This window comes from Aulonocara sp. 'chitande type north' Nkhata Bay, linkage group LG3 (assembly GCF_057382095.1).
Source record: "Aulonocara sp. 'chitande type north' Nkhata Bay isolate Kocher_YH1m ecotype deep benthic linkage group LG3, A_spYH_male_GT1.1, whole genome shotgun sequence".
Classification (NCBI taxonomy): Eukaryota; Metazoa; Chordata; class Actinopteri; order Cichliformes; family Cichlidae; genus Aulonocara; species Aulonocara sp. 'chitande type north' Nkhata Bay.
Genome location: NC_141346.1, coordinates 65360046 through 65504224, shown reverse-complemented (window position 1 = coordinate 65504224; position 144179 = coordinate 65360046). Strand labels below are relative to the sequence as shown.

The following is a 144179-nucleotide window of genomic DNA, read 5'->3' as shown; positions in this document are numbered from 1 at the left end:
TAAGCCCTGATGGTATAAAATATCTGTTTATGCTTTGATTAAGTCGGAGATCAGCGCCGTCTGCGAACAGAGCTGGTCTTCCCACGCGTGTATTTCATTAAAATCAATTGTCTGACCAAGATCTTCTGGACCATGGTTGTTTGTACTCTCCTTCCTCAATGTTTGAACCTTAACAGTCCATAAATATCTGGACAGAGAGAACTTAATTTCTGATTTTGGTTCTGTACATACACTAAAATCAATTTTAAATGAAACAACTCAGATGTGTTTGAAGTGCAGACTTTCAGCTTTAATTCAGAGGGTTGAACAAAGAGATGCAGAAAAATGTGAGGAACTAAAGCATGTTTAACACAATCCCTTCATTTCAGGGGAAATGTAGAGGAAAAATTACAAAAATTAAATAACTTAATTAAATTAATTAAATAATAAGATTGTCAGCTGGTAACCAGGTCCATGCGACCGCTTATCCTGGTCCCAGTGTTAGGGTCAGTGAATCCAGTTAACAGAAAGATATCCTGGATATACTTGACTGACTTTTTAGACTCAAGATTAATAATCATAATAAAAATTATAGTCTAACATCCAGAAATCTGTACGATGCGTTTCATTATGTCTAACAAGCCTTGTACAGTTAAAGCTAACAGTTACTACATGACTGAAACACCAACATTATCTCTTTTATTAAAACATACATATTAGGGCTGGCATCGTCACTCATGTCTAGAATCGATTCGATTCAATTTGATTCAATTTGATTCAATGTGAATCGGGGAAATTTTGCCTCAGACAGTCAGAAATATTATAATTCAGGCCATGCATCAGTACATTTCTATATTTTTATATCTATGAAAAGAAATCTGACACTTGCGAGACTTTATCAAAGGTGTGAGCATCACAGCAGATGCCTTCGTGTCAAAGTAGCTGAGGATCAAACAGAAAAACATGAAGGTTTTCCTGGCCTGGGATGTTATACAAATATTCTGCAGTACATCAAAAACAAAAGAAAACCATTAATGAACATATGAACATTACCTGATGCTGCTGACGTGAAGCAGAGCAAAGTTACAGAGGATTGATTACAGACACAGCTGAGCATTTTGCAATTTTGCATCATTTTAAAAAGTTTAAATTTGTTCAGTATTGAACGGCAGAAATGAGGCTTTGTTTTCGGAAGTAAGTAAAAAAAAAAAAAGCTGCCGATAGGCTGTAAGAACGGTAGACTTGTGCGTAACAAGCAAGCGAATAATGCAGAAAACAGGAAACTGTTCTTGAAGTACAAAGAGAGAGAGAGAGAGAGAGCTGTTCATGAAGTGTGATTTTATCCTGGTGGCAACAAAACAATCAGAGGGAATTCATGACGATGTTTATGTGAAGCGTAGTTTGGAGCTTCTTTTGCTGCTGGTTTACTCAATATTGTTTGGAGAGAGATAAAACCTGCAGCTTCAGAATCAGCACAAAAAGGGCGTAAACACAAAGCGCGGACCCGCCGAAACATCAGAATCAGCGAGCTGTCGGCTTTCAGCTCGTGTCCGTGCAGTCAGGTGAGGAAGTCACATCTCACTGATTCTGATGCGTCGGCGGCTCCGCGCTTTGTGTTTATGTCTTTGTGCAGAATCCGTGTTCCTGCTCTCATTTACTGTTTTAGCTGTTTGGTGGTTGTTGAAATTTTGGGAGGTTTAACCTGAGATTCTGGCGTTTTGGCCAAAATAAGCGCAGATACTGAAGGACCCGTCCCATCCTGGCAACAAACTGTTCCAACTTCTGCAATCTGGTAGAAGGTTCCGCATCATCCGGGCAAGGACAGAGAGACTCAAGAGGAGCTTCTATCCTCAAGCCATCCGGGCCCTAAACACACACACACCCGCCCTCTCACATCATCTATAATTGACTGAGACAGGACTCTCTTCCAGACACTCTAAACGAAGGCACAATGTACATTCCAAATTCCTTTAATTTTAAATATGTTTATATTGTCTATCCTCTAAAATAGTCAGATGTCTATTCATATTAACCCTTGTGTGGTGTTCATATTTTTGTTACTCAGCCAGTGTTCATAGTTCTGGTGGACCCGCTAGAGTTTTGGTTTTCCAAATTAACACTATCAAACAATTTTATGTTAAATTACTCAACAGATGTTTACTTCATCCCAATTACAAACCATATGAACAGCAAACATGGTTATTTTTTTCCCTTTACCTTTGTTAGATCACATTTATGAATTAATGTGCTTCTCGTTTTTTTTTTTTTTTTTTTATAAAATGTTATAAAAAATAAATCAGTTGTAATCAAGTGGAGTGAGTGGAAAGACACAACACATTTACACGTGAAGCAATATGTTTCACAACTAAATGGCATCAGCTGCTCATCAATGGGAACATTAGGCCCAGGGTTGTAAAACAGGGGGAGGTGGTGCACACACTTATCCCACACTGTCCTGATGGCAGCTAGCTTGTCTCTCTGCCGTCAAGCTGGTCTGTCGTCTCGGTTATCAAAACAGATAATCCTGGAAATTTTGTGGAAATTTTCCAGAGACATTGATGCACGGAAAGGTTCTTGCCAGTTTCTGCATCCCACAGGGATTCTGTGGATTCCCCTTTGGACCTGAAAACTCCTGCAAGGATAAGAACCCCAAAGTAGGCCTTTGGGGTTCTTAGATGAATTTGGTCTATCTCCTTCCACCTCTCTCCAAAAACACACCTTCCTTCTAGATTACTGCAATCCAGAATAATTTTCTGGATGGAATCTGGGATGAAAAGCTCAAATGAAGACTTGATGTCCTGCACATGAGTAACTGTCAGCCGTGTTGGCCCTGGCTTATCACAGTAACAGCTCTGCAGGGTGGCTCACTTCTTGGGCAAGAAGACCATTCAATTTCACCAGTTATTGACATCCATATTTCTTCACTTGCTGTCTGGTGGGCTTGTTCTGGTCCTAGAGCTGGCTGCAGATGGGGTACTTGTCTTCGTTTTGTTACTAAATGGTGCTCAACCTCATCCTCTTCTTCAAAGTCACTGTCAGACTCTGAATTTTCAAAAATGTGAAATATTCTGAAACCTCTTTGTCAACATCATCATCCGAAGCTCCTCTCTCTTCCAAAATCAATTGGATAGCCCTCGCAGCAGATAATCTTTTGCCATCTTGATCAGTTGTGATAAAGAACCACACTGGCAAAGTCTTATTTATAGTATTATGCCCCTAATTTGCAGGAGGGACAGGGTATGAGAAAATAAAATTTGGATCCCTCAAGAAAGAGGGTAAAATGTGCAGGAATGTCAGAGCAGACGGTGTTGATAGTTGAATCTTCAACAATGTTGCAACTTTGTGCGCGAGCAGGAGGGGAAGAAAACACTATCAGCAGCACCAGAAAGGAAAAAGACCGAGTATGGGAACACAGGACCTGCACTTTCAACACTTTTATTAGACCTGGGTCCAGTGGACCCGAACACCTTGTATGTAATGTAAATGCGTGGGGGGAGGTACAGTATGAGGTCATTGAAAATTAGTTCGGATTTATGTTCTTCACAGAAAATAAGCCAAAGCCAATGAATTTCAGGTTGAAAAAATAATTCATTGTTTAATTTTTCTTTGAAAAAAACTGAAAACGGGTCTCACAGACCCGAACACCATACAGGGGTTAATGTACAGAATTCACCTGCTTGCTGCTACTACTGCACATTCACCCAATGTATATACTATATATATATACAATGTTCTTCCTCTACCCCCCCCCCCCCCATTTTTGCACATGTCAAGGAGCGTTTCAGGCTACATTTCACTGTGTGTTATACTTGTATAACTACACAGCAAAATCTCCAGTGTTAAATTAACACTAGAGAGTGTCTATATGGGTCCACACCTCTGAGTGTTAAATACAACACTGTTGAGTGTTAAATTAACACTTTTGACAGTGTTATATGTTTAAAAGTAACCTAGTCAGTTTTGAAGATTAACAATGGCTAACACTGAGCAGTGCTGGTTTTCTAACACTGGAATATTTCTAACATTTTGAGTTATTTTCCAGTGTTAGAAAATCAGCACTGGTTTCAGTTACTGCTGTTGATATGTTAAGAGTAAGAATAAGTTCAGATTCTCTTAAAGATAACAACACTAATATGTTAACAATTGTTGGACTTGTGGAGGCATTTTGAGAACCCTTATAAACATCTGAAGGAAAAATATTCTTTAATCATAGATGCAGACTCATGGAAAAAATATTGATTAATCATTTTATTTGATTTTGTAGAGTTAGAACAAACAGATTGGATTCTCAAAATCAGTCAGTTTCTTGGGGTCTGAAGCAACAACAGAACAGGGCTCTGAATTTTTGGAAGAAGCCCTTTTTTTTTCTTCTTTTTCTCCTTTTTCTCCTTGACTTTAATGTTGTTAGACTTCTCTGAATTATTAGTAAAAGAGACAACTGGCTCAGACATGGATAGACATACAGAAGGGAGTTCCTCACTAGGAAGATCATCAGACGTTGCCAGACTTTCAGAAGCAGGCTCTTTAGTAGGAAGAACATCAGCCTTTGATGAACTTTCAATGAGAGGTTCTTTAGTAGGATGAACATCTGACTTTGGCAGACTTCCACGAGCGGGTTCTCCAGTGGGAAGAATATCAGCCATTGTTGAACTTTCAAAAAGAGGTTCGGAAGTAGGAAGAACATCTGACTTCAGAACACTTTCCCAAGCAGGTTCTTGAGGTTCTTTAGGAGGAACAACATCTGGCTTCAGCAGATTTTTACAAGCAGGCTCTTTAGTCGGAAGAACATCAGCCTTTGTTGAACTTTTAGAAGAAGGTTCATGAGTGGAAAAAATATCAGCAATTCGTGAACTTTCAACTGGAGGTTGGGAAGTGGGAAGAACATCTGACTTCAGCAGACCTTCAGGATGAGGTTCTTTAGTTGGAAGAACATCAGACACTACTGGACTTTCACAAGGGGGCTGGAAGATCTGGCATATGCTCGTCTTTGCTACATCAGAAATTGCCCTGAGTAGTCCTGGTGCAAAGTTTGCAATGTGGCTCAGCAGAATCTTTTCTGAATATTTCTCTCTGACTTCAGACAGGATACTTTGCACCATGTCATCTCTGATGGACCTTGAGAAGATGGCCTGGTTTTCCATTGTTAGGAGAGATTTGGACACTCGATCCAAAGTGGCCTTTGTCACACTGGTGGAGAGGATGCTCAATTTTTGGGAGGACATGTTCAGTAGGGGGTAAGAAGGAAGCTTCCAGAAGTCATGCAGGACACGGGGAACCACCTCTATCACCACGTCTGTTGCAGAGAACAGTTTGGAGGTTTGTGCGTCCTGCTGCCTCTCTTTAAGGAGGTCAATGTACTTCCTGACATTGCTGAGGAGCTTAGGTGTTCTGCAGAATAAAGTTATAAGAATGATCTTTTACACCTATTTAAAAAAATAACGGAAATTTTGAAATACTGTAGCTGGACTGTTAATGATTTTATGTCAGAGGTGACTCACTGAAATTTAGGAGGTATGGCCTCTGGAAATTCCAGCAGGCTTGAAACTCGATGTCCCTCATTTTATTTATTGTGTTCACTGCCCACACCTGAAACAGAAAGCATGTTTACATTGCAGTTTTGTTGAGAGGTAATGTGATTGTAGTAAAAAAAAAAAAAAAAAAAAGATCTCCAAATGACTAAAACTCTTGTGAGTTTTCTAGTCTTACCAGTTTCAGGAGAGGTTTGGCTTCTGTTTCTTCCAAACCCTCCAATTCAAACTCCCAAAGTCTTCAAAAGAAAACAAAAGAGAGGTTTTCTTTCAGCATTTACACTTCAGCACAAACAGTTTCAGGTGTGAGGTGGATGGTCTGTAGGTGTCACAGTAACTCACTGCTCTCTGACTGTCTCTTTGCTCCTCTCCACCAAAAGATCTCCCATATCTTCTGCAGTGAGGCTTGATGGTATTTGGTTTTCCTTCTGAAGTCTGAGGAATTCCGTCATCATTGCAATCTAAAAATAAAAGGAGACATTTAATCAGCATCACTCCCAGGTCTTCAGAAATCACCTGACATTTTATCTCAGTTTTGGTTTGGATGGATCTGGGTCTTACCTGAGCCCTGTAACCTGGTAGATACCAGCAGATCTCCACAGCTGTGTTATATATGGGTGTGTTGAACAGCACCTGTCAAAGAAATAAGAAATGTCACAACCCGGCTCATAGGAAGTGACAAACAAATGGGAGACCACACACAGGCTTTTAAAGACTGTAAGACATATTTAATGAAAATAAGGTAGAGCAACTTAAACACAAGTTAAAGGACATAACAGCCATAACTGAAACTTCCAAATAAAAATAACACGTGCCAGAGGGAGCCAAAAGCCAGCCACCCTGGTTCAGTCAAGGTGTCTTTATATACACTGGGACTGGCCTCTCAGGTGTGCTGCATCAATAATTGGGTCAGCTCCACCTACCTGCAAGAAACAGGTAAAGGAAAAAGAAAAACACAAGGCCAGCCCACTGGCCGTCACACTTCCCCCCAAAGAACAGGGTCTCACCCTGAATTGGCAAACACATTTACATTATGAATTGGCAACTAGAAGAACTAACATATTTTAAATTCATAACATATACACACACACATGCACCCTCACTTTCAACACCTTTTGTATGCTCAAAAATCATCTTCAGCTCAACTCCAACCTCAGCAACCTTGGTACCTAGGAGCAATTTAAGAGGAAGGAAAACGATACTGGAGAGGACATACTTCAAGCATATGAGGAGTGAAGCTGCTGGTTACAAAGGGGCACAGGACAAAGCATCTGCCAAGACATTATCTTTGCCCTTAATGTGCTGGATATCCAAAGTGTAAGGCTGCAGAAAGAGAGCCCACCGCATGAGCCTTTGATTTGGGTTCTGCAAGGTGTTCAAGAAAGTGAGAGGGTTATGGTCAGAAAATACCTCAATTGGCCGAGCAGAATCTAAATATACCCTAAAATGCTGCAAGGCCAAGACTAATGCCAAAGCTTCCTTCTCAATGACCGAATAATTCAGCTGATGGGAGTTGAACTTCTTGGAATAGAAACTAACTGGATGTTCCGTACCTTGCTTGTCAGCTTGGACTAGAACAGCACCTGCACCAATGTGGCTTGCATCCACATACAGCTTGAAGGGCTGATCCAGACGAGGGGCTAAAAGCACAGGTTCAGAGCACAGTAAAGCTTTTACATCCCAAAAAGCTTGCTGGCATGCTGCAGACCAAATAAACTTTACCTTGGCCCTCAACAAATCAGTCAGAGGAGCAACCACTGTTGAGAAGTTTCGACAAAAACAGCGATAATAACCGACCAGACCCAAAAATCTCATGAGTTCTTTTTTTGTTACCGGAACAGGGAACTCTTTGATGGCCAACACCTTTGCATCAACTGGCCTCACATAACCTTGGCCCACAACCTTACCAAGATAGGTCACAGTTGCTTTTGCAAATTCACATTTTGCCAGGTTGATAGTCAGATTTCCCAGAGCTAATCGTTCAAACAGAGTGCGAATGCGATCCAGATGATCCTCCCAGGTGTTACTATATACCACCACGTCATCTAGGTAAACAGCACAGCCTTCCAGCCCATTAACAACCATATTCATGAGTCGCTGAAATGTAGCTGGAGCATTGCGTAAACCAAAACCCATGACTGTATATGAATAAAGACCAGATGGCGTGATGAAAGCAGATATTTCCTGAGCTCTGGGAGTCAGCGGCACCTGCCAATATCCCTTCAACAGATCAAACTCGCTCACATATTCTGCTGCACCAACTTGGTCAATACAGTCGTCAATATGAGGCAAGGGGTAGGAATCGGGTTTGGTCACTGCATTTACCTTACGAAAGTCTGTGCAACAACGTGGTGATTTATCAGCTTTTTCAACCAACAAGCATGGGGAAGCCCAGCTTGATGACGACGGCACTGCAATGTTGTTTTCCAACATGTAATGAACTTCCTTATCGATTATTTTCCTCTTTTCCTCAGAGACCCTGTAGAACCTCTGCCGAATTGGTTTTGTATCACCCACATCAATATCATGCTCTATCAAAGTTGTTTTAGAAGGTGTGTCTCCAAACAAGGTTTGATACCTTTTAATTAATGCAGACAGTTCTGCACATTTGTCAGCAGGCAAATGGCCCAATAGCACATCCAAGTTCTGAAGAGTTTCTGAATTCTTCAGACGGCCAAGCAATAAAGGATCATCAGGTCCTGCCACAAACTGACTTCGCCACTGTACAAGCCGACAACCCTGGACTCGATGTGGAAGGAGAAACGAAAGAGCCCGACAGACCGACGGATAAGGGACGAACATGATAGGGTTTCAACAAATTAATATGGCAAAGTTGATTTCTTTTCCGGCGATCCGGGGTAGCAATCACATAATTCTGTTCAGACAGTTTTTGTACCACGGTGTAAGGCCCAGCAAACCGTGCCTGGAACGGTGACCCTGCAATCGGCAATAAAGCCAAAACCTGGTCACCTGTACTAAACTGCTGCTCTTCAGAACGCCGGTCATAAAAATACTTCATCTTGACCTGAGCCTTTTCAAGGTTCTGTTTGGCCAACTGACCTGCCACATACAGTCTGTGCCGAAAACCATTAACATAATCTATCTGTCAGGTGGTTCACCTGACAACCACTTATCGCACAGCACTGTCAACGGTCCCCGAACTTTGTGGCCAAAGACCAAGTCATTTGGGCTAAACCCAGTACTCTCCTGGCACACTTCACGCGCTGCCAACAGAAGCCACAGTAAACCTTCCTCCCAGTCACTCCTCATTTCGGTGCAATAGGCACGTAACAAGGACTTCAGTGTTTGGTGGAAGCGCTCTAAAGCACCTTGGCTCTGTGGATGATAAGGAGAGGCTTTATTATGCACAATATTCAACAGCTTAAGAACTTGTGCAAATAGATGTGACGAAAAGTTTGATCCCTGGTCACTCTGAATAATCTTCGGTATGCCAAATACAGAAATAAACTGTGTCAAAGCCTTCACCACAGACTTAGCTGTGATGGTACGCAACGGATATGCAGCAGGATAACGCGTAACCTGGCACATTACAGTTAACAGATACTCCGAACCAGATTTTGATCGAGGAAGAGGGCCCACACAGTCAATGATCAAATGTTCAAATGGGTTACTCACAGCAGGGATGGGACAAAGTGGAACAGGTTTAATAGACTGATTTGGCTTACCTACAATTTGGCAAGTATGGCAGGTCTTAATGTAAGCTGAAACATCACGCTTAAGACGTGGCCAAAAGAAGTAGCGCAAGATGTAATTATAAGTCTTCGTCACACCCAAATGCCCAGATTTGTCATGAGAACACTTCAACACCTCGTCACGGTATTTAGTTGGAACCACAATCTGGACAACTGGACTCCCAACACAGTCCAACCCTTGCGGAATCCACCTACGGACTAGTACCTCCTTCTGCAGAAAATAACCAGAGGCCGCACTTCTAGCGTCATCACTAGGTTGCACTTTGTGAAACAGCTCAGTCAGTGAAGCATCAGCACGCTGTGCCTGAATTAACTCTTGCTGGGAAACTGACAAATGTTCAGGAACAATCAAGTCTGGTTCAACCTGACACTCTTCTGCTTGAGTTACAGGCTCTGCATCCCTTTTAGCTGCAGCCCTCGTAACAGCACAAGCTGCAAAGTCAGAAAAACCCTGTTCACACTCATGGGACTCATTCAGAACTCTAGATTTAACAGGTAAAGAATTGTCAGCCCAGACTTGATTTCCAGCCAAATCATTCCCCAAAATCACATGTACGCCCTCAAGTGGCAAAGCAGGACGAACACCAAGGCAGATATCATCATCCACAAAACTGCATGACAGCCTGACTTTATGCAATGGGGCACAGATAGTGGTTAAACCCATGCCTTGAACAAGCACACACTCACCAGTTGTCATGGTCCCCGTGCCTGCTCGGCTGGCCCTGTGTGGCTACATGTTATGTTTTGTCTTTTCTCTCTCTCCTCTCTCTCTGCTCGCTGCCTGGGCGGAGCTCATTGTGAGCTCCCGGCCTCCACCACCTGTAGGCAATCACCTGTGGCTCCTCACCTTATTTGCTCCCGCTACTTAAGGCAGTGACTGAGAGCACCTCGCCGCTGGACTATTGAATAACGCTCGTCAGTGCTACTTTAGCCTCAGCCAGTTTTGAGCTCTGTCCGTGAAAGTTCCGTGCTAACCCTTGTTCTCTGTATGCAGATTTCTCGTGTTTGGTTTGGAGACTCTGGACGCTTTACCCGACCCCGCTCTGCACCCCTGGGAACCCTGGCCCCCTTCTCCTTCACCTGTATATAGTGCACCTGGAGTGTGTAAATAAACCTGTTTTTCTGAGATTTCAGTCTGCGCCGAGTCCTCCCTGCTCCTCCGTGACAGAATAGTCCAGCCAACCATGGACTCAGCGGACTCTGCTTCCTCGGCCCCGGCCCCGATTACCTTGGAGGAGCTACTACACCGGCACGAGCAGATGTTAGTCCGGCTCAGTGGAGAGGTGGCCGCCTTGGCTCTGGCCGTCGCCCAACGAACACCACTAGAGGCGAGCCCCCCCGAGGCGAGCCCCCCAGAGCGCCCAGCCTCTGCCTCATCTCCTCAGGTAACATCAGGCTTTGCTGCAAGCGCTGCTGCACCACCTCTCTCCTCTGTGTCTTTGGATAAGCTGTTGCCCACACCTGAGGCATTCACGGGGGAGCTGGGGAAGTGCGCGGGGTTTTTGATGCAGTGCGCTATGCATTTTCGCCAATTGCCACATGTCTTTTCTAGCGATGAGGTCAAGATCGCCTATTTCGTTCAGCTGTTACGTGACTGTGCTTTGACCTGGGCGCAGGCTCAACTTCAAGCAAACCCTGTAATTACATATGCTGACTTCCTTTCCAAGTTTAAGGCTGTGTTTGATAAGGGCTCCAGCACAGAAGCCGCCGGTCACCGCTTACTCAACCTTAAACAAGGTAAGCGCAGCATGGCTGATTATTCTGTTGATTTTTGGACCCTGGCAGCGCAAACAAAGTGGGGGCAGGAGGCATTAAGGACCACGTTACTAAACAACATCAACGACGACCTAAAGGACGAATTAATGATGCGTGAACTCCCTCAATCTCTGGAGGCTGTTATGTCGCTGTGTATTCAGGTGGATGATTGGCTGCGTGCACGCCGGAGCGTGCGGAGGGCAACAAGAGACCCTTCCCCCGAGTCACGAGGAGCCCGTGAGTACAGCGGGGGCGAGGAAGGAGAGCAGCCGATGCAGATAGGACGCTCCCGCCTTTCACCCGCGGAACGTCAGCGTCGGTTCGCCGCTGGTGAGTGCCTGTATTGCGGCCGTAAGGGTCACTTTATCTCCACCTCCCCGGCTCTGGCAAAAGAGCGCGCCCACCAGTAATGGAGAGGGTACTGGTGGGCGACCTGTCTGGTAAACACTCCCATCCACGTTTAACATTGCCCGCAAAGCTCATGATACAGACAGCGATTCACCCTCTTTCTGCATTAATAGACTCTGGTGCTGAGCAGAGCTTCATTGATATCTCACTAGCCACAAAGCTGAACGTTGCTACCACAGCTTTGCCTAATCCGCTCCGTGTGTCTGCCTTATCAGGCCAACGTTTGCCAGACATCACTCATATTACTGAACCCTTGTCTCTCACACTCTCCGGTAACCATACTGAAAGGATTAGCTTCTTCGTGTTCAAGACACCGTTTGCACCACTTGTGTTAGGTTACCCCTGGTTGGTGCAACATAACCCCCAGATAGACTGGAAGAAAGAGCGTGTTACGGGGTGGAGTGTGGAATGCCACATGAACTGTCTTAAAACTGCCACCCCCCCGGTCACTCGGCTAACCACAGTTGAGCCCACAGAGGAGTGCGATTTGTCCGCTGTTCCCTTTGTCTATCACAACCTGGCAGCAGTATTCAGCAAGGACAAAGCAAAAATGCTCCCCCCCCACAGGCCCTACGACTGTGCCATTGACCTCCTCCCGGGGGCGCCGCTTCCCTCTGGCCGCTTGTATAGTCTCACCCAACCTGAGAGAGAGACAATGGAGAAATACATCACCGACTTGCTGGCCGCGGGCATTATGCGGTCCTCTTCTTCTCCTGTGGGTGCGGGGTTTTTTTTTGTCAGCAAGAAAGACAAAACCCTCCGGCCGTGTATAGACTATCGTGGCCTCAACAGAATCACGATCAAAAACAAATACCCGCTGCCCCTTCTCTCCTCTGCCTTTGAACTACTTCAAGGGGCTACAGTGTTCACCAAACTCGATCTGAGAAACGCTTACCACCTAGTGAGGATTCGAAAGGGAGATGAGTGGAAGACGGCATTCAATACACATCTTGGTCATTTTGAGTATTTGGTAATGCCCTTCGGTCTGACGAACGCCCCTGCTGTTTTCCAAGCGCTAGTCAATGATGTCCTCAGGGATTTTATTAACCGCTGTGCTTTTGTCTACCTTGATGACATTCTTGTTTTTTCAAAGACTGTGAAGGAGCACGAAGTCCATGTGAGACAGATTCTCCAGCGCCTGTTGGAGAACAGACTCTTTGTGAAGGCGGAGAAATGTGACTTCCACGTAGACTCAGTGGTGTTCTTGGGGTACATCATCGCTCAAGGTAATCTGAAGCCTGACCCGGCAAAGGTCCAAACAGTCCTAGACTGGCCCAAGCCCCCAAATCGCCTGCAGCTCCAGCGTTTTTTGGGCTTTGCCAATTTCTACAGGCGCTTCATTAAAGATTATAGTAAGATCGCATTGCCTCTCACAAGACTTACTTCCCCGAAGGTGTCGTTTCAGTGGGACCCGCCAGCCCAGGAGGCGTTCGCCTGCCTAAAGGAAAGGTTTGCCACCGCTCCTATCCTTCAACAGCCTGACCTCAACCAACAGTTCGTGGTGGAGGTGGATGCGTCGGAGACGGGGGTTGGGGCAGTCCTGTCTCAGCGCTTTAAAGGTAAACTCCACCCGTGTGCCTTCTTCTCTCGCCGCCTCACACCAGCGGAGCGGAATTACGACATCGGGGACCGAGAGCTGCTGGCTGTGAAACTCTCACTAGAGGAATGGAGGCACTGGCTAGAGGGCGCTGAGCATCCCTTTATTGTATGGACAGACCACAAAAACCTGGAGTACATCCGGTCAGCGAAGCATCTCAACTCCCGGCAGGCCAGGTGGGCTCTGTTTTTGTCATGGTTTGACTTTTCTCTCACCTACAGGCCCGGGTCACGAAACGTAAAACCTGACGCCCTTTCCCGGCTGTTCACCATTACGGAGAAAGACCCTGACCCTGAGCCCATCCTCCCCTCCTCCTGCGTGTTCGGAGCAGTCACTTGGGCGATTGAATCCCAAATCCTCGAGGCGCAAGTCACCGAACCCGACCCAGGGACGGGCCCACCAGGGCGGCTTTATGTTCCCACGTCCGTCAGGTCACGTGTTCTCCAGTGGGGTCACACCGCCCGCTTTTCCTGCCACCCTGGACTTCATCGCACGATCTCCTTCTTGCAACGTTACTTCTGGTGGCCCTCCCTGATAAAAGACACTAGAGACTATGTGACCGCCTGTCCCACGTGCGCTCAAAACAAGCGTCCCAACCAACCGCCGTCCGGGTTGCTCCAGCCTCTCCCCACTCCTGGCCGGCCCTGGTCCCACATCGCCCTGGACTTCGTCACGGGGCTGCCGTCCTCTTCAGGTAACACAGTAATACTAACCATTGTGGACCGTTTTTCTAAGGCTGCACATTTTGTTGCCCTCACAAAGCTCCCGACCGCACTGGAGACTGCTCAACTGCTCACGGCACATGTGTTTAGGCTGCACGGCATCCCTGACGACATCGTGTCCGACAGAGGCCCTCAGTTCACCTCGCGGGTTTGGAAAGAGTTCTGCACGACCCTGGGCGCAAAGGTTAGTCTTTCATCTGGTTTTCACCCTCAGACCAACGGACAGACGGAGCGTGCCAACCAGGAGCTCGAAGCTGCCCTTTGCTGTGTTGTCTCCCACAATCAAGGCACCTGGAGCGACCAGTTAACGTGGATTGAGTACGCTCATAACAGCCTCACGTCGTCCGCCACGGGAATGTCGCCGTTCGAGGCTTCTCTGGGGTACCAACCGCCGTTGTTTCCTGCTCTTGAAGGCGAGCATGCCGTCCCCTCTCTGCAACACCACCTCCGAAGGTGCCGTCGGGCCTGGCGTACTACCAGAGCGGCCCTGCTCCGAACTAAGGAGCGAAACAAGGCCCTCGCTGATCGCCGTCGGACCCCTGCCCCTGCATACGCCGCGGGTCAGAAGGTATGGCTGTCCACTCGCTTTGTGCCTATTCGCGCTGAGTCTAAGAAACTGGCGCCCACCTTCCTTGGGCCTTTTGAAATTGACTCTGTTGTCAACCCGGTGTCTGTTCGCCTGAAGCTGCCGCGCAATATGCGCATACACAATGTCTTCCACGTCTCTCAGGTCAAGCCCGTGCGCTCCAGCCCGCTGTGCCCCCCTCTTAGGGCCCCTCCGCCCGCCCAGCTTGTGGATGGTCAGGAGGTGTACGCCATCACTCGTATTATGGACTCTCGGCGCCGGGGACGGGGTTTCCAGTACCTGGTGGATTGGGAGGGCTACGGGCTGGAGGAACGATCCTGGGTGCCCCGGTCGGCTGTCCTGGCCAAGGAGTTGATCCAGGACTTCCATCGTCGGTATCCGGGTAAGCCTGGTGGGTCGCCGGGAGGCTCCCGTTGAGGGGGGGGTACTGTCATGGTCCCCATGCCTGCTCGGCTGGCCCTGTGTGGCTACATGTTATGTTTTGTCTTTTCTCTCTCTCCTCTCTCTCTGCTCGCTGCCTGGGCGGAGCTCATTGTGAGCTCCCGGCCTCCACCACCTGTAGGCAATCACCTGTGGCTCCTCACCTTATTTGCTCCCGCTACTTAAGGCAGTGACTGAGAGCACCTCGCCGCTGGACTATTGAATAACGCTCGTCAGTGCTACTTTAGCCTCAGCCAGTTTTGAGCTCTGTCCGTGAAAGTTCCGTGCTAACCCTTGTTCTCTGTATGCAGATTTCTCGTGTTTGGTTTGGAGACTCTGGACGCTTTACCCGACCCCGCTCTGCACCCCTGGGAACCCTGGCCCCCTTCTCCTTCACCTGTATATAGTGCACCTGGAGTGTGTAAATAAACCTGTTTTTCTGAGATTTCAGTCTGCGCCGAGTCCTCCCTGCTCCTCCGTGACACCAGTATCAGTAACCTGTGAAAATGGCAACACGGAGGCTAAGATAAAAGAATCCTTCGCGCCTGTGTCACGCAAAATCTTTACAGGAACTTTATGATCATCACCCGGGAGTGATACAAACCCATCTGACACAAAATCCTCAAACCCCGAATAGCTCTCCGAGTCAGACTTAGTCGAAACTGGCGTCTCCCGAGAGACTACTGAAATTTCCCGTGCAGGAATGGTAAGAGCCGCAGGCTTAACCTGTTTACCTGTACGTGCCAACTTGCTTTTCAACAAGGGACATTCTGCTTTCCAGTGTCCATCGCCATGGCAGTAGTTGCATGCTTGACCAAACTTACTGGGCTTCACACCACCAATGGCCTTCGCAGGGTCCGATGACATAAACTTAGTTTGACAAAAAGCTCTAGCGGGAGCACCAACTGGAAAACAGTTTCTACCAACCTGCCCCTTATGTGCCAAGATATATTCATCTGCCAATTTAGCAGCGTCAGAAACGGTTGTCACTTCCCGTTCGGCAATGTAAGTGGCAACCACAGGAGGAACACACTCTTTAAACTGCTCCAATACCATCAACTCACATAAATCCTGAAAAGCTGTCACTCCCAGTGCCGAACACCATCTGTTGAAGTGTTTAGTTAAATCCCTCGCAAACTCTATATGCGACTGCTTATCAGACTTCCTCCATGATCTGAAACGTTGACGGTAAGCTTCTGGTACCAACTCATATGCCTTCAGAACTGCATCTTTAACAGTAGCAAAACTCTGACAATCAACTGCACTGAGTGCTGAATAAGCTTCCTGAGCCTTTCCAGTCAACACAGACTGTAACATAATCACACAGTCAGCTGCTGGCCATCCTCTCAATTCAGCAATGCGTTCAAAAAGGGAGAAAAAGGCATCTGGCTCTCTTTCATCAAATTTCGGCACCAAGCGCAAGTTACGCACAACATCAAAAGCTTCAACTCCTTGTGGAGAAGCCTCAACACCACCTGATAACTTGCCCGCCTTGATTAGGTCTAGCCGATACTGCTCTAGCTCCAACTTTTCCTTTTCTAAAGAATGCCTTACACGTTCTTTCTCAATGCTCAGCTTGTCTCTTTCCATTTGTAAGAGTAACAACTCCTTTTGCTGCTCAAAAGACAAAGCAACGGCAGTTGAGACCACAGACTGATCAACCTCAGCCACTAAGGTCTGCATTTTACGTGGCATCACGCCTTTCTTTACTAATGCAGCCTTCAACACTCCTTTAATCTCATCTTTCAACCGCTTATCTCCAATGTCGACATCGTAATGTTCAGCAAGTTTCAGGAGTTGTTCTTTAGTACAACTATTCAAGAGTTCCTCCGACGGAGACTGAACAAAAGCATCAACAGTAGCCATAACAGCAAAGTATCGATTCTCGACATGCAATTTAAAACAGCACTTTCCCACTAACTGCCTAACCAAAATCTACTTAACTAAAGCCTAGTCTTCATGCAGTTACTTACGGCGGGTACTTATGCATTAAAAACCACCAGGAAGAGAAAGGCAACTGCACAAACAGCGACCCCCTCAATCCTGGGGACGTGCTCCCGAGACAACTGCTCTAACCGTGTTCACCGCAACAAAAATTTCAGTGAATGATTCTCAAGAGAGAAACACTCCTTCAACCTAACAGGGAAAGCACTGATTTCAACTTTGCATATTCAATAATCAACACAGCTCATACGCTCCAAAGTTGACACAAGACAGCACATCAACACTAGCTCAAGTCTACAGCAAACAGTATTAACATGACTGCCTCCACTCAATCTGCCTAACCCAAATGGCCTCCCAAACACAATACACAGCAGACCCAGAATATCAAAGCACCACAAATAACCAAACTGATCAGCAATCAACTCAACAAGTGCCTACAAGGCAAGTCCTAGCCAAGACAAGCAGCTGCAAACAGACCAGCTCTCAATCAAATTTTAGAAAGCTTACCAAACCAGGACGATCCCGGACGAGCCCCCATTTGTCACAACCCGGCTCATAGGAAGTGACAAACAAATGGGAGACCACACACAGGCTTTTAAAGACTGTAAGACATATTTAATGAAAATAAGGTAGAGCAACTTAAACACAAGTTAAAGGACATAACAGCCATAACTGAAACTTCCAAATAAAAATAACACGTGCCAGAGGGAGCCAAAAGCCAGCCACCCTGGTTCAGTCAAGGTGTCTTTATATACACTGGGACTGGCCTCTCAGGTGTGCTGCATCAATAATTGGGTCAGCTCCACCTACCTGCAAGAAACAGGTAAAGGAAAAAGAAAAACACAAGGCCAGCCCACTGGCCGTCACAGAAATTACTCATTGTAACTTAAATTGATTCTCAGTTTGTCAGCTTTTTAAAACTACATCAAATTCTTCAAAAATGCAGTAAAAACAAAAAGTGTCACATACCCTGATGGGTTTGTAGATCCCTTTACTGGCTTCCATTAAAACGCTGCTGTTCTATCACAGTTGGGGAAGAGAAACTTTCCAAAACTCTTCAAAACTTGTGTAAGATCAAATGTAGATATGAAAATACTCCTGACTTGATGGTTTGTCTTGCACAGATGAGCTCTTTTTCAAGTCTGATGCAGATTTAAAAATGCACAATTCTAAAACAGTCACCATGGAAACATTTGATCCCTGCTTTATGTCATTAAATTAAAAGAAAACACTCTATTTTACACTACATTACACTATATGTTGTTCATTATATAAGTAAATAAGGGTAGGCTACAGCCGTCCTTAGGTCACTCCTGTGAAAAGATGCATACAAACTGGTGAATCAGAAAAGAAAGAAAGCCAACCTGCAGCATTATGTCCTTTTATGTTATTTCAATTCAATTCAGTTTTATTGATACAGCACCAAATCACAACAACAGTCGGCTCAAGGTGCTTTACTTTGTAAGGTAGACTCTAAAATAATACACACAAGGAGAAAAACCCAACAATCATATGACCCCCTATGAGCAAGCACTTTGGCGACAGTGGAAAAAAACTCCCTTTTAACAGGGAGGAAGCGCCGGCAGTAACAGGCTCAGTGAGGGGCGGCCATCTGCCAGGAGTGGTTGGGGTGAGAGAACGAAGATGGGACAAGAGGCATGCTGTGGAAGAGAGACAGAGATTAATAACAAGTGTGATTCAATGCAGAGAGGTCTATTAACACATAGTGAGGGAGAAAGGTGACTGAAGAAGAAATACTCAATGCATCATGGGAATCCCCAGCAGCCTACACCCATTGCAGCATAACTAAGGGAGGATTCAGGGTCACCTGATCCAGCTCTAACTATATGCTTTAGCAAAAATTAAAGTTTGAACCCTTCTCTTAAAAGTAGAGATAGTGTCTGTCTCTCAAATCCAAGTCTGGAAGCTGGTTCCATAGAAGAGGGGAGAAACCAGTTGGCCTGCAGTGTGAGAGGGAAGTGCTCTACTAGGGTGATATGGTATTAAGGTCATTAAGATAAGATGGGGCCTGATTATTTAAGACCTTGTACGTGAGGAGCAGGACTTTGAATTCAATTCTGGATTTAACAGGGAACAGGATATAATTTATATATATATATATATATATATATATATATATATATATATATATATATATATATATATATATATGTATATATATAAGAAAAATCACCTTTGTGAATGGTATACCGGAGTCTCTGAGTGACAATGTCCTTTTACCTCCGGATAAGAACAACTTGCTCATTATCGACGATGTGATGAATACTGCGTCTAACAGCATAGAAGTTCAAAATGTGTTCACACAATACGTTCATCATAGGAACTTGAGCTGCATGTATTTAGTTCAGAATTTGTTTATGCAACAATTTCGTTGAACACTAATTATTTAACTCTGTTTAACAACCCCAGAGATAAATATCAAATTTCAGTTTTAGGTAGACAGATGTTTCCAGGTAATACAAAATACTTCTTAGACGCTTTTAATGATGCCACATCCACCCCATACGGGTATCTTCTAATCGATTATAAATCTAAGACGCCTGAGTATTTAAGACTCAGAACCAATTTGTTGTCAGATCGTCAAGTTGTTTATATCCCCAAAAAACGGCTAAAGCGGTAAAAAGGATGTCGTATTCACGGATGCAGAGAAACATTGCACTGTTGGAGTTGTTGTATCGATCACCATCTGACATCTGTCATTCATTTGGCCGACCAGCAGCAAAAGCATGCATGCATTCATTGGTCAGCATATTTATGTCTAACTGCCTGATCAATTTTTCATAAGCACTTACTTTTTAAGTATTCACCCAGCGTACGGAGGAATATTATTTGTAATGCAAGCAGGGATTTTATTAATGCTCTGTGTGAGATATCGCTCAATGTTTTGAAAGGTGTTATCCCGCTGACTGATCAACAGTACAGACAGCTAAAAAAGAAAAAAAAGTAATCAGACTGGTTCCAGACAAAAAGGTCAAAAGTTTGAAAAAGAGAAGCTCCATCAACCAATCTGGAGGATTTTTGCTACCGTTATTAGGGGCTGCCATACCCTTCATCACCAGTCTTATAGCAAATAGGTGAAAATGGAGCACACACAGAAAATGTTTTTGATCCCGCAGCATCAGTTGGACATGTTAAACCATCAGCAGCAACAACATACAGGCTCCGTCAGACATGTAGAGCAAAATGAGCGAGACAAAGCTATGGTTGAAGTGCTGCAGCTGCAGATTTGGATGTGTATGAGAAGGCTAAAAAGTGTTCTGCCATTCTTCAGAGATACCGTTCACTTGTGAAACAAGGCATGAGTGAAAAAAATGTGCTAACACTATCTTTGCCTTCTGAAACCGGTCAGGATGCATCTGACCGCCAAAGCAATGTTGGTGGCAACAGACAAAAAGACATGTTTGGGATGAGATTTTGTCCTATATGGCAAAAAGGAGCAGAAAAAATGCAGAGCTTATTTTAACAGCGCTCACTCGTGCGTCGGGAGTTTCTTGGAATGATAGGGGTGAGCCAATATAAAGGCGACACTGGCGACCCGAGTGTTGAAACAAATGGTTTGCACAAGAAGCGGTCACTGAGTGATCAAAGCTTATTTACCACACATAAAAAATCAAGGCAGAGTAGAAGCGGGTGGATCGATTTTTAATGAATTTTAAAATTATGTTTGTTTTTCTTATTCTTGAAAAAAAGATCATTTAGCCTCGCATTTGTTTCCCTTTTTATATACTACTACTTATGTGTTTTTTTTCTTATTTATGTCTATATTGTTTTGTTAAACAGATGACAGTTTTCCCCTTTTTACTACTTTTTGAACTCTATGCTGATGTTTAAAGATTTTATTATTACTAAATAATGTTTTTAGCAATTAGGTGAAAATAAATATCAGATGAAACGATATTCTCTTCTGTTATCTTTTATTATTTGTTACTTGAATCAGTATCTGCACTGCACACAATCAAAGTTATTTTCAAAACATGCAGAAACAGGTCTTATTTTGTTAACAAAATGACAAACCATTGCATCGTTACAAACAAGGTTATCACTGTACATATTAATTAGTCTTGAATAAGACGCTCCTTTTTGGACATGATATAGAAAAAACACACAGTGTTGTCCGCAGGTTACCGAAAAGTCATTCTGAACCTGTCTCCCAGAATACAATATCCGAGCGGTGTTTTATAAAAGAAAAAGTTTTATCTCGGGTGAAAACCTATCAGGTGAGTTACCGAAGCTGTCAAAAAAGTGCCCTTGCTTGTCTTTTGTGATATTGAACGCCAACCAGTGCTTCCCAGGTAAGTCTGATGGATCTGTATTCACAATGCCCATGCATGGATATCTGATGGGCTTTGTTGGCAGCTGGTCACATGCTAAGACGCCTAGAAGATGAGCCCTGTTACTAATCCTTTTAACAATGCTGGTTAGTTCTATTGTATTCATTTTGAATCTTTAGTAGTCGTCCAGCAGCACTTGTCTCATATTAGATATTTGGATGACTGAATCAAATACAGAGTAACACACCAGGTTCATTGTTCGGGGTAGCGGATTTCTGAAACGGGTTTCCAGCCTCACGCTCCCTGTTTTAACTAACGATACATTCCCTGAATGTCCTTCATCAGCTTCCAGATTGAAACAGAATAATGTGCAGCCAAAGTCCTCACGTGTTATGGCCAATGGTCTATCCTTTAAATGTCTTCCAGTGGTTTGGATCAGCTGATAAAATTCTCTGGTGTAGTGTTTTCTCTGAAAATTTGGCTGGAATTGTTTGGCCGGATACGACTGTCCATCAGCATATAAACACATGAATTCTATATCACAGTTTTAAAATTAAATGGATTACGTGTAAAAGAACCAGGATAAGCTTCGTTATCCACGAAGGCGATGATGACAAATTTAGGCAACCTGCCCATAAATAAGTTGTCATTAGTTGATATTCTTGCCCCAGCAGGTGTGGAGGTCTTTAAAGAAACTCTGTCTACAGCATATTTTGCATTTGCATGATGCAGCGCCTTGCCGTGTGCCAGCCTGACACTTGGTGAGACACTGATTCTTTTCACAAATAAGCTGGCAGAGACGATTTTAACTTGATACACGGTGTTAGCTCCAGTCCATCCATTCGCTTCTGCTTATCCTTTTCAGGGTCGTGGGGAGCGCTGGAGCCTATCCCAGCTGTCATAGGGCAAAAGGCGGGGTACGCCCCGGACAGGTCGCCAGTCTGTCGCAGGGCCAACACACAGGGACAGACAACCATTCACACTCACATTCACACCTAGTGGCAATTCGGATTATCCAATTAACCTATCCCCACAAGCTGCATGTCTTTTGATGGTGGGAGGAAGCTGGAGTACCCGGAGAGAACCCACGCAAACACGGGGAGAACATGCAAACTCAACACAGAAAGACCCCGGCCTGATGGTGGAATTGAACTCAGGACCTTCTTGCTGTGCAGCAACAGTGCTAACCACCGTGCCATTAGCTCCAGTCATGAGAGCAAATTCGTCTTTAGAGCGCACAAATTTCAGCGACAGATCGATTCCATTAAGTAATAATTTTTCTTGAAAAAACAGGTCTGCGTGTACTGGAGCAATCAATTCAACAATACTGCTATTCGCTGTATAAGTACCTCTGGTCACCAGACCCTGGCTCTCCCCTTCTATACATGTATCATTCATGTGCGAGGCTGTGTCTGTACAGAATAAAGCGCTGCTGAACTGTGTGTCTAAAGTCTCCTTATTATAATTGATAAGACATTCTATTATGCCTCTGTATGGATACGTGTTGGATGATTGGATCATCAAGCGATCCCCCAAATTTACATCTACCTGACTAAATAAGGTGCAACCTGGATAATTAACAAGTCCCACGTTTGCATCCCTGCCTAAGTTTGTGCCGTCAGCATCTGTGATTCTTACTCGTGTGTAGATATAGGAATCGTTTAGATCCAGGTAATCCTCTCCGGACAATGAGATTTAAACTCGATTGGACCTCCGTCTGTGATTGCAGAAACTGGTGGAATTTCAATAAAGGTCGTTTTCTCTATGGACGTTTGTGTGTATGGGACAGTAAAAAGATCGAGCTCTGTTTTTAGACATTCTCTGATTGGTTGTGTAACAGAGCCATTTAGAAGATGTCACATGCTGTAGTTTTTGAACGACTGGTTCTGGGTCTTTTCACTCCGCGTGGTTGTCTCCGTTTGGTGGCTTTCCTGGCAGGTTTTGTCGTTTTACGCTTTGTAGGCGGCGGTGTATCACGCATGCATGCAGTGGGAGGGGTCTTAGAAGGTTTGGGTGTATACACATACAAGCCGTTGCCATCCTGCTTAGTAGATGTTGGCTTGGTTATGTTGGATATCACATCAGACACTATGCCTGATGCTGCTGTTTTTAGGTGGGGTTTGACTATGCTGACTCCTTTTTTAAACAACGGTACAGCAATTCTAAACAGGCTGCGGAACAAACCTCCCAGACCTGCGCCACATTGCGTGCTGGTCCCAATATAACCATTCAATTCGCCACCAGCCTGATTTAAATAATATCTTACAGATTTTGCTTCATCTGTGTTGTAGACAGACATCCTTATTTTTTAAAAATGGTGTCTTATGGGTCGGAAGTGGAGCTTGACAAACACCTTCCCGTATAAAAAGGGTATGTGTTGATTTTGGTCGTCTTTCAAATCAATTTCTTTGTCATGGATTAAGGATTTCGAAACCGGTGTGTAGTGTGGGCTGTCAAATTGAAGAATGGCTCCCCGACGGTCATCGTCTGTTATATTTATTGCTCTTAATAGCCGCGCATGGGCGTCACCCACAAGCTGGTAATCAACGATATCTACATAAATAAAAATGTTCTATTTTCCGCCGTATACGTCTGCAGGATCTGGTGTGTATGTGTTTTTATAATGAAGTACAAACGGGTCTTCTGATTTGAATCCTAAGATTCCTGCCAGTCTCCCTCTAAATGTGAGAACTGTGCCCCTAGGGCCCATAACACTAACATAGTTACTAACTTCACTGTATTGTGTTTTAATGTCGGTGTTATGTTTTAATGTTTTATTATCTGCGCCACAGATGCATAATGCCCCACAGACAGCTCAATCACGGTTATGGACAATGCTCCATCTTTGACTGGATCATAAATTTCCACTCACGAATCTGATTGTGGAAAAGACAACCATAGTCTTGGGTATTGAAATTCTATAACACCGACCTCATACGGTTCATTTAAAACAATAGGTTTTGCTAGCTTTGTTCTAAAATTAGATTTCTTATTGCCTGGATAAACATGTGCTGAAGCATTCGAGAAGAGGCTCACATAAAAGCCTGCGTTGTTGTTGTTCGTTTTATCCATTCCTTCCTTCCTTCCTCAGTCTTTGTCTAGTGCAGAATGAAAGTATGCAGAGCTGCGGCGTCTCTGTTAATCACACTTCAACGATGTCTTTTTCAGGGATCCATGAATTCAAATGAGAAGGCCAACCGAGCCATTTGACCAGCGCTAACTTTTTTCGGTCCTCTTTTTTTCTGCCAAGTATTTTCTCTATTTTAAACCTTTTGTTTTTGTCAGTAGTCACCTGCTGTATCTCAGGTTCATAAAATACACCTTTCACTGCAGCTCCTGTGAGATCCTCTAGTTTGTATACGGGAGGGTCTCTTCCTAAACGCTCCTTTATGGTAAAGTACTCGTCTGTGTAGGTCTGATGGTAACCCTTTCAGAATATGCCTCGTAGTTTAGATATTCTCTCTGTATCGCCCACATTAAATTTAAAAGTCACCGGTTTTTGGGGTTTCATTTTGTACAGGGTGTTAAAGACTGCTTTCTCATTATCTTTGCACACCTCGGTGGGGTCATTTTGATAGAGCTGTGATAAGACATGTTATAGGACTGTACAAGATCTTGGATCACATTAACATATCTTGGCGAGTTAACTGATGTTAAGTATTTCCACATTTTCCCCTTTAAGGTGCGGTTAAAACGCTCTACCACACATGATTTCATTTCACTAAAGGTTGAAAAATGTGTGATGTTATGCTGCTCCGTTAGTTTTTTAAAATGTTTATTATAAAATTCCTTCCCTAAATCTGTTTGGAGTTTTTCAGGCACACGGCCCTCTCCCAGAATATCACCAAAAGCCTCAGCAACAGCCTGTCCTGTCTTGGTTTCAAGGCACCTAACCCATGCATACTTAGAAAACACATCTATGCATGTCAATAAGTACCTAACATTATCATTATCCGCAGAATATTCACGCATGTCAACCAAATCAGCTTGAAACTGTTTGTCAATCCCGTTAACCAAAACTCTATTTCTGTATCCTTGCATTTCTGTATCCTCTATCCTTGCAGGTTTATGAAGAGTATATGTGTCATCTCCTTTTAAAAACGCTCCACGTCAGGTAATGACGGCTTTAAGCCTGTTGCCTCACTGACAGCGATACGGAGCTTCTTTACACTTCCTAAACCCCCTGGGTGTGCAGGGTTGTGATATATTTTTCTCAGCGTGTTTTCCATAATCACTTTGACCAAACACAAACACAAATGACCAGAAAAAAGTGTTAGCATACGTTTTTATTTCATTTTCTGTGTAGTGCACAGTAAGGTTTTTATAACAGATGTGCATTAAATCTTGTGTCTCCCAGACCAGTAGTTTCCAATCAGCGCTGATTTAACTCCGCGGGTGTGATGATTGGTATTTAGCAGGTATCCGACATTCTCATCAGTGGTGCAAACAATGTGCGGCACTGATCTCAGTTCACACAGAAGACGCTCTGCAGTGCTGATGATTTGTGCTTTAGCCTCACTGACACTGTATGAGCAAACAAACAGACGGATGGCCGGGATGAATCGGGGCGTCCGGAGCTTTTCCATCACCTCATCATAGTAGGTCTCGAAGAAAAACACAGGCAGCTCAAACAGGCAACTGTGTTGTAACTGGCTGGGGTGACCGGATTGGCATCCATAACATATCTCCTGCACATACTCATTCAGTGCTGTCGACAGCAGGTGGAAGGTTGCGAGTTTAATGTTGAGTTCCGTTTCCTCAGACGGGTGTGATCCTGCAGAGTCCTGTGAGCATTCTGGAGAGGGGGGCGGAGTCGGTGGGGTCTGGATTAGCAGTGCTGGAGGGGGAGACTCTGAGCGGTCCACACATTGCATTTTTTAAAAATATCGGGTATAATGCCAACGTCTCTCACACAGAGACAACCTACCATTTGTTTTTTTCATTTTTCAGTCCTCAGGGTTTTTGATGAATTTTGGCCTGAACATGGCAGAAGGTAAACCAATCTTCGGGCCATGTGCGAGCTGATCATATACAAGACGCTTCCTAATATTCTCATAAGAAGAGTTGACCTTGTCTCTCTTGATAGTCTTATCGACCTCATTAAACACCCGCTGCAGTGCTCTCCAGTCTGACCACTGAATGAAAAACAAACCCTTAAACCATGATAAACGTTCTTCAAGGGTGAGGGGGTATGGGTTCAACCTCCAGCTTTCAAGGCCCCAGAGTGAAACCTCTGTAACGTTGAGGTTTCACCCGGTGCAATTGTGGCTCTTGTAACCATAAATGGTAAGCTGCTCTTTTGTCACACACTACATACACAATAGATGTGTTTTAGTGCAAATTGTACATTGCTACATTGTTTTGAATTACCCTCGGCCCGCAGTATATGTGGGCACCTGTCAAAGGTCATTTGGATTTACCAGACCGCTTTGAAAACAACATGAAATCTTCACAACATGAAATAAATGAATGTCTTTGTTGAGCCATGACTGGATTTATCCTAATCCTTCCTAAAGGCCGTTATAACCTTGCACTGCCAGTGGTGAGCTGCACCAGCTGTGGCCTAATGTGGTCCCCCTCAGTTAAAGACTTCCAGGGTGGTGGATATTGGCCTGGCACCTTAAATTTCTGCACCCTGTTTTCAATGGATGTCTTTCAGTCTTTCTATGACATTAAGGTCATAAGTAGTTTACTGACAATTATTTAACATTTGAAATGAAAAGATCCGTCAGTCCATTCACATATATACTGTTCAGAGAAGGAATGTAGTTTAGAGCAAAGTGTAGTAGTGTGCAGTGGCTAAACACACTCACCAATTGTTCTAAAATAAACAATTTATCAAAACATTAACAGTCTTTCACACATACATACGGTTTATACACTATTTTAAAAAGAAGGGGTTGAAGACCTGATTGATTACAAAAAGTCTATTAAAATGTTCTGGGTACCCACAGAAATCTTAGTCAGTTATGTCTGAGAGAGAATGTTTATGACAGAAGTAATGCCAAAATCTCAACAAGCCAAAGTTACATACATGCTAAAGAGAAAGATCAAACAGTGCTGAAATTAGGAAGTGGGCAATATAGGGCTTCCCCAGTAAAATAACTGATCTGAAATAATTGAGGCACAAATTAATAAATAACATACTAGTAATCCACAGAAGGGGAGGCCTCTGGGAAAATGTAGAAAATCAATGGGAATTTCTACAATAGCACGAGTTACCAGTCAATACCAGTCCTTGTATTGGTTATGTTGAAGTGATGGGTTTTATAATTCATTTTTGGTCCACTGAAGGGATTGTTTTGTAACCCCAATATTGATATTTTGTAAATAAAAATATGACCTCAATTAAACCTTTAAATTCCCTGCACTTGTCATAGATATCTACATGATGTCCAAAAAATATACATCAAGTCCAAGGTTCGAATGTTGAACGCCATATTGATGTCCAGCTTAAATCATGGTTGGACCTGCAAATTGTTGAAAAAGTTCAAATGCAGTACAGACCTCCAGAATTGGTCATGGACCAACAGAACCAATATAGACACGATCTGTACATCTATCTGACTTTCTTTGTTTAGTTGGTAGCTAACTGAATTGTCTTACTTTTTTTTATAGATGAAAGAAAATGTCCCTGAAACATACAGTATGAAACAATGAGTGTCAGGTTTATATTTATAGTCTACATCACATTTAAGTGGTACCCATATGTCAATTTGTTTGAGCCTAAAACACAGACTACTCCATGACCCGAATTATTGTTTAATCCTTCCCATCAATACCTCTCAGTTCCACATCTCTAACTCATGTAATTCTCCATGCAGCTCTAACAGCAGTGGTCCAAACACAGCAGACTGTGCTGGCAGCAGTGGGAGAAGATGCTGAATTCAGCTGTCAGCTCTTGGACACTAAAGACGTCCTTCAGGTCACATGGCAGAAAATCTCACGTGATGTGGAGACAAATGTTGCCACCTACAGCAAGTACTGTGGTCAGAGAGTGAATGATGGCTTTAACGATAAAGTCAAGTTTAAATACACTGGACTACAGAACTGCTCCGTAGTCATCAGGAATGTGACGGAGCAGGATGAAGGATGCTATCACTGTCTGTTTAACACTTATCCTGAAGGCTCCTTCACTGGTAGAACCTGCTTCCAAGTCTATGGTAAGAACTTTTGCATTAATGTGTTTAAATGTGCTAGAAACTGATTTCCTTTCAACAACATATTCCTTGCAATATCTCCTGATCCTTCACAGAGCTGCATGAACCTGTTGTTGATGTCAGAGAGTCAAACTCTACTGAAGAGTGGGTTGTTTCCTGTTCAGCCACTGGTCGACCTGCTCCCACTGTAACACTCAGTGTCTCACAACAAGACCTCAGCTTCTCACAGTACAACACTGTCAGTGTGTCCAACACCATCGATACATTCACTGTCACCACTACAGCTGTGCTCTCAGGTTCACGTAAACACAGCACACAGGTGGGATGTGCAGCACGAGTGCTCTCTGCTCCTCACAGAGAGGTGATGGAGACGATTCCTTAGGTCCAAAAAACATCTGTTGGTGGTGAGAAACTCTTTCTGTATACCACAGACTAGACTAGAGACGGATGATACTTGGGTAAATTTGACTGGGATCTAATAACAATGACTTCAGTACTTCATGAGTGATGTATTATTGTTGGTCAGCGTCACGTTTTACTGTTTTTTTCACAGATTTTCCCTCAATCACTGTAATAGCTGCAGCAGTGCTGGTGTTGGGGTTTGTCTTTTTCTGTTGCTCCACTATGCTGCTTGAAGAAAAGTTACCTTTTCACTTTCTAGTATGTCGTTTTGTAATGTGTCTTATCTTATTAACATGATAGTGATTTATTGATTCTAACCCTAAATCTATCTAGTAATGTCTGCACATATTTTCAGTACTGATTTTAAAGTGTTTTAATCCTTCTGTCACTCAGGGAACCCAATAAGGATTCAAATACTTCAAAAGTCAACCAATGACATTGATGTGTAAGACTATTTAATAATTATTTATTTTTTATATTTCATTTATTCATTCATTCTTTGCACTGTGATTTAACCCATCTTTGTGTAAAACAGGGGTGTCAAACTCCAGGCCTTGAGAGCCAGCGTCCTGAAGCTTTTAAATGTATCTCTGCTGCAACACACCTGAATAAAATTATTAGGTCATTAGCATGACTCTACCCTACTCAAGTAAATTTAAATAAATGTAAGTACATACCACCAGGTAGCTCCACTCGTACCCAGTGTAACGGGAAGTGAGAGGGTTAGGTTTTGGCGCTTTGAATGTTCAGTTGTGTGATGCAGCGATTAACGTTTGAGTAAAATATTGGGCTCCCTCGTGTCTTCCCTACATTCCTCCACAATGTACGTTTTTGCAAAAATGTACTTCTAGAAGTACTTTTATTGCACGATGTTCATTCACTCATGAGCTGCTGCAACATGAATCAAATGGCTGAACTGCCACCTTGGCGTGCAGTCAAGTTCTACAGTCTGCTAATGATCTAATAATAAGTAATAATATTCCTCACTCACCTTACTAAATGTTTGTGAACACAGCCAGAAACATTTGCATCACAAACACAGACTAGTGTTTATTAGCAGAAGCTTTTGGGTGGTTGCTCTCAAACCTGTGTACAAGTTTAAGCATTAATGGTCCCTTCACTGATTTCCAGGTATCCAATGTCAGGGCTAACAGATGGATTCAGACGCAGGCAGCGTTCTGGCAAGCAAAGGGTTGACAATTTATTAACACAGAAGGGAAACCACAGTGATGTGTATATACAGTGAATGGGGCAGGGCTTCAGGGCTCCAGGGGAAGGAATCCACACTCGCTCCCCACTCGGCCCAAACTCCGCCACTCCTCTTCTTACACACACTCGCTTTTCCACAGCCACTCTCGCTCCAATTTCCACTTATGTTGACACACACAGGGATCACAGGTCAGGGTCCGCCACCAGTTCCGGGGAGATCTAAACACAAAGAGTCCAATTAGATCAATACGCCACACAACACTGAGAGAGTTTGTCTTAGGAGAGCTGAGAGCACGAACATGGGAGGTTCAACGTTCCAGTGCCGAATACTCCGTGCCGCAGCGTTAAATAGGCAAGGGGGACGCCGCCTGATCAGCAACAGGTGTAGAAATCACCGCAGATACGTGGGCCAAGGGTGAGAGCCCACAATGAGCTCCACCCAGGGAAGCAGGAGAGAAAACAAAACAAACCTGTGGCCAACATGAGCGAGCCGGAGAGGCACAGGGACCATGACAGCCAATACCAAGTGCACAAGTTCACCCCAGATGGTTCCTCTTCTCTGTAACTTGGAGGATGTGGAGTAGGCTGTATTTTAATCAAAGACATATCAATCAATCAATAACCATGTCTAAAAACAACACAGGTTGACACAGTAAAAGAAAAAGTAAAAAGTAGAAACAAATACACACAATGAACAAAACAAAAAATAATCCCAAATTTCGTTTTTTTTTCTGAAGGGGTCAAACACTTTTATGCAAGAATGACAGCGAGGTGAAAAACCTTCACCCGCAAGAAAACTCGAGCTGTGACTCATAGTACGAACACACACCTCACAGTAACACACTTTAATTGTTTAATGTGAACTTTTTGCCAAGCTAGCTAATCCTGACCAACACACCAGACACAGAAGATAAAGGAATGATGTTTTACTGTTAGAGACAGAAAGGTTAAAACATTTTGGCAGAGGGCTAAAAGGGGCTAAAATTACCCAAAAAGAAATTCCATTTGACCAAAAACACTTAATTTTTAAAAAATTAAGTATATAGTTATGAATAATGAACAAATAATTAACAAACTGGGGTTCATAAATCGTGTAACACATCCTTATGGTAAGAAATTTTACCTTAATGCGTTACATGTGTTAGAAGTCAATGTATCTTTAACAATATACTCCTTATTTTATATCTCCTGATCCTTCACAGAGCTGCATGAACCTGTTGTTGATGTCAGAGAGTCAAACTCTGCTGAAGAGTGGGTTGTTTCCTGTTCAGCCACTGGTCGACCTGCTCCCACTGTAACACTCAGTGTCTCACAACAAGACCTCAGCTTCTCACAGTACAACACTGTCAGTGTGTCCAACACCAACGCTACATTCACTGTCACCACTACAGCTGTGCTCTCAGGTTCACGTAAACACAGCACACGGGTGGGATGTGCAGCACGAGTGCTCTCTGCTCCTCACAGAGAGGTGATGGAGACGATTCCTGAGGTCCAGCAGACGTCAGATTATCAGTGATGGTGAGAAACTGAGATGCAATAACAATGCATTGTGGTAGTATGCATTTTCTCTTTGATCAATAATTGATGTATTCATTTTGATCAGTGTCACATTTTTCCTGCTTTTTCAAGTTTCCTCCTGGATCATTGTATTAGCTGCAGTATTGGTGATGATGGTCTTTGTCAGTGTTGCTGCTCTGCAGTAGGCTACTCTTTAAAGAAAAAGACCAGATAACTTTCATTTTTGATTTCTTGTCATTTTTTTCTACACCAAAATCTATCCAATAATATCTGCATAACATTTTCTACTTGTGATTTAGTTATTAATTCTTTGCTTCACGATTCAATCGGTCTTTGTCTAGTATTAAATTTTATGTTTCCCATTTAATCCCACTGGCTTTAAAGTCTTTCACCAGATTTTTACAAAGTATTTCCAGTCTTTTGTTGTCTCTGTCCCAAATGTTCTGAAATGTGTTGCATGTATTAAAAGAAGTTGGACTTTACCAAAAAATGTACTATGTACTTATAAACTTACATTTATGAAAGCTGAACAAACATTGATATACTTGACTTTTGTAACAGTGAAAAGGCGATCTGTTTTTATTGATAAATATATATGTTTGCATTACTGTTATTTAGATTGCCATGTTAGAACGTAGCAAACAACATTGTTTGTTCCTCTATGGTTTCTTTATTTTTACAAATCTAAATGTTTTTTGTCAAAAGATTAATCATTTCATATTGAGGTCAGATGGTCAACAGTTTTGATGTTTTTGCAGAGATTTTATTTTTTGCAAAATAGCACAAGTAAACATTAAAAGTAGTTCCTAAATCAAGGCATTTATTATTAAGGCGGCCATTATTATGGCCCTGTGTGGAAAAAGTGATTGCCCCCTAAACCTAATAACTGGTTGGGCCACCCTGAGTAGAAACATCTGCAATAAAGCGTTTGGGATAACTGGCAATGAGTCCTTTACGAGGTGGTGGAAGAATTTCTGCCCACTCATCTTTGCAAAATTGTTGTAATTCAGCCACACTGGAGGGTTTTTGAGTATGAACCACCTTTCCAAGGTCACAGCACCTCAATCAGATTCACGTATGAACTTTGGCTAAGCCATTCCAAAGTCTTTCTTTTGTTTTACTTAAGCTGCTTAGAGGTGGACTTGTTGGTGTGCTTTGGATCAAGTGCACTTCAGCTTGTGGTCGTGAACAGATGGCCAGACATTCTCCTTCAGGATCCCAGAAACTGGATTCTGTTCATCTTGACGTTGCATCTCCAGACTGAGAGATCTCAATTACTTTGTTTCTTATTTGCTTCTGAATTTCCTTGGATTGCGCCATGATGTGTAGTTTTTGAGGATCTTTTGGTCTACTCTACTTTGTCAGACAGGTCCTGTTTAAGTGATTGATTCAGCACAGGTTTGGCAGTAATCGGGCCTGGCTATGACTATGGAAAAATTGTATATTTTCTATTGATAAATGCAAATATTTTATGTCTGTTATGTGCATTGCCGTGTGGAGAATATAAGGAAAAAAATTGTGTGGTTTACATTGTTTCTTCCTCTTAGATTTCTTGATTTTTTTTAAAAAATTGCAATAACTTTATGTTAATTTCAGTGCACTTTCACATTTCTTTAAATTCAAACTACAGTCCTGTGAATAACTAGAAACACTTCTAGCAGCACAAATGTGAGCTAATTGTTTTCTGCTTGACTTTATCAGTCTCTCATATTGTTGTGGAGGAATGTTGGCCCACTCTTCATTACAACGTTGCTTCAGTTCTTTGCGGTTTGTGGGCATTTATTTAAGCACAGCTCTCTGAATGTCCCAGGTTGAGGTCTGGACTTTGCTTTTCAGCTATTCTGCTGTAGATTTGCTGCTGTGTTTGGGATCATTGTTCGACTGCAAGACCTAAACTTTACCTATTAAACAGTTAACTCTGTATTTTACACTTTATGTGAATATTGTTGCAGATTTCAATTATTAATGTTTTTATAACTTTGTTCTTTCTTATATTTAATATTATACAATATTTATACTTCATGTCTCTGTCTTCTTTTGAACACTCCAGCACAGCATCACTATAACTTTGTCCTCACTGACAATAAAGCTGTTTTATATATTTCATTACAAATGTTTCAAGCAATTTGTAGCTGTATCTTAAGATATTTTGTTAATAATATAGTATTTTATATTGTTTTTTCCCCCATATTTGAGAAATATTTAACATGTAAAAGTCTGTTTATGTACAATTTGGTGATATTAGCCCTGATTATTGGAGGAACTTGTACATGAAGCAGATTTCTGAGACTTCAGATTTGAAGGTTGTTGTCATATAATCTAAATGATGGCAGATTAACGTTCCCTACCTCTGTCCTACAACCACAGGACTCCTTTGCATTCGACTGATAGAAATTTCAAGCTCAGTGTTAATGAAGATTTCAAAGGCCTTAGTGCAGGGGTAGGGAACGTCTAAAACCTGCAGGGACACCGGCCCTCGACGCCTGGAGTTCCCTACCGCTGCCTTAGTGTGAAAGGAATGAAGCTGTAGCGCCTCCCAGTGGTTGAAAAGAGGTACACAAGAGGTTTTTGCAACCTGCTGTTTAATGAAGGTAATCAGCTGGGACAAAGGTACATTATGAGAATAATATCTCTGACAAACCTCTACCTCAATTAAAAGATGCATTTTGATTTACATGAATGCATTTCATCTTCTCTGCAAAGGCTACACAACCTTCTTTCTCTTTCCCTCGAGAAGAACTGCTAAAACTGTAGAAATAACATTACAGAAAAGCAGGACATGCTGAAGCAAAACATTATAGAAAGTCTGTCACGGTTCTGGGTCAGTTTGACCCAGTATTTTGAGTTGTCATGTTTTTGCAGGTTTAGTTTAGTTCCATGTGTCATTTTCTGTCTCTCTCTCTATGTCGTGTCTGCGTCTTAGTGTGATGGTTTCTTGTTCCTGTTTTATTGTGAAGGTCTGCGTCTCATGTGAGTGTGTTCAGTTTTACCTCTGTCTCGTCTTGTTGATTATTCCCACCTGTGTGTAATTCCCCTGTGTTTCTCTGTGTATTTAAGTCGTGTCCTCTGTCATTGTAGTTGCTGGTCTGTCTGTGTATCCACCATGTCTCACCCGTGTGTTTGTGCTCTGTAGTTTAGTTGTTTCCAGTTTAGTTTAGTTCGTGCTCCATTTGCTGTTTGTCCATATTTATTTTTGTGTTCAATAAACCACCTTCACTTCTCCACTACTGCCTGCGATTGGATCCTCATTTATTATTTTCACACGGCTCTCCTCACCCGCCGTGACAGTACGGACCAGCCAGATATGGATCCAGCGGCAGTCACCCCACCTAGGGAGCTTCAGGAGGCCGTTATCGACTCTGCTTCTAAATTGATTTACCAGCTGTTAGAGCATGAGGGAGAAGTGTCTCTTTACACTGTGGAAGCCAACCTACAACACCTTATTTCCAGTTACCCCTGGTTATTGGACTCACTGCATCCGCTCGTACAGAATTTTGTTCTTCATGAGCTTCACCTACACCCCCCCGCCGCTACTGCTCGCCTGCTCATGCAGTGATATCATCAGTGACAAGTCAGGTGATAGAGGCTAATGCAAAATGGTGTTTCAGTGAGGCAGAATTTATTATGACAATACATTTTTTTTAAATACTCAGTATGAATTAAACAGGTTACAGGTCAATGCTCTGTTGTAATATGAAGACAAAATGATTGACAGCAGCCCAGCAATATCAGTAAAACGCAAATTAGCCACATGGTGCAATGTAAGGAGCTCTGTGATTGGTTAGGAAAGGACAGACTGGCCACCTCGATTTTTCTTCACTGCACATTGATCCATAGCTTTGCTCTGTAAAGGCTAACAAAGTGCTTTTGCTTTACAAAGACATTCAGCGTCGGTATTCACTCTTTTAACCCTTGTGTGGTGTTCGTATTTTTGTTACTCAGCCAGTGTTCATGGGTCTGGTGGACCCGCTAGAGTTTTGGCTTTCCAAATTAACACTATCAAACAATTTTATGTTAAATTACTCAACAGATGTTTACTTCATCCCAATTACAAGACATATGAACAGCAAACATGGTTAATTTTTTCCCTTTACCTTTGTTAGATCACATTTATGAATTAATGTGCTTCTCGTTTTTCTTTTATATAAAATGTTATAAATAAATCAGTTATAATCAAGTGGAGTGAGTGGAAAGACACAACACATTTACACGTGAAAAAATAATTAATTGTTTAATTTTTCTTTTGAAAAAAACTGAACACGGGTCTCACAGACCCGAACACCATACAAGGGTTAAAATGCCACTGAACACTGGAGTGAAATGGAGCCCTGATCCTCAGAGTTTTATTGTTGCTAACATTTCTTATAGATAGCACAGATAGTGCCCCACTGCAGTAATCACTCATGTCTAGATATTCCTGTTAAAAGGGAGTTTTTCCTCCCCACTGTAACATGGCAAACATAGCAAACGGATAATCCAGCTGAAGCTTCAGACAGCCGTCAGACAGTGAAACACTGCCATCTGCTGGACTCGAATAACAAAGACGCTGCTTTGACGGGTGAGGGAGTTTCAACAAGTCTGCAACAACTCAAGCATCAAACTACAGAACTATTATAGCGGACATGGTGCTCTAATGACTGCTTCATTAACGCAGGTCAGAAAGGATAATAGAAACTCAATAAATTATGAAATACAAAACTTACTGGTTCACTGCACACACAAAACGTCTCTTATTAGCACAACACTGCTCAGGGCTCAGAGTATATTCCTTATAACCTATTAAACCTTAGCATGTTATTTTGAAGTGTTACAGGTGAAACAGCCAACCAGTGAAGTTACCTGTAATTTCAACATTGAGCTACAAAAATGCTTTTTTTTTTTTTTTTTATTTCTTTTTACAGTTTTGCAATTTTACACAAGTTTTATCATCAGTGTCACAATGACTGCTGCTAAAATTGAGTATGAGCTTGTTGTTGGTCTGATTAAAAGGTTAAATGTAAAAGCATAATTTAAACATGTGATGTGAGGTCATTAATTACAGTGCAGGTGTCCTGCTTTAGGATCATAAATTAATACTTCCAAAACAGTAAAGTTGTAGAGAATCTATGTTCATTATCGTTGCTAATCATGGAAAGACAAAGACGTCAGACTCTGCTGAAAAATATTACACCCTCCTACTCTCTGCACACAGCGCTCTGAGGGACCTTCCAGGATCGGGGATTTTATTTATTTTGTTCTTTTTTGGTCTTACTGGTTAGTAGGTGGTGATTTTGTACCTGGTGATCTCACATTTGGAACATAAATTGCTTTGGAGCAGATTAGGTTCAAAGGATAACTTGGCTCTTGAAGTTAGCCGGATAAGACAGCGTTCTGCTTCACAGTTGAGGCCTCAGAGAGTTGTTGCTAACCAAAGTCTATCTTGTACGGCCATGCAGCATCTTATGACATTTTGTAACCTGAGCAGTGAAATGATTGCTGTTTTAGTGCACATACACAGTGTGGGGATCAGTATCAGGACAATAAAGTTATGGTGCAAAAAGCTGTATCTGGTCAGAAGGAAAAGCACGCACACTTGGAAGACTTGACCATTTGCACAAAATGAATGGCTGACACTGGACAGATGAGAGAATGTGGATGGTCACACCCTCGTGCATTAAAGAGGGCTTTCAGTTCATTGAAAACACAAAACCAAACACACAAAAGACACAATGAGACAGCTGATCAGTTTGCTTCACTAAATCATTGACACAAGCCGTGTTGTAGAGGGTACTGCAGCCGTGGCAGGTTATCATCTTAATGTGGCCCTGACACTCCATCGTACGCCACAAAGCTGTGAATAAATGAAAAGCAAAGAGGCATCATCACTAACATAATAACTGTAGAAGTTATCCCGCTGCATTACATTTATCAGGATATCGTAATAAATGCTCATCATATGTTGCTTTGACCCATCATTGTTGTCATTAATATCGGTACGTGTCACTGGACACTTCCTGTCATTCATATGTCCTGACTTTGTGATCAGTGTAGCAGCTTGAAAATAACTGCTTGGTTAACAGCAGGTGTACAGGCAGGTGCTCTGATCAAATAACATGTTTGGCTAAAGAAACAGAAAATAAAAATATGTAAATAGGAACACCCACATCTCTACTTCTTCTTCTATTTTCCATTTCACACTTACAAAAAAGTTCTCCTGCGTAGGTGTTGAGACAAATATATGTCAATTTAATACTTCAGACAGGCCCCAGAGCAGGTCTGAACAATTAGTCCACTTAAAATCAAAACTGCAATTTGAAACCATGCAATTAGCAATTTTGCAAAGAAAACTTGGCTAGGCTAAGCTAAGCTAACTGTTAGACAAAGTAGAGGAGTTGGAAGAGTAAAGGATTCTGGTTAACTCCAGTTCAACTTAACATTAAATTAAACTGACAAATATCATGTTTATATTCATATCTTAGTCTTTTGATGAGCTCTATCTTATAAATCTATTAGACTCAGACGAGGTCGGCACAGGGACAGGCCTCGGGGGTCCAGGCCCACCCGGTGAAGTGCTTCTTCCCCAACATCTTCTGATGTACTTCATTTATACATTTTGGTAATGAAGTACTTAAACTACCACCTCACTGATTAGTTATTGCAGTGTGAGCTCAGTTCAATTAATCAGGTCACAGTAGTTTAGCACTTCTACAGCAATCATGCAACCAGCATGACTGAGGAGGACACTGGGTGGACGGGCTTTGCAGGTCAGACTTTGAAACTATCTTTTATTGTCATTACGCCAAAAGCAGTTGTGGAGCAGGGAAATTATTTTACTGCTATTGTTAAATAATTGTCATTATTACCATTGCATTAAGAATATAATCTGGAGTTTATATTGCATTCAGGGGTTAAACAGTGTGTCTCTCAGAAAGACTAAGTTGCAGGCTGACAGGAAGTTGCAGGTTTGCAGAGTGTGCCTTTTGCAGAACTGAAACCGAAAGCAGACGAGACACAGACAGTAGGTGAAGAGGTGACACAAAGAGCATGTGAGGTCAACACATACACACACATTAGTTAGATTTATTTAGAGGAGAGAACGGAAAGTACCAAGCCATGAAAATAGAAGATGATTTTCTAGGTGAAAAGTCATTCTGGTGTTGATCTGATCTATGTATAAAATGTACCGGTGACGCATGAAGGGGCGTCAGTAAACAAACCCTGATGCTATAAAATATCTGTTCATGCTTTGATTAAGTCGAGGACTACTGGCTGTCTGCGTACAGAGTGTCTTCCCACACGTGTGTTCATTAAAATCATTGTTTGACCAAGACCTTCTGGACCATGGGTGGTGTGTACTCTCCTTCCTCAACTTTGAATCTTAACACAGTGAAATTATATGCTGTCCCATTCAGTGCAAATAAAGAATCTGTGTTTACTGACAGGACAAAGCACTGAACATGATTTCATCTGTTAACCTGGACAAATTCCAAAACAATTCCTTATTATTTCTTTTTCTTAAGTAAAACCAGTAAAAGCTTCTACTTCAAAAATATGGACTTAACACTGAGATCCTGATATTTTAGACCAGTTGAATTTAGATGATCTTTTTTAGTTCGTTCAGTTTGCTGGTTCTAACGACGACGGTCTTCATCAGTTTTAATGTCACTGTGACTCATATCTCTGCATGGCTGTTTTGTTCTGAGTGCACTGTGACAATGAAGTTAAGATCCGGTGATCAGCACAGCAGCCTGGGAGTGACTGCTTGGTTAACGACAAGGTTTACAAGACCTGATCAAATGTCACACTGGAAATATTTTGCAAGTGAAACAGCAAAAGCAAATGAAAAAATGTAAATATGTTAACTGGACCACCTACATTGTTTCGAGAGCAGGGGTGAACTAAAGAGTGCGACCCATCACTTCAGTTTCAGCATATAATTTCTATTTAACACTCAAAAAAATCTGTTGTACAAGTATTAAAAATATATTCACAAATGAAATTTACATGCCTGAGATGAAAACATTACTCATACAAGTTGTCAGGTAAAGTCTATAGCACTGTTACATCTAAATATGGACACTGAGCTGGGACGATGTCACAGATCTGAGCCTCTGCACCTTCACTATACGTTTGTGTATGTCAGGCCTGTCCTGTATCTCTCCACCACCTGATCCAACACACCACCAAATCCTGATCAGCTGATCATCTCTGCTCCTCTAATCACCTGAATATCCAAGTATCCGAAAGTGTCCATCGATCTGACAATACAATTGTAAAACCGATCACTGACCTGTGCCCTAATGTGTTCTGTGCACTTGTGAACACACTTCCTTATGGAGTACGTTTATTAAGGACACTCTTTCATTAGCACACAGGTTCAATAACACAACAAATAACCTCCAATAAACCTTTTAATAAACTGTCATTGGAGGCTGATGTGTTCTCTCTTGGCTTGTTTTCTTGTTGTGTGCCACACAGAAAATAAATGCATGGTGTCTTAACTCACTGATACGGGGATATCAATGAGCACAGAGTCCAGCCAACGATGGCACAAAGTCAAACCTCCTTCAAGGAAACTGGAGAGTCCAACACTGGCATTGAGGCTACCCCAACAATGTCAATATGGTGTAACTTCCTGCTCTAACTCAGGCTCCTTCCCCACAAGAAAGATATTTTATGTACTCGAAGTCAGACCTGGAATCTGTGGGTCAGACTTCCTGGGCCCCCGACCCCTGACCTCTGAGATTTTCATGTCTTGTATTTTATAATATTTATCTTTTGTTCTCCTGCCAAAATTGTAAACACTGTCATCATGCCATATTGCACTGTTGTTCGATCAGCTTCATTAAATATACTTTTATATATACTTTTATCCTTTGTTTTGTTATACATCCATTTAAATCCTCATATGAAATTATTACAACCAACTGGTAGTAAAACAAAAATAAAAAGATTGTTCAACATTTTAACTGCAAATGGTCAATACACTCACTTTATTTGCCAAAAATTATACTTAAAAAGGGGAAAAAAGAAGTGTTAAAGTTTCCTGGTGCTGATCAGAAGTATAAAAATCAAAGTGTCCAGATCCAAACACACTTTGTTCCTCTGTGACAGAAGTGAACTAGAACTCACAGCAGCATCTGAACTGCAGAAGAGATCTCTGCTCATCTCCGTCTGCATTCCTCTTTTGGTAAGAACTTATTATGTATCATTTAAAATGATTTTCCTTTTAAAGCTGGGCAGCAGGCTCACGTTGAACATCTCCATAAACTGTCATAATTCTGCTGCTACACTAAACACTGCATTCGGTGAGCATACTAAACCTACGTAAGCTGTATATTTGCACGGTGAGAGACCTGTTTTTGCTGATTTGTGTTCAAATACAACAAGATCTTATTTAAACTGACTGTCAGATGTTGCCTATCCAGTTATGTAATGAACCCACTATATACATTAACCACAGACCCTTCACGACATCTTCATCACCTGCTGTTCCAGACAACCAACTTATACCTGAACCACTGCAGGTTAATCATCATCATTAGTAAAGGAAAAAAAAAGGTGAGTGTCTTAATTTGGAAAAGCTTGAAATAAAAAATCCTATAAATTACACAAACAGATACGAATTGGAGGAAAATCCATAGTGTCTTGAGTTCTGTTTGATTTTTATTTTGCAGTGTGTCATTGTTACTACAGAGCACACTGAAACATATGACAGGAAAGAATAACTGAGTGCAGAAAGGCATTTATATTAAATCTGATTTAAACTTTGTTCTCAATGAACCGGATCTATTATGACCTGGACTTTTATCTATAAAATGGGCTTGTGAAACCCAGAGAAAAACTCTCTCAATATATCTGTAGATATAAATATATATTTATCCAAATCACATCAAGTAAAAAAGGCAAAATGACAAAATTGAAAAAAATAATAACAAAAAGTATAAATGAAAACACAAAATTTTAAGGCAAAAACAAATATCTTGATGTCTTAATACGATGAATATAAAATATAAAGTAATACAACAAGGTTAAATATCTAAACATTTAAACTACTTCAGCTTTTCAAAGCTTCTTTTTCCAGTTGAAAATGACATCATCACGCCTGAATCTGCTTCCAGGAGCTGTCCAGATCAGGCTTGTTCAGGATATTTAGAAATCGTCCTAACAGTTGAAAAATAAAAAATAAACAGAGAACAAAGTAATATATATATGATTAGAAATAAATAAAAAAGAAAACTATAAATAAAACGACTTCTTTCATTTAAAGAAAAAGGTCTATCAGTCCTCTTGTCGTGTGTGTTTGCAGCTCACAAAGACGACTTACTGAGCTTCAGGATCCAAAAGGATGTATCTGCCAAATTCTTAATGTGGAAAAATGTCCATGTGTTTTCTTCTCCAGGAGACGATGAAGACACTGTTTGTCTGCATGATGCTCGTGCTGCTCTTTGTTTCCGGATTTTCCAAAGTGAACAATTTTCAACCAAGCGAGCACCGACCTGAAGAAACACCTTATGAAAAGTTTAGAAGACAGCATGTACATGCTAAGATGACTGAAAAGCTGTGTAACACAGAAATATCAAATAGGAATATCTACAAACTTGACAACAGTTGTAAGGAAACCAACACATTCATCCTCAGCATTCCAGCAAAGGTCAAATCCATTTGTAGAGGTGATGGGAGGTACGATGAAAATAGCGGCATGACGTATAGTACCGCAACGTTTCGCATAATTAAATGTAAGCTAAAGCATCAGGGAGCCAGGAAACCCAGCTGCCAGTATGAAGGCAGGCTTCTCACTAACAGGATCATTGTCGTGAAATGTGAAGGGAAGTTACCTGTGCACTTCGATCGGGACCTTCTACCCTCTGAGCGCAACGATGGTGAGCAACTATGAGGAAAGAGTGGTGTGGAGGGGGGGCGTGGTCTGCGATGCTGCTGCAGGTGAGATGGATGTACCTGCACTGCATTTGCTATCACGCCTCGCCAACTTAAAAGGCTTTGTGCTGTCTGAGTTGTTGGTGTTGTGGATGTGTTGGCTGGCAGTCCACAGACAGACTGATTTACACAACTGTGGAAAAAATAAAATTAATAAATAAAAAAAATTGGAAAACATAGATGTGTCATTATTTCATATAGATTTCAAATAACATACCATTTGATGTCAACATGTTTTAGTTGTTTTAGCACCCAAACGCAAGCTCACGGAGGCAGGAATGAACTCAAAACACAGCTTTATTGCTGGAGAGAAAAACCATACAACCTAAACGAGGAAACTATAACGTAATACACAGAGAAACACACGGCCATGAATGAGGGAGAACGCGACACAGAACTGAGGGAGACGCAGACATAAATACACAGAGGGTTAACGAGGGAAGTGGGAGCACACGGGGAACACAGGTGACACTGATAATCATAACAAGACACGGCAGGAGTGAACGCAACACTGACGGGAGACTGTCAAAGTAAAACAGGAAGTACACGGAGGTTCAGAGAGGAGGAGAGACAGCACGGGGAGAGCACGGACATAACGGGCTGGGAAAACATGGAATAAAACTCAAGGAGGGGAAACGAGGGCTCACAGATAAACAGAGGGACACACAGGAGGTAATCAAATAAGGAACATCTTAAGAGAAACCATGGCATAAATAAAGAACAACACACAAAACATATGAAAACTAAGAATGCTGGGCCAACATGGCCCAGGATCATGACAGACAGCAAAAGACACTGAGCAGCATATCAGTCAGCATGGGAAAAATGCCATAGATTTAAGGAACCAGGCTAAAATAATTGGTTTCTAGTGGGTTCTATTGTAAGTGCTCTATATTTCAGCATGACATACTGTATGCATCCTACACTGAGAACCCTTGAAGCTGATCATCAGGGTATGCTGTGTACTTCTTACACAGAAGATACAATAACATGCAAAGATTTTAGATGGTTGTGGTTGGTCCTTACACACAGATGTAAGGTCAAAAAAAAAATCACCCACAGTGGATCGTTCACAGACGCTGGTCCAGTGGAACCCACTTCCACAAAGGCTGCACCTGCTCTGGCAGAACAGGAAGCATCAACTACATAGTAGCTATTTTCATAATTAAGACATCAACTATAGGTGTTCCCAAAATGTGCCATGTTGTCTGCACACCTGACAGCTCAATAAGTCCTGTGTTGATTACAGATGGTGGTTGTTTCCAGAAACAGCACTTGCATAAAATAAGTACAGAGCACTTTATGAGCCAACCTGCTTCTTTAATGAGCATTTAGGTTGTTTGTATTCAGTGTTCACAGATAATATGCTCATTAAAAGGGGGGATCCACTATGTCCTTCACAATCCTGTCTGCCAACTTTAAGAAGAAATCAGAGTGACGCAGAAGCTTTAAAACAGTGTTCAGAATAATCAGTGATGCTTTTATCTGAACTGATGACAGATAAAGATGAACGTGAGTGTGGCAGAAGAGTAAGTTCTCCCTCTTTCTTGGAAGTATACAAAAGTCTGTTGTTTATAAAAAGTTCATAAACAAACAACAAGTTCTTACAGAATGAGACGTGAAGCCTGGAGACGAGCAGTTCAGACACGCTGTTATTAAATTCTACCTGAGCAGGTTATAGTTCACCTCAGTTACGGAAGAACAAATAACACTTGGCTCTGGGAGCTTCAGTTTTTATACACTGTCGTAGCACCACCCTAAGCCATCATTTGCATCAACACCTACATCACTAGCCCAGCAGTTCTAAGAAACTTCTCTGTTTGTGGTTCAGAACCTAATGTGACACCAATGAGCACAACAGCATGCAGCTGCAGGTTGTTGTTCATACCTGGCTTTACAATAAAGAGCCATGTTTGCAGGCAGCTGTTTGAAGTTTTGTGTAAAATATCATTTTTATAGAAATAAACCAAATGTGTCTAAATATATTAAGTAAACAATCAGAATAAGAACATTTTGAAATAAAATCCAAAAACTGCATCTGGCTTAGTTTTTGTTGAATAAATAATGACTCTGTGTAATATGTCATGTATTGTATATGTAAGTTGTATTTGTACAATGAAGCCAGGCTTTCTTTGTGTTAGCTGCCTGACAAAACCTAAAACTCTAGTCAGAGATTGCAGGTGTCACAACAGACATGATCAGCTTTCTCTGTCAATCCTATCTTTCTGTTTCACACTCTGTGCACTCATATAAAAAAAGCTTTAAAAAAAACAATCACATGACTCTTCTTCCACACAACATGATCCCTGAGTGCCGCCTGCTCCAACCAGACATGTTATCACAGCGACGATGGTGATAATTAAAATCTACAAAGAACGTGATAAACATTATTAAAATGCAGCACTGTTAAAGCAACGTGATTAATGCTGCATTAAAATGAGCCTTTAGCACATAGAGATGATTAAACAGTTTCATTTGACTTCATTGTTTCTAAGGCAGATGCTACACCAGTGAAGGTGCACTTAGTTTTCACACACTGCTTCTGCATTGTGTCTTAGTTTTAGTGGATTAAATAATGACACAGTGTTTGTTTGTTTTTCTTTAGTAACAAATGACCTCAGAGCAGCTTCTAATATTTTATAAACAAATAAGCATAAATGCATAAACTCAGCCTGGAATCACATGGGATAAACATGGGATGTGCATTTTTTTATTTGTTTTGTGTTACTGAGTCTTGCAAGAATGCCAACCTTACCAGCAGCAGCTTGGTTTTTTTGTTTGTTGTTTTTTTAATTTAATGAGTGCTGAAAGTTGAGCAACAGCTGTGACAGCGAGAGAAGATGGAGCCAATTAGAAACAACTGTGAAAATGTACAATATGCAAGCTAAGAAAGCAAAGTGTAGCAATGTTGCCATCATTTTTGTTATTGTGGTATTTTTTTCAACATTCACTGAAAATCACTTCTCTCATATTTCCTCTTTATTATTTTCATCACTGTTTAAGAAACGTAACAAAGTCTTATAAAGCATCTAAACCAGCATCATGAAGTGATGTTTAAAGATGGCAGCAAGCTCACAGCATCTCTCAACTCAAGAGCAACATTCAAAGTGCACAGGCTGAAGGAAATGATTGATTTTATCACATGCAATTACAATACGCCTTTTCATCTGTATCTGTGTGTACAATGGGTATCGGTTGTTTGTCCCAGCAGTTTACAATACTGAATGTGCACGTCTGTGGGGCTTTTATAAAGATTTCTATTTGCATTGATACAATTGCTTGGATCACAAATTGTTCTAACTTGATTAAAGTCACCAATGATAAAGGTATTCTTGCGCTTACAGTTACCATTATTATCTCTGTTTGCTATCAGATCATCACATCCCCCTTGTGGGATCATGTTGATGATATGCTGGTTTTTGAATTTCTGAACACGTCCGTTAGTCATGCAGAGCACAGTGCCAGAGAGCGCCACCAGCAGGAAAATGGAAGTCTTCATTGTATTTCTATATCGAAAAAGTAAACAGAGTGAATATATAAATCAGTATTATTTCATTTCATTTATTAACTTGTTTATTTTTGTTTCCTAAATGTTAATCGTGCTTAACTATTAAAGTAAAAATACAGATAGATAGGAAACTCTCTGAAAAGTCAAACTGTTTTCAGTGAGTTTATATATTTGCCAGAGGAAAGGTCAGAATCTGCATATCTGACCACTTTGAATCAATTTATATCTAAACAGAAATCAGTAAAAGTTAAAATCAGTTTTATCAATATCCTCACTTATGAGGATATTGATATCCGTATAACTGGAGTTATTATAGATTTTCATACATGACATTTCTGAAAAAGGCGAGGTGTCAGGGTCCCTGTGTCTACCCGGTCGCCTCAGTGTGGCTACATGTGTTTTTTTGTTTTGATTTTGTCCCCGCTCTCTCCCTCCCTCCTTCTCTCACTGCCTGGGCGGAGCTCATCTGTGGGCTCCTGCCCTTGGCCCACGCACCTGGTGACACCTGTGGCTCATCACCCAACAGTGTTCCAGTCCCCTTATAAGATGGCAGCCCTGTATTTCTCGTCGCTGGACCGTTGCCGACTCTCGTCAGTGTTAACCCCAGCTCAGCTCGTTCTCGTGTTTCCCTAGCGATCTTCTTACAGTAACCTTTTGCATCTCTGTGAATAGATTTCCCTGGACCTGCCCCTGTGTTACCTGAGCGATCAAGTGTGTGAGGATTGGAGCGAGCTTTTGTGTTTCTTGTGGAGCGTGAAGAGGAGCGTGGAGCGTGGATGGAGTGAGGACTTTGGAGCGTGTGTGGACTGCAAGTGTCTTTCCCCCCTCCTGTTCGTGTGTGGATTCCCGGAACCCGTCTTTTCCCCACTGTGTAAATAGATCACCTGGTGCTTCTGTAAATAAAAAACCTTTATTGTTCCCTACTCAGAGCCTACGCGTGAGTCCGTTCAGTCCCGTTGTGACAGAGGGTAAGGACGTAAATCGACTGGTAAAGAGTGACTGGTAAAGAGTCTGCAGCCGCAGCACCAATCCATCTGTCGATCTCCTGTTCCCTTCTCTGATCACTCGTGAACAAGACTGCGAGTTTTGTAACTTAATAAAAGCAGTAATTTGTTTGCCAGAGTGCCCCTTCCACGTCACACCCTGTTCTTTCCTTCTTGTCTTATATGAAAATTCACTTTGTGGAGCTTTTTGGGAAATTGTTAAACTTCAGGAAGATTCTGAACATGCCCCATCGTTTAGCCAGCTCTTTGGAGCTAAGCAGGTTCAGGCCTGTTGTTGTAATTTTTATAAAACGATCTCATTTAAACGGATAATCCAGCTGAAGCTTCAGACAGCTGTCAGACAGTGAAACACTGCCACCTGCTGGACTCGAATAACAAAGACGCTGCTTTGACGGGTGAGGGAGTTTCAACAAGTCTGCAACGACTCAAGCATCAAACTACAGAACTATTCTAGCGGACATGGTGCTCTAATGACTGCTTCATTAACGCAGCTCAGAAAGGATCAAACATATCAATAAATTTTGAAATAAAAAAATTACTGTTTCACTGCACACGCAAACCTTCTCTTATTAGCACAACACTGCCCAGGCCTCAGTGTATTCCTTATAGACTATTAAACCTTAGCATGTTATTTTAATGTCTTACAGGTGAAACAGCCAACCAGTAATCCTAACTGTCATTTAAAATATTCAGCTGCAAAAATGCTTTTAGCAAATAGTTTTTTATGACTGTGCTAAGATTCAATACTAGATTTTTGCTGGTCTGATTAAAAGGTTAGATGTAGAAGTTTTGGGATCATATATTAATACTTCCAAAACAATAAAGTTGTTGTAGAGAATCTATGTTCATTATTGTTGCTCATCATGGAAAGACAAAGACGTCAGACTCTGCTGAAAAATTTTACACTCCTACTCTCTGCACACAGCGGTCTGAGGGACCTTCCAGGATCGGGGATTTTATTTATTTTGTTCTTTTTCGGTCTTACTGGTTAGTAGGTGGTGATTTTCTACCTGTTGATCTCTCATTTGGAATATGATTTGCTCTGGAGCAGATTAGGTTCAAAGCATGAGTTGACCTGGCATTATGTCTTGGATTACAAAAAAATCCCACATTAAACCTTGAAGTTAGCCGGATAAGACAGCGTTCTGTTTCACAGTAAAGGCCTCAGAGAGTTGTTGCTAACCAAAGTCTATCTTGTACAGCCATGCAGCATCTAATGACGTTTTGTAACCTGTCACTACAAAGGAGCAGTGAAATGATTGCTGTTTTAGCGCACATACACAGTGTGGTGATCAGTATAAGGACATTAAAGTGATGTTGCAGAAAGCTGCATCTGGTCAGAAGGAAAAAAAACACGCACACTTGGAAGACTTGGCCAGATTTGCACAAAATGAATGGCTGACAGTGGACAGATACAAGGATGTGGATGGTCACACCCTCGTGCATTAAAGAGGCCGTTCACAAAACCAAACACTCAACAGACACAATAAGACAGCTGATCAGTTTGCCTCACTAACTCATCTACACAAGGCGTGTTGTAGAAGTAGAGCAGGGCGATATGGCCAAGAATATTCATCATGATATAAATTTGAAAATGTGCGATAACGATATAACTGACACGAGACAAAATACTTTACAACTCCACTTCATTTGTGCAAAAAAAAAACAAACAATCAATGTATTTTCACTTAAATAAGCAGCTGCGTTTCATGTGCATTAAACTTATATAAAAATGTAACAGTGCAAATGCAAATTCCTCGCTGACAGTTTAACCAAAAGGCATTTCCAGTGGAAACTGGCCGACATATCCTCAGCACAACCATGTATAATATCCACAAAACTTTAAAAGAGGTTAAACAAACACACAATGCAGTAATATTATGTTGAAGCACAGTACGTATCACTCCGCGAGGCTCCTGCCTAGGATAGCTGTAATGCTCCAACAATCCATCAAGCGGTGCGGCTTCGTAGCTTAGCAAAGTCGTACTAAAACATTTGACAGATTTTTGAGACATGATTCCAAACATTTTTTACAAATAAATAACTGCAAAGTGGGGTGTGTGTTCAGCCCCCTTTGGTCTGAGTGCAGTCAGTTGCCCATAGACGTTGCCTGATGAGTGCTAATGACTAAACAGAGTGCACCTGTGTGTAATCTAATGTCAGTACAAATACAGCTGCTCTGTGACGGCCTCAGAGGTTGTCTAAGAGAATATTGGGAGCAACAACACCATGAAGTCCAAAGAACACAGCAGACAGGTCAGGGATAAAGTTACTGAGAAATTTAAAGCAGGCTTAGGCTACAAAAAGAAACAACGTCCCACGGAGCACTGTTCAAGCGATCATTCAGAAATGGAAGGAGTATGGCACAACTGTAAACCTACCAAGACAAGGCCGTCCACCTAAACTCACAGGCCGAACAAGGAGAGCGCTGATCAGAAATGCAGCCAAGAGGCCCATGGTGACTCTGGACGAGCTGCAGAGATCCACAGCTCAGGTGGGGGAATCTGTCCATAGGACAACCATTAGTCGTGCACTGCACAAAGTTGGCCTTTATGGAAGAGTGGCAAGAAGAAAGCCATTGTTAACAGAAAACCATAAGAAGTCCCGTTTGCAGTTTGCCACAAGCCATGTGGGGGACACAGCAAACATGTGGAAGAAGGTGCTCTGATCAGACGAGACCAAAATGCAAAATGCTCTGTGTGGAAAACTAACACTGCACATGACTCTGAACACACCCACTGTCAAATATGGTGGTGGCAGCATCATGCTCTGGGGGTGCTTCTCTTCAGCAGGGACAGGGAAGCTGGTCAGAGTTGATGGGAAGATGGATGGAGCCAAATACAGGGCGATCTTGGAAGAAAACCTCTTGGAGTCTGCAAAAGACTTGAGACTGGGGCGGAGGTTCACCTTCCAGCAGGACAACAACCCTAAACATAAAGCCAGGGCAACAATGCAATGGTTTAAAACAAAACATGTCCATGTGTTAGAATGGCCCAGTCAAAGTCCAGATCTAAATCCAATCAAGAATCTGTGGCAAAATCTGAAAACTGCTGTTCACAAACGCTGTCCATCTAATCTGACTGAGCTGGAGCTGTTTTGCAAAGAAGAATGGGCAAAGATTTCAGTCTGTAGATGTGCAAAGCTGGTAGAGACATAAGGCAAACCGGATTATAAGGAGCACTGTCGATTTCCAGAAAAATCAAAGGACTGATTTTTAGAGTGCCTTATTTTCCGAAAAGCACAGTAATAACATAATAACAACGGCCCGCTAGCATGCTCTTGGTTGCTGAGGGCTATGCTGTGGCTGAGCTGCAAGATTAACTCTGCAAAACCAACTTTCATCAAGTAACAGGGCTCTAGAGTGCAACCAATTTGGTCGCAAATGCGAATCCGTGTAAATGAGAGCAGGTACACTGATTCCACACAAAGACGTAAACACAGAACGGACCCGACGCATCAGAATCAACTTTGTCTTTCTCGGCTTCCTCACCCGACGGCTCGTAGACGGACACGCTGTCGGAGCTTAGCGATCCTGATGCGTCCGGTCCGCGCTGTGATTACGTCTTCTTGCGCTGATTCTGAGCTGCAGGTTTTCACCGAGCCAGCAGCAAAAGAAGCAGCAAACTGCGCTTCACATTTGATCAATGTCATTAATTTTGCTGTTTTGCTTCCACGACTATTAAAATCACACTCCATGCACAGCTAGCTCTCTCTCTATCTCTCTCTGTACTTCAAGAACAGTTTCCAGTCTCCAATCTCTGTTTTCTGTATTATTCATTCGCTTATTACCCACCAGTCTACCGTTGTTTACAGCGCTGTAGCTGCTGTCTTTTTCTTTTTTCACTTAAATGACCTCGGACAAGAAAGCCTATTTTTTCTGTTGTTCAATACTGAAGAAATTTAAATTTCATATGCAGAACATTGTAGAATATTTTTAAGGTTATCTGCTATAAAAAGCCAGACCAGGAAAATCTCCTTCATGTTTTTCTGTGTTTTATTCTCAGTTACTTTCACACAAAGGCATCTGCTGTGATGTTCACAATTCTGATGAAGTCAGTACTGATAAATGATCAGAGTTATAATATTTCTGACTGTCTGAGGCTAAGTTGAATCGAATCGGGACTTTGAAAACCGGAATCGAATGGATTATAGAAATCAGTGATGATACCCAGCCCTAGTGAGCAGCCTAGGCACGACAGAAGTGGATGTAGCTGTAATAGGAAAAGAACTATTGCTAACTTTTCTGTGAGATCGCACATAAGTATGAATCGAGATCGCGATTTTCTAACGATTAATCGTGCAGCCCTAATCTGATTAGTCGACTAATCGCAAAAATAATCGGTGACTAGTCGACTATCAAAATAATCGTTTGTGGCAGCCCTAATGCACACAGGGAAAAGTTAGAGAGCAAAAGAGAGAGCAGGAAATTACTCTTACTCTTAGGACGTATATGGCCCAACAGGCCTCGTGATACAGATGAGCTACATCCTCCTGGAAAGCAGCTGCCAATACAGTCTCCCCCATCTGCTGGAAGGCAGATGCTTCAAAACAGAGTGAGAAGTAAAGAGAGAGGGAAGGAACTCAAACAAATTAACACTATATTTTATCTTTAATAATCATATATATTGCTTTACCAAAACAGCTTGTTTTTGTGTTTTTTAAACTACCATCTCTCTTAAACCAACTTGAATTGAACAGTGAGCACAGCCACTAAGTTCTATGTAACAAAAATACAGGGATGGGAGGGAGGGAGACGGTACCTGCACTGACGTTTAAAAAGAAGGAATAGGAGGAGGAGGGGTGGAGGTGGTGGAGCTCTCCGACAGGGGGAAAACTGAGATTTCAGTAAAGCTCAGTCCAAAGCACTTTCCTAATGATTTCCCTGTAACATTAGTCCTCGAGGTCCCCGTCACAGCAGACTACTGTGAGTGCCACCAGACAGTTAATGAGACAAAAACGAGACGCTCTTACAGCCAGGAGGATGCTTCCAGATGACGCTTGATTAATTTGATTGATTATCTGTGAATAAGTCTTGAGCCTCTCCTCAGTTCTTTATATTTTGCCTGTACTGAGCCAGATGTTCTTCTTCTTCCTTTCTTTAGACTTTCTGAAGGTCATTTAAAGTTTTTCTTTGGACATTAACTGCTTTTTCACCCATTTTCAGTCCAGTCCTTGTACCTGATCGCTTTCAGAGCGATATTTTTGTTTTTTGGGGGGGTTAAACCACTTAACCTAACTCAAGGGGACAAACCCAAGTTGTCAAATACAATACAAAACACACAACTTAGCAAAGAACCAATTTTAAATTTTATCTTTAGGGACTTTGTTACTAGCAACCTGTCACAGAAACACACTATTTAATTTCTTTGGATTGGGAAAGTAGAAGACAGAAAAAAAGGGGACAAGCTGAAAAAATCTATCTACAGTGGAGGAACAGTACCTGAAAGTCATGTCAAAAAAAATTCAGCAAACACCTGACACAGGACCTGAAAGATGCACTTGGTCCTTCAGTTGATCCATCTAGTGTTCACCAAAGCCTCATCTCATGGTGTCAGTGAAGGGTGGCTGTCAAGAAGCCATTATTAAGGAAGGGAACAGGGAGAAAAGGCTGAGGGATGCCAAATTACACAAGAACTGGACTGAAAATCAGTAGCAGCAGGTCTGATGGAGTGATGAACCAAAATTTGACAGTTCTGGTTCAAATTGTGGTAATATGTCTACAACCACCTGTAAACTACTGTACAGCTCTGCCATCGTTTGAGTCTGCATTTCAGCCAGGGTGTTGGGGATTTCGTCAAAATTGATGGAATTATGAAAAGTACCACCAGACTTTGATGCACCATGCAATACCATCTGGAAAGCGTCTGATCGACAGCAGCTTACTAAACACATCGAAACACCATCATTCATGGACTGACCTGAGCCGTGTGGGATCATCTCGGCAGAGAATGGAACAAAACGGCAGCTGATATCGAAAGAAGAGCTCTGAATGTCCTTAAAGAAGCTCGGAGAACTATTCCTGAAGACTACTTAAAGGAATTCCAAAGAAATGTGCCTAAGAGAGTTCAGGGCGTGCTGAAGATAAAGATGCTCAAGCTCATTACCTCATTATATCAACTCTGTTTTTGCCTTTTATATTGTATTTTCATGTAAACTTTTCAAATTAAACTGTTGCACCCGTTTCCCATTACCCAGCAAGTTATATGTTAGAATTAAGGAGTGGCTCAAACTTTTGCACAGTCCTACATTTCCCATCTATAAAATGATTTGACACCTGATAAACCTTTAAAAGCACTGACCTGCCTCTCCAACTATCTGTTTTAAACAACACGCACTTACCAGCAGTTGTGTTGCGTTTTCGTCAGGTTAGTGGCTGAGACCTAAAACAGCCCAACATTATCTCTAATTCAGGTCTGGACCCAAGCTGACCCATTAAAGTACGTGGTACTCCTTTTATTTGTACTTGTGTACTCAGGCATAAATTAGACTTTTCAGGTACAAACTAAATAACACAAAGAGGAGCTTATGAATAAGAATGAAACTGAGAGGCCCGCTGCAAGAAGATACACACCCAAGTGCTGAGATTGTAAAGATGAAAAGTGAGCAGAGGAAAATGAGCGTTTCAGGACAACGAGGCGGTTTCCTCTTCTTCCCATCTGGCAGCCTCACAGCGGGGAGTTATGAGGTAGCCCCAACCTACCTCACATCTCCCCGCTGTGCAAGAACGAGCTCAGCAACACAAGCATCCTCTCTCTTTCGCGAGTGCATACGTGCACATCTACAGTGCTGCATGCCAATGAACCCATTTTCTTGGAGCACCTACACAAGCTGCAATCTACAGATCGTGTTTCACAGCGCTACACCGAGAGGCAAACACCTCCCTCTGTTTGTGCTTCATTCTAGCTTCGCCCTTCTCTTCCCAACCACACACACCAACACCTTCCTCTTGTGAATTTTATTTTAATCCTTAACATAAAGACAGCTATAAATTAGGATAATCAAACTTGATTTATTACCTCCTGCACCCCCCCCCCCCCCCCCCCCCCCCCCACTGTGTGTTCAACAGGAAGCTAAAGACTGGTGCTGTTAAAGTGTTCAAAAAACAGCAGGAGCTCGGTGTGAGGCCACAGTGGGCCAAAAAACACAAGGTGACCTCCAGCGAGGACAAAATGTATCTGGACGTCTCTGTGAGCATCTGTCTCACTGTGTAAGTGTAGCACAGTGTCTGTGTGTGCATGGCTGGGCAAGAGAAACAGCACAACTGAAAGCCAGCACTCAGACGAGGACCCGGTGCATCGTCTGTCTCATCTCAGCCAGTTTACTTACAAACTCTTTAAGTTTGAATTTTAAAGCCGACAATGTGCACAGGGCAGTGATATTTAAAATGAAGGTAAACTATTCCAATCTCTGCAGCCCCAATTGTGTATCTCTCTCACACACACACACACACACACACACACACACAGTCCTGAATTCATTACTGAAGTCTCATCCAGACATCTAATGTGCTCTGCACATTTATAACTGTTATTAAATAACAGCAGCACACGAGAACTAAAGTGTAATCCCAGCACATTTCGCTTCGCTTGCACTGATTCTTTAGAGATGACGACCGTGGTGGGTAATTAAGGGCAAACAATATACAAGTGGCGTGAAAAATGGAGGCTGCATTACCTTTCCAAAGCTTCCTTTCCCGATGGCCCGCAGTATCTGGAAGTGGTCAAAGTTTACTGTGGAGAAAATGAGAAGCAGTTAGTGAGAACGTGTCAGTTCGAGCTGAGCTATAAAACAGGGAACATGACATGTACAGCACTGTGCAAAAGTCTTGAGCCATCCCTCATTTGCTTCCAGGGATCCGGACTTCCCTGTAATCTTTAAAGTGGTATTAAGGAATAGCTCTCCAGGCTTTTTAAAGTGTTTCTGATTTTTAATCCAGGGCTTGTATTTGACCACTTTTTGTCTGTTAAGACCCTTCACACTAATCTCTGAAACATTCAAACATAAACAGACACCTAAGTCACGGAAAGGACCAGAAAACTTAACAAAGAACCAATTTTAAATTGTATCTGTACACATTTACTTGCAGCCTATTGCAAAAGAACAAAACCCCACATCATTTGTTCTCACTTCTTTAGTTGAAGAAGGCAGTTAATAACACCGTTAACACAGACTGACCTGGCAAAACACGAAAAAATAAGGGGGTGGTTCAAGACTTTTGCTCGGTACTGTATGAGAAATGGAAATGTGCACTTCACAATGTATCGCTGCACTTCGGCAGTGCTGTGAAGATTAAATGTTTTTTCCTTCCCGATGCATGTGAAAGGTTAAGACTTACATCTCCAAATGTACTGGAACTGATTTGAACCAGAGGACTCAGCCACACTGTTACTATGTACTGCATAAACACGTTTCAGATCATCGGACTGAATCCCACCGCTGTGGACCAGATTATAACACCGGCCCAGACCAGAATTTAACGTCCTGAGGCTCTCTCCTCGTCCAAGAGGGCACAGGCTTCGGTGCTGGCTCCCCACGGCGTCAGGAATCAGTGCTGGATCTTGGAACACAGTCACAGATAACAGTTCTGATATTTTCTGCTCCGGCTACGAAGGACCAAATAAATGTTAAGGAATATACTCTAAACACTTCTTCAGTAAAGACTCAGAGAAGAGAAACACACAGAACTTCTTGCTAGCAAGGGCTAGAGTATGGTATGACATGGTATGACAGTGTGAACGGCACAAATCCGATATTTTCAAATCCGATCTGGGTCACTTTCGTATGTGGTACTGAATCCGATACATATCCGATGTTTCAGAAAGCGACTGCTGTGTGAATAGTCAAGTCGCATTAAATCCGTCTTTTACGTCACTGACACAAGACAGACGCCAATTATCAGCACCGGAGAAGCGCCCGAGAAGACATCGCGAACGCTTCCTGGCCATCCGGTGAAACTGCTGGGAAGACAACGTTGGAGAAACGTTAACATTTTATTTGTACTGTATAATCTGCGGATTCTGACAGAAATCTGTAACTATCCTTTGAAGCACCGCTCCTCTAAAACAGCAATAAGGATAATTATTAGGTTATCTACATTATTATGTAAATAACAAAATAACTTAAAGCAAAAATTTGGAAACATGAAGTCCGAAGTCTTTATATTAAGGGCCATCAGTCAAACAATACTGTTTGCTCTGGGTCTAAACAGAGCGCGTTGTGTGTGACGTCTTCTTTTGCGCATGCGGGCCGCTTTGAGCGTTCACACTAGAGCGCATTTGCTGTCGCATTTTATTTGTAGTGTGAACGAGCAGACCAAAAAATCGGATTTGATCAAAAAATCGGAATTGAGCATTAAGACCTGCAGTGTGAACGTAGCCTTTGATAGATCAATAAAAAGAGCTGCACAGTAGTTCTTTGCATCCAGCGCTTCATAGACGTCTTTGAGAACTTTTATCGAAGCAGTTCCAGTACTGTGCAGTTTCCTGAAACCAGACTGGAAGGGAGATAAAATCCTATTTTCATCCAGATAACTTTGAAGTTGATTATTTACCAGCCTTTGAAGAACCTTAGATAAGACACAGAGTTTGGAAATTGGCCTGTAATTACTAACTGTTGAAGAATCACCAGCTTTCAGTGGGGGAGTAATTCAATTCAATTCAATTCAATTTTATTTATATAGCGCCAAATCACAACATAAGTCGCCTCAAGGCGCTTCATAGATACAGAGAAAAACCCAACAATCATATGACCCCCTATGAGCAAGCACTTTGGCAACAGTGAGAAGGAAAAACTCCCTTTTAACAGGAAGAAACCTCCAGCAGAACCAGGCTCATGGAGGGGCGGCCATGTGCTGCGACCGGTTGGGGTGAGAGAAGGAAGACAGGATAAAAGACATGCTGTGGAAGAGAGACAGAGGTTAATAACAGATATGATTCAATGCAGAGAGGTCTGTTAATACATAGTGAGTGAGAAAGGTGACTGGAAAGGAAAAACTCAATGCATCATGGGAATCCCCCGGCAGACTATGTCTATTGCAGCATAACTAAGGGAGGATTCAGGGTCACCTGGTCCAGCCCTCTTCTGTCAGGACTCTTGCTGCAGCATTTTGGATTAGCTGAAGGCTTTTCAGTGAGTTTTTTGGACATCCTGATAATAATGAATTACAGTAGTCCAGCCTGGAAGTAATAAATGCATGAACTAGTTTTTCAGCATCACTCTGAGACAGGATATTTCTAATTTTAGAGATGTTGCGCAAATGGAAGAACGCAGTCTTACATATTTGTTTAATATGTGCGTTGAAGGACATGTCCTGGTCAAAAATGACTCCAAGGTTCCTCACAGCGTTACTGGAGGCCAAGGTAATGCCATCCAGGGTAAGAATCTGCTTAGATACCATATTTCTAGGCTTTTCAGGGCCGAGTACAATAACCTCAGTTTTATCTGAATTAAGAAGCAGAAAATTAGCAGCCATCCAGGTCTTTATGTCTTCAAGACATTCCTGCAGTTTAACTAATTGGTGTGTGTTATCTGGCTTCACGGACAGATAGAGCTGGGTGTCATCTGCATAGCAGTGAAAATGTATGCTATGTCTTCTAATGATACTGCCTAAGGGAAGCATGTATAATGTAAACAGAATTGGTCCTAGCACTGAACCCTGCGGAACTCCATAATTAACCTCAGTGTGTGAAGAGGACTCTCCATTTACATGCACAAACTGGAGTCTATTAGATAGATATGATACAAACCACTGCAGCGCAGTACCTGTAATACCTACAGCATGTTCTAATCGCTCTAATAGGATATTATGGTCAACAGTATCGAACGCTGCACTGAGGTCTAGCAGGACAAGCACAGAGATGAGTCCACTGTCAGAGGCCATAAGAAGATCATTTGTAACCTTCACTAAAGCTGTTTCTGTGCTGTGATGAGCTCTGAAACCTGACTGAAACTCTTCAATTAAACCATTCCTCTGCAGATGATCTGTTAGCTGTTTGACAACTACTCTTTCAAGGATTTTTGATATGAAAGGAAGGTTGGAGATTGGCCTATAATTAGCTAAGACTGCTGGGTCTAGAGATGGCTTTTTGAGTAAAGGTTTAACTACAGCCAGCTTGAAGGCCTGTGGTACATAGCCGATCATTAGAGATAGGTTGATCATATTTAAGATCGAAGAATTAATTAATGGCAGGACTTCTTTGAGCAGTTTTGTAGGAATGGGGTCTAAAAGACACATTGATGGTTTGGAGGAAGTAATTATTGAAGTTAACTCAGAAAGATCATGTGGCGTGGGTGTGGTCCTTGGCCAGCTGCAGAGGAGGCGTGACGCAGTGAGCTCCCGGGGCGGCGCAGGGGCGGGGTGAACAGGTGTGCTGGGATCTGACAGTGATTGTGTCTCTTTATGTGTTGGCAGTGACAGACGGAGACGGAACGTGACAGCAGAGAAAGAGAGCGCGGAGTATATGTGTCCACTACAACCCGAGCTTAATAAAAAGTTCTGCACTGTCAAAAGTCGCTCCGGCTGGTATTTCTTGGGTCCACCGTTACACTGGTGCCGAAACCCACGCGTGATGTCCGGTCCCCTGCCGGCTCCCCCTGCTCCCCCGGCGGCGCCGCCGCCCACCCCACCGCCCGCCCAGCCGCTGCAGGTCTTGGGCCAGATGATGATGGACATGGCGGCGATGGCGGCTCGTCAGGCGGCCACGCAGGACCAACAGTTGGCGTTGCTTCGCCTGCAATCGGAGCAGCAGACCGCGGCTCTGGGGCAGCTGCTGGGGAATGCGGCCGCGCCGGCTCCCGCCCCTCCGCTGTCGGTGACGTTGCACCGGATGCGGGATGGGGAGGACCCGCTGGTTTTCATCGAGGCTTTCCAGGCCACGGCGGTGGCCTGTCGGTGGCCGGAGGAGGAGTGGGCCGCCCGGCTGCTGCCGCTTCTGTCGGGTGAGGCCCAGACGGCGGCGCTGAGCCTGCCCCCCGGCTCGCGGGGGGTGTTCGAGGACGTGTGCCGGGCGGTGCTGGATCGTTTGGGGCTCTCCCCGGAGGATTACCGCCGTCAGTTCCGGGCCAGCAGGATGTCGGGGGGGGAGCGGCCGTTTGCCTGGGCTCGGCAGCTGGAGGATGCGGCGGCGAGGTGGCTGCGACCGGGCCCCTCGGCTGGGGAGACGCGGATGCTGACCATGGTCGTCCTCGAGCAGTTCGTGGGAGGCCTGCCCGAGGCGACGGCTCGTTGGGTTCGCTGCCACCGCCCGGCGGATTTGACGGCGGCGGTGACGCTGGCAGAGGACCATCTGGCGGCCGACCCGGGACCGGGCCGTGAGGAGCCGCGGCGGGGCGCCCGTGTTCCGCCGCCCAGGCCACCGGCGGCAGCGTCGCAGAGGAGAGGCGGCGGCCCTGCGGGAACGGAGCAGGCAGCAGGGTGGAGCCCCAGGAACCCGTTCCGGCCGCTGCTTCCCGCCGGAACCCCGGCGGCCGCCGAGGTTTCCCCGGAGCCACGGGGAGCCGCACAGACGCCGGGGCCGGACTGTTGGAAGTGTGGGCGGCCGGGGCACCTGCGCCGAGACTGTCCGCTCATGGAGGTGGGGCAGGTGTTCCGCGTTGCCGGCGCTCCAGCGCCCGCCCCCGGTCCAGGAGTGACGTACCGCGTGCCGGTAAGGTGTCAAGGGGGTATTCGCCATGCTTTGGTGGACACGGGCTGCACGCAGACTCTGGTCCACCAAAGTTTGGTTCGCCCCGGGGCATTGTTGGAGGCTGACTGGGTGGAGGTTAAATGTGTGCACGGGGATGTTCACAAGTACCCAGTAGTGTCACTGTTGCTGAAATTTAGGGGCAAAACGCATAGAGTGAAGGCGGCGGTTAGCCCGCGCCTGTCGCATCCCCTTATTTTGGGTACGAATTGGCCGGGGTTCCACAGCTTACTGGGGCAGTACGCGGGGATGCGATCGCGGTCTGTAAATTCGTGTGACGTTTGCGCGGCGCTCGGCGGTGACGCGGGGTCGACCGACGCTGACTCTGGGGGGGAGGAGGAGGCGGGGACTTCCACGGAAGCCCCGCCGCCTCCCGTTGTGTACCCCACGGAAGATTTTCCACTAGAGCAGTCTCGGGACGACACCCTACGCTCAGCCTATGACCAAGTGATGGATATTGATGGTCGCTCGGTGCGCCCCGACGCTGCGCGAACGTACCCTCATTTCCAATTGCGGAACGATCGGCTTTATAGAGTGAGCCGTGACACTCACACTAATGAAATCCGCACACAGTTGTTGGTGCCGCAAAGCCGCCGGGAAATGATTTTCCAGGCGGCTCATTCGAACCCCATGGCAGGGCACTTGGGTGGCGAGAAAACTCTGGAGCGCATAATGGCCCGATTCTATTGGCCGGGCATTTGGGCCGACGTGCGCCGTTGGTGTGCGTCGTGCCCCGAATGCCAGCTGGTTAACCAGCCGGCCGTACCAAAGGCGCCGTTGCGCCCATTACCGCTGATGGAGATCCCGTTTGAGCGTATTGGCATGGATCTCATCGGGCCATTGCACCGGAGTGCACGCGGCTATCGCTTTGTGCTGGTCCTGGTGGACTACGCAACGCGGTACCCGGAAGCAGTGCCGCTACGCACCATTTCAGCGAAGAGCGTGGCGCAGGCACTGTTTCAGGTCATCTCCCGAGTCGGTATTCCGAAAGAAATACTGACTGACCAGGGCACGTCGTTCATGTCGCGCACATTGCGGGAACTGTATGAATTACTGGGTATTAAATCTATTCGGACCAGCGTCTACCACCCTCAGACTGATGGGTTGGTGGAGAGGCTGAATAAGACTTTAAAATCCATGATTCGTAAGTTCATTCGCGAGGATGAACGCAATTGGGATCGCTGGTTAGACCCTCTGTTGTTTGCAGTGCGGGAGGTGCCCCAGGCCTCCACGGGATTTTCTCCCTTCGAGCTGTTATACGGCAGGAAGCCGCGGGGGGTGCTCGACCTGATTAAGGAAAACTGGGAGGAAGGTCCGAGCCCTGCGAAAAGTGAAATTCAGTACGTGCTGGACCTGCGAGCAAAGCTGCACACACTGGGGAGGCTCTCGCGGGAGAATTTGCTCCAGGCCCAGCAGCGGCAGCGACGCCTGTATGACAGAGGGGCTAGACTCAGGCAATTTTCACCGGGAGATAAGGTGCTTGTGTTACTTCCTTCTTCCAGCTCTAAATTACTCGCCAAGTGGCAAGGACCCTTCGTGGTCACACAGCGAGTGGGGGACGTTGATTATGAAGTGGTACGGTCGGACAGGGGCGGGGCCACGCAGATTTACCACCTCAACCTCCTCAAAGCCTGGAGGGAGGCGGAGACTGCTTCTCTAGTGAGCTTGGTAAGAGGGAGAGATGAGTTGGGGCCGGAGGCGCCAAAGTCTAGCATCCCCGCCTCCCTCCATTGCAGTGACCATCTCACACAGGCCCAGAGGGCGGATGTTGCTGCATTGCAACAGCGCTTTGCCGACGTGTTCTCCCCCTTGCCCGGCCGTACTTCTCTCATAGAGCACCATTTTGAGACGCGGCCTGGCGTGACGGTGCGTTCACGGCCCTACAGGCTGCCGGAACATAGAAGGCAAATTGTTTTCCGGGAATTGAAGGAAATGCTGAGGCTGGGAGTAATAGAAGAATCACACAGTGCTTGGTGTAGCCCCATCGTCCTTGTAGCAAAGAAGGATGGGTCTATACGGTTCTGTGTCGATTATCGCAGAGTGAATGAGGTGTCACGTTTTGATGCTTATCCCATGCCCCGGGTCGACGAGCTCCTGGACCAGTTGGGCACCGCTCGCTTTTTTACGACTCTGGATTTAACCAAGGGCTACTGGCAGATTCCCTTGTCTACAGAGTCCCGGGAAAAGACGGCCTTCTCCACTCCGTATGGGTTGTACCAATTCGTGACGCTTCCGTTCGGCTTGTTCGGCGCCCCTGCCACTTTTCAGCGCCTCATGGACCGGGTGCTGCGGCCCCACGCTGCCTATGCTGCCGCCTACCTAGACGACGTCATCATTTACAGTGACACGTGGGCGGGGCATGTGCGGTGTGTGGCCGCGGTGCTGGAGTCCCTGAGGCAGGCGGGGCTCACGGCCAACCCGAAGAAGTGTGCGGTTGGACGGAGGGAGGTACAGTATTTGGGGTACCACTTGGGGAGCGGGCAGGTGCGACCTCAAGTGGAGAAGACGGCGGCGATTGCATCCTGCCCGCGTCCCAAGACGAAAAAAGAGGTGAGACGGTTTCTGGGGCTGGCCGGCTATTACCGGCAGTTCGTCCCAGGGTTCGCGGACCTGACCAGCCCCCTGACTGATCTCACCCGCAAGGGTGCCCCAGATCTGGTCCAGTGGACGGAGCGGTGCCAGGCGGCGTTTGTGCAGGTGAAACGGGCTCTCTGTGGAGAGCCGCTGCTGTTCACACCTAACTTCTCCCTCCCTTTCTGTCTGCAGACTGACGCCTCGAGCAGAGGGCTGGGGGCCGTTTTGTCCCAGCAGGTGGGGGGAGTTGACCGGCCGGTCGCTTACATCAGCCGAAAGCTCACGGACCGCGAGTCACGGTACAGCACCGTAGAGAAGGAGTGCCTGGCGATCCGGTAGGCGGTCGACTCCCTTCGCTACTACCTCCTGGGCCGCCCGTTCACCCTCTGCTCGGACCACGCCCCGCTGCAGTGGCTCCACCGCATGAAGGATGCCAACGCCCGGATCACTCGGTGGTATCTGGCCATGCAGCCCTTTAAGTTCAAGGTGATCCATAGGCCGGGCGCGCAGATGGTCGTGGCCGATTTCCTCTCTCGCTCGCGGGGGGGGGAGTAGGTTCGGCCGGATGGGCCCCGGCCTCAGTCGGGCGGTGGGGATGTGTGGCGTGGGTGTGGTCCTTGGCCAGCTGCAGAGGAGGCGTGACGCAGTGAGCTCCCGGGGCGGCGCAGGGGCGGGGTGAACAGGTGTGCTGGGATCTGACAGTGATTGTGTCTCTTTATGTGTTGGCAGTGACAGACGGAGACGGAACGTGACAGCAGAGAAAGAGAGCGCGGAGTATATGTGTCCACTACAACCCGAGCTTAATAAAAAGTTCTGCACTGTCAAAAGTCGCTCCGGCTGGTATTTCTTGGGTCCACCGTTACAGATCAATTGGAGAAAAAGAGTCTAACTTAACATCAATGGTACTAAGAGTAGCTGTAGATAATATTACATCTGCGGGATGATTACTGGTAATTTTTTCTCTAATGATAAAAATTTTATTTGTGAAGAAGTTCATGAAGTCATTACTAGTTAACATTAAAGGGATTGTTGGCTCAAAAGAGCTCTGACTTTTTGTCAGCCTGGCTACAGTGCTGAAGAGAAACCTGGGGTTGTTCTTATTTTCTTCAATCAGTGATGAATAGTAAGATGTTCTGGCTTTGCGGAGGGCTTTCTTATAAAGCAGCAAACTATTTCTCCAGGCTAAATGATGATCCTCTAGATTTGTGACACGCCATTTCCTCTCCAGATTATGAGTCATCTGCTTTAGGGTACGTGTTTCAGAATTATACCACGGAGTCAGGTACTTCTGATTTGAGGCCTTAGTTTTCACAGGAGCTACAGTATCCAGAGTCGTACGTAGTGACGAGGTGAAATTATTAACAAGATAATCGACCTCTGTTGGGGTAGCGTTCAGATAGCTGCTCTGCTCTTTGTTGGTACAGGCCATTGAAGATGATAACAGTGGGTGGATTATATTCTTAATCTTAGTTACAGTGCTTTCAGAAAGACATCTACTTTGATAAAGTCTACTCTTCACCACTGTGTAATCAATTATTGTAAAAGTAAATGTTATCAGGAAATGATCAGACAGGAGAGGGTTTTCAGGAAACACTGTTAAATGTTCAGTTTCTATGCCATATGTTAACACAAGATCTAGAGTGTGATTAAAGTGGTGGGTGGGTTCTTTTACATTTTGAGAGAAACCAATTGAGTCTAATAACAGATTAAATGCCATGTTGAGGCTGTCATTTTTAGCATCTACATGGATGTTAAAATCACCCACAATAATTATTTTATCTGAGCTCAGAACTAAATTAGATATAAAGTCTGAGAAATCAGACAGAAACTCTATGTAAGGCCCAGGTGGACGATAGATGATAACAAGTAAGACTGGTTTCTGAGTACAGAGGCACACTTCCACATCTGTGGTAAAGCCTTCTGTTGTAGAGAAAGATTAAAAATATAAGACACTGGCTCAGCTATGATATTTGCAGCCAAGTGCAAGAAGGAAGGAGAACGATTGTGAGGACGAATTTCTGGTGTTGGGGCTATTCAAAGCCTTACAAACCTCTTCTACTGTGACAGGTGTGAAGGAAAAGGTATCAGTAAGCAGGAACTACGAGCAGAGTTGTGTGCAAGAGGTTTACCATCAGATACTGTGCTGAACAAAGAACAAGAAGCAACAAAGTGTTTGTTAAAGCAACATTTCAGTTTTGTGTGACACAGGAGTGGAGTCGATATTTAAGTGAGGAGGAAGCTCTGAGGAGTCACAGCTGGCAGAGACACTTTATAGTTTGCCAAAACCTCCTACGGTCGTTTGGACTGTCAGTCGTTAAAGTAAAAAATAGTTACATTGGATCTTGATGATGGAGGCAGTAATCCGATTACACAGCTAATGAAAACGTAGCCAATCAGCATCAGAGCCAGACTTCCTGCCCAGGCCTGGTTTCTCTCATGTAGGAGATCGGCCGGTACTGAACCAAACCAGGCCTGTCCCGACCTTTCACCCTGACCTGGCAAAAAGGGGCGTGTCTGTCCACAAAGTAGACACAACTCTCCTGTAAATGTTCCCAAACTGACATTGTCAGCCTGTTTAATACGACCCCAGTTCAAACTGATGCGGGGCTCGGAGCGTGAGATTTTAGTGTTTCTCACAGCACCAACTATGCAGTGATCACTCAGGTCGTTGGCAAAAACTGCAGATGTGGAAAACTTAAGCAGCATATAAGTTAAAAAAGGTCAATAAGAGCAGATTTATCTGGGTGTTTAGGATCAAGGCGTGTGAGGCTTTAAATAATTTGAGTCAGTTTTAAAAACAAGCAGCGTGCCTTAAACTCATCAGACACAGAAGAAAGCCAGTCCCAATGAAAATCATCCATCTGAAAGACGTCATTAAAATGCAGCTCAGATAAAAGTTGAACCAGAGACGGTGATGTGCTGGGGGAAGCAGGTGGAAGCTGATAGCAGCCAACAACAGTGTGATTTCCAAACAGATCAATAGTTAAGGCCAAGATTTCAAATGGCTGAGGTGCAGATGGAGAGAACAAGACTTGAGCAGCAAGACAGACCTTCACATAAACTTCCAGACCTCCGCCTTTTCTGGGACAGTCTGAGTGCTAAATGTTAAATCCATCAGTTGCTACGTTTTTATCCAGTAAAGATTTGGAAAGTCTCAGAAACAACAATGATACCAGCACCGCTTGAACAGGCCCAGATTCCAATCATATCCATGTTAGGAAGCACACGACATGATGCACGTGTAACCCAGACAGTTTTTAACATCTGCTGGTGTTTCACATTCAGCCAGAGGCCCAGGGTTAGGTTGGATACCAGACAATAATAAAAGCATCGTTATTAGACTCTAGAGCTCGTTTATAGCTGACACCACATGTAGAGTTTAAGTTCACACAGAGACGATGACATTTTTCTAAAACCAGCAAACAATAAACAAGAAATGTAACAAGAGTTTCAGAAGAAGCTGTTTTACAGAGAAATGATTCCCTGAAGACAAAATTATTATTATCATCTTTATTTCTCCAGGTGAAAATTTAATTGAGATTAAAAATGTTGTATTCAAGAGAGACCTGGCATCATGGCAGAAAGAGTCAGAAATACATCATAATTCAAACAAATACAAAACAGGAAAAACATCCTACATAAACTTCATAAAGTTTCATTAACAGACTTTGAACAATGGACTTCAAACTTTCCCCCAAAACAACAGAAACACATTTGAAGATAATGAATGACATTTATCCCTCTAAAGAAGGACTTAGACTACGATTTAATATGAATGAGAACATGTTCATAAATGGATGCAACCAAAGATTTCATCAATCCCTGATTTAGAGACAGAACATTTGGTTTGATTTCACAAGATAAGAATGACGACTGAGTTGGAAGATTGTTTTATGTTTAGTCAAATCTTTCCTACATAAAGTCGGATTACAAAATCATCCCCTAAGTTTGTTGTTTTATTCAAGGAATTGAAATTATAGAGAAAATCTGTGAAATGACTTAAAGAAAACAAACCACAAAAACTTTATGATGCTCTAAACCCCCTGGTTTAGGTCGGACACCTTTCTGATGATGAGTGCATCTAAAATTTCCTCAGAAGTCAATGTGCCATATGATTGCATTAGCAATAAATTACACACCATATAGAACCACTTTATAGGATTATATTTGTGCGCAGATGTTTGCAGCTATCAGCGAATAGTTATCAGCTATTTTGAAACAAAAAAAAGACTTTTTATCCATAACAGCAAATGAACTGTACAACAGAAAATACAAATGCTATTTATGGTCTCCGACATCATGACCAACAGCTTTACAGCTGTGGCTCCAGCAAACATCAGCTGATACTAGAAAGTAATATTAAATAAATTCTAATAACAGCTGATCAAGCTTAAACATGCTGCTGTTGTTTAGCCTGAAATCCGCTGGTTTCCTCTTTCTGGCGCAAAGTGGGCGATAAAAAAACAAGAGAGAAAAGCCGATCAGCTGATCATTGATCAGTTTCATGATTAAAGTAGCAACAGGAGAGAGAGGGGAGAGAATGACAGTGTAAAGACTATTGTGGAAAACATCTTATTTTACTGTCACTATATATCATTCATAAAGCACTGTCATTATTTCATTATTACTTCATTAGTCCGCATCAGCTTATCATCAATATTATCATGTATCACTTATCATTTAGTAAATCTGCTACAATAGAATTCTAGATACAATACTCTATCAGTTAGTAAAGCACCAGTTTAACTAGGGGTCCAGTCAGGCCGCAGTAAGTCATATGAGGACATTCAACTTTAGTTGGCCTGAACTCACAATATCACAAAACTGCACACTTAGATACACACTATTGGTTATGTTCCCAGAATACAGAGGAGTAGAAACATCTGGAACATGTTGTTGTTCTTAGCCATACAAGGACATAGAAGGGAGAACTGACTGTTATACTTATCATGTGACTTGACGTCATCATTGCAATAAAAACCTTGTGAAGAGACTGTTCGAGGGAGATTGACTTGTGACGCTCATCTTCCCCATATGTACATATGTATAATAAAATCACTATTCTGACATCTACTGAGAGACCATGCAGTCGTTTGTCTCTTCCTCAAATACGAACCATGACAAGACACAGAATAAATCCAGCTTCGTGTCTTTTCCATTCTAGCTGAAGTCCGGGACAAACTGCGTTCCTTCTCAGCTCAACACGAAACGCGTAATATTTTCTCTGAATATGAGACGATTCTGTTTTTTACGGGATGGTTGGAAACTCTACTAAAATAAAGTTCACTATCAGTAACATCATAGCACCACCCAGCTGTATAGAAACTCGGTCATGCTAGCTAGTATGCAGTACGAGTTATTGTAATTGACTGTAAAAAGTCAGCACAAGGAAAATAAACTCCACCTAAACTTGGTGAGATCAAATATATTTTCCTTTGGCTTTGTTTTCTTCCCATTTGTGGCTTTAATGTAGTGTTACATCCTGTTTGTTTGCTTCCATCTGTATACATGTCCAGATTCACTGTTATGTTTCTATTCTTACATTGCTGTGTGATCACTGTTCCCTCTGCTGACTGATGTGACCTTTTGTATCTCACACTGATACTTGTCATATTTGTATCTGCGCCTAAAAGATAAAAAGTTTTCCATGCTAAAACACAGCTCCACCTCCTGCAGTTCTCCCTCTGAACCACTAGATGTCTCTGTTATCTAAATGAAGACGTGCAGCACAGCAACCATAGCAGCGCTCAGATCACACGTGTCCTGTTATTATGTATAAAAGCATGAAACAGGTGAGACAGGTGGGATCAACATTAATGTTGTGGAAATATATGAAAAAGCAACAGAAGAGTGAAAACATTTCGTGTTTCTAGAAAGATCTTTCAGCTCACAGCTGCTCACAGACTGTATTTACAAGTGACAAACTGCAACTCTACAGTACATCTACAGTATATATCAAATATATTCTGTATTCAAATGTATTGAGTGATGTTTGAAAGTCTTTCCAGGTGAGTTTGATCCAGGAGGGTCTGAAGCCAGAGTCAGACAGAGACTGTGCAGAGACTGTAGAAGGACAGAGCAGCAGCAGAGCAGTCCAGATACACTGATGATCCTCTGTCAGATCCAGAGGGACACACAGGGATGATGCTGGACTCTACATTGTGTCTGACAGTGGAGCTGTTCTCAGAGCAGTTCACTCTGCAGCACTGACAGTCATCTGCACTTCTTCTCATTCCTCTGTCAGTCACTGCTGGATGAAGCTCTCCTCTCCACCTCCCAGTAACATGGCCCAGTCAGAGCGTCTCTACACACAAGCTGCTGCTGCTTCAACCTCTCTGGATCATCAGGACACAGCTCCTCCTCTCTCAGCACACACACCGTCCTGTTTACCATCATCGCCTCCACCTGCAGAGAGAAGAAGGAAGAGCAGAGGAGATAAACGAGTGTTTCCAGAGACACTTCATCAGCTGTCAGTCAGTGATGCAGCACATCCAGTATAAAGAGCAGCAGGGACTTCAGTGCTGGGACTGTACTAGGACTCATTGTTGCTTCACTTTTTCTAATCTTTGGATTTTTATTGAAGTTGATGAAAATGTTTTTCCCTCCTAGTTTGAGTTTGGACTTTCATTCATTAGAAGAACCTTGGTGTGTCCACTCTGAGCTCTGTAGGAACCCCAACAACAAGCCCAACAATCCAGATGGACGGTTCCAGCTGTTAACTGGAGGAATTCCATCCAAACATCTGCTCTCACTAAATTCTTCCTCACCTACAGACTGTGTTCTTCACTGCTTTAAACTTGGAAATGAATGCAGTCATTGGTCTGCGTGCTGCTTTGTTCAGAGAGCTGATTGGCTGTTGACAGTGTTTGATCAGAGCGTGTCAGCCGTTACTATGGTGACCATAAAGGTCAGAAACAGGAAGTGTTTGTGTCCAATCCTGAAGCCTGTCACCATTCTCCTCTCACAGCTTCACTGAGAAGCTGCAGCTTTACAGGAAACACTGGATCTTTGTTTCATACTGACTGTGTTTAGTACAATACTGCTGACAGCACCACCCACTCACTCCATCACTCTACTGACCTCAGAGTCTCCAGTCTGTAGTCTGGACTCTGCTGAAGATCAGACAGCTGCTTCACATCTGGATCCTTTAGGTAGTTTCCTCTCAGGTCCAGCTGTCTCAGATGGGAGGGGTTGGACTTCAGTGCTGCTGCCAGATAATCACAGCTGATCTCTGACAAACCACAGTCGATCAATCTGTATAAAGAATGAAAGATGTAAGTTTATTAGACAAAGAGTGAGCTTGAAATCATTCAGTGTTTCATCATCTGTTCAGAGCTGAAGAAGGTTCAGAATGTAGAAAATGGAAACTCCAAACAGCTGAAGCCAACAGGAAGCAGCTTCAAACAGGAAACTGTGCAGAGTTTCAGACTATATGTCCTGATGCAGCCAGTTGGATTTTGGAGATTTGAATCTCTGTTCTGTGACTAAGTCCTTGAATCATTTCTTCCAGTTGGTCCAACAAGACTGACTAAGTGTTGGACATGTGTTGTGGCTCCATTAGGGGAGCTTCTAAATGTGATGTGATGGCCCCTCTGGGTCTGTCAGGTCACAGGACTGAAGAGAGCTCAAACCGGGCACACAGTTGTTCCAGTCTGGACCAAAGACTCTATACTGGGACTGAGGGACTGCTTTGACTGCACCCACTGGGACTTTTTAAAGGCTCATGTTCTCACTTAGATCATCGATTTCTACTTACATTTCTTTCTGGGAAAAATGGGGATTACTTTGAAAACAGGAAGTATTTTCCCCAATAAGCAGCCCTGGATTAGTAAATCACTCCAACATGTTTTCAGGCAGAAGAAGCTGTCTTGTTATGAGGGAGAGAAGAAAAAGATTGAGGCACAGAAACTTGTTGAAAGAGAGATAAAGCAGCTAAAATCAGGTGTAAGAGTAAAGCAGAGGATGAGCTGAATAAAGGACACTCAAGGCTGGCTTGGAAAGGAATGAAGTCCATGGTGGGGATGCAGGACAAGGAGCAAAGATGAATGTGATGCTGAATCAGCAGAAGACTTGGACTCATTGGATTCCAGCTTTGATATCATTGATTTCAATGAAGAGCTTTGTGATTGTAGCAAAGGGCTGGTAGCTCTGAGAGTCCCACTGATGAGGTGTTTGTGTGGAAATCTCTTAGTGGGACCAAAGAGAGAAAAAGCCCTGGTCCTGATGCTGTGGGAGGGAAATGATTGAAATGTGCTGTGAGGAACTGACTGGGAGGTTTTCACACATTTTCCAGTCCTCCTTGGAACAACAGGAAGTTCCCAGCATATGGAAACAAAGGTTAAGTGTCCTATGGCACTCAGTGATGATGGTGCTGTGGCCCCACCACCTCCACCTCTTTGTAAAGGAACTAACTGTAATCTGAAGCTTCAAATGGAACTAAGACTTCCTCCACTAGGTGGCAGTGTCTGATGAGAAAGTGTTAGTGGAGCTGGCCTGGAGTCAGAAACAGGAAGATGCAGGATTTGGGCTGAAATGGGGAAAAGTGGTTCGCACTAGCGCCTTAAAGCAAGAAGGTTGTAGGTTGAAGCTTGTTGGCCTTTCTGTGGAGGTTGGATGTTCTCCCACAGTCCAATGAACTTTTTCATATACAAATTACAACCTTTAATAGAAACCTATTGGTCAGCATCTTATTAGCCTGCTGTTAGCTTCATTCCACAGAAAACTGAGAGAAACTAACAGAGTTGATAAAGAATAAAGAGAAATGTGCTGATTTAAAGCCTTTGAAGTGCTTCAGATGATCTCTGTCCACTTCTGTCCACTCATTCATTCATGTAAGCTTTCTAATGCAGCTTTGATCTTCACAGTCTGCTTCATGAAACTCATTCTAACCCTGAATGTCAGAGTGTTCCTCCTTCTCTTTCCCATCATTCATGCTGGCAGTGGAGGAGATTTGGATGTTGGACTGTGTTTTGGATGATGTGTGTATGTTTGTGTTGGACTGCTGTCTGTAAAGCAAACGCACATTTTGCTTTGGATTTCAGTGTCAGACAGACTTTAAGGTGGAATGAAGAGTTTGAGAGTTTCACAGTGAATTATCCAGTGGAGGATTTTTCTTCTTCTTTGAAGGTTTGAAATGTGAACATTGTTCTGCTGCAGTCAATGGACTAAACCAGAGAAGAAGAAAACAGACTTTACCATGAAGATCCTCAGTGTGGATCAGTATAATATCAGCCTGATGTCTGCAGTTTAGTGTCAGCACAGCTTTCACATCATATTCATCTCAGCACAACTAAAACATGCTGACTGACCTCAGAGTTTCAAGTCCACATCCTGGACTCTCCAGGAAACCACACAGATGCTTCACTCCTGGATCCTGCAGCTTGTTGTTGGAGCTCAGCTCCAGCTCTCTCAGATGGGAGGGGTTGGACTTCAGTGCTGCTGCCAGATAATCACAGCTGATCTCTGACAAACCACAGCCCCACAATCTGTATAAAGAATGAAAGATGTAAGTTTATTAGACAAAGTGTGAGCTTGAAATCATTCAGTGTTTCATCATCTGTTCAGAGCTGAAGAAGGTTCAGAATGTAGAAGTTTAGAAAATGGAAACTCCAAACAGCTGAAGCCAACAGGAAGCAGCTTCAAACAAACACAACAAGAGAAAAAACTCTGAATGTTTCACATTAAAGTCGTACATTTATCATAAAAACAGGACAAAGGGGGTCACGTGGCCAAGCATTAAGATGGCAGCTTAGCGGGCTCGCTCTCAGGACAGTGTACAAACTTTCTATAAAAAAAACCCTTGTATATGCTGTTAGTGTGGTCTGGAATATACGGCACTGACATGTCAAAAGCTTCATCTGTGAAACAGTATGACATCTTTACCCGAAGACACAAGATAGGCGCTATACCATCAACGTCCGACACAGATGCTAACATGGCTAGCATAGCCGAAGTTGGATGAACTCAAATCACTCCGGTCGGATTTTGGAGCCAAGTTGGACAGCATCGATATAAGACTGACTGGGATGGCGAGCGCAGTGACTGCACTGGAGGGTAAAGTCTCGGAGGTAAAGCAAGACATATTGAACCAGGGGGCCCATATCGAAGAGGCCGAAGCCCGCATTGCCGAAGTTGAAAGCACACTTGAGAAAACAGAAACGTCACTGAACTCGGCTTTCAAACGAATCGCACTTCTTGAAGCCAAAACAGATGATTTGGAGCCTGTCTGATTTATGGGGTTTTGGAGAGGTCGCGTCGACTAGTTACTCCTCAGTGATGTGGATTAACGCCCTCCAAATAATTTGTTCACGGGAGGGGGGAGACATTTCCAACAAGGAAATGCAAATGTTCAATCAGAAATTGTTTACAAGTTCTTTATCTGGTATGTGTGAGTGTGTGAATGTATGTGCAAACCTGCTTCTTCAATTTTTCCTTTACTTTGTTTATTTAAGTGAACAGTCTGACAATATTTTATGGAGAGGACAACTAAAGCAAACATTTTGAACGTTAAGATTACGACCTGGAACGTTAGGGGGATACGGAAGTTAGCTAAACTGAAACAAGTATTAAACCGACTAAAACATTTTAACTCTAGAATTATTTTCCTACAGGAATCTCATCTTACTGCATCAGAGATACATTTATTAACCAAAAGATGGCAGGGTCAGGTATATTTCTCTTCTTTTACTAGACATGCCAGAGGAGTCATTACTCTTATACATAAGTCAATCCCATTTCAAACTACGAGGGTGATTACAGATCCAAACGGGAGATATGTAATTGTGCAGGGCCGTATCTCCATGTTAGAAATAAACCTGATAAATATCTATGGCCCCAACGAGGATAACCCATCCTTCTATGAAAATCTATTTCTCACAATATCAACCTTGGAGGGCCTTTATATCATAGGAGGGGACTTCAATTGCGCCCTGGACCCTAACCTGGATAGGTCGTCTCAAACTGACACTACTCATACCCAGACTAGAAAAATACTTTTTAACTATATGAAAGATTTGAGATTAAATGAGGTCTGGAGAACAAGGAATCCAAATAACAGGGAATTTTCATGTTATTCTAGTTCGTATCAAAGTCTAGACTACTTTCTTATCTCTACAGAGTTACTACCTTGTGTTGAGAACTATTGGTATAACAGTATTGTGATTTGTGATCACGCAGCAGTATGTCTATCAGTTAGATTGGGCGAAGTTGATCAAGGTGTAAAGCGATGAAGGATGCAAACATTTTTGTTAAAGGACCCATCATTTGTCAAATTTATAGAAACTTGCATTGATCAATATTTTCAAATAAATAAAGATGAAACCACAGCTAGTATTAGGTGGGAAGCATTTAAAGCTTACATAAGAGGGGAAATTATAAGCTACAGTAGCAACAAGAGTAAGCAATATAACCAAGAATTAAAATCATTAGAAAGGGAAATTTAATCTAATGAAACAGAATTTTACCAGAGCAATGATCCCACTAAACTAAACAATCTGACTATTCTAAGAGCCAGGTATGATAAATTAACAGCAGAGAAAGTGGCAAAAAGTTTAATGTGGACCAAACAATTATTTTATGACCAAGGAGAGAAGGCAGGAAAATTATTGGCCTGGAGGATAAAAAAAGATGCAAGCAGAAAAGGCCATCACCCACATAAAGTCCAAATTGGGTATTATAACAACAGACCCTTTAAAAATAAATTTTATCAATCTTTATACCAATCTGAATATACGGGAAACAGAGAAACACAAGATGCATTTCTTGATCAGTTAAAATTTCAAACCCTCTCAGAAGAGGATAAAACAGCTCTTGATAGTCCTTTAACAATAAAAGACCTGTCAGAAGCCATAGACGACCTGAATAGCGGTAAAACGCCTGGTCCTGATGGACTTCCAATGGAATTCTATAAAACATTTAAAAATAAATTAATACTGCCACTTCTTAACATGTATGAGGAGTCATATAAGTCCGGAATACTCCAAGACTCACTGAGATTAGCTACAATAACCCTTTTATTGAAGCCAAATAAGCCTCCGACTGAATGCTCCTCTTATAGGGGAATTAGTCTTATGGGATGTGATACGAAGATTTTGTGTAAAGCACTCTCTAGAAGACTAGATAAATGTGTGCCTAATTTGATAACAGACGATCAACAAGGTTTTGTTAAAACGAGACAAGGCTATCATAATATAAGACGTGTCCTCAATGTACTTTATGAGAAAAACAATAGGGAGGACACTGCACTGCTATCACTAGATGCGTGCAAAGCCTTCGATAGAATAGAATGGAATTATCTCTTACAAGTGCTCCCTAGATATGGACTAGGTGAAACATTCCTGAAATGGATCCGATTATTGTATACACATCCAGCAGCACAAGTTTTAACTAATAATAACGTATCAAAACCATTTAATTTACAGCGATCAACCAGGCAGGGCTGCCCTCTGTCACCAATTCTCTTTGTGTTAGCAATAGAACCTCTGGCCATAGCTGTGAGAGCAAATGCAGGAACATCAGGGACAAGAATTGGAGGAAGAAACCATCTAATTTCTTTATTTGCAGATGATATTATATTTTTTTGACTAATCTGAAAGATAGTATCCCTAATTTAGTAACATTAATAAAAACATTTGTAGAATTTTCAGGATACAAAATTAACAATTCTGAATCAGAATTAATGTTTCTTAATGAAAAAGAAAGAAGAAGCCCTGTGGTGGCCACCCCATTTAAAACAACTACAACAGGCTTTAAATATTTAGGCATTAGGATCGCCCCAAGCCTCAAGGACATAACCTCAATAAATTATGATCCCCTTGTAGAAGAGGTCACGGAAATGCTAAACCGTTGGACAAACCTGCCTGTATCTATGATAGGCCGGATAAATATCCTAAAAATGACAATTTTACCCAAATTTTTATATTACTTCCAAACACTTCCGTTGCCTCTACCAACTTCATTTTTGACAGTTTAAACTATTTAACCAATTTATTTGGAATAATAAGAAGGCAAGGCTCCGCTTACAACTACTTTACTTGCCCTATGAAAGAGGAGGTCTCCAAGTCCCCAACCTCAGATGGTATTATATGGCTGCCCAACTAACATCAGCCGCCCATTATTTCTGCCCAACAACACCTCCAGCCTGGGTTGACATCGAGCAAAAATCTGTTCCAGATCTTCCCTTACACACTTTTCTATATTCTTCAGACACTAAGACATTAAAAAAAAATACAAGGAACCCTTTCTTGAAAAATACAATTATAATTTGGCATGCAGCTCATAAATATGTGGGCGATCCTCCATCGCTTTTGCAATTTACCCCTATTTGGGGAAATGAAAAGTTCACGCCTGGTAAAAGTGATGGAGAATTTAAAATATGGAAAAATAAAGGCATTCAAAAAATTAAAGACCTATATGCAGATGGCATGCTGCTCACATTTGATCAGTTGTGTAAAAAATATTTAATACCCCCAAAACACTTATTTAAATATTTACAATTGAAAAACTGTTTGTCATCGAAACTGCAAAGGATTGCTGAACTTCCACCATTGACAAAAATAGAGGAGGTATGTGTTAAGAATACAAAAGGGAAAGGTTTTCTCTCTATATATTATAATTTACTGATGCTTTCCTCCAAAGACTCAGCAGCAGATAAACTGGATGCTTGGAGAAGGGAGATCCAAGAGGACATAGATGAAAATGACTGGAACCAGGCTTGCTTAAAAGCACAAAAACAAACAATAAACACACGCTTTAAACTACTGCAATATAAATGGCTCATGAGAACCTATATAACACCTGTCAAGCTTCATCATATGTCCAATGATATTCCGGATATCTGTACTAAATGTCTAGTTGAAAAAGGAACTCTTCTTCATTGTCTATGGGAGTGTCCTAAAATCCAGGACTTTTGGAAAGATGTTATCAAATATCTGTCCGAAGTGTTTAAGGAAAAAATCCCTTTAAAAGGAAAACTCTGTGTACTTGGAATATATCCAAGGGAATTTAAGCAATCAGGAAAAAAAACTAAATTACTGGACTATGGACTACTTCAAGCCAGAAGAGCCATTGCGCTATGTTGGAAGAGTATGGATGCTCCCTCCATGGGACTTTGGAAGAAGGAAATTGCAGTCTCTCTAGGCCTGGAAAGACTAACATATTGTGGCATGCAGAGGAATCTTTACAAAGAAGCTCACAGAGAGAGATTGTTATTCAACCCCAAGCTGGTAGGGGGAGCTCTTTATTACAACACACACTGATGCTACACTGTGCTTTGAGGGTCATCAACAGCATAACAGAACTCACCCATGGTTGCATTCATTCTATAAAACAACACTGTAAGTGCCTTTGAACCGCAGTACAAACACAACATTCAAGATAACAGTTAAAAGTAGTGTAACCATAAACAACAAAACAAGAACATCCAAACAGCAGTCCCAAGGCATGATGGGAGAGAACTAGCCACTCCCCCAACACGCCACACAGCCCCCACCTAAGTGGTTAGCTGTCCCCAGCAACCGGCATGTCCATAGCAAAGTCTCTGAGGTGTTGGGGAAGGCGACGGCTTCGTTGAGGACGTTCCGTGGGTCCCCCATCTGCCTCCGAGGCCAGGTTGGGGGCCTGCAGTTGAAGCTGGGATCCTGACGTCTCCCTGGATGGACTCAAGGGCTGATAGGGTGCCAGGCGATCGCGATGGAGTACGACCACCCTGTTCCGTTTGACCAGCCGCACCCTGTAGACCACGTCAGACAGCCTCTCAAGAACAGTGCAGGGTCCAACCCACTGGCTCATCAGTTTGGGAGAAAGCCCTTTCTTCCTCTCCGGGCTGTAGACCCACACATGCTGACCGGGCGAAAGTCCTTCCCCCTTGCAGCGGGTATCATAAGCTCGCTTTTGCCGGGAGCCTGCATCTCGGAGAGCCTGCCTGGTCAACTGATGCACCTCTCGGAGCCGGGCGAGGAGGTTGTGGAGGTAGTCCAACCCGGGGTCCCCGCACACTTCCTGCCCGGGGGGAGATCAAAACACCAAGTCCACTGGGGTACGAAGCTCATGACCGAACATCAAGGCCGCTGGAGTGCACTTAGTAGACTCCTGGACTGCAGAATGGTAGGCCATTAGGACCAGGGGAAGGTGTTGATCCCAGTCACGCTGCTGGTGGGAGGTCAGGATAGCAAGCTGGGTGGCCAGGGTGCGGTTGAAGCGTTCCACCAACCCATCGCTTTGGGGGTGCAGTGGCGTTGTCCGGGTCTTCCTGATACCCAGCCGCTGACAGACCTCCTTGAACACTGCAGCCTCAAAATTCCGGCGCTGGTCGCTGTGCAGTTCCTCTGGTACCCCGAACCGGCAGAACATCTCGTTGACCAGACGCTCAGCAGTGGTAACAGCACTCTGGTCAGGGACTGCATAGGCCTCAGGCCACTTAGTGAAGTAGTCCATGGCAACCAGGACGTAGCGGTTCCCCTGGTCAGTGGTGGGGAAGGGTCCCAGGATGTCCACACCAACCCGCTCCATGGGAGCCCCCACCTGATATTGCTGCAAGGGGGCATGAGAGCGTTGGGAAGGCCCTTTCTGAGCCGTGCAGGCATCACACCGATGGACATAGAGCTCTACGTCCTGGCGACACCCGGGCCAGTAGAACCAAGACCGGAGTCGCCGCAGAGTCTTGGTAACTCCAAAGTGTCCTGCCCCCGCTGCACCATGAACCAGCTGGAGCACCCTGGACCGCAACTGTTGAGGTACCACAAGCTGGAAGACCTCACGGTGACCCCCAGGAGCATGCCAGCGGCGATAGAGGAGGCCGTTTCGGTTTGTGAGGTTGGCCCATTGGGAGTAGAGAGCCTTGGTCTCGAGGTCCAGTGCAGATACCTCTGGCCATGATGGTCTCTGACCGGCTCCAATCCAACACTGAACCTGGGAAAGGGCAGGGTCCTGGTTCTGGTCATGTTGCAGCTGTTGGGGATCCATGGCTTCCAGACCCTCAGTATCCCCTGCGGCGGACTGGTCCTGAAGACTGCTACAATGCCCACCTGGAACAGAGTCATTCTCAGGGCTGCCCTGTGGTGACGCGATCACTGAAGTCATGCCCTCCCGGTCCTCCAAGCGTTGGCAGTACTTGCACTGTTTTTCCTCACAAGGGCGTCGGGAGAGGGCATCTGCATTGGTGTGGAGACGTCCTGCCCGGTGACGGACCTCAAAGTGGCAATCTTGCAACGTCTCCAACCACCGGGCTAGCTGTCCCTCCGGTTCTTTAAAGCTGAGCAGCCAAGTGAGGGACGCATGGTCTGTGCGCAGGAGGAACTTCTTCCCGTAGAGGTAGGGTCTGAAATGGCGGAGACCCAGGATGATGGCCAGCAGCTCTCGACGGGTGACACAATAGTTCCTCTCCGGTCTGCTGAGGGAATGGCTGTAGTAGGAGATGACCCGCTCCCCCTCAGGGCCTTCCTGCGACAGTACAGCCCCCACCCCTGTGTTGCTGGCATCGGTGTCCACAACAAAAGGGAGCTGCAGGTCTGGGTAGGCTAGCACCGGTGCCTCAACCAGTGCAGATCGGAGCCGATCAAATGCCACGGCACTGTCCTCACTCCAATGGAACTCCCGGCCCTTCTGTGTGAACCAGTGCAGGGGGCTTGCAGTGGTAGCAAAGTCCTTGACGAAACGCCGGTAGTATGATGCCAGGCCAAGGAAACTCCGCAACTCAGCAGTGTTGCCCGGAATGGGCCAGTCTTTCACAGCGGCCACCTTCGCAGGGTCAGTGGAAACCCCTGCTCCGCTCACAACGTGACCCAAGAAGGTCGTCTCCTTTCGGAAGAGATGGCACCTTTTGGGGTGGAGGCGAAGGCCAGCCTGGCGGATAGCGTGGAAAACAGCAGTCAGGTTAGCCAAGGCTTTCTCGAAGTCTGTCGCGTGGACGAGGAGGTCATCCAGGTAGACCACACAGCGGTCGCGGGTGATGTCAGCCAGAACCCTCTCCATTAAGCGCTCGAATGTGGCTGGGGCATTGCAGAGGCCGAAGGGCATCACCTTAAACTGCCACAGTCCCTGGCCAATGGAGAAAGCAGTCTTTGGGCGGGCCTCTGGCGTCAGCTCCACCTGCCAGTAGCCACTGCGCAAATCGAGGGAACTGAACCAGCAGGACCCAGCAATGTCGTCGAGGGCATCGTCGATCCGGGGCAATGGGTAGGAGTCCTTGCGTGTGATGCTGTTGAGTAGACGATAGTCGACACAAAACCGCCAGGTACCATCCTTTTTCTGAACCAGTACAGCCGGGGCTGCCCAGGGGCTGTTTGAGGGTTCGATGATGCCCGCCTCTGCCATTTCCCTGATCTTCTGCTCTGCTGCGGCACGCTTGGCAAGGGGAAGGCGATGAGGGTGGAGGCGGATGGGCCGTGCATCCCCAGTGTCAATGTCGTGTTGTACCAGGCTGGTTTGCATGCAGTCCTCATCCTTGGCTGCAAAGATGTCGGCAAACAAGTCTAGTATCTCTCGCAGCTGCCGTCGCTGATCAGCCTGGAGACCCTCGCAGCTCCTCTGGTATAGGTCCTTTTTTTTTTTAATACTTTCTCTTTATTGATTTTCATCTTATTTTACATACAGAACTAAAGAGGGCAAGGGAAACCAACACAGTCACATATGTTCGCATATTCCAAAATACACAACACCTTGTTTTACTTACACATACTACATATTACACAGGTGCATGCTCCATTCAAACAAATTCGCAGTTGTCCCTCTGCATCACAGAGGTATCAGTTTCTAGTCTTTTGACGTATAACAATCCCATCGTTCCCAAAGTCTCTCTCCTTTCTCCTTCTGTAGCCGCAGTGAGAGGGTAATCAGTTCCATATGATGAATTGTGTTAATAATGTCTATGACCAGCTTCCGTGTGGGGGGGCTTGTCTGTAACCAACACTTAGTAATTGCCTTTTTGCATACAACCATAATTATTTTCAGTAAGTATGAGTCTCTGTTATTTATATCCTCAGGTATATTCCCAAGGTACATGGTACTAAAGGAGAAGTCCAGTGTTACTCCTAGCACATCCATCACCATTTGTTTAATCTCTTCCCAAAAGGTCTTCAGTTTAGGGCATGACCAGAAGACATGGAAGCAACCTGCAGCGACCTCCCCGCACTCCCTCCAGCATGAAGCGCCTGAACCACTTATTTTGGATTTCTGCTTTGGTGTGATGAAGAATCTAATTAAATTCTTCCATCCAAAATCTCGCCATGTTAAAGAATTGGTGGTAGATAACACATTCTTCCACATCCGCAACCAATCTTCCTCTGAGATAGTTATACCTGCTTCTTTTTCCCATCGATGACTGACATATCTTGTTGAGGTCTTTTTCATGGCTGTAAAACTTCTGTATATTTTGCCTATAGTACCTCTTATAATGTTCTCACCATAAGCATCCACAAATATTCGGATCACCCCACTAGCATCTGCGTCAAGCATTCTAATTTCCTTCCGGAAGAAGCTCCGAACCTGTAAGTAACGATAAAAATCTTCCCTGCCGATCTCGTAAATCTGACACATGTCCTCAAAATTGATCAGCTCCCCATGCTTAACTATCTTACAGATTGCAGTGATTCCATGCCTGGACCACTCCCTGAATTTATGGTCTAACAATGCTGGAAGGAAGCGTGGGAGATACGCTGGCCATCCCAGCAACCCTATTTCCCTATTAAGACCAAAAATTTTAATCACATCTGCCCATTTTTTCAGGGAAAAACTTACACATAAATTTTGCATCTGATATGCCTGTGGTAAACTCTCAAGGGACCCCAGAACAGACTGTATTGGGAAATCCATCAAGGAAAGCTCAATGTCCTTCCATTTTGCCTCAAACTTAGAGTTACACCAGCACACTAGAGGTCTGATCTGGGCTGCCAGATAGTAATCCTCAAAGCACGGTAGAGCCATGCCCCCCCGCTCACCAGGCAGCTGCATTGTTGCATATTTCACTCTCGGCCTTTTGTTTCCCCATATGAATCTTGAGCAATGCATATCCCACTCCCTAAATTGTTTTGCTGGAACCTCAACTGGAAGTGCTGCAAACAAATATAGCAGCTTTGGGAGGATATTTATCTTTATCGCTCTAATTCTGCTGCCCAGATCGAGGGGGAGCAGACCCCACCTCTCCAGATCTTCATATATCTTCTTGTTCACCCGATTATAATTAACTTCATATAACAATGCAGGGTCTTTTGTCAGCAGGATCCCCAAATACTCCATTTGAGATTGATGCCATCCGAATCTATATCTTGCTACCAATTGTCTTGAGGGGTTAAAGAAGAATGTCAAGATTTGAGTTTTTTGAATGTTCAGTCTATAACCAGACAGTCTGCCATATTCTTCCAGTGTTTCCATAAGCAGAGGAATTCCCTCTTCCGGGTTTCCTAGCGCTACCAGCACATCGTCTGCATACAAGCAGATTTTATTTTCCACATTCCCCGTTGTAACCCCCTCCAATCGAGTATCTTCTCTGATGCATTGAGCCAACGGCTCAATGAAAAGGTTAAAGAGCAGTGGGCTCAACGGGCAGCCCTGCCTGCAGCCACGTTGTAGTGTTATCCGATTTGAGAGGCTTCCATTAACTTTGATCCTCTATCTGGTCAATAATATGAATGGCCCTTCTGATATTATCGTGTGTTTGTCTGTTACCAATGAAGCCTGTTTGATCCTCCTCTATCAGCATGGGCATCATTGTACTCAACCTCCTAGCCAAAATCGCGGCAAATAGTTTATAGTCTATATTTAACACGCTAATAGGTCTATAACCTCTGGGGTCAGTTTTATCCTTCCCTCCTTTTGGTATGACAGAGATATACGCCTCCCGCCACGATGGTGGGAGCGCCCCCCCACTCAGAGAGTAATTAAAAGAGGCCTTTAGTAGCGGGATTAAGGGTTCCCTCATCTGCCTATACCACTCTGGTGGAAATCCATCACATCCTGGGGCTTTAAAAGTCTTGAGTTTTGAGATCCCAATGTTAATCTCTTCTGCTGATATTTCTCTTATAAGTTTTTCATTCTGCAGCTTACCTATAAATGGTAGATCTAGGCTGGATAAGAAATTCTGAATCCTATGCTCATCCGCTTTATCCGGTTGTGTATATAGCTCAGCGTAATATTCTTCAAATGCTCTCTGAATTTCTTCAAGTTTATTAGTTATCTTATTTGTTTTTAAATTTCGAACTTTATGAATAGTGTTCTCCTGTTGTTGCCTCCTGAGTCTCCATGATAATAGCCTAGCAGCTTTGGGTCTTGCCTCATACCACCGTTGTCTATTATATTTTAATTTTTTTTCAATTTCTTCACTTAAAATTTTGTGGATCTCCTGTTTAACCGGCCTCATCTGATCCAATACCTGGGGGCACCTTGTAACGGTGTGCAGTTGTTCCAATTTTTCCAAATTTTCCTGTAAATCTGTCAGCTTTTTTGCTCTCACCTTCTTTAGGACTGCACATTTCGCAATAATTTTACCCCTAAGGTATGCCTTAGCCGCATCCCATAAAATTGTAGGATTAACTGTTCCATTGTCATTGAGTTCTAAATATGTTTTTAACTCCTGTCCCATTTCTCTTTTAAACGAGTCATTATTTAACAGACCTATGTTAAGCCTCCATAAGGTGTTTTTGGGGCTAGCTTTAAACCCAATCTTCATAGTTAGTCCCGAATGATCAGATAAATCTCTCTGTCCTATTATACAATCCTTCACTCTGTGGAGATCTTTACTAAAAGTAAAAAAATAATCAATCCTCGAGTACATATCATGTCTCGCTGAATAAAATGTAAATTTGCATTCATGTTTGTGTAAATATCTCCATATATCTATAAGCCCCAATTCAGATAACATTGTTTTTACTTGTTTCTCTAATTTAGTTCCCCTCCGGTCTCGGCTAGTTGTATCCCATTTTAGATGGAGAAGTAAGTTAAAATCTCCTGCACATATACATGTACCAACACTTTCTGCGGCAACAAGACTAAATATCTCCTTAAAGAACCCTGTACTACTACCAGGGGGTGCATATATATTACACAGCGTGACGTCTTCCCGTTCCATTTTCCCTTTCACCAACACAAATCTTCCCTCTTTATCTTTATGTTCTCCAGTAAACTCAAAACCAACCCTGTTCGGTATCAGAATGGCCACTCCTCTTTTTTTGCCAGATCTATGTGAGGCATAATAAATATTTTTGAATCCCATCCTCTTCCACTTCTCATGTTTTTCCATTGATAGATGCGTTTCTTTTAGAAATGCAATATCAATTTTTTCCCTTTTTAGCTTCGAAACAATCTTACTCCTCTTAATGGGATTCTTTATACCATTTACATTCAAAGACAATACCTTATAATACCGCATATGTTCTATGTATTTCCAACTTATTTTCCTGCACCAACATAACAATACTCCCAGCCCTCAGAACACATAATAAACACACATGAACAAAGACAGAACTTGTCTTAACCAAATAAACCAGGTCTTCCATAAGAGAGGTTTTTTTTTTTTCTCTCCTCTCAGTCTGGGGGAAATGCCACAGTGTGGGGCCCCTCTCGTTCCCTATTTTAAAAGAAAAAGGGGAACTAAAAAACAAAAACAAAAAACATGTGAGTCACCTGCATCGGACCCTCACCACTCTATGATCAAAGGGGGATCGACGTGTCATCTTAACAGCGAAACGAGGCGGGTGGGGCGCAGGTGTTACTCCTCCGTACCGACGTCCTCCGTGCGCTGGAAAACCTTCAGCTTTTCCCGTGCGCTCCCGCGTAGATCAGCTGTATTCCCGGCGCGCCGCGGCCCAACCACGCTCATCGGTAGCATACTGCTGATCATCTCCGCCGTAATGCCTTTGGGCTTTCTTGTGGCCACCGGTCCCACCGTGTATCCGCGTCTTCTTAGATCCGCCGCAGCTTCCTCCGCGGTATTGTATAGGACCATTCCCGAGTCAAAATGAACCCGCATTTTAGCAAGCGGGGTCTGGAACCGGATGGCGTTTTCTTTAAGTACTTTTTTAACCGGGCCATACTCTTTTCTCTTCATTTGTATGTTTTCGGCATAGTCGTGATCAAAGAAAATCCATTTCTCCTTTATATATACCGGCTTCTTCCATGCAGCGCGTAGGAGTTGTTCTTTAATATTGAACTTTAAGAAGCGCACCACCGTTGATCGGGGGGGCGCCCCCGGCGGCGGCTGCACTCCCAGCGCCCGGTGAGCTCTCTCTATCCCTAGGTTCTTCTCGCTGCCCAAGTCCACACCGTCCCCCAACTCCGATATCATCATGCTTTCCACATACCTTAGCATGGAGGTGCCTTCTATGTTATCAGGGATGCCATATATCCGTATGTTATTACGGCGTGAGCGCCCCTCCAAATCCGTAACCTTCTCTTGGAGCTGCCTCTGATTATCCAGCAGCTGAACAATGGCATCCCTCACTCCATTGTCCCATTTCTCCTTCCCTACCATGTTTCTTTCCATTTCTTCCAGACATTTCCTTACCTCCTCGATCCTGCTTGTGGCGGCGGTAACCTGTTGATTTATCTCGTGTGTTAACTCGCTCATTTGGGCTTTCGTGTCCTCTTTCAAACTTGTTCTCACGAGCGATAGCTCCTTCTTCATCTCCGCCTTAAGGTCTTGCATGCCCTCCGCCACTACTTCACTCACCACCTGTCTGACGGGGCCTAGCGCTGATGTTGCGGCCGCCGCCATCTTCTCGCCCTCTTGCTCGGAGCGTGTTTCATATGTCTTACTCTCAAGTTGCGTTTCTAAGCTTCGGCCCGGGGCTCGTCCCTTCTTATTCTTATCTCCGCTCATTATCCTTGAAGGGAAAGTCGCTTTTAATGAATTATGTTCTTGAATTGCGGATTAGTTTAGCTATCGATGCAGGAGCTCCTGTTTATGCTGCTACTCTCGCCACCATGACACCGGAAGTCCCCTGGTATAGGTCCTTGATAGAGGATTTTTATTATGCAATATGATCAAGTATAATCAAATGTGCTTTATATTCAAATACAATATAATCAAGTGTGCCTTATAACCGAGTGTTCATATATTTTCACATAACCAAGCTTATTGTTAAAGAGAACATAATGCATTCCTTACTTCAGTGTCTGAGATGTTTGACACAACATGATATAATGATGCATTCTTTACTTCAGTGTCTGTGATGTCAGATAAGCATGATATACTTCTGTGTTGTTATTTTTAGTGAATGTGTGCAGAGGTTAGATAGCTGAGATAATGCTTAAACTCTCCCCTTTCTGTTAAAAGAGGAAGTACTATGTAACCCATTTTGGCTTATAAATAAAGCAAGCAGCTTGCTCTCGGTGTGTGTGTTTCTCAGAGACATCCACCCGTGCGCACGTTCTTATACTTTCTGAGTCGGTCTGCAGTGTCTTATTGATCTTGCTTGTGTTTGAACAAATGTCTACCCCTGACATTTAATTGGTCCTTCGTAGCCGGAGAACTGACTGTTATTTTTAACGTCTAGTTTTCCACAGACGGTTTTCATCGGATTTTGACGTCGTGATCGCCTGCTGGAAAAAAATCTGTGCACAGTAAAGAGGAAAATCCGGGAGCGTGAATTCGATCTCCGGTCAGCGAGGCCCCACGGCGCCAGGACCTGATGTGCCGGATCCAAAACGCAGCGCCACAGTAAGGTGAATATGAAACACTGCATTCCATTTAGCGTTAAAATACGTTGATATTGAGATTTTCCTCTAAAATAGTGTGTAAACCTGGTTAGCGCCAACAGATCTCAATCCAGAAGGGATTTAGAGACAACAGGCAAGAGCGAAATTCTAGAAATCGCTATTAAAAGTTCCGGTTGCTCTGGGAAAGCAGCTGTAACGAAACAAGTTCTGGTGGCTCTGGGAGTGGCGGCAACGGAACAGGTAGAAGGTTGCACAATAAAAATACGGAAAATCTCAATAAAAATTATAAAAGCGCGCTCTGTTTGTGTCAACAAAGAGGAGTGAGTTGTCATTTACGACCCAATACGCGGTCGAACCGCTCCTCAAACTGTTTTCCTGTGTACACTCACGAACTGGTTGGAGTGGGAATCTAAGGTTGTGCGTCATCACGTAAAATCAATAACCGCTCTCTCAAATAGTGGGAGAGTAGAAGCCTGTTATTGGTCACCTGCCCGCTCCTTTGTGCCAGAGAAGGTGTCACAGTTCTGACGTAATTAGTTTAAAATGGGTAACTCTAAAACGAAAGTAAAATTAACAGCAGATGAAGAGTGGTTAGAAAAAAACTGTTCAAATGCAGGAATAGTCAGTGCAAAAAGGTGGAGAAATCCACATAAAATATATTGTCCAGCTTGGCAAGGCAAATGCACCCCTGATTCAATAAATGCTTTAAAAGCCGCTTTGCAAAAGGAGCTATATGAGGAAAAAGGTCAGAAGTAAAAAGCAAAACGTTTAGCAGAATGGCACCTTTTCAAAGCGTGGATGACAGAAAATGATAAACGCATTGCTAAACGCACCCAAAAACAAGAAAATAAAGATAAACAGAAAACTGCAGAAAAAGATAAAAAAAAACCCTCCTTATCCACCTCAGCCTGCACCGCTCACAGCAGCAGCAGCTGCACCCACTCCTACGTTACCACTTCCTGTTGCTTCTCCTCACAACCCTTTCCTCGCAGATCCATATGCAGATGCAAAACATCACCTAAGTCTAATGACCAAACATAATCCTGGAACTGTTGGACAGTTTCCAATGTTTGCATTATCAAATCCTAGATTTGGGCAGCCCAGTGGTCCTGCTGATCAGACAGGGGCTATACCAATCGACGGAGAACCTTTAATATATGCATTCAGACCTTGGTCCCATAAAGATAGAGAAAATGTGCTAAAAGATGTCCCACCCCTTAACGAAGGTTTTCAGCCATGGCGAGACGCAGTAGAGTTGATTCGTCGCGGTTGGGGTTTGAATGGACATGAAATGCTACAGGTACTTCAAGATTTATTAGGTCTACGTTTTCCAAGAGTAAAAGGTCAATTCACAGGAGACACCCAAAACGGTGATCTACTGGGACCAGATACTGCTGAATTAGAACAAGAACTAAATGACTTATATGGCAGAATAGAAATAAATTTAGCTCCAAGGCCAGATTATGGAAAAATAGGAGAATGCAAACAAAAGGAGGGAGAGACAGCATCAGACTATTTGGATCGCTTACGCCCAGTTTTCAGGCAAAACTCAGGACTGAATCATGATCCCGATCAACAGTCTGCTTTTCAACAACAATTAAAAAATGCCTTTCTGAATGGCCTGCTGCCCAAAATAAGAACACATGTAGATAAACATTGGGTTACTCAAAATACAGGCACTTTTCCCGACGCTCTGCAATACGCAGACCATGCAGTGAAAGTTCAAAAACAGAAGGAAAAACCAGGTGTTTTCACGGTTGATCCAGAGACAGGCTTTATAGCTTTCTCAGGACAACAAAGATACACAACAGGTTACAAGCAACGTAAGGGAAAGCAAAGGGCAGGACAAAAAAAGGACAAAAGGGACATGAGATGTTATAATTGTGGAAAAAACGGGCACTTTGCTCGAGACTGCAGGAGTGTAGTTCAAGAGCAGGAAAGTGATGATGACAGATGTAGGCGATGTGATGAATGACTAGCACGAGAGGAAGGAGGTGAAGCAGATGAAGCGGAAATTTACAATGTAGAACAACTGCTGCTGGGATCAGAGGCCAAGCCAACAGTTGTAATACATGTCAACGGTGTGGCGCTGAAAATGCTTTGCGATACGGGAGCGTGCAAGACAGTACTAAATGAGAAAGTCCCAAATGTAACATTCTCAAAAGATACTATAATTGTGAAATCAGCCTCAGGACATGTGACAAAACAGCATCTAACCGATCCCCTTTTTATGTCACATAGAGATAGTGGCCGTGGCTGCAAAAATCAGTGCATTTATGACCCATCATGCCCTGTGAACCTGTTAGGAAGAGATGCTTTGACAAAACTAAAAATAGGAGTCATCCCTGAAGAAAGTGGCATGCAAGCCAGACTCTTACTCTCTGACAGTCAGAGACAAACTGAAGACATTTTTGCTTGTGAAGGGATAGGTGAGCCTAATTATTATTGGACTCTAGACTTACCAAAACTTGAACCTCTGGAGGCCAAGGCTAATATGTACTTACCTGAACATTCATGCAGGCAAGACCCAGCAAAATACCACAACACCCTGTGGTATAAACAAATCCCAGGCCCAGACAAGATTTATGATCAACAAGTACACAGACTGGGACCACAAAAACTAGTCCTACAGCCTCTGTATGTGACACAGAGTGGCAACGCAGTATGCTCAGTGTTACAGACAGACGCAGCGCATGAATAAAATGCCTAATCCACACGTATCTGTGGCACGCAATGATCAAACAGCTTGGCAGGACTCAGGTACAGTGCTGAGATCTGTAGAAACAGACAGATATGACAAAACAGAGTGTGATGGTTGCAAAAAGGCCGAAGAACAAACTGCATGAGATATACTTTGTGTTGGCCGGTGACATCCACACCAGCTACACATTTAGCCACAGCAGAACAAGATGAATGACAAGTGTTAACATCTGAGACACACCCTGAATTAGAAAAGCTACCACAGACATTATGGTCTCAAGGACCCACAGATGTCGGCCTAATTAAAGGAGCAGACCCAGTAGTGGTAAAAACTACAACCACATATAGGCCTGTGAAACCACAATATCCCCTGAGTGCAGAAGCAAGGGAAGGAATTAGGCCAGTAATAGCAGACATGCAGAAAGCAGGTATTCTCGTGAAAACTAATAAAGCCACGTGTAATACACCAATTTTTCCAGTAAAAAAGGCCAATACAGGAAAATATCGCCTAGTTCATGATCTAAGAGCAATAAATGAGGTAACAGAGCAAATACCTCCAGTGGTTGCTAACCCACATACCATCTTGAACCAAGTGACACCAAAAGAACAATGGTTCTCGGTGATTGACCTCTCAAATGCATTTTTCTCTGTTCCCTTACACCAAGATTCACAGAATCTATTTGGATTTACTTTTGATAATGAAAAATACACATACACCAGGCTACCACAAGGATTTCAAAATAGCCCAACACTGTATGCAGAAGCTCTAAAGAAATCAATGTCACTTTGCTCTCTCCCTGCTCCAGGGAAATTTCTGCTGTATGTAGATGACATATTGATTACAGGCCATACACAAGATGATTGTAAAGAAAACACAATGACGGTTCTGCAACATCTGGCAGAACAAGGCCACAAAGTATCACAACACAAGTTACAACTGTGGAGTGATAAAGTCATCTATTTAGGACATCAGCTAACAGGCCAAGGCCGCACCCTACTAGAGAGCAGAAAGACAGCAGTCCAAAATGCAGCAAAACCAATAACTAAACAGCAAATGATGAGTTATTTAGGTCTGTGCAATTTCTGTAGGTGCTGGATCCCAGAGTATGCACTGCTGGCCCAGCCACTACAGAACCTAATTTATGGAAAAGACCTAGCATTAAAAGACAAAATACAGTGGACCCCAGAAGCAGAAAAAGCCTTCACTGATTTAAAAATAGCATTGCAAACATGTACACATGCCAGGCAGCTTTCATATGTAGGGATCTTGCTTTCGCAATCACACATAACCATAGAGAAGTGTGGCCAACTGAACCCAAGCACACTTCTCCCGACCCCTAAAGATGGAGAACAACATTGTTGTATTAAGAAATTAGAGGAAGAAACAAAACCTCGCACTGACATACACAGTTCTCCAAAGTCTAGTTTCACCAATGTTTTTGTAGACGGCTCAGCGTCAAAAAACACTTTCGGTAGTCCAGGTGATCTACCGGTGGAGGAAGGGCTGATTGGGTATATCCCGCCTCTTCACTTCGCTGGTAGTCTACTCACCAGAAGTTTAGGTGCGCCAGGTCATCCTGAAGAACAGACACATAATAAAAGAGTGACCTATCCCACCAAAGAGAAGAACTAATAACAACACCAGGGACGCCTGAATAAAAACTCAACAAGATGACTGAGGAAAACAACCTGATGAATCCAGAAGAGGAACCAGCTCCAGAACCAACACCAGCACCAGCCCCAGCCCCAAAGCTGTTGTGCTTGGGTGCTTGTGACTTCAAACGAAAACGACTCATGTGCCGCATATTCTGTCTGATGGCCGTCCTCTTGATGACGACGCTCTTCTGGTTGAGGCCCAGCGGAACCCACAGGACAGAACCAACTATTCCCCGACCTAAGAGGTGGACTCACGACAATTCCCACCTCTCTGAGATGACTCAAGACCACGTTCACCCTTGGATGAACAACGCCTGGTATCGATACATACACAACAGAGTAGAGGAAAAAGGCTGTTATGTCTGCTCTCATATGCCCAGTACTTCTGCCCACCAAACCATATATGGTCGCATGATGAAAAATCACTGGCAAAGCAAGTGTGCAGCAAGTTTCGCCAGCATTGGAAGACAACATGCTGCAATCAGAATTGAAGCTTCAAACCAGTGGGCAGAAGGCCTGAAGGATGGAACCTGTGACGACAAATTTTGGGTAGACATGACAGTGAAGAACAGAAATGTTTCAGTCCCATTCCCCGTCTTTATGGCCCCAGAAGAGAAGCGGCATCCTCTGTGCTTTTACCAAGCAACAGAGCAAGGACGCCACCCCCTGGGCCATACCAGCAACTGCAACACAACCTATGGAGGAGTGGAGTACGGAACAGTCAACAGATACCGACGTGTAAATGGTACCTATTGGGTACAAGGTATGGCATGGCTGTGCGGACAGCGTGCATACTTTATTCTACCACCTTCCTGGTCAGGATGCTGTGCACCTATCTTCATCTCAGACCACACCTTTAAGATAACAGTGCACAGCAACACCAGAGTTAAGCGCAACATAGACCTCAAGCCCCATGATCCATTCTTTGGTTCTGACGTACCAGATGACTTCAAACTCTGGACCAACGGCCAGAAGGTAATACACGCTTTGTTTCCCTGGATCGGAGTAGGAAAGCACGCACTACAAATAGAGACTTTAGACTATCGTTTTGGACTGTTTTTGAATGCCTCCACCCGCATTAACCATGGACAGAATGAAGAAATTGATGCAATCCGCATCACTGTCATGCAGCACCGAGTGGCTTTAGACATTATTCTCGCAGAGAAAGGAGGTCTCTGCGTGTTGTTCAACACTACATGTTGCACCTACATACCTGACAATATACATTCGTTAAACATGACAAATGCTTTGAATGTTCTGAAACAATTGAGAGACGCTCAGCAGCAGGACTACGTAGCCGTTAAGCAAGGCTGGTGGGACTGGTTACTGAGTGGCTCCTGGAAATCCTTAGTGATTAAAGGCCTGTTGGCCCTTTTGAGTGTGATGTTACTATTTTGCCTTTTCATTGCTTGTATTATTCCATGTCTGAGAAGCATAATGAACAAATGTCTACCCCTGACAGTCCTCGACAGCTTGCTTGGTCTCTGCAGACAGTTGCGGTACTGCTGGTGAAGGGGAGGCCCCTTCCTCCGCCAGCGGCGACAGGTCCTCAGGCTTCCTGACGCTGGCTGAAAAAGTGGAGGCAGACGGCGGGACTTCCGTTGTGGTGTGGAGCTTCACAGCCTCTGTGCCCAAGTAAAGGATTGCTCGGGACACGTCCACTGTGGCCTCCCATTTGTCTAGCAGGTCCAGGCCAATGATGCATTGGTCCTGGATGCTGGCTAGCCAGAACTGGTGGTCCACGGTGCAGTTAGCAACAGTCACCGGGAGGGATCTTTCCCCCTTAGCTTTGGCACGCTCCCCCGTAACTGTGGTGATGTGGAGCTGAGTAGGCTGCCAACCCTGCGGTATTGGGCCATCAGAACCAGGGAGGACTCCAGCCTGTACTAAGGAGAGCGTGGACCCAATGTCTATCAGGGCTCTACAGGTGGTGCCGGCAAGGTCACAGTCCAGATACAGTCCCCGTGTCTGGCCAAGCCGGCCAACCCGCAATTGTGAAAGCTTTGTGGGCTTGGTGCTGGACAGTAGTGTGCGATGTGGCCTGGTTCTCCGCATCGATGGCAGTTACCCCTGGATTGGCCTCCTGCTCGCCTATTCCCTCGCCGAGATCGCCAGGGTGGTGTGTTGGTGGTTTGGCGGGCCTCCTCCTCCTGGTCGCTCCTTTCGTAGTCTGTTTGGCGCACTTGGTGACTTATGCCAGGGCTGCGTGCACCTGGGCTGAGCACATGCTCCACTCTTTCGGCCTCAGAGCTGCCGCCAGGGTTCCTGGTGCATGCAGACGGATGTGCTCTTGTAGTCTTTTTGGCTGGAGACCCCGGACAAAAGCCTGGAGAGCAAGCTCTTCTTGTGCTGCAGCATCAAAAGCAGGGTACCCTCTACGTGTCTAAAGACGTAGGTCAGCAGCATAAGCACCCAGACTCTCCTCTTGTCTCCGTGGGCGGCTAGCAAGTTTATCTCGGGCATCATCTGCATGTGTACGGAGGCCAAACCTGCTCTGCATTGCTCTGGCAACAGCAGGCCAACTTAAACGCTCTTCTGGCTGAAGATCTGTGAGGATCTGCAGGGCCCTGCCTTCCAAGGCGAGGGCAACTTGGACAGCTGTCTCCTCTGTTGACCAACCGTTTAGCTGAGCAGCCAGCTGTACCTGGATAAGGTAGGTCTCTGGAGGTGCCTCCCCATTATAGCGTGGCAGCTTTGTGCTCCCCCGGACAGGAGCCCCTGATGGCAGTGGCGGCTGCACTTGGTCCTGGAGACAGTTGGCGTTGTTCCCCTCGGCTGCCAACGATGAGGGTGTGCTGCTCCCAGGCATCACCATGAGTGGAGGCTGGCCGGTCGCTCGTGGTCTTGGAGCCTGCAGCATGCCTTTGCGGCTCCGACAGCTCCCCAGTGGGCGGGGGTGTGAGGCTCCATCTGGTAAGCCCCACAGATCATCCCCTGGCTGGCTTGCTGCTGCCCGGGGCTCCCCCCGCTTCTTCGATTGTGCTCCATTCACTGCTTCCAGGTGAGTGATAAGCTCCTCAATCTTCCTCAGCTCCTCTTCCTCTTTCAGAATAGTGGCCATGCTCTTGGAATCCCACTTCTGACACCAATGTGGCATGCAGAGGAATCTTTACAAAGAAGCTCACAGAGAGAGATTGTTATTCAACCCCAAGCTGGTAGGGGGAGCTCTTTATTACAACACACACTGATGCTACACTATGCTTCGAGGGTCATCAACAGCATAACAGAACTCACCCATGGTTGCATTCATTCTATAAAACAACACTGTAAGTGCCTTTGAGCCGCAGTACAAACACAACATTCAAGATAACAGTTAAAAGTAGTGTAACCATAAACAATAAAACAAGAACATCCAAACAGCAGTCCCAAGGCGTGATGGGAGAGAACTAGCCACTCCCCCAACACGCCACAATATATTGCCAAGGGCAAACAATGGGACTTTGTGAATATGTGGAAGCCATATATGGATATTTTAGGGAGTGGAGGTGATGGACATTTATGAAAAGGAAGGAAAAGAAGAAGGGAAGGAAGGGAAAATCTTGTCTATCCTAACCCATTGTATTTTTGTATTACTGTGAGAACTATGCTCATTTCTACATTTGAATGTGATGTGGGCATGTTTGATGTATGGATGGATGTGTGAATGTGAGGGTGTTCAACATTTGTTTGTATTGTACTATAAAAAATTTCAATAAAAATATATGAAAAAAAAAAACAGGACAAAGACTTGAAAAAGTCGTGTTTTTCCTTCCAGGAACCACAAGGCTTCACTTTTAAAGGTGAAGTGTGAAAGAAATGGACGTATTTGAAGTACAACACCTTTTTCCAGTCACATTATTAAAGCAGACAAGCTCATTTTCATTCCAACAAGTCATCTTCTGACCTGGACTAACAACACTGGTCTCTATGTGCAGCTGGCTGTGAGACCAGTGCTCAGGGAGCGTCTACAAAGTGCAACACTGAAAGAACATCACACACTCATTTGCTTCCAGCACTTTCACACAAACATCTACTGTCATTATTGTCACCAAACTCTGTGGATCCTTTATTGCAAATTCAAATGGGATCAAATGGTCAGACAAAAGAGGGTTATGAGGAAATATGATGAAATGTTGTGTATTAGCAGCAAGTTATTGAATCATTTTCCTCAGAAACCAAACAAAATGATTGACAAACATGTTTTTACAAACTCAGTGTTGGACTTGGATCAGCAGGATAAGCTGATGTTTAAAGGCATTTGAGTCTTGCTGTATGAGAGTCCAGTTATTACTCAATATATATGGATGATGTTCTTTCAGTGTTGCACTTTGTAGACGCTCCCTGAGCCTCACAGCCAGCTGCACATGGACCAGCTGACATTACCCAGCATTAGAGGCGGATGTAAAAAAAATGGATTTTCCTATTTAAATGGTTTTAATTTGAATAAAGCGATGTTGATTCATTCAATCCTGAATCGATTTTTAATATAAATGTATTTTGCCAGAATCTCAGGTTAAAGCTCCCAAAAGTATTTCAACAACAAGCAAACAGATAAAACAGTAAATGAGAGCAGCTAAACACACAAAGATGGAAACACAGAGCGTGGATCGTTCACTCGACGGCACGTACACGGACACGCCGTCGGGGCTGAAAGTGGACAGCTCACAGATCCTGAAGCTGCAGGTTTCATCTGTCTCCAACCAAAACTGACTGAACCAGCAGCAGCAGAAGATCCAAACTACGCTTTACGTTTGATGAACATCGTCATGAATTCTCTCTGACTTTGACGTTTACTTCCTGCACAGCTCTCTCTCTCTCAGTGTACTTCAAGAACAGTTTACCTTCAAAAATCTGTTTCCTGCATTATTCACTGCTTATTACGCACCAGTCTGCTGTTGTGTTCACTGCTGTCGGCCTCCCAAAACAAAGCCTCATTTCTGCTGTTCAATACTGAAGAAATTTAAACCTTTTAAAATGATGACAGATTACAAACTCTCAGCTGTGTCTGTAATCAAACCTCTGTAACTTTGCTTCCCTTCAGCAGCATCAGCTCATGTTCACATGTTGATTCATGGTTTGCTTCAGTTTTTGATGGACTGCAGAATATTTTGAAGGTTATCTGCTATAAAAAGCCAGAACAGGAAAATCTGCTTCATGTGTTTCTGTTTGATCCTCAGTGACTTTGACACAAAGGCCTCTGCTGTGATGATCACACCTCTGATCAAGTCTCACAGTGTCAGCTTTGTTTTTATACATATGGATATGTGCTGATAAATGATCAGAATTATAATATTTCCCACTGTCTGCTGTGTGCCGTGACCTTTGACCTGCTAAAGACAGTCAGCTGTGGATTATTCATTGTTGTGTCTGATACTTAGAACTGTGAGGAAGAACACTACACAGTTAATCAGGGTCCCCTCTCTCTGAATCAGGAAAGGTGGGCAGGCCGCGTGTGGGCCGCGGGCCATACGTTGAGTCTCACTGTTTGAAATGTGAACATTGTTCTGCTGCAGTCAATGGACTAAACCAGAGAAGAAGAAAACAGACTTTACCATGAAGATCCTCAGTGTGGATCAGTATAATATCAGCCTGATGTCTGCAGTTTAGTGTCAGCACAACTTTCACATCATATTCATCTCAGCACAACTAAAACATGCTGACTGACCTCAGAGTTTCAAGTCCACATCCTGGACTCTCCAGGAAACCACACAGATGCTTCACTCCTGGATCCTGCAGCTTGTTGTTGGAGCTCAGCTCCAGCTCTCTCAGATGGGAGGGGTTGGACTTCAGTGCTGCTGCCAGATAATCACAGCTGATCTCTGACAAACCACAGCCCCACAATCTGTATAAAGAATGAAAGATGTAAGTTTATTAGACAAAGTGTGAGCTTGAAATCATTCAGTGTTTCATCATCTGTTCAGAGCTGAAGAAGGTTCAGAATGTAGAAGTTTAGAAAATGGAAACTCCAAACAGCTGAAGCCAACAGGAAGCAGCTTCAAAGAAACACAACAAGAGAAAAAACTCTGAATGTTTCACATTAAAGTCGTACATTTCTCATAAAAACAGGACAAAGACTTGAAAAAGTCGTGTTTTTCCTTCCAGGAACCACAAGGCTTCACTTTTAAAGGTGAAGTGTGAAAGAAATGGACATATTTGAAGTCCAACACCTTTTTCCAGTCACATTATTAAAGCAGACAAACTACAAGCTCATTTTCATTCCAACAAGTCATCTTCTGACCTGGACTAACAACACTGGTCTCTATGTGCAGCTGGCTGTGAGACCAGTGCTCAGGGAGCGTCTACAAAGTGCAACACTGAAAGAACATCACACACTCATTTGCTTCCAGCACTTTCACACAAACATCTACTGTCATTATTGTCACCAAACTCTGTGGATCCTTTATTGCAAATTCAAATGGGATCAAATGGTCAGACAAAATAGGGTTATGAGGAAATATGATGAAATGTTGTGTATTAGCAGCAAGTTATTGAATCATTTTCCTCAGAAACCAAACAAAATGATTGACAAACATGTTTTTACAAACTCAGTGTTGGACTTGGATCAGCAGGATAAGCTGATGTCTAAAGGCATTTGAGTCTCGCTGTATGAGAGTCCAGTTATTACTCAATATTTATGGATGATGTTCTTTCAGTGTTGCACTTTGTAGACGCTCCCTGAGCCTCACAGCCAGCTGCACATTGACCAGCTGACATTACCCAGCATTAGAGGCGGGTGTAAAAAAATGGATTTTCCTATTTAAATGGTTTTAATTTGAATAAAGCGATGTTGATTCATTCAATCCTGAATCGATTTTTAATATAAATGTATTTTGCCAGAATCTCAGGTTAAAGCTCCCAAAAGTATTTCAACAACAAGCAAACAGATAAAACAGTAAATGAGAGCAGCTAAACACACAAAGATGGAAACACAGAGCGTGGATCGTTCACTTGACGGCACGTACACGGACATGCCGTCGGGGCTGAAAGTGGACAGCTCACAGATCCTGAAGCTGCAGGTTTCATCTGTCTCCAACCAAAACTGACTGAACCAGCAGCAGAAGAAGATCCAAACTACGCTTTACGTTTGATGAACATCGTCATGAATTCTCTCTGACTTTGACGTTTACTTCCTGCACAGCTCTCTCTCTCTCAGTGTACTTCAAGAACAGTTTACCTTCAAAAATCTGTTTCCTGCATTATTCACTGCTTATTACGCACCAGTCTGCTGTTGTGTTCACTGCTGTCGGCCTCCCAAAACAAAGCCTCATTTCTGCTGTTCAATACTGAAGAAATTTAAACCTTTTAAAATGATGACAGATTACAAACTCTCAGCTGTGTCTGTAATCAAACCTCTGTAACTTTGCTTCCCTTCAGCAGCATCAGCTCATGTTCACATGTTGATTCATGGTTTGCTTCAGTTTTTGATGGACTGCAGAATATTTTGAAGGTTATCTGCTATAAAAAGCCAGAACAGGAAAATCTGCTTCATGTGTTTCTGTTTGATCCTCAGTGACTTTGACACAAAGGCCTCTGCTGTGATGATCACACCTCTGATCAAGTCTCACAGTGTCAGCTTTGTTTTTATACATATGGATATGTGCTGATAAATGATCAGAATTATAATATTTCCCACTGTCTGCTGTGTGCCGTGACCTTTGACCTGCTAAAGACAGTCAGCTGTGGATTATTCATTGTTGTGTCTGATACTTAGAACTGTGAGGAAGAACACTACACAGTTAATCAGGGTCCCCTCTCTCTGAATCAGGAAAGGTGGGCAGGCCGCGTGTGGGCCGCGGGCCATACGTTGAGTCTCACTGTTTGAAATGTGAACATTGTTCTGCTGCAGTCAATGGACTAAACCAGAGAAGAAGAAAACAGACTTTACCATGAAGATCCTCAGTGTGGATCAGTATAATATCAGCCTGATGTCTGCAGTTTAGTGTCAGCACAACTTTCACATCATATTCATCTCAGCACAACTAAAACATGCTGACTGACCCCAGAGTTTCAAGTCCACATCCTGGACTCGCCAGGAAACCACACAGATGCTTCACTCCTGGATCCTGCAGCCTGTTCCAGCTCAGGTCCAGCTGTCTCAGATGGGAGCGGTTGGACTTCAGTGCTGCTGCCAGATAATCACAGCTGATCTCTGACAAACCACAGTCCATCAATCTGTATAAAGAGTGAAAGATGTAAGTTTATTAGACAAAGTGTGAGCTTGAAATCATTCAGTGTTTCATCATCTGTTCAGAGCTGAAGAAGGTTCAGAATGTAGAAGTTTAGAAAATGGAAACTCCAAACAGCTGAAGCCAACAGGAAGCAGCTTCAAACAAACACAACAAGAGAAAAAACTCTGAATGTTTCACATTAAAGTCGCACATTTATCATAAAAACAGGACAAAGACTTGAAAAAGTCGTGTTTTTCCTTCCAGGAACCACAAGGCTTCACTTTTAAAGGTGAAGTGTGAAAGAAATGGACATATTTGAAGTCCAACACCTTTTTCCAGTCACATTATTAAAGCAGACAAACTACAAGCTCATTTTCATTCCAACAAGTCATCTTCTGACCTGGACTAACAACACTGGTCTCTATGTGCAGCTGGCTGTGAGACCAGTGCTCAGGGAGCGTCTACAAAGTGCAACACTGAAAGAACATCACACACTCATTTGCTTCCATCATCCAACCTGAAGAGGAAACAGAGACGCCTCCCCTTCAAAGTAAAAGCTGCTCCTTTTGGACACAGTATCAAAGAAAGTCTACAGTATAACATAGAAAAGACAGAACAAAGTTTTTGTTTGCAAAATGTTGAGCAGGATGAGCTGCTGGCTAATCTGGAGGCTGTAGCAGCAGCTCACAGTCACAGTGGAGTTCCACTCTGTCACGGCCGGGCGGATTACACACAGTAATTCGGCGTGCCCGTGTGGCGTGCTGGCTAGACCCAAGCGCGGCGAAGGCTAGCGGTGGGTTTGGAGCAGACACGCAGTTATTCTAGTAATGACCAGTGCACGAAGCGTGGCTTCGGAACGGTCGTTACAGACAGAGAGCGAGCGGAGCCGGGAAGAGAAAAAGGACTGAAAGGGATTGTAACTCACAGTTGCTGAATCAGGCGGAGACTGACGTCGGCAGAGTTTCGGAGCTCCTGACACGAAGATACTGATGTCTGAGCGGCGAACAGGTGGGTGGCGTCTCTCTTTTAACCCCGGCCCCATGATCAGCTGATCACAGCCGATCACCGGCTGACAGGACCCCCCCCCCGAGGACCGGCACCCGACGGGCCAGGACGGCGGCGACGGAAATCCGAGACGAGGGAAGGATCCAAGATGAAGCGGGACGGCACCCAGGAGCGCTCATCAGGGCCGTAGCCAGCCCAGTCCACCAAATACTGGACCCCCCGGCCCCGGGGACGGGAGTCCAAGATCCGACGGACAGCGTAGACAGGACCCCCATCGACGATCCTGGGCGGGGGTGGGGCCCGGGAGGGGGGTGCCAGTGGGGAAGCGACGTGCCGCTTAAGCTGCGAGACGTGGAAAACCGGATGGACCTTCATGGCGGGCGGAAGCCGGAGACGGTAAGCCACGGGGTTGAGCCGGGCGGTGACTTCGTACGGGCCGACGAACCGGGGAGCGAGCTTCTTGGACTCACCGCGCAGCCGTAGGTGCTTAGTGGAGAGCCAGACGCGGTCCCCCGGCCGGAAGGGGTGACCCGGGCGGTGGCGGCGACGATGCTGCCGGGTGTACAGAGCGTTGGCCCGGGAAATGGCAGCCCGCGCCTTGATCCAGGCCTGGCGACAGCGGCGGACCATCCGTTCAGCAGCCGACAGGTCGACCTCCGCTTCCTGATGGCTGAAGATAGGAGGTTGAAATCCATGACAGACCTCAAAGGGCGAGAGACCGGTGGCAGAAGAGATGTGAAGGTTATGAGACAACTCAGCCCACACCAGGTAACGAGGCCATAGCGACGGTTGGGCGGAGACGAAGCACCGTAAGAAGCGCCCCAACTGTTGATTGGTCCGTTCAACCTGCCCATTGGTCTGAGGGTGATAGCCGGACGAGAGGCTGGGAGACGCTCCAATCAGGCGGCAGAAGGCCTTCCAGAACCTGGCGGTGAACTGTGGCCCCCGATCGGAGACTACGTCCTTGGGGAATCCGTGAAGCCGGACGACATGGTCCAGGAGGAGCTCGGCTGTCCGTTTGGCGGAGGGGAGGCCGGCCAGGGCGACCAGGTGCACCGCCTTAGAAAACCGGTCCACAAAGGTGAGGATGGTGTCAAGACCGTCCACAGATGGAAGGCCGGTAACAAAGTCAAGGCCGACATGGGACCAGGGACGTCTCGGCACCGGGAGAGGGTGAAGGTCGCCAGCGGGCGGCTGGGTGGAGGACTTGGCCCGAGCACAGGTGTCACAGGCGGAAACGAAGTCACGGACGTCCCGAGTCATGGAGGGCCACCAGAAGGCACGACGGAGGAGCTGGAGGGTTCTGTCGGGCCCTGGGTGACCAGAGAGCGGGGAGGAGTGAGCCCAGAGCAAGGCCTCCTGACGGCACCGGGACGGCACATAGAGCCGCCCAGCTGGGGTCTCCGGCGGAGGCGGTTCGGCGGTCAGGGCATCCCGGATAGAGTCCTCCAAGGGCCACCGAAGGGGGGCAGCGAAACAATGAGACGGTAGGATAGGTCCAGGGTCTGACGTGAAGTCGTCCTGGGCGAACTGCCTGGAGAGGGCGTCTGCCTTGGTGTTCTTGGAGCCAGGGCGGTAGGCGAGGTGGAAGTTGTACGGTTCGAAGAATAAGGCCCAACGGGCCTGCCTTGGGTTGAGCTGCTTGGCAGAACGAATATGGATCAGGTTCTGGTGATCTGTCCAGATCAGAAATGGTTCTTTCGCTCCCAGGAGCCAATGCCGCCATTCTTCCAAGGCCCACTTGATGGCCAGGAGTTCCCGGTCGCCGACACCATACCGTCGCTGCGTGTCAGAGAACTTCCTTGAAAAATAGCAGCACGGGTGAAGTTTTCCATCCGGGCCATGTTGAGAGAGGACGGCGCCAGCGCCAACATCGGAGGCATCCACCTCCACCACAAAATCTCCGGCAGGATCAGGGTGGAGCAGGACGGGAGCTGTAGCAAACCGACGGATAAGGTCTCGGAAGGCCAGTTTCGCACCAGGGGGGAGGCAGAAGGGCCTGGGCAGGTTAGCTGGTTTAGTGAGGGATGTCAGTGGCGCGACAATGGTGCTGAAATTGCGGATAAAGCGCCGATAAAAATTGGCAAAGCCCAGGAAGCTCTGTAGCTGCTTAAGGCTGGAAGGCTGAGGCCACTGGGTCACGGCTTGGAGCTTTTGCGGGTCCATGGTCAGGCCATTGGAGGAGATGGTGAAGCCCAGGAAGGTAGTGGACCGTTGATGGAAGGCACACTTTTCCAGTTTGCAGAACAGCTGGTACTCGAGCAGCCTGCTTAGCACGGCCCGCACATGGCGAATATGGTCCACTTCGGTGCGGGAGTAGATCAGGATGTCATCCAGATAGGCAAACACCCATCGGCCCAGCATGTCCCGCAAGACATCGTTGATCAGGTGTTGGAAGACAGCAGGGCTGTTGCAGAGGCCGAAGGGCATCACCAGATACTCCCAGTGCCCGTTAGGGGTGATGAAGGCCGTCTTCCATTCGTCCCCTTCTCTAATCCGCACCAAATTGTAAGCGCTGCGTAGGTCTAGTTTGGTGAAGATGCAGGCCTGGGAGAGGGAATCGAGCGCGGTGGATAGCAGAGGAAGAGGATGGCGGTTCTTAACAGTGATTTTATTCAAGCCTCGGTAGTCTATACAGGGGCGAAGCCCGCCGTCTTTCTTCTTTACAAAGAAGAACCCCGCAGCTGCAGGGGAGGTAGAAGGGCGAATGAAGCCCTGTTGGAGAGCCTCAGCGACGTACTCCTCCATGGCTTTGTTCTCTGCGGTTGACAGCGAGAACAGGCGACCACGAGGAGGGACTGCTCCCGGGAGGAGCTCGATGGCCATGTCGTAGGAGCGATGAGGAGGGAGAGTGGAGGCTCGCCTCTTACTGAAGACCTCGGACAGGTCATGGTAAGCCGGAGGGATCCTATCCAGATCGACGGGCTCCGGGGGTGACGCCTCTTCTGACTTTGAGTCCTGTCCAGTCCGGAGGAGAAGGCAGCGGCGTGAACACCGGGGACCCCAGTCCAGGATCTGGCAGGAAGACCAGGAGACGTGGGGGTCATGTCGACGGAACCAGGGGTATCCGAGGATGAGAGGAGAGGAAGAGGCCGAGACTACTAGAAACCGGATCTCCTCCTGATGATCCCCGACAGACATGCGGACTGGCTGGGTCTGGAACTGGACCGGGTAGGGTTGGAGTGGTCGCCCGTCTACTGAGGTCACCGGGAGAAATCGGTCGACGGAAGTCAATGGGATGCGAAGCCGAGAGGCTAGTTTTTGGTCGATGAAGTTCTCGGCGGCTCCGGTATCCAGGAGGGCTTCGGATGAGAACTGTTGGTGTTTCAGGTGAAATGTGACCGGTAACAGAAAACGAGAGGGATCGGAGGAGTGGGAAGGGCCAGGTGGGACACCCCCGCAGTCTACCTGGCGTCGTCGTTTCCCGGCCGTAGCGGGCACTGGGGACGACGGTGTCGAGCTGATCCACAGTAGGCGCAGAGGCCCTCACGCCAGCGTCTCTCTTTCTCCTCTTTGGGGAGTCCACCCAGCTGCATGGGCTCCTCGCTGGATGTGCTGCTTGGGCTAGCCGTGGCTCCATCAGAGGGGGGAGGAGGTCGCGACGACGTGGTCCGCTGAGGCTGGAAGGGTTTTAAGGCCCGAGGGGCATGGCGAGGCCGCGACATCACACGTTGGTCGATCTTCAGGGCAAGGTCCACGGCCTCATCCAAGGTCTTTGGGGCCTCACGGCCGGCCATCTCGTCCCTGATGTAATCAGCCAGCCCCTCTAGAAAGATGGAGCGCAGAGAAGCATCTCCCCATTGAAGCTTAGCAGCCAGGGTGCGGAATTGGGAGGCGAAGTAACAGACTGGTCGGCTGCCCTGGCGTAGATGAAGCAGCTGTGACTCCACTTCCACTTCACTGCTGGGGGGAACGAAAGTCTTTTTTAACTCCTCCACAAACAGAGCATAGTCATTACACGCTGCAGACTTATTGTTGTAGAGAGCCGCGGCCCATTCCTGAGCCTGGCCAGACAAGAGAGAGGTGAGCATCGCCACTTTTGCACGGGCAGTGGCGTATTTAGTGGGTTGACATTCAAACATCATGTCTAAGGTGGCGAGCAATCCATCAGGCCGGCCGTCTACTCCGTTCCACTTGTCGGGTAGTCCGATCCGGGGTTCAGCGCTCACCGGCGCCGGCTGACGTTGCAGCGAGGTGACGGAAGAGGAAAGCTGGAGGACAGTTTCGGTGAGAGACTCCATCTTTGTGCTCATCCGATCCACCACACCGCGAAGATATAACACTTCGGCTTTCAGCCGTTCGAATTCCGCTGGGTCTATATGCGGCTCAGACATCCTGTCACGGCCGGGCGGATTACACACAGTAATTCGGCGTGCCCGTGTGGCGTGCTGGCTAGACCCAAGCGCGGCGAAGGCTAGCGGTGGGTTTGGAGCAGACACGCAGTTATTCTAGTAATGACCAGTGCACGAAGCGTGGCTTCGGAACGGTCGTTACAGACAGAGAGCGAGCGGAGCCGGGAAGAGAAAAAGGACTGAAAGGGATTGTAACTCACAGTTGCTGAATCAGGCGGAGACTGACGTCGGCAGAGTTTCGGAGCTCCTGACACGAAGATACTGATGTCTGAGCGGCGAACAGGTGGGTGGCGTCTCTCTTTTAACCCCGGCCCCGTGATCAGCTGATCACAGCCGATCACCGGCTGACACACTCATGAAAAAGCTCTGGCTGCTTCATTTCTCATCTCATATCAGAGACTTTAATGCTTCACTGAAGCTGTACTGTGATGCTTCCATATCCCAGTGAGGCCTCCATAATGATTTCAGCTGTTCTGTACACACACTGTGTGCCCTGTATGGCTCAAAGTCTCTGCAGCCTGTTTTTATCTGCTATCATCAGATCTTCATCATCCTCATTCACATCCCTCACACACTCTACAGCCTCATCAGCACTGACTTCATCTTCACTGACTGATGGAGCACAACATGAACCTGTGGAGGCTGAAACACTGTCCTGTCAAACATCTCCCGTCACCACTCCACTTCTGTCAGCCTTTAAATGAACCCTGCTCAAGTCTGTCACTTCTGTTTGGAGCCAAAAGGAAAAACTGCTGTTCAGTCGTTTGGAAAGACAACATTTCTGAAAGCACTCAAACTTCTTCACATTTGTCTTCAGACACATCCTGAACATGTAGGAACTAAAGAAAGTTTCAAACATCAATCAAAGACCTGAAATATAGAAAAACTACAACAGCTGCAGTCAGTGAACTCACCTCAGAGTCTCCAGTCGACAGTTTGGACTCTCCAGTCCAGCACACAGAAGATTCATCCCTGCTTCCTGCAGGTGTTTCCAACTCATGTCCAGCTCTGTCAGATGGGAGGGGTTGGACTTCAGAGCTGAGGCCACAACTTCACAGTGAGACTCTGAGAGTCGACACCAAGTCAGTCTGTGATGATAGAAAATATAAAATGTGTTATTATAAAAGCAGAAAATCTGCATTATAAACACAGACTGAATGTATATGAAGACAAAACAGAGTGAGGTCATAATCTGATGAATCTGCTCTTCACATCTGTGCTTCAGCTCCTCTTACTGTGCTTGACATGACACAACAATTGAGTCTCTCTCAGACCTGCAGACTTTTAATGAGCATCTTTGTTTGGCTTTAATCTGCAGATGAAGGAGGAAGATGGTGTCACATTTAGGCTTCCATAATGTCCACAGTCTGTCACTGAGATCTGATCCAGAGTCAGAGTGAAGACACACATTTGGACTGTTTCCTGTTTTGACTCCAGAACATTTTGAATGAGTTCAGCTCAGTGAAGAGTTCCAGCTGGAAAGATGATCTCTGTTTGCTACCTGCTGTCAGGTACGACTGTTCACGTCCACACGCAGGAAAAACCTGCTGACTGTTACCAAACGGAGCAGAAATCTCATCACTGGACAATAATGATGAATGAACTCAGAGCTGCTGATATCAGATCTGATTTCAGGGGAACTAAACACAGAAATGATTGGCTCATTTTAGCTTTCTGAGCCATTATCTGCTGGTGTGTCGCTAGTTGGCAGAAAATGATTTGTATTCCTGTTCAGGGCTTCAGTGTTTATGAGTCCAGATCCAGGTGACAGCAAGTCAAAATGATGTTACCTGTCTGTGTCCAGCAGCAGCCTGTATTCACTTTGAATATTGTTATAACCTGACATGGATCAGTTTGTCTTTGATTGGTTTGTAAATGTCACTGTTTCCATTGGACCTGAGTGACGTACAAAGACAGAGAGGGAGAGAAAGGAGAGAGAGGATGGAGACAGCAAAGAGAGAGCAAACACAAACAGGTGAGAGTGGACAGGTGACCAAGGTCAGCAACCAATCAGAGAGCTTCTGTTTGACCCACAGTCACTGATGATGACTGCACATAACCAAGCAGTGTGTTACTCTGATATCAAATATGGATCCTGCTCTTATAATCACTGATCATCAGATGATATTATTGTGTTATTTTGTAGCTGAATACGATGTTTGTGTGATTATCAGTGAAAGAAGCAGTGAGGAGGATGGAGAGAGAGAGAGGACAGAGGGTGAAGTTAGAAACACTAAAAGGATTTTTCATGGATTTCATGGATGATTTGAGTGATTTCCAGCAGGACACTTAAACATGTCAGTGGACGTCCTAAAGAACATATTCACTGATATGAAACGTGTCATTGAACAGGATTAATATCAGTGGAAACATGGTGGAAACAGCTGTGACTGCATGGATGTGACACACTTCAAATCTGTTCTCCACTCTTGGATTTGGGATCCATGGAGCTGCTGCTGAGTCTGTACAATAAAGGAATGGTGTGGAAGGTTGCAGCGTACGGACACAAACACTTTGTGGTTACAATCTGATTTTATTTTCAACATTAAACTACTAACCTACTGTTAGATTCTAATATTATTTTATGCCATGCTATACCCCTAATTAAAGATTGTGAATTATTATGTAGTTTTAGTTTGCATTATTCTCCTGAATTAGAAGAAGCTGATAACTATTGCATTAGTTAAACTGATGTGCATTATATTAAACTGTTGATTTATTGTGAATGAATGATATTGTTTTATGATGCATTATACTGCTGAGTTATAAGAAATACTGTTTGCAGAAAGTCATTGCTTTATTTGTCTGATTAGAAGAGAACAGAACATACTGGAGTTTTCTGCCCCATTTCAGCAGGAGCAGATAAACGGGGAGCCAAGGTCGTAGCTTAGGTGCTGTGTGGGAGAAAGCATGTGAATGTTTAGGTTTTATGATAACGTGGAGACACCAGAGGCTATAAAAGTTTGAGCAATGCTCCACCATTTTGAGATTTTGAGGCTGTCTGCATCAGTGTCCATCTCCCACGTGTGTGATCATTAAAACCATCGTTTGACTCAACCCGACCGGACCAGTGTTGTTATTGTGGTTTTTCTCTTGTCTCCATCCCCAATATTTTTGAACCTTAACATTTTGGGGGCTCGTCCTGTGGTATTGGGGTGGAATTTAAAAGTTTGGACGGTCCGAGGTTGTCGAACGGACAGGCATGAGCCAGTGGTCTGATGTGAGTGGGCATAAGCCGGCTTATCTAAAGGTAAGGCACTACCTGTTGAATTATTTCCAAAGTGTGCCAAATTGGATATGACTAAATTAAAGTCTACTCACTGAAATTACTGGTAGAGGGTCTGTTTTGATTTTGATGAGAATCACCGTGTGTTATGCAGTTAAAGTCGGCTAAGAGTCTGTAATGAAGTTGAAGAAGTATGAAATGCTGGGTTAGAGTCCCAAGGAAATGAGATAAAGGCTCAAGTAGTTTGGTGGGGAATTGGTCATGTTGTTGGTTAAAGTCCAAAATGGGTTTAAGTGTGGTCCTGTGTGATTATAAGTGAGGGTAGGCTCCATTGACCTCTAGGTGGCACTTGCCTTAGTCAGACTCTTGTTTTAGGGTGTTGACTGTTGTTTCAAATTGTTATAAATTATTATAGAACGGCAGTTAGAGTCCGCTAAGAAGCACATAGCCCGGAGGTTACGCTCCCTCCTGGCCGTGGACGCGCGGTCTTGACCTGTCGGCGAACAGGGTTAGTTCAGTTTGGCTTATCTGTGGGGTACAGGGCATCCTGAAATAAGCTAGGAGTTAGATTCTCCTCACCGTTTGGAACGGTGTGATGTGCTTTTTTGGATACTGTTAAATTGAGTTAGGGATTTTAGAAATTAGGTCAGAAACTGTTCCAGAAGTAACAGATACTGTTTGATTGATTACAAAAAAGTTACCTTTCTTCGGTTGGACCCGTTATGGTTAAATTTATCGAAATTGTGTAGGCACTCTTTAGAAATTAGGTCAGAAACTGTTCCAGAAGTAACAGATACTGTTTGATTGATTACAAAAAAGTTACCTTTCTTCGGTTGGACCCGTTATGGTTAAATTTGTCGAAATTTGTTAGGCGCTGAATCTGTCAGGCCTGTCAGTGATTGTAAATATAAGACGTCTTTGTAATATAAAATAATAGAGTTTTGTCTGAGCTTTGTGTGACCCTGTGTGTGACGACAGCGCACTGCAGCGCTGCAAGCTATTTTTAGACTGTGTGTGAACATGCAAATGTTCGGTGACGCGCACAGAGGACTTTGCTTCCTGTTTAGCGTGTTTTTGAGTTTTATAATTATGATTTGCAAATAATGATACATGCCTGTAATTAAAACGCTGATTTTGCTGATTATAATATTACAAATAAGGTTTTGAATGACTAGGGTGTGAATGGTGTTGGGTTTTAAAACTGAAACTCAGAGAGGAGTGTGTTGGGAGACTGGCATGTAGTCTGCAGTGCAAAGGTGGGCGTCTTGCCTGCTGGTCTATTTAACAGTGATGAAAATGATATTAAATAAATCTCTCAGTGTGTTGATACAGGTGGCTACGGGCCTGGACCAACTGCCCCCACAAGCACAGCGGCCGAAGCAAATTATAGTAATGGAAACCAAACTCAGCAAGGATCAGCAGCTGTAAAAAGACAGCAGCTAGCAGAGAATTAAAGGAGAAATTAAGAGAAGTTTTAACACATAAAATTGGGGCCAACAGACTTGTGCAGGTTGGGAAGGCGTCCGGAGCATCACAACAAAAAGGTGAAACAAAAACACACAAGCAGAGAAATGTGAGAGAGAGGCACGGGTTAGAGAAATGCCTCGTTTGAGGAAAAACGTTAAATTAGCCCATTTACAAACGCACATACACGCAATGAAGAAACAGCTTACACCCATGAACACGTGAAGATTTTCCAGCAAGTAAAGCAGTGAAACTTAACATATACCCGCCGTTAAATAATAAAGTTTATCCACTACTAACAAATAAACCCTCTGGGTTGCAGGACAACAACTTAACATCAAAAAAAAAAAAAAGACACGACAAATTTAGTGGTTAATAAAAGTCAAATTGTGACATGTTTTCTGCTGATTGATTAATACAAGTGATTACTAAATGAAAGAAAATTCCAATTTTTTGTGCTTTTAAACATGATCTTAAGAATTTTAACATGTACCTGTGTTGTCCTGTCAGCTTGGCGGGTCATGAGTGGATTATATGGAGAGAAAAAACAAAAAAAGGGGGAGAGAAGGCTGACACAGGGCCTGGTCCCGTTGTTTCTCCCCTCTCTGAATAATGCAGCCAAAATAACATCATTTTCCTGTTCGTTTGTTTTTGTTTTGTGTTTGTTTTGTTTTTTCTCTTTATGCTTGATTACAGGCTGCTTTGTCGGCCCGGGAAGCCGAGGCGGACCCTGGACTCCTGCTCTCCCCCCTACCATCGTTGCTCTCTCCTTTAACATCTTTGATGTGACCCTGACCAAATGCTACAGCAGCTGGACCCACAACAACAGCTTGAAAATGTCAACAGTGCTGCAAGAAAACGATCTCATGCAGCAGAGACGGAGAGTGTTTAATCCAAGGCCCGTTTCACTACACGGGGAGATTTCCGTCAGCGTCTCTTCTTTCTGAGAAGACTGAGAAAGGCCCGGCTCCCACCACCGATTCTGACCACCTTCTATAGAGGAACTATCGAGAGCATACTGAGCAGCTGTATCACTGTCTGGTTCGGGAACAGCACCATGCCGGACAGACAAGCTCTACAGAGGGTTGTGAAATCAGCTGAGCGCACCATCCGCTCCGAGCGCACCATCCGCTCCAAGCACCCTGACCTGCACTCAATCTACAGCAGGCGGTGCTGGACCAAGGCCAGGAAGATCGTGAAGGACCTCAGCCATTCCAACAACAGACTGTTCTCTCTGTTGCTGTGTACGTGACAAATAAACATCTGGATTTGGAAAACGAGGCACTCGCAAAGCCACCAGCGTTGTGCCTGATCGGACACACCCCTCTCACACACTCTTTACATTTTTGCCATATGGAAGAAGACAGCTTCAGCTGACAGAGCTGTGACGAGACGCCCATTAAGCCCAGATGAAAAGAGAGGCCGAGCAAAACCATGCTGACCTTAACCATTCTGCATTAAAACTGTGCAGGACAGTGACGGACCAACAATGACCATCGGGCAGCAAAAAGGGCGTGCCAGAAACAGGAGGAGTAACTGAGGTCAGGAGGCACCTCAGAATGGACAAAACACCAGGAGAAAATGAGCTGAAGGCACAGGTGTCGGGGCTCGGCCAGGAGCTGACCTCTGAAAAGAGCCGAACAGCAAAGCCGCAAAAGGCCGTGGAGCAAAGCAAGGAAAACATCGATGGACTTCAATCTGAAGTGGACGGAAAAGATTGTGAGGTTTCTCCCCCTCAGTAAGAGCTCAAGGCATCAGAGCAGATAACTGAGCATGGCTCAGGAGGAGCTGGCTGATTATCGAACCCATCAGGCTTGGAGTCCCAGACACACGACTTGAAATCAGGCTCAGGACCTCAGCAAGAAGATGAGAATAAAGCAGAACGAGCAGCAGTGACAGCAGCTGAACTTTGACCTGAACAAAATCTTGACTTGGCTGGGAGAAACAGAGGAAGAGCTGGAGCAGCAGCGTAGACTGGAGCTTGACACTGACATCCAGACGATTGAGCTGCGTATCAAAACCCTGAAGGAGCTACAGAAGCAAAAGGGTCAAGCTAAGGAGGAGTGGAATAAGGAGAAGATGCAGGATACTGGAGAAAAAGACCTGCCTCAATTGGGGCCAGAACCAGTATGGACAGAACTTTGAGCAGCAGCACCAACGGATGCAAATGGACTGAAAAGTAGGAGGGCAGGACCCCAGGGCACGCTTCAGGCCGTGGTTTACCCAGAACACCAGAACAGGAAAGTGATGAACACAAACACCCACACAAACACACCCATCCACATGCACTGACTCAGAATGAAGAGAAACACACATATGAACATATACACTCGTTGATTGAGTGAGAAATGACACACACACGTGCAAAAGGAAAAAAAAAAAAAAAAAAAACGAAATGCTGATTCAATTCACTGAGAAGTGATCCACACACACACACATCTACAAGCTTGTGCAATAAAGAGTGATACACACACGCTGATGCAATGAAGAATGCTTTACTAACAAATGCTGCACACGAACATCCAAATATGGAGTCGGTTACAACAATAAGAACTCATTGATTGTTTATTGGTTAAATGCATTTCATGCCACACAGAGGGCATCTGTGTAGATTTAGGGGACAAGGTCTAAAATAGTTTGGTTGTGAAAACAATGTCTGTGCGTGATGTCTGTTTATGGCTTAAGGCCTCCACTGAATTGTGTACTGTGCTTCACACAGCCTGATAAGGAGCAGTGGTACAGAGTGAAAATGATGAGTGAATGATGTGAGTTTTATTTCGGAGAGAATATGAAAAGGTTGTGTTGATTTGACTCAGTTGTTTAAGTTTCTGCCAAAGCAAAACATTTGTGTGCAACCAGTGTCTACTATTGAATTAAGTTGATCCAACATGTTTTTGTCAGTGAAAAAAAAAAAAAGGAGTTATGGTGCCTGTATGCCTACAAAATATAGTGTGTGAAGTCTGGGTTGATTTTAGGGTTTTGTTTGACACTAGGTTGATTCTATCAGTGAGGTTTGGATTGTTCTCTTTCTCTAAGAGAGAGAAAGATGGTTTGAACTTTGGACATGTTTCCAATGGGCCCCAGTATCTGTTATTATATGAGTGTTTCATTGTTTACGTTTGTTTTTTCTTTTGTTACAGTGCACTGAGATAAGAACATCTGAGAGGTGTGATCCACCGGTGGTGATATTTTGGTATTTTGTGAGTTCCTGATTTAACAAATCAGCTCTTTAATCCAGGCCTAAGAGATTGAACTTTAAAGCGCTATAAAATATTCTTACTGAAAACAGTCGCAAAGTATTTTTTCTCCATGATTATAATGGGCTTGGGAGAAAATTCACTTATATGGGACACTGATCCTGAAGCCTAAAAGGATTGCAGCGAGTCAATCCAGTCCAAAGAAGGAAAAACAAACAAGGAACTGTTTCCTTTAAAATGATGACGTCATCTTGCTGGTGAGGGAGCCTCGAATAGGTTGCGCGTGAGACTCTATTATCAGCAATATCTGGTATGAATGTGTGTGGATGTGCATGTGTCTGGACTGCGATGGACTGACGACTAAAAGTTTAACTGACTTGATACTGAGACAAAAAACGGTGCCGACTTTAGGATTATTGAACGTCCACAGACAATTCACCCAGCCTGTAAAAGAAGGGTGGATGTTTTGTCTTGCTTTGTTTTGTTTGCAAGAACAGAAGGAGGTCAGAGACTAAAGAGCTGTAGCTTCACAGCAGTGTGAACTGCAGACTTAACCCTTTGGTTGCTAATTTTGAGTTACTGATGTTTGCATTAAGAAAATTGTGTTTTAGTAGCTGTGTTGTAATTAATGTATCATATTATATGGTTGGGAATGTTAAATGCTAAAGTGAAGAAAAGGTTTGATTCCACTCACGACTGAACATGTTATTATTAACCATAGTGGGTCACTGTAAAAAGTCAATAAATTTTTTTAGAGGTAAAAACAAACAAACAAACAACCCTCCACCGAGGTCTATGAATAACAGGGGAATGATAGACAGCCACACTCAAAATGGAGATATGTAATGATAAACACTGGTCCCCGTCTTTTGGGCGCTTTCTTGAAGTAGTCAACAATTTAAAAGTAAGATAAAATAACAGGGGCATGTGCTGAGGGGTGGTGCTGCACAAGAACAAGAGTAAAATAAAGAAAATATTGTTTTTAGTTTGGAGAAGTGCAAATTAAAATGTACCATTACACTCAGAGGATCAATATGAAGTTTAATATATGTTAATTTTGAATGAAGTACATGACTGGTGACTGTTCTGTCCTGAGCTTTTGTTTTTACAGCACCCGCTTGATCACACCAACAGTTTCTCGACACCGAAGAGGGGTACTTGCAAAAAATAGAGAATGGGGAGGAATATCATCAAAACTGGAAAAAGGTAATCCCCAAAGGGGGTGATAACGCCATAACTTTCACTTATGGTCAAATTCTCAAAATTTGACCCTGAACTTAAAAAGTCTTCAAACATTTAGAGACAGAGTGGAGGTTTAGATCAACACATGTCACAAACCACATAAGGCTGGAGCATTTGAATAAAAAAAAAAAAGTGAATTGATACACAGCAAAAATGTTGATCATATTAAGTATGTTTATTCAAGGGTGTAGAGAAGATTATTATTATTAAAGACAACAAATGAAATAACGAAAACTAGAAGTGGAAAAAATTTGCGTTAACGGTAATAAAATCAAAACAAAAAGGAAGACTAACTAAAACTGTAATGAATGTTCACAAAATTAACTTAAATTAACTGGATTTATAGCAAAATCTGTTTAGTTGCATCAATAAGTATTTTCATTTTTTCTTTTTCTTTTTTCTTTTTTTGTTTTTAAGATAAATCAAGAGTGTTGGGACGGTAAAATAAACACATTGCAAAAACAAAATTGTGTTTAACTAATTTTATTTAAATTTTATAACATGTGCACTACAGTGCACAAGGGGAGTTCATTGATCACGAATGTGAAACTAACAACATTCAAGAGCTATTTAAGAAGATTACATGTTCCACTGAAATTTTTGTAAGCAGGATATTAAAACTTATTTATATAACAATATCATAAAACTGTAGATCAGGGATCAAATTAGAAGTCACTGACACTTCACTAGCTGTAAGCCATTGGTTCAGGAACAAGTGATTGCACTGGGCTTTCTATTTCACAAAAGTCAATTTATTTATGATATCTGAGGAAGTACTGTGATTTTTTATTTTTATTTGGAGATACAAAGGAACATTTGGCACTTCCCACATCTCACATATGTTTTGCTGTTGCACCCAACCATTCTACAACTGAAATGCCTTGGACTGTTAACTATTTCAGGCAAGTGGAGTGAACCATATTTTGCTACACTCTCATCGGATGGGGGCTTCCTTTTATTGATCTTTGGAGAGAACTCTTCATTACTGGTACTATTGAGGTCTTGTTCACATGTTTGCCCCAGGGTTCTCAGCCAAGAGGAGCTTAAACTCCAGATACTGTGAGTTCTTTTCACACATTGAGATCACTGATAACTTTTAGCAACGACGTGATCTTGTAGAAACAATTAGGTGTTATGGATTCAGCTATAACTGCGACTCTTATTTTTTACTTTACTGGAAAAGATTTCTGCATTTTACCCATATTTTCTTTTTAACTCAAAATCAAAAAATTCCAGATTCTCCTACATGTTGCTTTTGCACCAAATAGGAGGACAGATTTTAGGTGGCCCTGTGTTTTCCTCTATTGCATCTGCCACTGCATCTCGATAATCTTTGTGTGGCTCTTAGTGGGTTCTCACCCTCCCCTACCTGGCTCACATGACTCTTATCTTTTGAAAAATCTATGTTTGAATCTCCCTCAATAATTCTGCTATGAATTCTCTCTGCCTTTGTCAAAAGTTGTGTATTAGGAAAAAGTGAAATAAATATAAGTACAAAGTCCCAATGTGTAGAGCACACATTAATAAATTAGTCATGTTCTCTGTGAAACAAAATAAGCCTAATTCTCAAAGACCCCTCAAATTATTTACTAGATGTTTATTTTTTGAATAAAATAAAAATCTGAGTTTAACAAAACATTTTAAATGTAAATATCAAGCTTACCTTCCTTTCTTCTATAAAATGTGCTTGTGGGCACGCCAGCCATTTTGAAAAGGTGGGAAAAACAATTGGCAAGGCCACACCCCCACACATGTGATATAATTTTAAAGGTACTGTTGTCCTCTCTAAGAAACATCAGGACTTAGAGGAGTGGCAAGTAGAGTATGAGAGCTACAAGCAAAAACTAAATGTGTACTACAGTGTGCAAAAATGAAATACTGGGTCATCAGGGGGTTAGGAGGGACATCTATAAGACTAAAAATCCCACAAACCTTAAAGTGCATTTGAAAAGCTCACACAAGAAGGTTAACCTAGCTTACCTAGAAGACCTCATCAGGGGGAGTACTCTCTCCCTCCTTGAAGAGCTCCCCCACTCAACCCGCATCCCCCGAAAACAGCTAACCCCAGATAAGGCAGCGTGATGTATCCCGAGATAACAGGACTGGGACATCTAAATAAAGGTGTGAAACAATCGCCTTCAAAAGGTTATCAATTCACTTCAACCAAAATTAGGAACACTCGGTGCGGCAAGAGTTAACAGTTATTAGTCTCAACACCCAAGGATAACCAGAAGAGCATGATTGATATGATGGAACTGAGATTTTGTTACACTTAATTTTTGCAAAACACAACTAAAACTGAACTGAAACTAAGGAGTTTCAGAAAATAAAAACTAGACTAAACTAGCAAAGAATTGGTAAAAACTAATTACAACTGGTAGAAATTGAAAATCTGGAATTGAAACTAAATAAAAAAATAACAACTAATGAAAATGGCGAAACGTTTAAAACCCTGGTGCAGAGATTGGCCAAATCTGACCAGGAAATGTATGAGATGGATTGTCAGGACAGTCAGTGTTAAAGCCACTTTCAGTCCATACGAGGATGGCATTGGACATCTTCGGGGCGGAAAAGGGTTGGTGTGACCAAGGTGTGGTTTGGCTTGTCGTATGTATATTTGAGATCATGTGGCTCTGGATGGACCAGTTACCAGGGCATGGAAGGAGGACAGACTCATTGACTGAGGAGAAGGAATTTCCTGGGATTGGAGATCCTCTGGGTGAGTGGTTGATTAAAAGCATGCATAAAATAGAAGTTATCTGTTGTTATTGATTGGTAATAGATTGATAATTGGCCACATTTACAGCTGTATTGACTTGTTGTGGACGTAGTCGACTTCAGGTTTAAACACTCTAACTAACAGGTTGAAAATAGTGACATTAAAGGAAGAGTATGCAGCGCCACCCTGTCAGACGCCAGTGATGGTGGAGCTCACTGATGAATCAGGTGAGCTGGATTCATGGCTGATTCAAAACTAAGATCCCCCCGCTGTGGTCAGTAAGGGGAGAACAGGGGGAAATAAAATTAAGAATAAAAGAGGCATTTATAAACGTTTATGTGTCGAGTGAAACGGGATAAAAGGGGGTGTTTTACTGTTATTTTTAATATCAGCATTATTATTGTATGAGAATCATGCAACAAGCATTGCATCGATGATCATTTATTGAAGCTTGTTTGTTATAACCTCTGATGAATCTTCTATTTACAGGTGTTAGGATAATGATATAATTTTTCATTGCAGGTGTAACCATGATCATTTTCATACATATTGCAACTTGTTGCTCATTGTAGAGTTGTGCTCAAGTTAATAAGGGTTAAAAGCTACAGTCAGCGCGAATGTCTGACTGATCTATTGAGGGAAAAGGCTTCGAGCATAGAAGGCCGCACGCGCTTACAAAACACTGATATCATGTTATTCTTTGTGATCTTTTCTTCAATTATGTCTTTAAATTTAGTTTAAGTAGTGGTAGTTAATTAAACGACCTTTATTAAAATATTAAATACCTGAGTCAGAACATTACACGCGGATCACCTTAAGAGTCTGGGAAACTTTGTAGCTGCCTAACTTTTTTGAATGTTCTAGCTCCGTTGATTTGACACATTGGAATGTGTCAAAAAAGGGGGAGAGGGGAAGTTGAGCTTTAACATAAAACAAGGATTATTTGAACATTTTATAACTTCATTTGTGTCTTTAATACCTTAGGTATGGTAAAGCTTAAGCTAATAGCGGTCCGAGAAGACGGACCTTTTAGAGAATCAGTGAGAAGCATAGATCATGACGTCCATGTTTAAGCATTAATCATTGAAATGAACTGAATAGCGTTTAGAAGATTTGTTAATTTCTTGGTCTTTTGTTAAAAAGAGTGGTTTCAATAATTTTCAGACACACCTTGCAAATGTGCTTATAATGAGTTGGCACTCGGTCTTTTGAAGGTCAGAAGCTTCGTTTGGCGTGACTGTCCGGACTGATAAAGTGTAGGAAATGCCTTGAGTGCAGAGGGCTAAATGCAAACACGCTTACACACACATAGGATATGATTAGAATAAGTCCCTGGGACATTCTGAATGTTTTAAACCAATTCTGAATCACTAGAAGGTCAGTAGATAACAACATTAGATTATTAGGGTTAGGAAGAGAGGTGTTTTGGTTTTCTGTCTCTTACAGGGAAGGGAACAGACACCAGACGAGGTCACAGATATGCGAGGATCCTCCGTAGCAGAGATAGACACAGTGACTGCCGAGACATCAACTGGGTCCAAGGGTCATGGCATTTGGGCTCCAGCTAGTCACCACAAAAGGATGGATCCCATAAACACAGCAATAACCATGAAGGGGTTGGCGGAAATCCGGGAACACCAGACCAACGAAGTTCGAGAGGCTTTTGGGCAAAAAGGGGAACACCTTCCTGTTCCTTTTTCTGGAGGATACACAGATCGTTGTTTGAAATCGGGGCAGAATAATCCCCTGATCTGTGCCACGACTGAAGGGTTGTCTAACCCCTAAGGTTGAAGAATGAAGAGCAGAGGATCACCCAACTGGACGACACTGGTAGCTGCAGCAATAAAATAAAGGCTAAAAGCTGTGGGAGACCTGGGGAGTGTCATCTGTACCCGCTATTGTTGGAATAATAGTTTTTCTTGCATCTGAACTGCGCAAACACAGAGGTCATCCCACATATGGTTCGCCCATCAGGGGGACAAAGAACCTCAGGAGTGAGAAGAGATGAACCCGGCCACATTGAATTGAAGGGTGTTGGTGAGGTCATTATTCTAATGACCTCATCAGGGGGAATTGTTAGATTCTAATATTATTTTATGCCATGCTATACCCCTAATTAAAGATTGTGAATTATTATGTAGTTTTAGTTTGCATTATTCTCCTGAATTAGAAGAAGCTGATAACTATTGCATTAGTTAAACTGATGTGCATTATATTAAACTGTTGATTTATTGTGAATGAATGATATTGTTTTATGATGCATTATACTGCTGAGTTATAAGAAATACTGTTTGCAGAAAGTCATTGCTTTATTTGTCTGATTAGAAGAGAACAGAACATACTGGAGTTTTCTGCCCCATCTCAGCAGGAGCAGATAAACGGGGAGCCAAGGTCGTAGCTTAGGTGCTGTGTGGGAGAAAGCATGTGAATGTTTAGGTTTTATGATAAGGTGGAGACACCAGAGGCTATAAAAGTTTGAGCAATGCTCCACCAGTTTGAGATTTTGAGGCTGTCTGCATCAGTGTCCATCTCCCACGCGTGTGATCATTAAAACCATCGTTTGACTCAACCCGACCGGACCAGTGTTGTTATTGTGGTTTTTCTCTTGTCTCCATCCCCAATATTTTTGAACCTTAACACTACACTGATCAATGATGTTAATGATCACATCTGGACTCACCCAGCCTTTCTGCAGGTCCTCACAGCTGGAATCAGTCTCTGTCGTCCCCGCTCTGATGTTTTGTACTTCTGCAGGTCAAACTCATCCAGAACCTCCTCTGACATCTGCAGCATGAAGGCCAGAGCTGAGCACTGGATCTCAGAGAGTTCCTTCTCTGATCTGTTCTCTGACTTCAGGAAGTCTTGGATCTCCTGATGTACTGAGAGGTCGTTCATCTCCATCAGACAGTGGAAGATGTTGATGCTTCTGTCAGGAGAGATTCCATAACTGTTCATCTCCTTCAGGTTGTTGATGACTCTCTGGATGGTTCCTGGACTGATCTCTGTCTGACCCAGCAGACCTACTAAGAGTCTCTGGTTGGACTCCAGACAGAGGCCATGAAGGAAGCGAACAAACAGGTCCAGGTGGCCATTTTTACTCTGGAGGGATTTATACATGGCTCTGCTCAGGAAATCATCCAGAGAGGACTCGTATTTTTTTCCCAAGAAGTTCTTCAGCACCTTTGTCTTCCTGCTGGTGTGACAGTGGAACATGTAGACTGCAGCCAGAAACTCCTGAATGCTCAGATGAACAAAGCAGTAGACTGGTTTCTGGAAGATCACACACTCTCTTTTGAAGATCTCTGTACAAACTCCTGAGTACACCGAGGCCTCTGTCACATCCAGACCACACTGCTCCAGGTCTTCTTGGTAGAACATGATGTTTCCTTTCTCCAGATGTTCAAACGCCAGCCTCCCCAGCTTCAGAAGAACTTCCCTGTCAGCCTCCGTCAGCTCCTGTGGACTCGTCTCACGTCCCTCATGGTACTTGTTCTTCTTCCTCTTTGTCTGAACCAGCAGGAAGTGTGAGTACATGTCAGTCAGGGTCTTGGGCAGCTCTCCTCTCTGCTCTGTAGTCAACATGTGCTCCAGAACTGTAGCAGTGATCCAGCAGAAGACTGGGATACTACACATGATGTGGAGGCTCCTGGATGACTTCATGTGGGAGATGATTCTGCTGGACAGCTCTTCATCACTGAATCTCCTCCTGAAGTACTCCTCCTTCTGGGCGTCAGTGAAGCCTCGTACTTCTGTTAGCCTGTCAACACATGTAGGAGGGATCTGATTGGCTGCTGCGGGTCGGGAAGTTATCCAGACGAGAGCCGAGGGAAGCAGATTCCCCTGGATGAGGTTTGTCAGCAGCTGGCTGACTGATGACTTCTGTGTGACATCAGACAGCAGCTTCCTGTTGGTGAAATCCAATGAAAGTCTGCTTTCATCCAGGCCGTCAAAGATGAACAAAAGCTGAGAGACAGCCAGCTTCTCTGCTGTGACCTTCTGTAATGTTGGATGGAAAACATGGAGCAGCTCCAGAAGACTGTACTGCTCATCTCTGATCAGGTTCAGCTCCCTGAATGAAAGCAGAACCACCACACTGACATGTTGGTTCTCCAAGCCCTCTGCCCAGTCCAGAGTGAACTTCTGCACTGAGAAGGTTTTTCCAACACCAGCCACGCCGTTGGTCAGAACCACTCTGATGGGTCTCTGTTGGTCAGGTAAGGCTTTAAAGATGTCCTGGCACCTGATTGGAGCGTCATGGAGGGTGTCCATCTTGGAAGCTGTCTCCAGCTGCCTCACCTCATGTTGGGTATGAACCTCTTCACTCTGTCCCTCTGTGATGTAGAGCTCAGTGTAGATCCTGTTGAGGAGGGTTCCACTTCCTGTTTCATCACTTCCTTCAGTCACACGTTCACATCTCCTCCTCAGACTGACCTTATGTTCATCTAAAACCTCCTGCAGACCAACATCTGCTGAAAGAAAGAAAAACAATGAGACTAAAGAGAAAGAAAAGTCTTCAATGTCTGAACAACACAAGAAGTCCAGTTTTCAGAAATGAGTCCATCAGCAGACAGATGTTCAGTCTTACTTTGTACACAGCTGCTCTGACTGGCTGTCTGCAGTCCAGCTCTGCTTCTGGATCTTTCTCCACACTGTGCAGAAGCTCTGATGGTGACACAGAAAAGTCAAAGTGGAGATACTTCTGTCCACCTTTGATTAGACTCATTATAAAAAGGAAAACAAAGTTTGAACACAGTCATGTTTCCAGTTCACTGACTTACATTTATTCCATGGACACTCACTCTAACCTGAACCACAGCTACAACCCAACATTGTTGAGGCCTCATCTCCTCCTTTCCTGACTGTAGAGGTTAAATATGCAACAACCAACAAATAAAAGAATTTGGTTCATTTCAAAGAAATTCACACGGTGACCAAGTAAAGTAACCGTAGTAAAGGAGACAACATCCCGTTGATGGTGGGATTATTTGAAAGATTTGCTTTAGTCACGTCACCAAATGCAGTTGAACCACCCGTGGATCCATGTTTGACCATTCTACCACTCTGAGCTCTGCTTTTGAATCATTTTATTATTATCATCATTCATTTATTCATTCTTTGGAGGGGGGCTATTTCCTAATGCCGCCCTAATAAGCTGATGTTCAAGGGGAAATATAACAGAAACTCTTTCAGTGTTATTCATTAATAAATTAACAGATAAACTGTGAAGAAGAAAAAAACTGAGATTTAAAGGAGAGAGTGAGAAACTTGATCATCCATCCTCATAATACATGTTTATCAGTATCTGCTGTGACCATACTGCAGTAATAACTACAAGTCTACATTTCTGTGACTGTTGATCAATCACAGCAGGAATCTGAGCTCATCTCTGCACACAGAGCAGCTTCAGCTCTGGGATAAACTGCTCGCTTCACGTCCTTCTCAGCTCACAGACACTCATCCTGATATTTTCCTTTAACATTTGATGGTATAATTCATCTGAGTTTACACGTTATCTGCATAAATACAGAAAAACAGACCCAAACACCAGAAACCATCAGTTTCACCATGTAGAATATATTGTTGTTTCCTTGCTTTTAATTCAGAGAAAAACTCTGATTTTGATTTTCTCTGTTCTCTTTGCCACAGCCCATCCCAGCAGCAGCTGAAGCAGCTGACTGTCACAACACTGAATAACACTTTAGGAGGAATTTCAGAGGTCAGTAAAGCTCCAGTTTCAACATCAGTTAATTAATCGTAGTTCATCATAAATGTGAACCTGGCTGGCACACATGTTAATGTTAGCCATTTAAATATTAGCAGTTAGCTGAGGCCACAAGAAGAAGAGGCCCTAGAAGAACAATGGATGATAAGATTAGATTTTCAAGACTAGGCAGAGACGTGTTTTCCTTTACTGTCTCTTACAGAGGAGGGAGCAGATACCAGACGAGGTCACGGAGGTACGGGGAGGATTCGCAGCAGACAGCAAGACTGCCACGTCCATGCGAGAGAGCGATGGCTACGATAATCTCTGTTTTTGTCTCCCTATATAATGTTGTACAGCCCATGTGAGGGTTAACACAAACATCAGTCCTTCTACTTCAGTATGTTTGCACTTTGTTTACGTCTAAATTAACTTTACTGTTAACGAGTTTTCATGTTTCTGTAATCCACCAGTGTGCTCATGCTTTTTTAATTGAAAACATATTTTTAATGATAAAATATAATTATGTTTGTTATTTGTGGATTTTAAATGTCCTTGACAGAGACAGATGATGATCATTATCCTGCACTGTGGTCTCAGGTTTGGTCGAGCTAGCACAAAGAATGGCTATGTTGAACTTCCTCCTGGGATCTACACTAAGAAGTGAGTCCAACATTAGCAGGGTCTCTTTCCTTTATCTGGATTCACTTTAGCATTCACAGTCACGTGAAGCTTGTTATTAACTCGATAAGTCAACCCAGGGTTTCAGCTGAGCGTTCACATGAAACACATGGTGTTGACAGCATCTGATCAATCATATTCATGGAGAGGTGTATCAGCAACAGAGCAGCTGAGTTTGCAGAAGGAAGTCAAACTAAACCACAGGAACAATATGAGGAGATTACACACATAATAAAATACTAGCAATAACACAGCTGCTGCAGACAAATCAGTCGTGTGATCGTGTGTGAGAGGAGAAGGACTGTAAAGGAGTTTGGTGTTAAAAGCTCTGTATGAATGTGGGAGACTTTGAAGGGCTTTAAAAAGGCCAATATAAAATAAAAGGCAGCAAAATTGCTGAGTGTGAAAGTCACCAGACTTATCAGACCTCTGTGATTAAGACCTGTAAGAGCACCTGTTTGTACTTGTTGGCATTATATCAAACACACACGTATATTAAGCCTTTGTTTGAACTCTGGTTGAATTTGTTACTTTCAGATTGTGAAACATCACAGAGGCTGCAGCTGCAGATCTTTTATTCACCTGGAAATTTACTTTAAATGTTAGATGGAAAATGTATTGCTCAGTTTAACCAAAGTAAGAACAAGAATCCATAAACCTTCATAAAGACAAACATCTCCCAGAACATTGAGCTGCTGAGGTGTCACTGAAGGGAAAAACTATTTGTCCTCCTCCATCCAGCAACACCTGAAACACCTGAGTGGAAGCTCCTCCCTACACTGTGTTTGAAGCAAAGCACAAAGGAGACACCTGCTGGAGCAGCTGGAGTCCTACAGACACTCAGCCTCTTCACTACACAAACACCTCCTACAACATCCACTCTTTCCACTCTGACTGCTGTGTTTGTGGAAACACTCCAACACACACCGCTTCACATACCAACATAGAAATGTGTGTGAAAAAGAGCTGAGCTGATATTAAACATGAGGATTTATTCAAAAATACAGAGTCAGGAACAACATCTAGACACACATTACCTCTCAGCAGCAGAAGAACATCCTTTAAAGTCTATATCAATTTCCTTCGACACGTTGCTCTTTAAGGAAACACAGCTGGGTTCAGGTCCAGGAGATTCTGGCCTCTTATTGATCCTAAAAGAAAAACAATAAATGTAACAGCTTCATGAGACAGGAAGGAAAAACTGGAAACATTAAATTAAAGACATGATGAACAATCTCATAAAAATAATGTACTTACTCTTTGTCACATAACAGTCTTTTGTTAAAGTTTTCACCAATTTCCTTCGAGTCGTTGCTCTTTAAGGAAACACAGCTGGGTTCAGGTCCAGGCTCTGGATTAGTTTCAGGGTTATGTCCAGCTGAGCCTGGTACGCCCCACAGCTCTGGGCTTTAAAACAACACACACAGAGGTATGAGTGTGAATAATGATGGAGCAGTGATGTGAGTGCTGAGCTGTGACATGGAGAAGAGTCATGGACAGTTAGAGATGGTCATCTCACCTCTGAGCTTTGGTCTGGCTCTCATGTTCCCCACACAGAGTGCTTTTAGAGGGAGGGACTCCCTCCTCTCTGTCCTCACACTGATCCATGCTGCTGAAAACGTCCAGATGAACAGAATCAACTTTTTGGGGATTTACTGGATGATTGAGCATCAAGACACTTTTTAATATTTTACTAATTTCTGAAGCTTTTTACCAACTTTGTTCAAATTGGTCTGCTGTCATTTTATTGTTGACAAAAAGAGATTTTGAGTTTGAGTGTTGACGTTTCCATGTGGGACTGTTGCTGCAACACCAGGGGCCCGTTCTTCGTACGTCGCTTACTACATCCAAGATCAAATGACACATCCAAGACCAAACCATCGCGCTAACCGTGAGCTCGCTAATCCGGTTCCCCAAACACACCTGCTGTTGACGATTAGTATAGCTGGACGCAGTAATGTGACATCACTGGGTGTCATAAAAGGGGCTACGCATCGATAGTAGAAACATTGATCGGCAACCCTCTGATTGGTCGGCGAAAATGTCGAAGGAGAGCGCTCGGTATTTTTCGGCAGCAGAGCAAGAACTCTTGATTGAGGGATTTCAGGAGTTTCAGAGTTTAATTAAAACGCAAGGGAACACTGCAAAGGCTGCAAAAGCAAGGAGAGAGGGCTGGCAGAAAGTTGCTGACAAATTAAACTCGTAAGTAATTTAATAATAACAATAATAATAATGGATTGGATTTATATAGCGCTTTTCAAGGCACCCAAAGCGCATGACAATACCACTATTCAGTCACTTTATTATTTATTTATAGATTTATCATATTACACTATATTATCCAATATTATATTACATTATATTATATTGTTATATTATATCCCCTTTCACATTAGAGCCACAACAGGACCCACTAGAACATGGGAACAAGTAAAAGTGGAATATAAGAATATTCCACAGAATGGTAATATTTATCACTTATATTGCTTTTCGTCTCTTGGAAAGAGACCCTGAAATAATCTGTTAGTTTGTTCATAACAGCAACCAAGAAAAGGGCAGAGCAAAAAAAGACAGGTGGTGGTCCTGCACCCCCTCGTCAACAAGTTGGTTAAGTAAATAATACCCTCACGGGAAAATCGATATCTCTCAATGAGCACACTGTCGCGCTGAGCTAAAGGATCCTGTCTATCCCGCAACATACGCTGAATTCTGAGGACTCTCCTTATCAATCTTGCACCTTCCTCAATGGGTGGCTCGCGTATACGGACAGGACATGGCTGTGACAGACTTCCCAAATCCACCTTCGCTTTTATAGCCGTGGTCTCTCATCTTGATTACACGAAGTAATTTGCAATTACTACTCTGAAATATGAATTACATCTGTAATAATCACATATATGTAATAGAATGTTAATAGTACATTTCCCTTTTTTAGGAAATGACCTGTATGTATCTGTGTGACATCAATAAAAGGATCAAGTGCTGCATTATCTTTAGTTACATTGATGTTATTTATTTATGGTGAAACAGTGGTGGAATATCGCTGTTGCTTTCGTATAAATGAAGCGGACATACCTGCGTGGCCGCGATCTAATCCTGTTTACATAAAGTAAACCTGCTCCCGAGCAGGTTTACGCTTACGGCTCTGTTGCTATGACAGCAAGTCCCGGATGAGCTTCGGGGAACCGAATGATCCAAGATCACGCGAAATCGTCAACAATCTAATCCAGCTAACTTACTTAGCGAGGTACGAAGAACGGGCCCCTGGGCCCTATTTCAGGAAGCCGGTTTAGAAAACTCAGAGTGAAAAACATTAAACGTAAAACATAAACATTGGATTACAGAAACATGAAAACTCGTTAACAGTAGGGCTGCCACAAACGATTATTTTGATATTCGACTAGTCACCGAATATTTTTGCGATTAGTCGACTAATCAGGGCCCTATTTCAGGAAGCCGGTTTAGAAAACTCAGAGTTAAAAATGATACTCAGGGTTGAGTAACCCCGAACTGTCCAACTCGGAATATTCGGTTTCAGAAAGGCTGATAACAAGTAGTTCAATCAACGCGGAGTTGCTTTAACCCCAAGTTAAAGCCCTGATTATTGGAGCACAGATTAAGCGAGTCACCATGGAGACGGAGGGAAAGAAGGCGCGGTCAATGTATTTTACAGCGCTTGACGCCGAAATTCTGATGGCAGCATATGCCGATAACATGCAAATTTTGCAGAAAAAAAGTAACACAGCCCCAGCTGCAAAAAAAAGGGAGCATGCATGGCAAAACATAGCCGACAGAGTCAATGCGTGAGTGTTAATTTAAACATTGATCTAGGGATTTCCACCCATTTAACACGTTATTTTATTATATTTTATTTTTTATTTTATACATTTTATTTTGTGACGTGATGTGAGCACAGGTGCAACCCAACAGGCCCCAAACGTTCCTGGCAGCAAGTAAAAATGAAATATAAAAATATAGTCCAAACAGGTAAGGTGTAATTGTATTATGAGCCATAGTGCTTGGTCTGTTTGTCCCATGTAAATCAATTGCAGTTAGAGGCTACATTAACTTTCTTTCTGTAAGCACTTATTGAAATTATCTGAGCACATTACAAGTACATATTTGCTTACTCTGTATGCTCAAATGTGGCCCGTTATAGCCAACAGAAAAAAAGCAGAGGCCCGAAAAACAGGTGGGGGTCCTCCACCACCACCACTCACAGAGGCTGGCCACTTGGCTTCCACATTTGTGATAATGTTGGCAGCATCACATATGATCTTCACAGTGCAGAGAACACAAATTAGCATCCATTACTATAATGAAATAATTTGTTAGTTTGAAATGCTACAGGGAACTATGTACCTGTACATTAATGCTGTGGAAAGACTTCCTGTTCACATAGTCTCCTTCATTTACTGAAGGAGCAATGATTGGAATGTGAGTGCCATCTGTACAGCCAATCACGCCTGGGAACCGTGAAAATAAATGTAAAATTTAAGTAGTAGTTCAAGTATCACCACATCATGAATTAAGTTTTGTTTATCCTGATACCTGCAATTTTGTGGAATCCCTCTTTGATAAATCTTGTGGGTCTGTGACCGGGGAACACCACAGACGAGTGCAGGAGACGTTTCAGTGCAACTGTAACATTCCTGACTGCCCGACAGACGGTAGCCTTGGAAACGTGCTCAGCGTCACCAATATTATACAGAAAGCTCCCGTTTGCAAAAAACCGAAGTGCAATACAAATAATATGTACAGAACTGAGAGGATGTCCGCGATGTGTCTTATGAGCAATATTAGGCCTGAGGATGTTATTCAAATAAATTATAGATTGTGCTGAAAAACGGTAACGTTCACACAGAAAATCATCAGGAAATGATAAAATGTCCAAACGCGCTCTAATCACTCTCTCCCAGCGGAGAGCTCTGCGGAGAATTTGGGCTTCAACATCTACTGGCTCTTCAAGGAAGGGGCACCCCATGTCTGACACTTCCTACAGTCAGGTTTCCGACACAGAGGCGGAGAACGTCAGGGTTAGTTGAAGTAAACCTGCTAAGGGGCAGGTTAGCTTCACGGAGTGTGTCGTCATAGTGACTCACTCAGAATTAATCTGAACTCACTTTGTGAAACCGAAAACCCAGAGTTTTCGTTAACTCAGGGTATACTTACTCAGAGTTTGCACTAAACCGGCTTCCTGAAACAGGGCCCGGGCAGAGCTCTTTGAGCTTCTCGTGCATGAGGGAGAGAACTGGACAAAACTCATACTGGAGACATACAAACACAGATGTGTTTGTATGTGTGGGGGTCAAGATGTGACCCCATAAAACACTTCCCTAAACCTGCAGTCCAGCTATTGTTGGGATTTAAATATATATTCTTAATTCTTATTTTCTCATTATATTTTTTTTATTTATTTTAATATGAGATGCCTTCAGAAACTGAGCTCAGAGGAGACAAGACTAGGTTAAGGCATAAAACAATAAAAGAAGGTATGACCTCTCTCATGATCCCAAGTTGTGTGTGCATGCCAGAGCACTCTGGAAGGCACACAGAGTCTTTACAGACTACTAAGGATCAAACCTCTATCATCACGATTATAAAACTCTAAGCATATATGAGTAAATATTTCTAAGCATAAATGACAATCAACAATATTAACCTTACAATTGGCATCAGGGATTTACTTTTAGGCAATAGGGCAGTTTTACTTGCTGCTCGGCAAAAACATATTTATGTTACAGTTTTTTTCAGCTAAGAAGAGCTTAAAGACTCTCAGCTTTTATACTCAAGCCCCTGTAAATAGTTGGACAAAAAAATAATTTTCTCAGAAGTGTTCATGTTCATGTTCCTTTATTCACAGATTATTTCACAGATAGAGACTGAATAACATTTGTAACCCGGCACTTTGCAAAAACCAATGACTTTCAATAAGTATTGTATTATTTTAAAAGTCGGAATATAGTATAAATACTATGCCTAACCAGAAACTTGTGACTTTTATTAAAAAAAATATTTTTAAAAAAATTGATCGTTTAAATGCATTTATCTTTAAATAGTTTTTGTCATTAACCAAAATGCAGTGAGTTTATTTTCGAAATGTAAAACCTGTCAAACCCGTTTATGGTGTGAACAAAGCGGACATTTTATGACGCAGTATTTTAAAGCAGAGTCAGACATCAGAATCTAGAAACTATCAACTACATGTAGGTAAAAGACTAACTTGTGACTTTTTTTTAGCTTGTGCTGTTTCCATGAATACAAAGACAAATTGTTAAAGGAGGAAACAAAGCAAACTTACAGTTTCTTCACACACCAACAAGCTCCGCTCCACACCTGGACACTAAACACGGACACACAGGTGAGCTTCTTCCGGGAAGGAGGCGGGACTCCACCTGAAGCTCAAAGGTGGGAGGGGCTCAGCTCTGTGTGTGCTGATGTGTTAACTTTAAAAATATGCCGTCTGACTGCTCAGACTGAGTCAGAGTAAAGTTCACATGCTGACGTGTGGAGACATGAAACCTTGTTGTAGTTGCAGGTGTGAACACACTGATCCCAGATCAGCTCTGCTGTATTTGTAACATGAACATTTCTGCTGCAAAGCTTCAAATGTTCAGCATGTTTCTCTGTTTCCAGTCTATAGATCCAGTCACACTTTCTACCTTCACCTGTGCAGTAAAGACTGAGAGCAGAGCTGAAACCAAGCGTCCAATCAGTGAGCAGCATCAACACCTGAGCTTCATTCAAACTCTGTTATTGAAGATGTTGTTGGTACAAAGTTCATCTGCTGCTCACATGAATCCTGTGATGAAAGCTTTATTTCACTGAAGGTTTCTTCAAAGCTCATTTCAACCTGTTGAAGTCATGAATGAAAGTGCAGACTGAGAGTGGATCACATGATGTTTGAGGTGTGTCATGTGACATGTTCAGTATTGTCACACATGTCTAGATTGTCCCTGATATCATAACTGCTCAAACACTGATGATTATATTTGAAGAATTATTACTGATGGCAGCAAAGTTTGAATTGAGCTCTCTGTCTGTGCGGATTTGTCGCCCTCTGGAGGTCAAAACACAAACTGCATGATATCACTGGTTACAGTGACATCATGCAGATATATATACATATATATACATATATATATATATATACACACATATACATATATCACTGACTTTCAGCTTGTTGTGTTTGTGGATATATGACTGACTTTAATTATTAAACATTCGCACATAAATAAGTGACGTCATATTCAGTACTTTTGACAGTTCACTCTTCGGCTGCTCCATCTTTTTAGGGAAATTCCATGTACATAAATGTCAATTTCAAAACTCAATCCCATCATTTAATTTGTTTTTGATTGAAATTGAATATTACTTAAACTCTCTTAAATTAACTTCCAATAAAAAAGGTTTATCATTGATTTAAATTCATTCAGAAATGTTTAACGAATGAGCTGTCACAATTTTCAAGTACAAAGTTGTTATGAAGTCTGTCACATTCCCCCCCTTTTTTTTCTTTTTTTCTCCTTTATTTATTTATCCTTCTTATTTCATTGCACTGTATATTGTTACTCTTATTTGCCTTGTATGTCTACTGTACAAACTGAACTGGAATGACTGACTGTTCACTTTATAATTTCAATAAAGTTTGGGGGGAAAAAAAGAAAATCTCTTCGGCCGCTCCCTTCTGCCGTATTTTGCGGCAAAATTATCCACACCCACCGCTGGGCTATGAATTGTGGGATATATGGGACCACGAAGCGTGCGCCGGACCACGCTTGATATTTGGGGAAATCGACGGCGCATTTGGAGTATGCATTTGAAGTACACTTCGAATTGGGACAGCCGTCGTCGCGTGGCGGTGACGTAACCGCACTTAAAATGCGTACTTCAAGCATGCAGACCCTGAATTGGGACAGAGCCATCAAGCCATCCTGTCACACTGAGCATGTGCAAACACAGCAGCCAACATCCTGTTGCACTGAGCATGTGCAAACACAGCAACCAACATCCTGTCATACTGAGCATGTGCAAACACAGCAGCCAACATCCTGTCACACTGAGCATGTGCAAACACCGCTCTCAGCTTCCATCACTCACAAGCTCCACCCTCCACTTAAAAGCCCAGAACAAAACTTGTGACCAACACATCACAGACAGAGGTGATGTTCACGCTCTGTTTCTGGGTGGGAAACTCACCTGTGGGTGTGGCTGTTCCTTCCCTACAATCTCTGATGTCACAGCTGCTAAATTAGACTGAACTGAAGCCAGACTCAAACAGAAAACATCCCCAAAGACTCTGGACCCAAAATATATGTTCCACCACCACGCTGCAATGCATCTTGGGATAGGGTGGGCCCACCTGTGCTTCAAATCCAGGGAGAAGGTGGACACGTTTGTGGGAGGCTAGGATTCTGGACGCCCTTTGCGGCCACACTGTGATGTCATTGTCCTTCAGAGGAAGCAGAGGCTGAATTTAAATACACCTGCTGACTTCATGTGTTCTGCTCTGACAGCTGCCATGTGTCACAGCATGGATAATAAATCCATCAAACTTCACTCAGCTCTAATAACACCATCAGTGTTTGATGTCCAGAGGATTCATCAGCTTTAACCATGATAGAAGCAGGAAGTTAAGATATAAATCCTCAGCACCATCCACAAGCATTTGCATTATTTGCAAAGAACATGGAGAACATCGGTGTATGAACGCAGCAGTATTCGTGTATATTGAAACACCTGCATTAGGAAAACAACATTTACAGCTACATTTACCAGAGGATCACAGACCCGTAAACACAAGAGAGATAAACATGTTTGTGAACACAGGTTTGTTCTTACAGATTTATGACTTAATGCCAAACTATTCTGATCTCATTTTAAAATGAAACATGTCCATGTAATGACTGCATTAACCTGATGGGCCTGAGGTCAAGTTTAGAATATATTGTTCATTTCTTCAAAAGATATTTCAGATTGGTCATACCTGATAAGTAGAAAAAGTAAAAATTATCTTTGAATGGTGTTTTTGTGTTTATTTATTTCTAAATGCTTGGACTGGCCAAAATGAAAAGGATTAGCAATGAGTATGTAACACTGGTGGTGCAATACTAGTAATGGGCATGTAAGACCTGTTAGTGCTACTTCTTGCCTTCGTTGCCTGTAGTACGGCAGTATAGTTACCTTTAACCACAGTACGAGGACAGAAGGGAAATATGGACCAGATCAGACAGGTTCTAGATTTGTAGGAGCTAAGGGTGTATGACAACAGAGGACTTGTACACAGTAGGTGTAGAAAACACAATTGCATTTATTAGCAATTATTAAAGTTGTGCACATTTAACAAAAGTAGAGTGCGCTTCTTGAAAACAGAATAAAATAAAATTAACCCCACAAATGGTCGACCCAAGGATATATTGTCTTTTGTGTCTTTTTTAAAGTCAATTTCAGTCTTTCAATGTTCAATAGTCACTCAGTGTGTTTGTAACCAGTCGGGTTACAATCTACCAGTTCATCCGGCTATTTGGGCTGGGCTCGCCATCCAGTACTGGAAAAGGGATCCTCGATTCTTCTCAGGTCCTCAAAACCAATCCAATCCAAATAAGCAAAGGGAAAAAACCTGACCTGGGGACCAGGCCAGAACACAGTAGTTCAACATTTAAGCTATCATGCCTGTAACTTATTATTACTACTGGTTGCTTGTAGTGCTTCTAAATTTCTTTCAAAATATTCTATGTTGTACAAAAAATTATTCTCATTTCAAAGGGAAAAAGTGCATAGGAAATACACATTTAAAACAATACTAAATAGCTCAGCAGTGCATTAAAAATACACATTGGCTTGAGACTTATCAAGTTTCAGCTAAGTACAGTGCAGGTGAAGGCACTTAATTTCACGTTGCTAATACTTAATTGTGCAGAACTATAATTAGCACCATGAGAAAAGTGAACATGTGCTACAAGTGAAAAACCTGGGTGTTATTTTTGACTCTGAGCTTGGTTTTATCCCACATATTAAACATGTAACTAAAATTGGATTTTATCATCTAAAAAATATAGCCAGAGTCCGCCCTATTCTCTCTCGGGCCAACACGGAGATGCTGATGCATGCTTTTATTACCAGTCGCATTGATTACTGTAATGCCCTGCTCTCTGGTCTTCCTAAGAAGAATATTTCAACTTTACAACTCTTGCAAAACTCGGCAGCTCGTGTGCTGACGAAGACCAGAGGGCGGGCCCACATTACACCGGTTTTAGAATCGCTGCACTGGCTCCCCGTGTGTTTCAGGATCGATTTTAAAGTTCTTTTATTGGTTTTTAAATGTCTTAATGGTCTTGGGCCTTCCTATCTCTCAGATCTGCTTTTACCATACGAACCCTCGCGGACCCTGAGGTCCTCTGGTACTGGCCTTTTGATTGTCCCTAAAGTCAGGACACATACTCACGGAGAGGCAGCGTTTCAGTGGTATGGTCCTCGTCTGTGGAACAGCCTGCCGGAGGAGCTCAGGGCCGCAGAGAACGTACATGTTTTCAAGAACAGGCTCAAGACCCACCTTTTTAATTTAGCTTTTACTTAGCGTTTATTTATTTTATGCTTATTTATTCTATCCTGTTATTCTATTATTAATTTAGGATTTACCTAATATTTGTTTGATTTTATTCTTATTCATTTTTTAATCTTCTTATTCTATTTATATTTATATTGTATCCTGTTCTTATTTATTTTATCATTTTACCCTATATATATTGTATTGCGTCATATCTCCAGTGTTTCCTCGGAGGGCGCTCTCTGCACCGGGGCTGTTATTGACCGTGGCTGCTGGGTCTCTGGGGTCCTCTCAGCCTGGCTGGGGGGCTCCTTTGCCTCCCTCCTGCTGTGTGCCCAGCCTGGAGGCTGCGGTCTGTGACCGGCTCCTGGTGCAGACGGCTCCCTGTTATAGTGTTTCCTCACTTGGCTCATGCGAGCCCAGCCCAATTTTTACTCTTTAAGTGTGCGCGTGTGTGTATGTGTGTGTGGGTGGGGGGATATATGTGTATTGAGAGTGTGGGGAGTGAGTTGGAGGGTGGGGTGGGCTGCTTTTAACTATGTAAAGCACTTTGTGCTACATTTTCTCTGTATGAAAAGTGCTTTATAAATAAAGATTGATTGATTGAAGATTGAACATAACAACTTCGCACAAAACCATACATCAATACCACAGTAATGTGACATAAACCTTTAAAGAACATCTCGTATAAGGTGCAGCAGACTCGGTGCTAATTGCTTTAGCCTCGGAAAAGGCACTTTCATTGCAAAATGGCTAACGGAAGTTAGCATCGGAGCTAGCGGCAAGTAGCATGCTATGCTAGCGCACGTGGTTTTGGTTTTTTTTTTTGCGATCAACTTTTTTTTTTTATTAACAATTGAAACAATACAGTCACAAACAACATAACACATTATAGTGCAAATGAACTCTCGTGGAGGATAAAAAAAAAAACAACACAGTCAATAAAACAAAACTAACAGCAAGGATATGGGGAAATGGGGGCTAGACAAAAAATCCACAGTATTAACGGGGAAGAATTAAAAAAAGAGCACAGGTTGATACACAATAAAGGTAATAATCAAAACAGTAGCAAATGGGAAATGTCATCATAGATTGTGGCAAATCTGCTTGACTTCAGTTTTTTAAGTGACATGAAATAATGTTTAAAGTCATTGATGAACCATGTAAAGGATGGTTTTCTATTCCTCCATTTACAACAATGTATATGGTATTTACCTAACAGGATGACAATGCTAATCACAGTAGAGACAGATGGATGTTGTTTAGCCATATAGAAAATAATATCAGAAATATTAAACTGGGGAATATCGTTGATCTTGAGGGATAACCAACTGTGTAGTTCTAACCAAAAGGCAGCTGATACAGGACATGAGAGAAACAAATGGTGTAATGTTTCACAGGCTGAATCACAAAATGCACACTGATCAACCTCAAATTTAAACCTCCTCTTCAAAAATTCAGACACAGGATATATATTATTAATTATCTTGAAATGAGTTTATTTTACTTTTGGGGAGACAGGCCACTGAGTGAATTTTGAGAACGCCTTTTCCATGAGTGACTGGTCCCCATGAAGGGCCTGCAAATATCTACCTGAGTTAAACCCCTGGAAAAGAATAGATTTAAAATTCACACTGATAAATTTATTGTTACATTTACTATCATTTAGGATGCGGTTACCAATTTTTAAGTTTGGCAGCGCTGGATTGACCACAGAGAGTAGCATTGTGTTGCGTATCAGCTGCCTTAGGGCCAACGGGATAGCACAGCAAACTTTTCTGTATTCTTTTAATGGACAATTAAAGTCGTGTCTTTTTGAGAAAGACACGTAATCCAATAGAGCACCACTCGAATCCAGCAAGTCAGTTACAAACAAGATACCACTCTCAAACCAGTTCCTGATAAATAATGTCTTTTTGTTAGCAGTTATCACTCTATTGTTCCATAGGGTCGACATGTGAGGAGAAAAGTTGTGTGTAAACACCATTTTCCAAAAATGAAGAATCTGTTTGTGAAAATTAGAGAGTGTAACAGGTATTTTACTAGTCTCAAAGTCACATTTTAATAGAAAATCAATTCCTCCTAATTCCTTAAATAAAGATCTGGGTATATGAAACCACATGGAATCAGACTGAGATAAGCAAGCTCTGAGCCAGTTGATCTTAAAAGTTCCGATCATTGATTCAAAGTCTAAGGCTCTGACACCACCTTTCTCATAGTCTTTAACCAACTGTGATCTCTTAATATAGTGGGTTTTGTTTTGCCATAGGAATTGAAAAATAATTGAGTTGGCTTTCCTAATATTTTGGGGAGAAATATAAAGAGAATGACATGGGTAAATTAATTTAGAGATACCTTCAGCTTTGGAAAGGATGACTCTGCCAAATATAGTGATATCCCTGGTTAACCAATGACTAAGGGATTTCTTCATGTCTATGATACGATTGCAGATGTTGTCTTCTCTTCGGGACATATTTTTAGAAATCACCATACCTAAATATTTAACTTCCAATTCAACTCTTATAGAAGCTATATTAGAATCAGAACACGTGTGAATAGGTAACAATTCACATTTGTTAATATTCAGACACAGTCCTGACGCCTGGGAGAATAATTAGATAGTGTTAAGCGCTTTAGCTACCATGGATTTATCTCTTAAAAACAGTGCAGTATCGTCAGCAAACTGGCTTATTTTGAATTCCTTGTCAAAGATGTTAATACCATATAAATCAGGGTCTTTTTGGATGAGAAGTGCCAGCAGTTGAGTGGTTAATATGAACAATTTGGGGGAAATCCTGACGGATACCTCTCTGCACATCAAACCTAGGTGTCATTCCAGGGTTAAGTGAGACAGAGCTAGAAATGTTACTGTAAAACATTTTGATCACATTACAAAAGTTTTCCCCAAAACCCAGGAAATTCAAGGCTTTAAGCAGGAAGGGATGTTCAACCGTGTCAAAAGCCTTATAAAAGTCCAAAAACAACACTAAGCTTTCTGTCTTTATATGCTGGCGATAATCAAGCATATCAAAAATCAATCTAATGTGATTGTGTATATGTCTTCCTTTTATAAACGCCGACTGACATTCATCCACTAAATGTGATAAACAATCATTTAAGCGGTTCGCATATACATGAGCCAGTAATTTATAATCATTACACAGAAGGGTTATGGGTCTCCAATTATCCAGAAGTAGTTTGTCTTTGTTGGGTTTTGGAATTAAAGTAATTAGACCTTGTTTCATTGTAGGTGAAAGATTAGTTGATGAGATACATTCTAAGTAAGCACTGTAAAGAGTTAATCTAATGTCATGCCAGAAAAAGGAGTAAAATTCCACTGTTAGCCCATCAATACCTGGTGATTTGCCCCTGGGCATTTGTCCGATTGCCTTGTCCAGCTCTTCGATTGCAAGTTTACTCTCCATACGAACCTTTACATCCACATCCAATGTCCCATTAAGGCCTCTAAGACTTTCCAGAAACACAGTGCCATTCTCCGTTGAATAGGTTGACTTGTAAAGGTTACTGCAAAAATGAAGTATTTCCACGTTTATTTTGTCATGGTCCTCAGTCAAAACGCCCTTGATATTCAGTGATTGGATCTTCTTATTTGATTGTCTGTATTTCTCTAAATTAAAAAAGTAGGAAGAGTTTTTCTCACCCTCCTCAATCCACTGGGCTCTTGAACGAACATAGGCACCATTTGCTTTCTCTAAGAACATTTTGTCTAGTTGAGATTGAAAAGTGTTTAGTTGTATATGTTCGTCCAGAGATAAATCCTGTTTGCAGCATAGCCTGTTAATTCTTTCTATAATGCTTTGTTGCTCCTGTCTTTTCTGTTTAGCAATGGATTTGCTCATTTGAATTGCTACCTGTTTAACTTGGAATTTAAACCATTCCCATTTGCTCACATGTGACATATCTAGTTTAACAATTTCTACAATTAAATTTCTCACTTCAAGGCAGAAGTTGTCATTATGCAGGAGGTTGTTGAATTTCCAAATAAGGGATTGATGTTTCACCTTGGTTAATGAAATGAATAAGGAAATCAAACAGTGATCAGTTAGAGGGGAAGCTGAGATTTCACACTTAGAAATGTTGTTGATCAAATTGTTAGAGACTAACCAGTAATCAATCCTGGAACACTGACCATTATTAGATGAATTAAACCAAGTAAATTGAGATACAGATGGATTTTTCAGCCTCCAAGCGTCACAGAGACTAACTTTGTTGACCAAATTAAGGATACTTTCATCGTAACTGTGGCATGAGGTCCCGGATGGAAGACGATCAACAGAGGGATCAGGAGCTAAGTTAAAGTCTCCCCCCACAACAACTTTGTCAACAAGATAGCTCAATTTCCATTGCTCTAACTGTTCGCAAAGGAAGGTTAGAAGTTTCTTATTCTGAGCTCTATTAGTATAACCATATACACACAGCAGAATGTATTTTGAACCATTAATCTCTGACACTATCATCAGCCAATGACCATCAGAATCACTTTTACAGTCTATGACATTTCCCGGAAACCTATTAAATAAAATCATCACTCCAGCTGAGTGAGACGTACCATGACTAAAGAAAACAGATTCACCCCACTGTGTTTTCCAGAACTTTGTGTCTGCCTCTGCCGAATGGGTCTCTTGTAGAAAGACACAGTTAGCCTGTTGCTCCTTGCAAAAAAGAAAGATAGCCTTACGCTTCACAATGTTTCTTAGCCCCCTGACGTTCAAAGAAATAACAGAAAACATATAACACTATTACAAAAGTATTGGGGGAAAAAAAGAAACTTAAGAAGACACGCAGGAACGAGCAGCTGTGTCCTGTATAAAAGAACTATTCAGTGCAATAACCCATAACAACCGGGAAATTTTAAATTAAATGACATGCTAAGCAATAGGCTTAATCAACAGCAGTATACCTGAGAGGTGAAAAAGGTCACACAAAAGAAAATCAGTTCGGGTCCACTCTTTGGTTATCAATCAGAGCGTAGCCGTCCTTCAAAAACGCTCTCTTTCCCTTACTCCTGGCGTCCTGGACCAGCGGCCACAGCTTAACTCGAGCCTCCCGATCTTCCTTGGAGAAGTCTTCCTTGAAGCGGATGTTCATCTCCTTGCAAACCCTCGCATGCCTCGATTTCTTCCAGACGTCGCCCCGGACCGTTCTCATGCCAAACTGGATAATTATGGCTCTCGGGGACCCGGAAGATGCAGCGTTCCCCTTCTTTCCCAGCCGATGAACAGTATCAACAGTCTCTCTCAGTTTATCCACAGACAAGAGCACAACTCTGGTGAGAATCCCGATAACTGACTCTCTCGTGTTTTCATCATCTTTCTCAGGAAGACCAGTCAGCCTTAGGTTCCATCTCCTCTTATATCGAGCATGTTCCTCACAGGAGCTGCGCAGGGATTTGTTTTCTTTCTGCAGCTCACCAACTTTCTCCTGGAGTTCTACTATACTCTTTATTTTTTCTTATTTCCGCCGTGTTCATATCAATGCGCTTTTCAAACTTACGCAGCAACGCCGTCTGTTCATCCATCTTATGCTTTAACACATTGACTGCTTGCAAGATAGCTGCGGCGGTGTCCTCTTCCTCCAGCGGCTGCACTCGCACCCCTCTTGCTTTCTTCGGGTTAGGGCTTTTTGTCGGAGTGTGAGCCCAGTTGATTCTGGAGTCCTTGGAAGTCATGTCAGTGATCTCCAAATCTTGAATATCCTCCTCGTCACACGCCTCTCTCAAAACCGAAACGTTGTAGTCATGATCCATCGTGGTCATAGGACAAGTATCAAAATTAACCCCGGAAAAATTACAACTTAAAGCTGGTTTATAGTTAATTCTTCAGTGGCTGGTTGAAGTGCACAAAAAGCGCAAAAGACAGGTTATTGCTTTTAATAAATTCACAGTTTCAGGACAAAAGAAAGCCAAAAAAGTTCGGACGCCTGCAGTAAAGTTGCTGCACACTCCGCCATCTTGTTTCCTCCCCTGAGGGAAGAGGTCTCTCAGTCCTGACAATCCACTTTTTTTTTTTTTTTTTTTTAAGGAACTTTATTTACAAACAACAGTATAACATACAAGGCACCATCATTAATCCGAATATGTAACATCCTCGGTTGAGCATTATAGCAAGAAAGAAAAGGAAGAAAAAACAAACAAAAAAAATAAAAAAAATAAACACAAAGCCAAAAGAGCTAGCACAAAAAGAAAGAACAGTCGTTGAAGGATTTGAACCAAAGGCAAAAAATAACATGAACAAAAAAGGGCAGTCAAGATTATAAATTAGGGAGGTTTCTTGTTTAACATAGATTAAACTCTTTAAATAAAACAACAAGTTTATGAGCTTTCTTGTTATTCACATGTTTCAGCGATTTAGCCCAGAGTTTAAAGTCATTCAGCCATCTGTTTATACATGGTTTAGCTTTAAAGTATCTGCATTTCTGAATAAAAAGAATTTCCCATTAACAAAAACGTCCTAATCAACAGGTCAAAATCTGCATTCTCAGCAAGAATTCCAAACTTTATTACTGTCACCGTCAAATGTGGTAACTGAAGTCTCCTGGACTGTAGCCAGCTCCACATGTCAGTCCAGAAGGAGTGCACTGATTCACAGTAGAAAAACAAGTGATCCAGACTTTCAATATCATTTTCACAAAATGTGCAGGCGTTCACATCTAAGTTTAATTTCCGTCTTAAGAATTCATTGGTTGGATAAACCTCATTAATGATTTTAAAGTGAACCTCTTTTACTTTAGGGGAAAGAGGAAGTGAGATATACTTTTGTCTTATCACCTTAACCTCCATGGTCTCAAATTCTTTAAGGATAAAATTTCTTTTAACCGGATTAGGGCAAATTTCATTTATCAAAATATAACTGATCACTTTGTTTGTAAACCTGCTATCACCAAATTCAACTGCAGCTATGCAGAGCTGTTTGACAATCCACATTGATGGTACATGAGCATCTGGCTGCAGCCACAGGGGGGCGCCATATTGCGACCGGAAACACGTCACTTCAGTTAAATCGACTTTGACAGCGAAAACTAAATTGTATTTTTGTTACTATTGATGCTGCTGATAAATAAATTTGAGTCTAAGTGTTTTTTTTAACAATCTGGGTTCATTGAAAAAAATCACCATCCCTTCAGCTTGTTCGTGGCCAAAAGTGTCCATGTGTTATGTTTTTGTTTCTTTGCTACTTTTTCTGCATAAAGTTTTTTCATAAATATAAAATAGTCATTACTTTTTACATTTTTAATCCTTCAAACACCCTTTTCTAGTACAATGCACTTGTTTGAAGACAACCTCAAAACTCACCATTTCATATACCAGCAGTGCTACTGGAAATTATTGTACAGCGGTCCCTCACTGTAACGCGGTTCACCTTTCGCAGACTCGCTGTTTCGCTGAATTTTTTTTGCTTTAACAGCACATTGTGTTGTGCGTTCTGATTGCTGTAGACCATTGTCAATCAATCTAGTGCCGCGTATTTTTGTTTTAATTATTTAAATTTTAACTGAAAATTTATGCGAAGTAACGGTGCTGTTAATTCTCATGTTGGCAATGCTGATAATGTGGGTGATGACCGCGGTGAATGCAGTCACACACCATCCTCTACAGAATGGTTTGATGAAATTGGTGATATTGATGCCACACCTTCTGAAGGGCATTTTGACATTGATGAGCTTCTTTCACAATCTGTACTTTGGTATCAAGCAATTGACAGTGTTAATGACGACCTCCTATCGTCACCTACTGTGCATTCTGATGCAACTGGTAGTCTTGATGTTGTGTCCTCTGCTGACCATTTTGACTCTCATGAGCATCCGCCTTCTCCTAGCAATGATTTTGATGCAGCTGTTGATGTATTAGATAATACGAATGAAAGTGACACTGTGCAGATTGGCGGCAGCAGTGGTGATGGCAGCGGTGGGGTTAGGAGTAGGGACATGCCTCATTTTAATTCCAGAGAACTGCGTCAGCGTCTTGATTTTAGAGAGACCAGTCTAGATAATCTGCAACAGGTTCCCTGCAGGGTGCGAGAGAGTTTAGCTAATTTAGGTAATTAAATTTAATTTAATTCAATTGACCAAGCCTTAGAAGATGCATGACATCTGTATAATCTGTATAATGACATCTGTATAATCCTCAAAATAGTAATAACAACCTGTGTTTTTGTCTGTGCTTGGCGCATGCTCTCAATGCTGAGGTGTCTGAGGATGAGAAACTACTCTGTGCAAAGCAGCTACACATTGATGCAGGGCTCGACCCCAGGCAGCAGGTTTCTTTCACCAATGTCAGCAGTTTTGAAAAACAGCTAAATGTTAAAATCGTTATTTTCCATCATACTGCAGGACGAAAACAGCTACAGTGTTTCAAAACACACGACACACCGCAGCCTCAAACCATATATATGTATTTACACGATGGTCATTATTATGTCATTGAAAGCACAACAGGGTTTTTTGGAGTTAGCTATTTTTGTAATTATTGTTATAGTACATATCAGACTCCACTGTGCCACACATGTAGATTCAGATGCAATGTATGCTTTACACTGTGTCAAAACTACCCGTCACAGACTGTGAAATGTGGAGACTGTAAACGTATCTGTAAGTCGCAGCATTGCTACCATCAGCACAAACTAGTAGAACCGGTACATAATCTAATACCGTGTGATCATATGAAATACTGTGAAACATGTGGTACGGTATACAGGAAGTCAGACAAATCAGAACACAAATGTGCCCCAAGTGCATGTACACTCTGTGGAGAACGCCTGGTAGACACTGGCATGAATCACGAGTGTTTTCTTCAGCCTGCTGAAATGAAACAACCTCATGAAAAATACATAATATAGGATTTTGAGACCCGGTATCATGACGGAAAGCAGGAGGCCGTTTTTGTGTGCACAATGGATATGCATGGGAAAAAATTCTGTTTCAACACATTGAATTGTGTGTCTGCATTCGTTGGGCACTACAGAAGGCCTAAATACCGTGGCTATACATTTATAGCCCATAATTCTTCGGGTTTCGACAGCTATATTCTCCTGGAATACCTCATTAAACAGGGTATTGCTCCGGGTGTAACAATGAGAGGGAGTCGTGTCGTTCTAATGTATGACAAATCCTATGATCAGAGATGGATGGACTCATTTAGCTCTCTGCCCATGCGTTTGGCCAAAACACCTTCTGCCTTGGGATTCGAGGACCTTGAAAAAGGCTTCTTTCCACACACATTTAACACAAGGGCTGACGAATTCTATGTAGGTCCTTATCCTGCCCCGTCTTTTTACGGGTATGAAAAAATGTCTGAATTTGAAAAGGAGAAATTTATGGCGTGGTACAAGCCTGCCTGCGAGAAACCATTTGATTTACAGGCTGAAATGCGTAAGTACTGCATTAATGATGTCGAGGTGTTGAGAATGGCTTGTAAAATATACTGCGAGACCTTGATGGAGTGCACGCAGATTGATCCATTTTCACACGCCACCCTGGCATCATACTGCATGGGGATTTTCAAAACCTTGTTTCTTCCAAAAGACACCCTGGCATTGACTCATCACGGTGCGCATGTTGATCAGAATAAGACATTTTCAGACGTGTCTCTTGAATGGCTTCAATACGAAACAAAACATTGTTATCAAGCATGCTCTCAGAGGCGGCGAACAAAAAGTAGGACCTTATTTTGTGGATGGATTTGATGCTTCCAGCAGAAGTGCATATGAATTCGTTGGGTGTTTCTCTCACGGTTGTCTCCGCTGCTACCCGGAGAGTGATGTTAACCCTGCCGCCAAGCTGTCATATGGCGAGTTGTATCATGCAGGTTGTGAGAAGGTGAATGCTCTAAGAATGCATTATGGTCTTAATGTCGTGGTCATGTGGGGGTGTGATTGGTCATCATTAAAGTCGACTGATCAGTCAGTCAAGGACTTTATGCACAAATACAAAAAGCCTGAGCCTCTGGACCCTAGAGACGCGTTGTTTGGGGGAGAACTAATGCGATGAAACTGTACCACAAGGTTGATGATGGTGGAGATGAAAAGATCAGATACTATGATTTTACAAGTCTTTACCCCACTGTTCAGTGCACGAAACATTATCCAATAGGTCACCCTCAGATCATATCCAATCATTTTGACAGAGTTGAAAATTATTTCGGGTTTGTTAAGTGCACTGTGCTTCCTCCAAGGGGTCTATTTCATCCTGTTCTGCCCTACAAGTGCCACAATAAGCTGATGTTTCCTCTCTGCAGAACGTCTGCTGAAGAGCAGCGCCAGCACAGTGATTGTGTGCATGCTGAACGTGAGAGGCAACTGTCAGGTTTCCTTTGAGCTTGAAAAGGCTATTGAAAAAGGGTATCAGATTGTCTGCATCGCTGAAGTTTGGCACCTCCCTAATAAGACTGACACACTGTTTAAGCCGTATGTCAAAACATTTTTGAAATTCAAGCAGCAGGCATCTGGATACCCGAAAAATGTCAAAACAGCTGAGGAGCAGCAGAAGTTTGTTCAAGACTATTATGAGAGAGAAGGCATCAGACTTGACCCTGCTAAGATTTGTGTAAACAAAGCAATCAGAAGTTGTAATAAACTGCTTCTGAACTCTCTCTGGGGGTGATTCTCCATGTGAACAAATATGCCATCTTGCGAGCTGATTACAGACCCTGCCAGATTCACACAGCTGATGTTCAGTGACCATTATGACGTTCGCCAGTTTTGTTTCATCTCTGATGATGTTGCAGTGGTTCAGTGGTGTCACGCTGATGGTAGAGGGTCGCGGGTGAAGGATGTGAATGTCTTTGTCGGTGCTATGACTACGGCCTATGCGAGGCTCACTCTGTATGACTTGTTAGACAAGCTGCAGGAACGCATTCTTTACTGCGACACAGATTCAGTTATCTTCACCTCTCATCCCGGGGAGTGGGTACCCCCTTTAGGACCATACCTCGGTGAGCTGACTGATGAGCTCAATGATGGCGGGTCTGGAGAGGATGATCACATTACTGAGTTTGTCTCTGGAGGTCCAAAATGCTAATGTTATTACACAAAACAGGGCAAGACTCAGGTTAAGTGTAAAGGTTCAATGATGTTAATTCTAAAGTTGTTACCCACGAATCGTTTTAAGGCTTAGTCAAGGCATTTGTGGCCAACAGGGATGCGCGTTTAGTTGCAGAGTCTGACACCATCAAACGCAATAAGAAGAGGTTTCATCTCAGGAATGACACAGATGTAAAAAAAGTTCAGGTGGTCTATAACAAGAGAAGGGTGCTGCCTGACTATACAACACTCCCTTATGGATACTGATCAGGATCAAGCCTTTGATGGGAGGCTCCAGCACCCTTTAGTTTAGTTATTAGCGGGCCGAGTAATTGTGGAAAGACTTTCTTTGTCAAAAGCATCATTGAAAAAGCATCCACTATTATTTCAACCAAAATTGGCATATTGTTTACATCTACTCCTGCTGGCAACCTTTATACAATCAACTTCTTCAGATAAGAAAAATCACCTTTGTGAATGGTACACTGGAGTCTCTGAGTGACGATGTCCTTTTACCTCCGGATAAGAACAACTTGCTCATTATCGACGATGTGATGAATACTGCGTCTGACAGCATAGAAGTTCAAAATGTGTCCACACAATACGTTCATCATAGGAACTTGAGCTGCATGTGTTTAGTTCAGAATTTGTTTATGCAACAATTTTGTTGAACACTAATTATTTAATTCTGTTTAACAACCCGAGAGATAAATATCAAATTTCAGTTTTAGGTAGACAGATGTTTCCAGGTAATACAAAATACTTCTTAGAAGCTTTTAATGATGCTTTTAATGATTTTATTAATGCTCTGTGTGAGATATCGCTCAATGTTTTGAAAGGTGTTATCCCGCTGACTGATCAACAGTACAGACAACTACAAAAGAAAAAAAGTAATCAGGCTGGTTCCAGACAAAAAGGTCAAACGTTTGAAAAAGAGAAGAT

At 43.4% G+C, this 144179-nt stretch overlaps 3 protein-coding genes, 1 long non-coding RNA gene and 1 pseudogene across 6 annotated transcripts; 3 read left to right on the top strand and 2 right to left on the bottom strand.

The window, feature by feature from the left end:
- Positions 1-22632: 22632 nt before the first annotated feature.
- LOC147336616 (OX-2 membrane glycoprotein-like) lies at positions 22633-31600 on the top strand. The gene is made up of 4 exons (XM_086286208.1): positions 22633-22696; positions 27769-28107; positions 30918-31221; positions 31346-31600. The coding sequence occupies exons 1-4, from the start codon at positions 22633-22635 to the stop codon at positions 31416-31418; spliced, it is 780 nt and encodes a 259-aa protein (XP_086142334.1). The 3' UTR covers positions 31419-31600.
- A 33615-nt stretch (positions 31601-65215) lies between these two features.
- Positions 65216-128008, bottom strand: LOC147336613 (NACHT, LRR and PYD domains-containing protein 12-like). 3 transcript variants are annotated; one of them, XM_086285509.1, is made up of 12 exons: positions 127954-128008; positions 123172-123264; positions 122910-123059; positions 122690-122803; positions 119856-119932; positions 117951-119739; positions 104337-104510; positions 97896-98069; positions 95563-95739; positions 71225-71401; positions 68997-69170; positions 65216-68321 (listed from the first exon to the last, which is right to left on the bottom strand). In XM_086285509.1, exons 2-12 carry the CDS (start codon positions 123258-123260, stop codon positions 68309-68311), a joined length of 3108 nt encoding a protein of 1035 aa, XP_086141635.1. In that variant the 5' UTR covers positions 123261-123264; positions 127954-128008; the 3' UTR covers positions 65216-68308. The 3 variants fall into 3 exon arrangements, with proteins under 3 accessions (XP_086141635.1, XP_086141637.1, XP_086141636.1); XM_086285511.1 differs by lacking the exon at positions 97896-98069; XM_086285510.1 differs by lacking the exon at positions 65216-68321 and having other exon boundaries at positions 68984-69170.
- LOC147336615 (uncharacterized) lies at positions 89934-91430 on the top strand. Its single transcript, XM_086265441.1, has one exon. It carries the CDS (start codon positions 89934-89936, stop codon positions 91428-91430), a length of 1497 nt encoding a protein of 498 aa, XP_086121567.1.
- On the top strand, positions 104847-121355 carry LOC147336614 (uncharacterized). The gene is made up of 3 exons (XR_015128311.1): positions 104847-104933; positions 120917-120986; positions 121195-121355. It is a non-coding gene; the product is annotated as an uncharacterized LOC147336614 (long non-coding RNA).
- Positions 128009-137150: 9142 nt separating the features above from the next.
- On the bottom strand, positions 137151-137968 carry LOC147336612 (uncharacterized; annotated as a pseudogene).
- Between the last annotated feature and the right edge of the window lie 6211 nt (positions 137969-144179).

What these genes read in the sequence shown, in the direction of transcription:
- LOC147336616 (XM_086286208.1), top strand. Translation starts at nt 22,633, where the DNA reads ATGAGATTTAAACTCGATTGGACCTCCGTCTGTGATTGCAGAAACTGG. An exon ending in CTGGTGGAATTTCAATAAAG is followed by an intron (nt 22,697 to 27,768) that starts GTCGTTTTCTCT and finishes TTCTCCATGCAG; the next exon opens with CTCTAACAGCAGTGGTCCAA. An exon ending in AACCTGCTTCCAAGTCTATG is followed by an intron (nt 28,108 to 30,917) that starts GTAAGAACTTTT and finishes GATCCTTCACAG; the next exon opens with AGCTGCATGAACCTGTTGTT.
- LOC147336615 (XM_086265441.1), top strand. Translation starts at nt 89,934, where the DNA reads ATGACTGAGGAAAACAACCTGATGAATCCAGAAGAGGAACCAGCTCCA.
- LOC147336613 (XM_086285509.1), bottom strand. Translation starts at nt 123,260, where the DNA reads ATGGATCAGTGTGAGGACAGAGAGGAGGGAGTCCCTCCCTCTAAAAGC. An exon ending in AGACTGTTATGTGACAAAGA is followed by an intron (nt 122,804 to 122,909) that starts GTAAGTACATTA and finishes TTTTTCTTTTAG; the next exon opens with GATCAATAAGAGGCCAGAAT. An exon ending in TGTGGACTTGAAACTCTGGG is followed by an intron (nt 95,740 to 97,895) that starts GTCAGTCAGCAT and finishes TTCTTTATACAG; the next exon opens with ATTGTGGGGCTGTGGTTTGT.